We start from the raw sequence: 144,179 nt of genomic DNA on the forward strand, positions 1-144,179 counted from the left end.
TTTAGGCTGGTTGCTAGTAACACAGTGTCATCGGCGTAGCGGATATTATTGATGTATTCACCGTTCACTCGGATTCCCATGTCTAGGTTTGTGAGGGCTTCATTAAAAATCTCCTCAGAGTATATATTGAAAAGAGTCGGCGATAGCACACATCCTTGCCTTACTCCTAGCATGATCTTCACTTGGGTTTGCGTTTGCTTGCGTTTAATATTATGGATTTTAAATTTCCCTAAATCTCTCCTGATTGATTTCGAAACAGTTTTATTCTCTTAAATGAGTATTCTTAAACGTATCGACTGTTAATGTATCTACTGTATTCTCTAGGTTATTACTTTACGTATTTGTTACATCTTTGTACAAGTTTAATCTTATTTTTGTTTATTAGTTTTAATTTGCTTTAATAATATTTCTACTTTGCGAACAACTGGATTGTAGTCTGTGTCTATATCGTTTGTCTATCAATACGTATTCTATTTGATTAATAATTATATCCACCCAGGATGCATCCAAATGCAGGAATTAAAATCCAAAATAAATTTAGTAAAAGTTGTTTAGTAAATCGTAAGAAATTTACGAGCTTACAAAAGTAAAATGATAACCGTATCTGTAGCAGATCTGCATGTATATATGACGCCGTCCGTCAATTTCCCAACATCCATATCATAATACCCATACGATTGGTGAATTTGGTACAAGTGGTATCGTGTATATAGCGCATGTACACACAGTAAATCATTTTTCAGAATGATGAAAGGAATTATAAAATACCCTTTCCATAACAATCGAAGCAATAAATCATGGGGAAAATGGGACGGCACATTTTAAAAGGTCTTTATATTTTTTCATGTTTGCGAGCATTTCGTTGCGCCGTGAAATAAAAACGTACACTGCATACTTTTTTGTATCGATTTTATATTATTAAAAAAGGAATAAAACATTTAAAAAATCGCGCATCCGATACAGAACACATTCGTTGAAATAAATTTACGGCGCATTATTTCCTCTCTCGGGTTTTGCTCTTTTTAAAATTAGCTCAAACTGTGTGTATAGAAATGGAATTTAATAATAAATTAAACTCATATGTCATGTTCTATATGAAATTTTATCTGGGCGAAGAATAATTACTGGGAATTTGAGTAGATATGAAAAAGAAAAACAGTTGTAAATATAAGCAAAAATGTAAACGTCACCCAGAAATAATTTTTCATTTATAAAGTGATTCAGCAGAAACACGCAGAATTAAATTAGAATACAGTTAATTCGTTACATTTAGAAATGTTAATTAACCTAGACAGCATTAAATACAAACTTTAAAAAGCGTCCACTTAAAAAAATAAATAAAAAGATAGCGTTAAAATCAAATAAGTAGTAATCATTATCATGATCATCATCAGCTTTTTACTTTCACGTACCACATTGTTGTTAAAATTACAGGTTCTGATTTAGGTAGAGCTACAATTCAAGAATTTTAGGCGAAGATCATTGTAAGTGGTTTATACAATGATATTTCAACAAAGCATGTTACATTGATTAGGTGCATATAAATGGTATCTAATTAGCATATATCAAAATAAAGAGATTATAGATATTGGTATTGATATGATAAAGAGACGTACATTAAAGAACTAAGATATGAATCTACAAGACCATAATCCGACTGATAGTGAGCTATGGATGTGAAACTTGGGTCATCATCATCATCATTCAATCTTCGCTTATCCACTGCTGGACATAGATCTCCCTCATAATTTTCCATCTATTTCGATCTTGTGCCTCTTGCATCCAATTCCTATGACAACATTTTAGATCGTCAGTCCAACGTGTTGGTGGACGACCTCTACTTCGGTAGGCATCATCTCTTGGTCTCCATTCCAGTATCCGCTTTGTCCATCTATTGTCTTTCATTCGAGCCACGTGGCCTGCCCAGTTCCATTTTAGTGTTGCTACTCTCTCTACTGCATCAGCCACTCCTGTTCTTTGTCGTAGCTGGCGATTTGGGATCTTGTCTCGTAGTGAAAAGCCCAATATAGCACGCTCCATCACCCTTTGACACACACGGATCTTTTGAACTGTTCTTGTAAAACTTGTTGAAACTTGGGTATTGACTCAAAAATCTATAAACCACATAGAAATCTTTGAAAGAAATGTACTGAGTAGAATACTAGGCCCTACAATGAGAACAGCAGGTGGAGAATCAGATACAATTATGAAATATTTAATATATAAAAAGAACCACCTTTATCTCAGTATATCCGCCTGCATCATCTTCAATGGGAAGGCTATTTATTTAGGATGGAAGAAAACAGGCTTCCAAAAAACTTTTGAATGCAAGAATGCAGGGAATACTATTGTAAGACCGAGAAAGCGATGGGAGGTTGATGTGGATGAGGACGCCAGAAAATTCCTTGACAATATATCGTGGAGGAAAATGGCTACAGAGTGGAGCCATAAGATGGACGGATGGATGACAGTGTTCTCAGCATAACGTGTGTTGTTTATTTCTTGCTTGGTATCAAACCTCTCTCTGGAATATCTTCCCTACACCGATATTGAATAATAGAGGTGATAAAATACAGCCCTATTGCAAACCTGTTGTTATTTTCATTGTTTTTTTGGATTGAATGATAAAACTGATCATTTACAATAAGTATTGGAAAACTACACGACTTTATGTTTAAAAGGAATAGAATTTCAATGGGCGATATAAAACTGGAATTGAGTATACATCCAATTTAGAGCACAGTTAGATAGGGAGAAAATCGTTATGATGTAACCAATCCTCCAAAGGAACTAGAAAGAATAAGAACAACGGTATTTTCTAATAAAAAAAAGTTAGTCACTTAAATAATAACAACTTGAATATATTATTGCTGCAAAACGCAGAAAACATTTCACATTTATTACGGAGCAAAATTCTATCTCGATATTTTTCTTAAACTTATTTACGTTTTCAACGAATCAAAGTTTGTTGTTTAGGAACTTTTAAAGCAATTTTCTGCAAAACTGGTTCTTCAAACTCCCGAAAAAATGTATAGGTAACTGTAAGCATTTTGAATGTATGCAATAATCTAAAATTGGATCAGATGACTCCACCAATAATTCTCGAAGAAAAACGTCGTCACAGAACAATTTTTCAACGGATTTTGGTGACGCGGATAGCAGTGATTCAAAACGAAAATATAAATGTATTACACGTATGAAAATATATATGAACGAGATGGATCAATAGGAGCGGGTGTACGCAAAATATAAAAACAACCAGCAACCCTCAGGGGGCGACAAGCGAGGGTGTAAGGGGGCGAGCGGATCCTTCTCGTCGTTTCTCTGACATTGCCCCCTCGCGCCCATCCCCTCGCTACGTACAGTGACAAACAACTGCCGTTTTTACCCCTTGTACTCTACATGTTCTCGCGAACACTTTGATTGTTGTCGTCAACGCACACTCTGATGCCGCTGTCACCACCACCGGCGGACGATGAAAGCCTACAGGGGCGACTTAGCACAAACATTAAGTATGCCTTGAGGTTAAAATCGTAACAAAAAAGGAAATTGTGTTAATCATAATCAACATGCATTTTTAACTATTGGTATTGTGTTTCGCCACCACAGATTACGTTATGTTTATAACAGGACTGTAATGTAATCCTTGTACTCCTTTTAATACCACTCTGTCCCCATTCTCCTTTTTCTACCTCCCTGTTTTCTTTTTATCCCTTTTTCTATTTTTACCTTTCTCTCAATCCCTCTTTCCATTTAGAAGCAATATGGTGACACAATTCTCTTTATTGAAGTTATTGTATCTACCCAAGACATGAATGTCTAACAATTACCAAGAGTAGAGCACAATAGGGAAGATGTTGATGTTATAATAGCAAACTTAATAATGCAGTGTACCAAAGCAAAAAGATTTATCTCATATTGAAAGTTCATAAAACTTTGTTAAAATTTGCTATCATGTATATTTAATCTTCTACGGTTGTCACCTTATCTCTACTTCCATTTGCAATGTTGGTCAATCCTATGTTATTGTATGTACTATGATCTTCATTAACTGCTGCAAGTATTTGGTCATTATCAAAGAATGGCGTAAACATTGGTGTTCTACCATAATTTCCTCATTTAGGTCTCTTGGGATTAGCTTGGATTACTCTTAAATACGATTGGTGATATTGGTAACAAATTTTTGTTTGCTCAGCAAAGCGGTAACTTTTTTCCTATTTTAATTCCGGAGTTGATGATCACTTCTTTAAACGCTTCCCTATCTTTTGCAACGTGAAATATCTGTTCAACACTGAAGTTAGTCCAATATCTGATATTCCTTAGCTAAGATTTCTTTTTTCTTCCCAAGCTTTTTCTTTCCTCTACTCTTCTAATTTTGACCTTTATCTTCTCATCTTGATCTAACTTTGAGTTTATAATTGCTCCGAGATATTTATATTTGTCGCCCCTTTCTAAAGCTTACCCTTTAATGTCAGATCTATGTTGTGAACAGAGGTTTTCGAGATCACCATGTATTTGGTTTTATCTATCTTTTGGTTTTATCTATCTATCTTTTTGCTTTCTCTGTTAATGAATTCTATAAGAATTTGTAAATCGTCTATATTTTCTGCATGATTGCGGTATCGTCTGATAATTGGAGATATCCATTGGAGTTTATTAACCCTTTTCGTATTCTCTTATGTAGGTTATCTGTCTCGATATTTCAATTCTTCTCTTGCTTTGCAATTTTCATCCACCCAGCGTTTTTTAGCTTCCTTAATCTGTGTTTTTACTAGTTTCTTCATTTGCTTGTATTTTACTTTATTTGTATTTTTATATTTTCGTTTTCTTTTTCTATGAGCTTTATAATATCTGGTGTCATCCAGTCTTTTTTGGCACTTGTTCTCTCTTCTTTTCTACCCACAAACATTTCACCAGCGTTATACTACCGCCTTTATTCCGTTCCTTATCCAGGCACTGCTAATATCTTTTTGAAGCTTTTATGAATACTGGTGCAATTGCTTCATTTATTTGTTGTGAACATTTTTCACCCCCCAAGCTGTGACAAATCTAATCTTAATTTTGCTTTTTTTCTGTTGTTTTCTCAGATTAATGTTAACTTTGGCAAGAAGTAGATTGTGGTCGGAGTCTGGATCAGCACTAGGATATGTTTTTAGGCTTTTAATTCCATTTCTAAATCTTATATTAATATTAATGTAATCAATTTAGTTTCTTATCAGATTATTTTCGTTGTCTCCTGGTGCACTGTATGTATAAAGTCTCCTTGGTAGTAACTGATAACAGGTATTTATGATAACTAGTTCTTTCTGTTGACAATATTGTACTAATCGGTCTAATCGTTCGTTTCTTAATCCTAGACCATAATTCCCTACAATATCTTCTACTTTCCCTTTACCGACTTTGGCATTCAAGTCGCCCATTGTTATGTTGGCTACATGTTTTTTTATGTTTTTCGTTAGATGTAAATCTAAATGTCATTACCGGTGCTGCTTGATGTTGGGCCATAAATTTGATAGCTACCCAACACTTAATTCTACAATGTTTTCGTCCACAGTTGGTAAAACTTATACATTATTAGATGCTACTGCCGGATTTATGAAGGCTATATAAGTTTCTCAGAATATGTATGCTGCATTCTTTTTTATTGTATTGTGTGCTGTACTGACCACCATCAAATCTCGAAAGTTACAGTTCTTCGGACATATTATGCGAAATGAATCCAGATATGCTCTCCTTCAAGCCATCCTGCAAGGAAAAATATTTGTAAAACGAGGTCCAGGAAGAAGAAGAACATCTTGGTTAAAGAACCTCAGAATCTGGTTCAATACAACATATATGCAGCTTTTCCGCGCTGCTACAGATAAGATAAAGATTGCCATGATGATCGCCAACATTCGTAACGGATAGGCACATCAAGAAGAAGAATATCTAAATATAATGAAAAATATTTAGATATTCTTCTAAACAAGAAGAAGAACAATTATTTTTTATCTAGGGTGATTTTTAATATGGTAATATTACCTACTTGGTGGTTTGCTTTAGTACTAGTTTCTATTAAGTTTCTTAATAGTCTGGGTATAATCTGCTTCTTTGAGAAATACTGCTATTCCCCTAAAGATTTTGGGATTAGTTGCTCTACTATTTTTACGGATATAGACGTCCTATTGTCTTCATTCTTCTAAACATTTATAGTCATTTGAAGAATATATTTCTGAATATAACAACCAAAGTGAAATCATGGGTAAGTAATTGTTACTTTTGAGCTGTAAAGTAAGCGAAGTTGTATAATATATGGCAGAAAAATTATAAGACATAAGGAAGTCTTGTAAAACAACAAGTTATATTATTATTAGTTGATTTGTGTTCTCATAAATATTGGCTTGAATCTTATGTGCTTGTCTACAAAAATATTTGTCATAAGTGCCTTATAAGGGTGTTGTAAGGACCGACGCCGGCCTGTCGATTCTTTTAGAGAAAAATTGTGACAAGCCAAAAGAATTAATCGCAGATTGCATTGGGTCTCAAGTTGTTGAGCCACGTGTGTATGTGTGTGTGTGTGTGTGACGGTCTCTCAAAAATTTAGTTCACTTCGCTATTTTGTGCGACATTCAAAACCAGTAAAAAAGAACAATTTTGTAAAACAAATCCTTTTATTGGTAAAAGTAATAATTGTTGTGTGAAAAATTCAATTGTTATTATACGCTATATCAATCGATTACTCTATTCTTCTCTTAAGTACATCTCTACACTCTATTCTCTCTTATATCGAAGGAATATCTTTTAGACAGTTCCATGGTCCTAAAATCTTTGATACTGTACCCTCTGAGGAAAGGAATTTTTTTTTGGAAATAAGCTTTTCTCAAACAATTAGTGGAGCTTACGGCAAAGTTTCCATCAGGAGAGTATATAAAAATATTAGTAGTCTGAACAGGCTAAAAATGTTTCAATGAAACATGTCATGTTGACTGCATTATCTGTTTTATGTTATGTTATAGGAGTAGGAGAGTACGTTTTTCCAAATCGAATCTAATATTCATGAAAAAAAATATATATCAAGTAATAAAAATATCCCAATTAAATTTCTCCTTTGAAGTTTACTGGATAATATTTTATTGAAATTAAACAAATAGCAAGTTTATTATACTAAGTTGTTTTTCAATTTTAATTGGCACATTTTTGTATAAAAAATATATAAATTATTTTATAAGTGTATATTAATTATGGTTAAGTAATATAAATAAATCCATTAATTTGATTTATAGAAAAAGACTATTACTTTTTTATAGATATTAAACAAATCTTTTAAAACTTACCACCACTTACGGAACACCAATATCGTTAAAATGTAGAATTTGTACGTACCTGCAAAAAAAAAAGAATATTAGAAAAACATAAAAATGAATAATTTATTTTGTATAATGACTTGAGTCCCTCGAAGGCTTTTAACATTGTCAATTTAAAATCACTGTTAAATATTTAACCGTTAGTAAGGATGTACTGACAATAAATTGGAAATTATTTTTTTATGGAAGTATTCAACCTTTAGGTAATATTCAATATGCTTGACAGAGTTATTAACTTTAATAAAGAGGAAATCAGTAAAGCTTTGAATGCATCTATTGGGATGTAAAAAGTACAAACGTCTTTAATTTTTCAAATTTTATCACAGGATCTAATGAATCTACAAAAATGCAAACAATACAAAAACATTAATAAAGCCTTCACAAACATGTACATTACTATAATATTATATGCTTGAGCAATTTTTGAACAATAGTACACATCACCATCTTCGTCATTGGTTCTACAATCCTGTGTGGACCTTAGCCTATTAAAGAACCAGTTTTCATTCCATCCTTGGTCTTCTTTTCCAGTTTCGGATTCCTAATGCTATTTTCAACTCTCAATTCATAATGACTGCGCATTAATAATCATCATCAAATTGTACAATTATATCAAAAAGCGCAAAAACTGTTTAAATTGCAAGACCTTAGAATAAAAAAAAACATCTTTATTCTCTACTCTTATGTACTTTTGCACAATCTAATTAAAACTAGCATTTTCTCATTTAACATCATCCTGTTGATTTTAGTTCATATAAATGGATGTTTAACAGTAAGATTGACCAGTAAATTGTAAGATGACCTCGACCTAGGTTCAACACCTTTGAGATTTCAAGGTCAACATTTTAATATTTAGAAGATTTCTCCTCATAATAAAGTGCAATTTTAAATACCATCCTTATCATCATCACTGGTTCTACAGTTCTTACCAAGTCTTCTGCACTATTCACTCCTATTCATCAACAATCGTTGTCCGGTCAATTCTTCCAGCAGAAATATAGTAATTCCATCTAAATTATAGCCGATTTTTACGCCCCCTATGAGTCGTTCTGCTTTCATCGTACCAGATGTCTATCAACCTTCCCATTTGTATGAGATATTAGCTGAGTTCCATGTAAGATATGTTTATGTTATATATTTCATAGTTCTACCTCCTCCAGATACCAATTTCACGAATTCTACCAAATATTCTCATTATGTTTTTCGCTCAAAGAAGAATACAATATTTTCATCATTCTGTCGTCTATGTTTTGAAATTTCTAGTCTTCTACTTCTTCTTTTTATATGGACATGACTGTCTGTTTTTGAATGTGCTTCCGGTAAGTTGTCGCTTCATCGTTTTCGTTATCCACCTTGCATATATGTCGTATATCGGTACTTCTAGATCTGCCCCATAGTGTTTTACCATCAATTTTTCTGAGTGTTTTCATCTCTGCTGTTTCTAACATCCTCTGTGTCAGGTCATGTTTCTGCCGCGTATGTCATTATTGGTCTGATGACTGTTTTGTAAATTCTGCCTTTCATTTTGTTCTTGATAGTTTTATTTCTCCATATTGTTTCATTTTGTCTTTTTTGGGGAAATTAACATGTTCAATTTTCTGGCGGTTATATTGAATTGGTGCAACATACGTTGTAAATCAACTTCACTTTGAGAGAGCAGCATAACGTCGTCTGCGAAGCAGATTATTTTAAGTTGTTTTTCTCCCATTTAGTATATCATCCATAATCAGGTTCAACAATAGAGGGCTCAAAGAATCTCCCTGTTTTATTCCATTGCCAGGTTCAATAGGATCAGTTAGTTCTTCTACTTTTAGTTTTATGTATTCTAATGCTTACTCTTGCTTTTGCCTCATTATAAATAAAGCGTTGGTGCATGATATTCCCGACCTAAAATCTTGTTGTTTTTCTGTTAGTGTTATAATTTCATTCAATTTATTAGTTATTACTTTGGTTCTTATTTTTAGTGTTGTGATTAATAACTTAATTTCTCTGTAATTTTCCGAATCCGATTTGTCTCCCTTTTTTTTTGAGAGGTATTGGGATGCTTAATCTCCATTCTTGAGGAATTATTTTTTTGAATTAGTAGTTGTTGGTCAGATCTGGTCCTCCGTAGTTTAGGAGTTCGTTCGGTATCCTGTCCTCTCCTGGTGATTTTCTGTTTTTTATTTCCTTAACGCTTCCTTTACATCTTTTTCCTCAATATTCATTTCTTCGTTTGTCGTCACCTCTGGTGTTAATGGTTCATCATCGTCACCTTTAGCAAATAGGGATCGAAAGTAGTCTGCCCATGTTTCCTTCTGAATGTGTTTCGTTTTGATTATCCTCTGATCACTCTCCATATTTCTTTCTGTGTCCTATAGGAGTTGTGTTCGATATGTTTTGCTCTGCCAGTGTGCCCTTTTTATTTTTCTAAGAATTTCTAGTCAAATATTGTTATTTTTGTGTTCTAGCATATAGTTTTTTGCAACTGTCTACTCTGATCTAGTCCACTCAACACAACGTATCGATTACTTGCTACAAGTATCGTTTTCTTTGTGATGGAGTTCTCATTGGTCACAAAGGAGACTAAATACTATTACTATCTCAAATGTCCCTACAGTGGCCACAGTACCTTTGGTCTAAAACGAAACGAGTCCGTTAATGCTTTGGAGTTAACGTGTTAAAAAGGACATGTCAGTAAATTGTTGCTTCTTTGAAGAGGGCTTTGAAGGAAAAAAATGCTGCATTTTGGTTTTTTCAGAAATTTATTCCTTTAAAAATAACTAAGGTATAGTTACCCAAAACTAGACCGGATAAAACGAAAAAAGAATTATTATAAATAAAATAAAAACTTAAATAATTGGCCAATAATGATTTTCTCAAGACGAGAAAGAATTGGACTGTGGACTGTGACAATATGACCAATATCGTGTGTTGATGACCTCACTTTCATTTATTTCAAGCTTACTTACAACACAGTTAAAAAAAATACTAAACGTTGTTTTTTACAATATGCTATGAAGATTTTAAATACAATTCCCTTATTACCTATGTTGGAGTAACTTTTACTAAGTCCCTGTCGTTGTTCTATATGTGATTCAAATTTTTGTGAATGTATATAGACTTAATACATTGTAGCCGTAACCAATATCATTATTTTGTTGAGGATTTTAAATTCATCAATGACTTCTTATATATAATTTATTTTAATTTGTTTAAAAGAAAGGTTAAGATAAGTTGAAGACTTTATATGGTTCACAGAGGATGACTATATTGGATTCAAAAGTCTTTCCAGATAAAATTTCGACCTTTTGGGGCTCATCAATTTGACGATATCGTGAATCCAATGAACCTCCTCTCACATTAAGACGACGTTCTCTTCTACATTCATATGCTGATTATTTGAAGACTCCGAATCAACCACACCAAATTTACCCATCGTTTCTTGATGTTCTCAGGAACTCGTCCAACTTGTCACCATTGCAATGTTTATCTGACCGATAAACACATCTTTACCAAGTGCAAATCATAGACCAACCTGTATAAAGCATTAGACTTGAAACTTAGTCGTAAAAAAATGCTCAACAAATCTATAGAGATAACGAAAACTATCCTGCTTTTACGTGGTTCAACACAACAACCACAAATCTTTTCTGAGCAGCAGTTTGTAAAATACAGATTGCCATGATGGTTTATGCGATTAAATAAATAATTTTGACGATAGCGTGGCATAGCTGTATTTAGTCTTAAATCAAAATTATTTTTCATTATTATATTTATATTTTATATATTTCTTTACATTCAAGGCAGGAAGATATTGCCCGGATCAAGAAAAATCGGGCGCAAAATATCCTAGAGCTAACCCTGAACAAACACGTTTGCTTTCATATGCACCTCTTTTTGGCCTTGTTTGTTATACTAGCGTCACTCTAAAGTTCTATAGTTAATGTTACTTCAGCCGAGCCGAAAAAAGAAAGACCTAGAGAAAATGGTAACAAGTCCTTGGGGATTTCAGAAACCGATAAAACGGAGTAGTTTTGTTCTGATTTTTTAACAATTTAAAATCACAGAAATGGATAAGTGCAAATAAATCTGTTTTTATTAACTTTTTCAAAACTCAGGATTATTTTCAAAATACAAAAAAGTTTTGTTTGTGCAAATGTACAAACAACATATTTTTTGGATGATGGATAATTATATCAGAAGAAAAACAAGAAAATATTTAATTAACCTTAATAGCTAACCAATAGTCTACTTATGGTTGATTCAAATATGTGTCACATTTTAAAATGTTGTGTAATGATTTTGTTTTTGCATCATTTCTTCTAGGTTTAATTAATTTTTTCTTCCCAATAATTACATGGCCAAAACTGATCAATTCCAATTTTAAACTACGATCTATAAGATCTATTGTATTCCCCTTTTCTAAGAAAAAGAAAAATTACAAATTTTATTTAAAAAAAAACAAATTCTACAGATCGTTTTAACCCTATTTCCAATTCAGCTTCTAATCACATCCTGACATCTAACATTTATACTTAGAATAGGATTTTGAATGCTGTTTTGGTTTAGGCTTTTCCAAAGTTCAACCAGAAGTCATTCAAGTTGTTTTGCCAGTTCGGCCGAAACTTCCAAGCATATCTCAGACATATTCTATGACCAGCCCATTGTTTCATTACCAACTTCCAAGAGGTAGTCTCGAACTAATGAGGCTGAATAAGAGCATTATCGTGCATTAACAAAAAATAATAACTGAGATATTTAATGAAATATATAAGGCAGGAAAAATACCAGTAGAGTGGCTTAAATCGGAGTTCGTACCATTGCCCAAAAAAAAGGGGCAAAGTTTTTTAAAACTATAGGACCATAAGCCTAATGAGCCATCTGCTAAAGCTGTTTTTAAAAGTCATCCACAAAAGAATTTACCGTAAATAGGAGGAACAAATTGCGCCCAATCAGTTTGGATTTGTGAACGCCGTTGGAATGATAGAAGCTTAATTTAGCGTCCAGGTATTGTTTCAGAAATGTAGGGATGTCAGCTGTGATGTTTTTGCATGCCTGATTGACTACAAGAAGGCTTTCGATAGAGGCAGGCATGAACAAATGAAGGATGTGCTGAAGAGGACAGGGATTGCGTGAAGAGATCTAAAAATAATAGCTAACCTGTATTGGAGCCAATCAGCAGTGCTCCGAATAGATACAGAATATACAGATCAGGTCAAAATCTTATGGGGAGTGAGACAGGCGTGTATAATTTCACCACTGAAATCTGTACTCAGAGCACATTTTTGAAGATGCTCTAAAAGATATTAATGAAGGCATCTCAATAAATGGAGTCAAGCTCAATAACCTGCGGTATGTAGATAATACAATAGTGTTTTCCAATACAATAGAAGGGCTGCAAAACAAGTAGAACATATGGACTGAATATAAACACCAGCAAAAGCAAGCTAATGATTATCAGCAAGGAAAACATAACTGGAACAAATGTATGTGAACCAAATGAGAATCGAACGTGTCTCACAGTACAACTACTTGGGTACTATAATCAATGAGTCGCGGGACAATACCCAAAATATTAAATGTCTCATCGGAAAGGCAAAAAGTGCAGTCCTGATTGTGAGCTCCGTGTTCAAGAGTCATGACCTAACCCTAGAAACAAAAATAAGGCTCCTTAAATGTTACGTGTACTCAGTGCTTCTGTACGGGACATTAGAAGTATGTAGAAGAATGTAGAAACGTGGACATTAAAGGTGGAAACTCTATCAAAACTTCAGGCTTTTGAGCTATGGTTATACAGAAAGATTCTGAAGATACCGGACAGACAAAGTCGTCAATGAAGGAGTACTATGGAGGATGAACATAACCGCGGATTTGGTCAACATTGTGAAGGGCCGTAAGCTGCAGTACTTGGGATATATAATGAGAAATCATGGCAGATATGAGCTACTCCAAAGCATTTTGCAAGGCAAAATTGAAGGAAAATAGGGCCCCAGAACGAAGAGTATCCTAGCTTGCTAACCTCAGAACATGGTTAAGACATAAGCATAGAAAGACTTCAACACAGCTATTCCATATAGCAACCAACAAAGTCACCATAGCCAGAATGATCGCCAACATTGGAAACGGACAAGCACCCTAAGAAAAAGAACAAAGAAAATTTGGACAATATAAGGGACAAAAGGCACTAGGTATATATTACATGGCAATAGCTAAATAATAATTAAGAAATACATGGTAATATAAAACAACTTAAGAACTTAAAATCTATAGTGTGTGTAATTTCATATAATATATTAAAAAGATGCGGTTATCCAGACACATGAGTTGTAGAGCGATTGGATCCCCGGGGTATGCTCTTAGCTTACATTTCTCGACCAGATGACGAAGGGATTGGCTTGCACTTCCACAGTCGCAGTTTGGTGTCGGGAATTTTCCCCAGACCAAACTACGACTGGTTCTATAACAAGTGCCCACCAAAGGTCTTTTAAAGCTTCCCACAACTTTGTCCTCCAAACATTGTCATAGACCTTTTCCAAATCCACAAATGGACATTTCTGTATTTGTCCATTTGTTTTAATATATAGTCAGTTACGTTTGTGTATGTTTCAATTAAAGATTCTTCTTTTTATTGCGCCGTCTCCTTTCCAAGGTTGACAATCCAAATGGCAATTGTAGCTTTGGAAACTGCTGCACAAAAGATTTTTGTGGATCAACGGTAAAACTATCTCCTCAGGTCTTGCCACGAGTTCTGGCATCTTCCAACTGATCTTTCGCCCTGCACTTTATCTTCCAATATAATTTGGAGTAATTCATATCTTTCACCTCTCAGAACATTGTAACATTTTTTTTATTAATATATTAAATTAATTTTAATTCCTTTTACCCATGTGGATGATACGCTGATGGTCGTGTTTACGATCAGAAATTTTTATTGGAAAACTACCGGAATATGACTGAAGAATCTACCTAAGTATTTATTTAGAGACGCCGGTCTGGCGAATCCTTAGCTAATCCTCTTTTTCATAAAAGCGGTAATTGTCGTCGAACGCCCGTTATAATGGTTTTCGGGAAAAACCTAATCTAGGAGATTTGATATTCCATCACGTTTGTAGGTAGAAGTATACCGTTATGTTCAATGTTAGTAAGAACTTTTTACCTGCTCAGAAATAGATACAGGCTGGCCTATCATTTTTGGGGGGAAGATACCCTCACCTTTTCTTGGGTAGCTTGGTAAAATTTTAGAGGAACCAAGTCACTTATCGGTGGGCATTCGACGAGTTAAGACGCTTAGTTCACATTATCGTATCTGCTACCTTACCGTCTCTGTGCATTTTCTTTATAAGTGTGTATACCTTTATTAGAGTTTTTTTATCTCACAGTATATTAGTTTAAGTATAGTTGTAAAGCACCTTTAAGGGTAATTAAATTCAGTGTTTAATACCAGTATAGTATTAACTTCAGTGACTTAAAGCAGCAGTCGCCAGGAATTACTGTAAGTTGACATAATTTTAATATCTCCACCTATCTGGGCAAGTAACATGGTATAGCATCATATCATCTTCCATTATCTGGACGTATCTAACGATCATACATGTCTTCAAATGTAATTGAGAGTAGCTACTGAATTTTGTAGTCAATTAAAGAACATTCTATATTTTTTTTTGTTACGAATCAAATAATCGACTTAACCAAGTGCGGTTTGGTTAAATTTTTATGTTTTCACTTTAGTAACTTTTTTTGTATTTTTGTAAATTTAAATTTTATTAATTTTTGTTATCTTTGGTGTTTGTTATAATTTTTTATTCATTTTTTTTGCTGTAATATCTCGAGATACGCCCAAACTTTATTTGTGCATGATTGTGTTATACTTATATCTTTGTAAAGGTATTTTCTAATTATATTTCTGCTATTTTTTTATATGTATACCTACCACCATTTCATAGTTGTTTGTGTATTTTTATTACTTGTGTTGCATTCAGCAGCGTCGTAATTTTGTTGTTGTTTAATATATTGTTATTGTTTTATGTATGTATTTTATTTGTCGACTCCTAACAAAGTTCCCTGATATATTTGCTTTTTACCTTTAAATATAACTATACCTTTGACCAGTAGAAAGATCAGGCTTAAGTTTCGTAGGTAAGTAAGTGTAATACCTTGTATATTTATTTTTTGTTTAGGTAGAGTGTTGACCAAATTTATTCAATAATTAACAGTTGATATATTTTCTTGGGTTTGATCTCTGAACCTAAATATCTTTCCTTATCTCTTTTCTTTTCTAAGGTTTCTTAATTTTCTCCTTAAACCCCAAAAAATTAAGTGGCGCTCTGTTCCCTATCTTATCTTATCTTTGGTAATTTTACCCATCTATCTTTTTGTTCATTTCTGTATCTTTTCCAATATCTATTATCGTATCTTTACTTATTCCGTCCGTTGGACCCATTCCTGGTTCCAAAAGCTAGTTTCGAACCCACGACTCGCTCTCCACCAACCATCTGGCTGCCGTCCGCAGTGTCTCCATTGGTGACCTTTCTAGCACCATCCAAAAAAGGTTTCCGAGGTTACAACATGACCCAAGTAATGTATTTTTCTCTCTTTGATTATGCCGAGCAATTCTTTTTGTTTACTCATGCGCCGCAGTACCTTACCATTGGTAACTTTTTTAATCCATGGAATTCTCAGCAACCGTCTGTATGTATACATTTCAAAGGCATCTATTCTTTTTTATGTTTCAGAGTCCATTGTCCAACTTTCGCAGCCATACAGCAAAACAGAGAACACATAACATCTGAGCTCTAGACTAAGGTCTGATCTTGTAAAAAACGTTTTCATGTTCATGAGTGTTTACCTCGCTTGTTCGATTCTTGACGGGATTTCTTTTTTTGGGTTACACTGGCTGTTGATATTTGCTCTCAAATATTTTATGGAAGTTACCTGTTCTATTATTTGTCCCTTGGCGTACATGTACGTTTGTTGGTATCTTTGAAAATATTAGAATTGTAGTTTGAGAAACTACTGCATTTATTATATTTTGTAGTTCTTGTGCGTTGCTTGCTATTAGGATGGTCTCATCAGCGTACTTGATGTTTTCTATGCTGGTTCCGTTAATCTTAAGATCACCTTGAACCTCGTCTAATGCTTTTCTGAATATAGATTCCAAATACAGATTAAATAAAAGTAGTGATAAGGCGCAACCTTGTCGCACTCCTCGTCGGAGTCGTATATCTTCGGATGTTGTGTGCTCTATTTCAATTGTTGCCGTTTGGTGCCAATATAGTTCTCAGAATTTCGATCATCTTTTGATGGTTAACGCAGTCAAATGCTTTTCGATAATCAATAAAACATGCATATACATCTACATTCATGTCTCTGCATCATTGTGTTAACACATTTAAGGTACCGTATTCCCAGTGCATTTCGAAATCCGAATTGGGTGTCACTCATCTGAAACACTTTTTGTAAATTCGTGTATGAATGATTCTGAGAAAAGTTTTAAGGACCTGAGACATCATGCTTAATATTCGATAGTCATCACAGTGTGAGGCGATTACTTAAAGATTAAGCTGCAGTATTAACGTCACTTATAATGTAAAAAATACGACTGAAAAAGATTGGTTTACTAAATTTTACCGAAATAACTTTTTTAAAGTATAAGCGTTCTTATCTAACAAGTATTTAACCATTTCCATAAATCTGCGCAAATCATATCGAGCATTGAGATATTTAATCTGCATTCCAATACGAATATTCTACTCGTAAGACATCCATAATAAGGTATTAATGTGATCGAATAAGCTTTTGACGATTATAAGTTATGCCGGTTATTCCGACTTTGAGAGCATTTTACGCTTTCTGTTGTGGAAGTTAATTAAATCGATGGAATGAATATACGTCTAAATAAAAATTTTTAAATGACAGTAAAAATTGTGTACTCGTTATATTAAATTCGAGAATAAATGCAAAAGATTTTTTAGAATATTATGTGAAATAGAATGAAAATGTGGATTTGAGCGTCGCGTTAACTCACTTGTTTACGAATATGAAAACGTTCTTAGTAGGACTTCCCACTCCCTTGCCGAATTCAAACACGCGACGCAGAGTCCAGGCGGAATCTGTTTTGAATTGGACCTTTTCCATAGGACTCTATTTTTTGCTCGAGTCACTTCAGGATGTACGTGTATCAATTATCACGATATCTTGTCACTTGCGCATCACGCAAAAATTTTTATATAAAAAATACTTGACAAGATGGGTATTTGTTTAAAAACGAGCCCTCTATCACTTATGGTTAGGAGGCAAATGCATGCCAACTTTAAGGGCCCTCGCGCACTAGGCGGCCTGATTGCTGCAGCCGGGCTGCGGCAGCCACTCAAACCTTGGCGGTTTACGGGAGTCCACGTACTAGGCAGCCAAAGCGAGTGAAGATTCTGAAGGGAATTGAATATGACTGCCTTCAGTTACCGCGCACTTGTCGTGCAAGCGAGACCTATCCCCAATGATTTTAAAATGACTTTTGACACTGAAAAATTAATTCGGGAAGTTAAAAACCGTTATGTAATAAGGAAAGGCGATTTGAGGTATATCTTCTCAATATTAAACTGATCAAGAAGGAAAAAAACGAGAATAGAAAGAAATTACCAATATAATTTTTGTCAGGGTGATCTACCAGCCTTTTCCTTATTTTGCGTCTTTTACAAGACAAACGGTAAATACTTATGGCCTCCTCCACGTCCTTATCGCTTTATATTTACATTCGCTTCATATTAAAGAAAGGACAACTGGCCGTTCGTCGATTGGCTGCTACAACTGGTTCCTCATGTATGTCGGCTGCCGCAGCCAGTGCTCGGGGGCCCTAAGCTTCGATATCTTGGCAACCAATAAACCAAACGCATTTTTTTAAAGAATCCTATTTCAAAGTTCTGTAATTGTACAAATTTTTTTGGTATGTGTAAAACTTGCGAAATTGTGTTTTATTTATTTATAAGCCAAAAAATGGTTTATTAGTTGACCAAGTTAGGTGCATTTGAAAGCTTGAGCCTTTCTTTATAATATGGGTCATTTTGGGTCAAAAACCGCTCATTTTGGGTCCAGCATAATTTTGCAAATTTGCAATATTTCTTGTGGACCCTGGATTCCCAAATTATTATACAAACACTATTCAACAGATCCTAATAAAATTTACATTAATCGTATTATAACTTGTTTCCAGGCAAAATATTAGGCTTTAAGTTATGTTCAAAGGGTTGAAAAATTTTAAAAGAGGAACTTCATTTTTGCACTATTATCCCAACTATTGCTATTTTTTTAAACAATAAACATTAAATTCTCAATTCCTAGCTTTAGTCTGTTTTTCGTCTGTCTGTCCATTTTGGTCTTCTTTTCGGAAGATCTCTCCTGGACTATCACGGAGGTTTCACACTCAGTAAGTATCAGAACTTTTAACTGTGCTATCGACACGTTCTATCGTTGCCATGTAAAATAAAGATAATTTTATATTGTTACACGTTAAAAAATTTTCAATTGTAATATATATTGTTTCATTTATATTACATATATTACATTTGTACGATTGTTCGCATAGGATTACAAATTGTAATATTGTCTCTTAACGAATATAAAAAAACTACACGCTCCACCAAATAAGAATAGAGGGTTGATTGTTCCAATGGGAAATAAAAATAAACTAAGCTCATGTCAATAAAATTAATGATACCCATACCCTTTTAAATTTTACCCCTTCTGCGATCGATTATAATATTTGAGATGTGGCAACATCGGTTGGTCTCCCTTTAGATATGAATATAAATTACTCTTGCATGGTGGTGATCATATATTATGTTAACGACGTATGTGAAGCCCAAAATTATTATTTTTTTACAGTTGATGTGTTGAAATAATTAAAATTTATTTCCCTGTACTTTCTCCTGCAATAGGAACAGCTAAAATAAATACAACAAATATTCATAAAAATTTACATCATTCGGGAATAATTAATAAAACAAATTTATATAAAAAGTAAAGATCGGAATTTTTGTCGGAAATTTTTTAGTCAACTAACGACAGAAATTTTTACGGACGAAGCAAAAATTCATAACTAGATTTTCAAAAAAGTGAAAAATATGTGCATAAATATGCATTTTTTTAAGAAAATATGCATACTGTCAAAGGAAACATATATTAGATAATATAAATAAATTTAAAAACAAAGTAGTTTAATTGTAATTTACTAATTAATTGTAATGAAAGTAATAAAAAAGTAAAATACTATTCCTTGGAATTATGGAAACAACAAATGAGCAAATGTTTTTCAAAATTTTCCAATAAAAACTTATGGCTTCTATCGGTGTACATATATTTGTAAATTGAGAAACTTCTTTCTTTACTTGGTTCTAAATCTATTCGCAAAAATTACCAAGAACGTAAGCTACCTCAGAAGTTTCTGAAAACCATTGTTTTTTTGAATTATTGTTTCAATTTTTTGAAAAATATCTTTTCTAATGTCAACTTTAACAATTTGGCAAGCTGATCTAATTTTGTTTATTAAGGCTAAGCTTTCTACAAAGGAAACTTTGATGATTCTAATGGAGTAAATATGTATGATCTGTATATATGCTGTATGATCTGTATGATCTGCTTCTGTTCATTTTTCTGCCTATTTAGAATTGACGCTTGTAGAAAATTAAATGTGTGATTTATATTGATGGAGTGGTCGGTTAACGCACAAGCTTTTGATTTGTTTGTTTTTACACCACTTTTGTGAGCAACGATTCTTCTGTGTAATGTACGAGAAGTTTCTCCTATATAAACCTTATCACAGTCTGAGCAAGGTATTTGATACACTACTTTAGAACTTTCCTTGGTTGTTAGAGGATCTTTATTTTTTGTGTATAAATGTGCTATGGTTTTGATATTTCTAGTGACAATTTTTAATATATATATATATATATATATATATTTACCACATCTGTGCCGAAACGTAATATATTATGTTCTAAAAACATGTAAAATTTGATCTATTATCTGTGTGTCAGTAAACGTGACGAAAATTTAGAAAATTTTTAATTGTAACATATTTAAAGATTGAATTGTTCCATTGCATAAACCTATAAAACTCAATTACAGAAAATAATATACAATTCTTTTAGATTTATTAAAAATGTATTTCCTTGATCTCTTCCTGTCTTTGTAGTACGAAGCGGGTTTAATTGTTACAAGTTATTATTAAAGTAATAATTGCAATGTAATTATAAAAATTATAAGACATTTGCATAATATGATAATTTAAGTTATTAAAAAATACTTTCATATTTAATTACACTGAGTATTATGGAGCAATTATTTATTTTGTTATTTTATTATAATCATAAGGCTATGTTTCTTTATAGGTACGCCTAAAATATATATTATTAAACTTTGATATTATTTAAACCATAACAATTTTACTTGATAGGGTTACTTTTTTTCTGTTCCATGATGCATCATGGATAAACGTCTACAAGATATCCAGTAAAAAGATTTAAAATCCGTTAATTTAACGATCGATCCTCAATAATTATTTTCATCAACGCTATCCAAGCAAAAAATTACATATGTCTTGTTTTAATCTGAATTTGTATCATTGGTTTATAAATTAATTTTGATTATCATTGTAAAACATAAAAAAATCAGCCAAAACCTTTAACACAGAACTTTAATCAAAAATTAAAAAAATTAACAAAACTATAAGTAACAATAATAAATAAGATCAAAGAAGATGCTGTATATGTGCGCCACCAGCATCTCTACATAACGTAACTGTTCTTCTCATTGAGTCTATATTTTTTAGGACCCACGGGGTATTACTTAACTCCTTTAATATGATTTTCTATTCTTTGTCTAAGATCTTCCAAACCCGCTACATGAGTTTTAAAAAACAAATAATACTAATAATAAAATATTACGATAACAACAAATTTTTTAAAATGTGGTCACAGAAAGAAATCGCAGTAAGTCAAATCACAGGTTCGAGAGGGGAATATAATGGACGTATTTGAACTGCTGATCCTATTTTTGAGAAACTCTATAGCAACATTTAAATTTTGCAGCGTTCTATGAATTCGAGCACCATCTTGCTGAAAATATCCTTCTATTAATTCATCATCCATCAATTGGAGTTAATTGGAGAATTATAAACGGAGTTAAAATTTCTTGACTAATATACTACTATAATAAATAATACTTGCTTATAGCTTACAGCAGCCCAAACTCTGTGGATATAAAGGCTTTTCAATAAATTAATGCGGGTTATCCGCACTCATATTCTCATATTCTCATATCCTCATATTCTCAGAATTTGTGTACCCAGAAAGATGAAACCAACATTCGTCAGTAACAAAGGTTTTGACTAATACATCATCATTATTACTGAGATTGTTCAGAAACCAATTACAGAAGGCCTTTGGGGATAGTCGTTTAGGTTATTGTAAACGATACGGATGAATATGTAGATCTTGTTTAAGAATACGTAGCAAGTTCCATACGCAAGATCTACCTGTTGATGTAAATGCCGAATTGATATATCTGGCTGATCTACAGTAACCGTTCTGACCAGTTCGATGTATTCTTCAGTTCGCACTTTAGGTCTGCCTGCCGCTGATTTGTGAGTTACGCTTCCCGTTTTTTTAGAAACATCTACAACACTACAAATAGTTCTTTCTACAAAAGACGTCATTATGAACCGCAACATTGGGAAATTCTTTAACAAAACACATCCTCCGTTAATTCTTTGGCCATTCCTAAAATACATTTCGAGTATAGATCGCTTTTGTTCATCGGTGAAAACCATTTTTAATAATAATTTTGTTTACTAAAACTTGAAAAGTCAAAGTTGACGTAAACTGACAAGTATATCGGAATTAATGATAGACATGCGCTGTATAGCTATCTCTGTCCTTCAAAGCCCACTATAATGACAATAATTTTGGACCAGTGGATATATGGCTATTGAAATGCATCTTTTATTTAGAGCAACGGTATGTGTCTATTTGGTAATGTTTATTCTTAATTGGTTTAATGTTTAACCAGAAGACATTTCGAACTTTAGTGTCCTTATTTTTTCTGCGGTATTTCACTGTTATTTAATATCCTCATTTCCTATCTGGTCTTTTCTTGTATCTAGACTTTCTAACTATTAATGTCCTCATATCAGATATTTTTAATGTTGGACTGGTGCTATTTTACTACGTCTGTACTGGTTATTTTATAGCAACCAATATCACTATCACCATCATCATCATCATCATCATCAATATCACCATCATCAATATCATGTAGCGCTTCAATCCTGGGTGGGTTTTTGCTGACTTTATAATTTTCTCCAGAAGCTTGGTCGTCCATCAATCTGCTGTCCAGTAGAATATTCATGTTTTAGAGATATGAGTAAATTCCACAAGGAAACTTCCTGTAGTTCCTGTAGCTGGCTGTATACCATATACCACAAAAAATGTATTTGAAAATCCATTATAAAAGCTATATAATTAAAACAAACTATCGGGCTACATCACAGAACGTTTTCGGAATTAATATTCCATCATTAGTGTATCTAACTGTACATGTCTTGAGCCACTAGCCACTTTTTAATTTGAATCTAAGTTGCATTATTTGATCTTATATGCTATGATGTTTAAGTTACAATTGGAATTGATAACATGGCAACGTAAGAATCCACTGGAAGTTGCTGGTCCTAAGACAAATTGTCGACGAGGACTTGTTGCTATCAAGCTCTCATAGTATGAACAGTTGGTTGACTGTTGATCTGTTTGTCCTAAAGCGAGCCTGGTATGCTCCCAAAATATTTTCAGTAGAAGCGGATAATCTTCTAATAAGGATATTTCAGAGGATTTTGGAAGCGCTGTTCAGTCATTCATGTCTCCTTTTTTGTGGATGGGCATATCGATAATTCTTTTTCATCTAGTTAGAATTTTTTCTTCTTGCTATACATTCCACTGGTATCTTATCACTTCCGGAGTAACTGGTGCTTTGTCTTTTTTAAATTTGTTTTTGTTGTCTTGGTCCTTTCAACAGAGAGTTATAAAATGTTTATATTGTCTAACAATAGTCAATATACTTTGCAATGGTATTTTTAGTATTGGTTTTCCTTACTGTTTTAAGATAATCTGATTTAAAAAAAAACGTGCTTTACATTTTAGAACTGCTGTTCTCCACGGTTATTTATAGGGTATATATTTCCTAGCCATTTTTAGGATACTTAGGGTGTTTTCTAGATAAATTTTAAATATTGGCGATGTGCAGCATCCTTGGGGAAGTCCTGGTGATGTTTTAAAAGAGAATATTTTATCCACAATTATTCGCCATTTCATTTCGTCTATACAATTCCTTGTTGGATTTATTAATCTGGTGTGGATATGTACCTTTTTGGCATTAGTTTGACACTACGGAAATTTCTGCCTACTCGTCGCCTGTATTTGCACTAATTTCCTCCTTTAGTTTATTCTTTAGCACTTCTCCGCACAATATTATAGCTATTTCTTACAGTTCGAAACACCGTTAATTGTATTTTACTTCATTATGTGTATGTCTTCTAATTTCCAACTAACCTCATTCGGCTCTTTAGTTTATTCATTGTAGTTAATTTAACCAATAAACAGCCAAAATAACTTTTACGGTGAATAACAGTAGATCAATCATTTTGCATCAAGTGCAGTTGTTGCAATAAACACAAAATAATAAATAATGACGAAATAATTTAGCCGACATATAAACCGTTATGAAATTAGCAAAGAATATGCAGGAAACAGAACTAATTTAATCATCTGCTGTTACAAAATATGCTATGGAAGAAACGACGGGTAATTTATAAGTGATATTTAAAATTAGTGACAGCGCTTATTTTCTAGCAATGACCAACGCTACTGGAAAGCCGTTAGATTATGTTTGAAGAGGCCAGCTAGTCTGAGATTTTCCTGTAGCAGCGACACTAATTCATTCCTTTATTATCATGTTTAAATTTATTTTTTACTTTATTTTTGTATTACTTAATTATTAAATTAGTTTTAGTTAATTATTAGTCCAGTCGTCAGAGACGAAAATGCCACTGAACCGCCAAAAATCATTCGAACAAGCTCCTCAATTTTCCTGAGAATGTCAATTTTGACACCCCATAAAAGATACAATAAAGTTTGCCACTCCTACCCACGGCTTTCGCCCTATGCCCTCCAACGTAGTTGGTGCAGAGGGGGGGAATAAATGGAGACATCGATTTGCCAAGAATTTTTACGCCGTAGAAAAAGATTTTTCAACCAAGAAATGTAGCTGAGGTAATTTTGAACAACAGTTTTCTGTAGAATGAATCGTTCTCACAGAAACTCTGAAATATTTTTTTTCTAAAAAACTCATACAGAAAAAACATACAGATTCTTGTTAGATCGACGTTTTCTGTTTCCCATCGTTTTCGTTCTAAACAAAAATCAACTATTGTAATCCATCTGGATTTTTTGATTGATTTTTTTAACTAAATATTAACCAATTACAACAGAAGTTTTCATTTTAATGTAAAAGTTTTCAATCTTGAGAATTGCGAAGCTTTTAAGACTGGCTTGAGATTTTATAGTGAAGAAGCCGAAAAGAAAGATCATATAAAATATAGGATGATTAAAGAAGGAATAATTAGATACACAAAATGATCTAAACACTCTCGACAAACTTTCGGGTACCAGGTCAATATAGAATAGCTACACATTCATTATAGAATATTTAAAGGTCTGATTTTAACAAAAAAGTACTACGTATTTTAATACAGGCGCTGGAGAGCTATCTTCCTGGATGTGGCCCAAGCCTTCGATAAGGTATGGCATGAAGGCCTTATCATAAATTGAATAGAGCACTACCGAGGCAGCATTGACAATTATTAGAGTCGTACTTAACTGAAAGACACTTCAGAATAAAGCAGGAGGACACCTACACAGAGTTAAAGGAAATCAAGGCGGGAGTGCCGCAGGGAAGTGTGCTCGGCCCAGTTCTCTACTTGTTATACACTAGCGATATCTCTGATCTCGAAAATGGAACAATTGCAGCATTTGCTGGCGACAAAGCTGTTCTGACAGTGGGAAATAATCATGAAGAAGCTGTAAGAAATCTACAATCTTCAGTGAACAAGATTATTGGACCAAAAAATGGAAATACAAAAAATTGTACTGGTTGCATGGAAGAAACTCTCCATAGATAATAAATTTTTGATCTATTAAACAAATACGAACATACCGGTATGGTCATACGGTGCTCAGCTCTTGGGTTGTGCTAGCAAGAACAATATTTTACAGATACAACGCTTTCAGAAAAAAGTATTAAGCAGCAGCGTCGATGCCCCTTGCTACATAAAAACAGCTTCACAGAGATTTGAAGATAGAGACTCTTGAATAGATAGTAAGGAATTCTGCCAACAATCATGAGCAAAGATTGAATCAAGATATGAATATCGAACCTCTTAAACTCCTGGATAATAGAGAATTAGTAAGAAGTCTGAAGAGGATAATGCGCTTCGAGAGCTAGTGTAGTAATTAGTAAAAGACCCTGTAGAAACATTACTGAATGTAATTAAAGTTTTAAGTATTAATTAGTATTAATTTCGAACGGACCAGAACTGCTCATTATTATTTCTGATCAGATTGCAGTGTAAAAGACACCTTTTAAGGGGTGTTTTATTAAAAACAATAAAAATATTTTAATACAAATACGCCATTTTAACAAATGGTGAATCTGTGAGGTAAAGCTTGAGAATGAGGATACAACAGATATTATAAGTGCAGTGTGATGTCTAGAGGGCTTCTCCCCTAAGAGTTATAGCAGAAACCTATTTTATTTCTACGTCATTTAGGTATATGTTTTTAGGCGTAAAGTTAATATTGCAGCTTGTAAACTTGTAACATATGCTTGTAAAATTGTAACATATGTTACAGGTAGAGAAATAACTCACAACAAAAATGAGCTTTTAATACATTAAGTCACAGTACTATAATAGTAAGTAAGTAATGAGGTATAATTCAGAAATGATCTCGGGAGAGTATAGGTAATGTTTTCGAATGCAAATGGCATTGCAAATTAAATAATGATTTATAATTCAATAAGCACGAAAAATCGCATCGCAACGTATAACCAACCAACGAATGAACGAACGAATGCAAGCACGGGATCGGATGCAAACGACTTTGCAGAATTGGCCTTCTCTATCGAAGCGAACTGCAGTACAATATGTTATTTATTGATTATACATTAAAAGGCAACAAAAAGTATAAAAATAAGCACATTGTAGAGTCGTTTTGCCAATCAGAGGGCCCGAAATTTCATACAAAAATAACTAAAAACGTTCGCCGTCCATTGGGGTACGTACATACAAAGAGAGAAAAAAACACAACACTACACATTTTCCTATACTCATATTTCAAATGGCCATTTTTATTTGTCTGTCAAACTTTTTCCGCATGCCTGAAAAATGTTTAATTATTTTTGCGTTTCATATCGAGAAATGTGGGCAAAGCACATCTATATCGCCGATATTTCATTTAAAAAATGTGTCCAAACGAGAACCGGCCATCATATATTTATATTCTCGGCGGACCGCCATTGTTTCAGTTGCAGACAAAAATTCGATGTGATTTTTAAATTTAATGAAACAAAACGAACCCATCAAATATGCAAAATATCATATCGTATTTTTTTCTCTTGTAATTTTAAAAAACGCGCTCCTCTTTTATTTCGCCAGAACAGGCTTTTTTTAAATTAACATTTAGAGTTACGTAGTAATTGCGAACATAAATTCTGTATAAACTCCATATACATCACGGCTCTTGCGCTCTACCAAATTTTTACGAATTTTTTATGCCTGTTCTTTTGATGACCTCGTTCAATAATATTCACGTTCTGATATTACCCACACAAACATCAAAAATACCCTAAACCATTATATCAAAATCAGTTTACATATTCAGAATTCTCCATCGATATTTTTGCCACGCATCTTTACCGATCAATCTCAAATTTTGATACAAAAACAACACTAATGAAGGGGTCAGTGCAAAAAGTAGCTAAGTCCATATTTTTCTATAATTGAGTTAAGTGGCAACAGTGATATAAATCATGTGTACTACAAGTTGGCGACGTCAGATTTGTAACAATAAACGTCCTACCGGGTAAAATCCTGTAAGTTAAGATTTTAGTCATTCATCATTTATCAGTGCAAGAAGTCGCTAAGTAACAAAAAACGTCCATAAACTTGACAAACTGTTGCTACTGACACAAAAGAGTCTAATTTTGGTCTAATAAGATATTATTTATATTATATTAAAAATAAATAAGTAGTTTAAATTATTTAAAAAATACAATATTAAACAATAAGCATATCTAAGTATAACCAGGTATTAACAATCTAAAACAAAACTGGTAGATCACTACCAAATGCAACTGCTGAAAGATTACATGATCAAATCGACAGCTCTCAATTAATGGAAATAATCCTTGATAGCGCCAAAGAAATCGGAGGCCCGCAACAACAAAATGAACATAGTAAACTGTCTAATAGCACCAAATAATGCTAAAACAAAGATCAGAAATAAAAGTAAGTAGCAAAATACAGAGAATACAATACACAAAATTTTGAAAGACAATAAATAAGGAAAAGTATTAAGGAACACATAAGAAAATACAATTAAAGACTGGTAGAAAATGCAATCGAAAACAGAAAAAAATATAAGTACACAAGAAGAGAATTATTCATTGGGAAGAAGCAAATCGTTGTTCTAACAAACAAAAGCACCAGAATTATAGACAGAAATGAAATAATACAACTCGTGACTAAATTCGTCACTCGCGAACTATACAAGGCCGCTGAAACACTTGAAGAAGCAAAGAGTAACCAAGAAGATGTACCAGAAGTCATTTCGGAAGAAGTAGATTCGACAATTAAAAAAATAAAAAGCGGTAACGCAACTGGAATAATTGGCATAACAGTGGAACTGCTTAAATACGCTGGCAAAACAACCTGGAAAATCTTAGCAGGCATATTTACGAATTGCCTAAGATCAAGATGCATACCAGACCACGGGAATACAGCAAACATAATTCTCATTCATGAGAAAGATAATAAAAAAGATATCAAAAACTACAGATCTATAAGTCTACTATCAATCGTATACAAGATACTCACAAGGATCATCTACAACAGATTAAAAAATGCATTAGACGCTGCACAGCCAAGAGAACAAGCAGAATGTCACTGCACCTAAAGAAAAAAGCATTCTTCATAATATTCTGAAGCTATTATGTTGTGGCATTTTAAAGTAATTACTATTTTAATTGGGAATAAGCCACAATTTGAGTTTAAAATAGGATTATTCTATAAATTTCCCATCAATCTTTTTCGAACGTCATTAATGAAATAGTCTCGACTTTAGTAACTTGATGTGTCCGCAATCAGTCAACAGCCAATTCAGATGCTGTAATTGTAGGTGTCCTAGTCGTGTGACACGTCCCCGTCTTGGATGTTGCTCAGGTGGACTTCCAGTATCTCTTAAACAGCACCATAATCGACTTACAACATTTTGGGTGATTTGTGCTCAGCTATTTTTTGCATGCGAGCTTGTAGAAGGTCTACAGGCTCATTCATGTTTATTCACAGTATTGTTAACGCATCTACTAAACAAGAACTACATTGAATAAATAAAATCGAAGATACCCAATATTTATTACAGTATAAAAAGTCTCTTTCTTTTGCTCTTCTGTTAATAAATTGATAAAACATTCATTATGAGTGCTGCGTTTTTGTATAAAAGTATACATAATGAGAATTTGTAACAATAAAGTATAATTTAGACATCCGCGAAAATTCACGATTTTATTAAAATATCCCTAAGATTTCCTGAATTTATGAACAATTTTGTGAAAAATATTTACCAATTTTTATGACTCTTAATGTATATATATTACAATTATTTATGCATAAACATAATTCCCGTCATATAAGATTTTGCCCCTTCTCTGATCAAACTATTATAATTCTAATAACGTTGGCCAAATCAACAGCATTCAAATTTAATATCTGCACCCAAAGTGTTACCCTTGGAGTGCTCTTAAATTCTTATTCCGTGAATCGCAACCACCAAGCGATTCTCAGTTTGACATTATCGATTCATAAAATGCAATAATAGTCGCCCTATTGGAGTTGCCCACCAGATTTTTGAACAGATGCACTTCTAGAGTGCTTGTAAAAACACTTTGGCGAATGACCACAAATGTTATTTTTATATAGGAAATAATAAAGTGTTGCTCCATAAAGAGTTCGTAAGTTTTAAACGGAAGGGTGGGAAATAGTGAGTTGTTCTTTTGCAAGGGGTTGAGGGAGTAAATTTAAGTAAATAAGGGAGTGTTATTTATTAACTGTATTTTTTAATAAAAACACATAGAACGTTCTGTTTACATTAGTTTTTAAGAATAGGAATAAGTTTAGGATCCGTCTCTGCTCTACTCATCTGTATGTCGGTCGGTGTATGTCAGTGTTTCTGTATGTTCGTCGGTCAATATTAAACAAAAATCAAAGCAACTACTGTCTAGAGCAGTAAAAACCAATTAAAAATGATACTTATGGCTTCGTGCAGTTGGATCACTTGTTGAACATAGTTGAGTAGCTTCCGATGATGGCTTGGATGAAGCTGAATCTATAAAGTACAGTACTAAATATTTTAGGACCATGGAACTATTAAAAGATATTCCTGAGATATAACTTAGCAGACTTCAAAGCATTGATTCAATATATGTTTTTAATTTTATCAAGTGTTACTTCATCATCATCAGCCTGTATATGTCCACAGCTGGACATAGGTCTCTCTCAGCTCTTTCCGTCTGTCTCTGTCGTGTACGGCTTGCATCCAGTTATTGCTAACACGCTTCAGTTCGTCACTCATTTGGTACATTTGATCTCTTAGAGAGACACCCAACACCTGACGCTACTTTGCCATTTGAGTAACGCGAATCTTGTACACTAAACTTCATTCACTATACATATTCCCAATTGTCAACAGAAGCACCTGAAAGCCAAACAGGGTCGTACTGATGTGTATCATATGATTTTTCAAAATATATACTTTTGAAACTATTAGTGTAAGAATTTCTTGAAATTTAATCATTAAATCACAATTAAACTAAACTCTAAAAAATAACACGACGAGTAAATAAGTTAACAATAAATATAACATAAATATAACACAATATATTAACTTAAAAATCAACACGATACAATTTGAATTTAACCATGCTGGTAAATTTGGATCTGTAACATGAGAATCTGTCTGGCTTAAGGCAATAAATTATATTTAATAGCCTCTTGACGAATGAGACAGCGAATATCAACATGTGCTCATGTTTACAGATGGGAATTTGCTAAACGAATGAACTTTACCTTTTTTGTGAATGTTAATGTTTCCGCTCCATAAGTGAGTACAGGTAACACACATTGGTCAAAGATTCTCTTTTTGAGGCATATGTGTAGATCCGATTTAAATACATAGTTTAATTTACCATACGCTGCCCAAGCTAATGCGACGTGGGAGCTCACATATCTGGTTATCTCTGCAAAACCAAATGTTATGTCCTAAGTACTTATACGATGCAATTGCACAATATCCCTTCCATCAACATCAATATTTCGATTTAGCACCAGTCATTTTTTGCGTCTTGTTCATAATAATCTTTATCCGACCTTTAGGAAACGTGATATAATTTTTCAAACATTGCATCATCCATACGATCGGCTATAAGGACGATGTCATCTGCAAATCTCAAATGACTGAGTTTCTCTCCATTTATGTTGATACCATGCTCGTTCAGATGTGCCTTCTTACAAGTATGTTATAAAAGCGTCGTGAATAGAATTCTCCTGTATACAGAATTTATACAGCGTTACTTAAGAGAAAAGTAAATAGTAATCATTTAAATACCGGGGTTTGAATATCGTGCGACATAGCGAAACTGATACAGTGTTCACTGCATTTTTGGAGAGAGAGCGACACACACACTTGGGGTAGCGACTTGAGACCAACTCTCATCTGCGCTTTTCGATATTGGTCTTACACAATTCAGGCACGATTTTACATAAAGGTCCGACATAGCGGCGTCAATGTGTTTTTATAAAGGAACCTACTCTTTTAGTATTTTAAGACGAATATCTTTGTAGACAAGAAGTACAATATTTTACATAAGATTCAAACCAATATTTATGAAAACGAAAAATCAACTAATATTTATACAGGGTGAGTCATAACTATTGGGACATAGACTAAGGACAGGTTATTTGGACCAAAATATGGCTATTGGGCCAAATATGCCTTAATAAAATGTTGCTGAGAAAAAAGATACAGGGTGTTAAAGTTAATTTTTGTTTTTCGTTTTTTGCTAATAGTTTCCCTGTATATTTATAAATTGCTATCAAAATTGGCATAATCTTAGACAAGAAATAGTATTTTATTTACAATTCCACTATCAAATACCAAACTAATAAACAAAGTTGCAACTAACGTAAGGTTTCCGTTTTGACGATAAATCAAAACTAAACACACTTTAACTTAGAAGAACTCACAAAAACTCAAACTAAATGTTCTACATGGTCTCCTCCGATTTCTATGCCTTTTCTAATTCTTTTTATAAAGGATTTTCGGACCTTAAAAAAAATATTATTCTGTCCCCTTATAAGATTAGCTGCATTTTGAATGTATCTCCAAAGTTTGTCTCGTGTATTATTTTCATTGGCATAAACTAAGGACTTCATATGTCCCCAAAAATAAAAATCTAGCGGGTTGTAGTCAGGACTTCTTGGTGGCCATTGAAAATCACTGCCTCTGCAGCAATCTATCGTTGAGGAAATACATCATTAAGATGATTTCTAACAGGTAATGAAAAATGAGGTGGCGCTCCATCCTGCATAAACCACATTTTTCTTCTTACATCCAGTGGCAGATCATCTAAAATATCACTAAGAGTATTTTCCAAAAAGAATAAATAAGAATCTCCATGTAAATTCGGAGGAAGAACATAAGGCCCTAGTAGTTGGTCGCCTATAATGCCACACCAAATATTCAATTTAAACTCATGCTGAAAATGTCTAGCTTTAATAGTATGCGGGTTTTCTTCTTCCCAATAATGACTATTTCGCCAATTAAAAACCCCTCGTCTGGTAAAAGTTGCTTCGTCGGTGAACATAATATTCTTAATAAAGTGTCTGTCATTGCGATGTTTATTCAGAATACGTTGGCAAAACTGTAACCGTCGTGAAAGATCTGTTGGAAGTAAATTTTGAACAGGAGTGAAGTGATAAGGATGGAGGTTCTCTTTTTTTAGAATTCTAACAATAGACGACTGACTTACTCCTGTTGCTGCTGATAGATGTCGTGAACTTATTTCAGGAAATGACCCAGTTTCACCTAAACTACGATATAATCTTGCAAAAGTTTTGTGATTTGGTTGCCTTCTGTTTGCGTATAACATGCCATACCTTCTGGCTGCCGAGCGACCGCAAAAATTTTCTTGTGCGTATACGCAAATCATATATCGCATTTCTTCATTAGTAAAATGATTGTGACGAGGCATTTCAATCAAAAAAAGTAATGATTACTTTTAAAAAATGCAACATTACACTACACTGTCACATCAAAAATAATTTACTCTGAACAAATGACATTTACCAACAACAATTATCTGACAGTCCAAAGCATACTTTTCATAAATGAAATAATATTTGAAATCCTTTTTTAAGACTCTAAGCAGTTCGACTGCGTTATTATCGAAAACGGTTGAAATTATCATGTTTAAACAAGAGTACCAATTTTACGTAAAAATGATGTTTACGTCATATTTTCTAATAAAAATTACTAAAAAGTTTCATCAGAAAAAGTTTAGACTTAATTTGATCATTAGGAATAATCCACGTGGCGCCCTCTATGACAAAACGTAAAATTGTAAATAAAATACAATTTCTTGTCTAAGATTATGCCTCTGTGCCAATTTTGATAGCTATTTATGCAATATACAGGGAAACTATTAGCAAAAAACGAAAAACAAAAATTAACTTTAACACCCTGTATCTTTTTTCTCAGCAACATTTTATTAAGGCATATTTGGCCCAATAGCCATATTTTGGTCCAAATAACCTGTCCTTAGTCTATGTCCCAATAGTTATGACTCACGCTGTATAAATATTAGTTGATTTTTCGTTTTTCGCTTGTTGAATGCATGTATGTATTATCAAGAAGACGTTGAGTTTTAAATAGCAGCTGCTATGCTACTGCAGTTTTTACTCCATGGTCGACCATGTTCTTCGAGAAGTTCCTGTGTGGTACAAAGAGGCTCACGAAGTTCCACCCATGTGGTTAGGGTATGTCCAACCAAAGGTGGACAAGAAAAAATTAATAAGGCCAAAAAACGAGAAATCTTTTGTTAGCGACTAACTGATCTGTGAGCATTTTAAGTAATATTAAATAAACAAGATATTAAATTAAAAAGTAAAACTTCTGTAATAAATACGTTAAAAATTATAAGGTACATATTATACGGGCCACCGTTGGATTTTTTAAAATTGACCGCAGGGATACAAAATTTTGCTCGAAGAAACTATTAAGGACCATTTTTCAATTTCTCGAAAATAAATTTTTTTTAAATTGTTGTAACAGCTTTCCATGTTAATATTTTTTGACGGTTCGGGACTTATTTCATAGTTCTTAAATTACATTTTCAAATAAAATTATCTTTTAATTTTATCAGCTTTCAGACCCAATGCTTCCGTCATTAAACGTTAAATTTGACCAAGAATAAAAAAAAATATTCATTATACAAAATCATATCTTTAAGTGAAGATGAGCTAGGAAATCAAGATCAAAGATACACCTTCGAACATTTTGATTTGAATTCTTTAGAATTAGAAACTGAAGTAAGAGTTAATAACAAGAACAAGTAAAATTTAATTTAATAAAAGTGGCTTGATTGGATGTGTCAGCATAATAGAAAATTGATTTTCCCAGTTTAACCAACTAATGGTAAAATTTGCCACAATTCCTGTAACAAGTTGTTCTTGTGACAAAACTTTCTCTAAGTAGAGCATAATAAAATCGATCAACAATGCTGCAAGACTTTTTGTTGAACAAGAACTTGCTATAAATATAGATAAAGGTAGTGTACTGTACTTGAAGAATTTAAAAAAAATCAAGCCATTCCAGCTATTGTAATGTGTTGTTATAATAAATTTTTAATCTGAATCTGAATTTTTAATCTATTTTTTATATATGTGACTGTGACCACCCATATTTTTTTATGATCACGCAATAATTTAATATAAAAACAAACGTAATTCGTTTTAAAAATTACTGTTCTAACAATATAATTTGAATTTAAAAAATTATTTCAAAAAATTGTAGTATATATATATATATATATATATATATATATATATATATATATATATATATATATATATATATATATATATATATATATATAACAGCAAATGGCAAATTAGACGAATTAGTTAAATTACAGGTTATGTCAAAGAGATATAAGAAAATATCAAAAAGACCGTGTATATTGGTTAACGATTAAATAGAAAGAAACTATCAAATTACCCCAATGGAGATGTAAATAATATAAATGACTTTATGAGCAAAAACGTCTGGCACAACAAATATTGTCACCTCCATTACTTAGAAGGTTTAGAAGTAAAGCTGGCATGACACACGGTTTATAGACTTACTACGGTTGCCTCTTCCGCCTAACCAATGAACATTAAGCCCGAAACTGTACTCTCGTGACGTAATCCTTCTCCTTCAACCAATCAACACTGCAATCGACCTGCCCTCTACATTCAGTTTCAATCGCGAATAAATGGGTTTTGTATTCTTGTGTACACTGGTGACGTAACTCAAGCATCCCCACCCCAGTCGGAAGAGGCAACCGTAGTAAGTCTACGAACCGTGGGCATGACAGAAGTCAAGAGTTGCCAACTGACAGATATTTCGTATCGATTTTGGAATAGAGCATGAACATTGTATATATTTCTATGTCTTAGAATGAAGTATAGAATCAAAACAAGTGTAAATTAAAATTGAAGAATTTATACATAATATTTATGTAACTGTAATATGTATGTTACTGTAATTATTTATTTAGTTTAATTTTTCTCAGCTCAGCCCAGCTCTCTTTGACTTTTTTTCTTTATTATTCTCTTTTCTCTCTATTTTGGGTCCATTTATTTATACACTGTACGTTACATTTTCTTCTAATGTCTTCACTTCTCTTTCGATCTCCCAGCGTATTTCCTGTAATTCTTTTCAATACTCTCATCTCTGCCGTTTCCAGTAACCTTTGCATTGTGGCTGTGTCGGGTCTTGTTTCTGAGGCATATGTCATTATTTGTCTTACACTGGCTTTATAAATTCTTGCCTGCATCTTAGTGTTGTTTATGTTTCGCCATATAGTGTTATTAAGGCATCCTGCCAGTCTCTTTGCTTTTTGTACTTGATCTCTCACTTCTTTGTCCATAGCTAGACAGTGTAATTTCCATGTATTTTATTTCCATTACTTGTTCAATACTGATGCCATCAATTTCTATTTTACATCTGGTTGGTTCTTTGCTGACTACTATTGTTTTAGTTTTCTGAGATGAGATTGTCATATTAAATTCTTTTGCTCTTATGTTAAATATGTGGACCAGTCTTTGTAGACTATCTTCATATTGGGCTATCAATATTGCGTCATATGCGTAAAAGAGTATTTTTATTTCTTTGTTTCCCATTTTGTATCCTCTTCGTTTGTTAACGCTTTCGATAATTTCATATATATAATAACGGATTTATTACGGCTGTCGCCGCTTCTCCGCCCCCAATTTCCATCTTTTTCTGTCATATGCAGTTGCCTCTTCTAAGTCTCTTGCCGCCATTGCTTCATCAATATCGTTGCGCCAACTTCTCCGTGGTCGTCCTCTCTTTCTTCTTTCAGGAGGGATCCATTCCAGTACTCTCCTAGGCCATCTGTACTCTGGCATTCTTTTAACATGTCCGAACCAGATTAATTGTTTTCTTTCTATGTCATCATTGATATTTCTCTCCATTTTCATTTCGTTTCTTATTTGTTCGTTTCTAACTCTCTCCAGTTTCGATCTACCGCAGCTTCGTCTCAGATAATCCATTTCTGTCGTCATAAGTTTGTTTTTATTAGCTTTGGTGACGTCCCATACTTCCGAACCGTAAAGTGTAATACTTTGAACTATACTACCGTAAATGTGTTTTTTGGTTTCTCGTCGAATTGTTTTTTGCCAGAGAAGAGAGTTTAAGGCACGGGTCGCTGCTCTGCCCTTGTTTATTCTTTCCCTGATTTCATCTGCGCTATTTCCCTTCTTGTTGAAAATGACCCCCAAATATTTGCAGGATTGCACGCCTTTGATTTTGTCGTCTTCCAAGACTAGGTCACATATTTCATCTGTTCCCACTGAGAGATATTCACATTTTGTCATATTCATGTTTAGACCTGCCACCTCATATTCTTCTTGCAGTTTTCTTACCATATAGCTAAGATCGTAGCTGTCTTCGGCAATTACTACCTGGTCATCCGCAAAGAAAAGTGTATATAGCTTGTTTTCTTCCACCGTTATTCCCATGTTTCTGCATTTTTTTACCCATTTCACTAAGGATCTGTCCAAATAGATTTTAAATAAGGTGGGTGACAGACAGCAGCCTTGTCGTAGTCCTTTTGTTGTTTGAAAAGGAGAGGTGATTTCTTGTCCCATTTTAATTCTCGCAAAGTTTTGTTCGTAATATTTTTGAGTGGCGTTAATAAGAATTGGGTTTATTTTCAAGTTACCCATTTCTATCCATAGTTGGGAGATCGGTACACTGTCATATGCTTTTTCCAAATCTATTAAAGCTATATGAGTTTCTCTATTTCTCTGCACTCGTTTTTCCATTGCAATTTTTAATGTGAAGATATTATCCATAGTGGAGCGTCCGGCCCTAAATCCCGCTTGTTCTTCGGGTTGTTTGTCTTTGATATCATTTTCTATCAGGTTTCGTAGTACTTTTGAGTATAGTCGGCCTATAGTAGCAATCACTGCGATCCCTCTATAGTTTTTAGGATCCATCTTTGTGCCTTTCTTGTGTATTGGAGAGATATACGATTGTCTCCATTCTTCTGGAACTTCTTCTCCGTTTAAGCATCTTTCGAATAATTTTCGGATCATCTCAAACAGTTTTGATGATCCATATCTAATCAACTCTGGATGTATTCCGCCTGGTCCTGGAGATTTTTTTAATTTCATTCCCTTAACTGCTTCATTCACTTGTTCTATCGATATTTCGATTCTTCCTTCTACTTCCACTTGTTCATTTGTCTGTTTAAACCTTTCTCTTCTCTCTGTTAATAAGTTCTCAAAATGCTCTACTCATGTGTTCTCTGGTATTCTATTTATTATGACTTGGTTTTTTGTCGTTGTTCTCATCGTTTTTATAGTTCTCCAGGCTTCAGAGCTCTTTGTCCCTCCTGTCGATAATTTCATCCATGATCAAATTGAAGAGCATGGGGCTCAATGAATCTCCTTGTCTTATTCCGCTGCCTATTTCTATAAGTTCTGTAAGTTATCCATCTATTCTGACTTCCATTTTGTTGTTGTGGTAGATGTATTCGATAGTTTTTATAATATTTAGGGGAACTTCTCTATTATACAAGAGATGGATTACATCTTTAAGTCTTACTCTGTCAAACGCTTTCTGTAGGTCAATCAGACACAGAAATGCTGGTCTATTATACTCTAGTGATTTCTCAGTAATTTGCTTTATAACGAATATTGCATCTGTAAACGATTTTCCACTACGAAAACTTCTCCATTCTTCCGGTATTTTATTGTGTTTTATAATTTTATTAATTAAAGTTGTTAATTGTTCCGTCATTGCTGTTCCACAATATTTCAGTAATTCGTTTGGTATCCCGTCTTTACCTGCTGCTTTTCTGTTCTTCAGGTTTTCAAGTAAACCAAAGGTTTCCAAACTTCCTGTACATTTATATTAAGCTGTTCATTTGTGGTAATTTCTGGTGTTTCCGGTTCTAGCGTCGTTTGTTCTTCCTTTGCATAGAGCTCTTAGGTAGTCAATCTACGTATCCTTTTCTATGTGCTTCGGTTCTATTAGTTTCTTTACCTCCGTTCGTTGACCTCTTATGAAGCGTCATATTTCCTTTTGTAGACCGTAAAAATCATGTTCCATTTCTTTCGAAAAGCGTTCTTAGTGATCATTTTTTATTTTTCTTATAAGTGCATGTGTTTCGTTTCTGATTGTCTTGGAATTATGGTATGCCTCTTTTGCTTTGGTTGACATGTATTTCAGGTAAGCTTTTTTCTTTTCTTTACATTTTTCCTTCACTTCTCTACAAAACCATGGAGTTCTTTGTCTTGGGAACGATTTATTTTTATTTATATTTCTTTCACCAAGAACTTCCTTGACCGAGGCTAAAATATTAGACTTAATTTTTGCCCAGCTTTTTTCGACTCCATCACTTTCTGTGATATATGTGTATCTGCTTTTTTTTTCTTAAAAAAATTATTAGTTTTATTAACTAAAAGTGTCGTTTCAAGAACAAAATATGATTGAAATGTCAGATGTTGTTGGTAGTTCAGATTTCTTTCCTAATACCTAGTTACCCTACCGGACAGTGCGACTTGTCTTCCTAGCTTTTTTATATAGATAGATAAGCCAAACAAGGGGAGATACGTATAATTAAATAAAATTAATTATACTTTTTTATAAAGGCGTATTTACAATCTATAATAAAATATGTTCTAACATAGCGTCAGTTGCTAAATTATTGATAGTAAATATCTAGGTATTGATTGGAGTTTACATTGAAATTATACATTATTTCTACATGGAAATAGTTCCCCTTAATGAATTATCTCTGTACAGATGTAATTAAAATAGGTTATAATTTAAATATTAAATTTGATACAATTCTATAATTAATGCTATAGTTATAATACACGTATATTATTAACATTTTCATTGCATTTAATTTCCACCATTACATTTTGATTTAATTATTAAAATTCATACTCGCAAATCATTTTCTATTGTAAGGGTTGTGTATATACTATTAGTAAATAGGTGCCGAACTAGTAATCAGTGTTTAGAAAAAGGCGAGTTCTTGGCATCTAAACTGTTTTATAGAGGCATCTTATGTGTTTGATTAGAACTGAGTCTTCATTGTGTTAAACTTTTTTTACGACTGTGGTTAAAACTTTGTTTAGAACGAGCTTTTCTGTTGATATTTACGTTAAAAAAACAATATTTTTAGTAATAGTCTATACTAAAACATCTGTAATCGAGTCAATCAAAATGGCATGTCAATGGCCTCAAACAGGGATGTGGTCTATCACCTACACTATTTAAAATATATATAGATCACAATCATACGCCGAGATGGTACTTTTATGAAAGATACAGAACTGAAAATAGCACGGGAAAAGCAAGCCACGAAAACATTCCACGGAGTGATATGGAACAACACTTAAAGGATCTTTAGAGCATAGTGCTGAATATTACCTTACATGAAGCGAAAGTATGATTAATGGCAAAAACAACACGAAATGGAATAAGAACTCGTTAAGATTTTAAGAAGTGTCACCAGCTTTATTAAAATAGGCCAAAGATTTATCCAACTTACACAATCGAATGCCTTCTGATAGTTAACGAAGCATATTATCATAAGTCTTTGAAACTCTCTTGATTTTTGTCTTAGGCTCCACACATGATCATCTGTACTAACGTAGTAAATTATAATCATAGTAAATGTGTGGAAATGTGGGAAGGTGTTACGTGTGAAAAGTATATTCATAGGATATTTCGATAAACTAGTTTGAGGCATTTAAAAATAAATAAGTGTTTTAGGAAATAAGACATAAAGACACTGAAACTACCTAAAAAAGAGAGATCTAATCACAAAATGTTTACAATTTAAAGATATGTCACGTTGAAACACTGACTATTACCCAATTAACAGCAAAAGGACTAAGAACGTTTAAAGAAAATTAAAAATTCTGATATCTTTGATGTCCGAGAGCAAAACTATGTCGTCTGCGAATTTCAAATTTGTTAATCATCTACCGTCAATAATCTGGCCTTTCTCTTCCCAGTTAAGTTTTTTACAAGCATATTCTAGTACTGCGGTAAACAGTCTAGGTGATAAGGTATCACCCTGTCGCACTCCTCTGCCGATTGGTATATGATTCGTGTTTTTATGTAGTTTTACCGACATAGTTGCGTTTTTGTATATATTGTAAATTAACCTTGTATATCGGTAGTCAATGCGGCATGTTTGTATTGCTTCCAGGATTTTGTCAAATTCTACCGTGTCAAAGGCTTTATGGAAATCTACAAAAGACAGAACGAGTGGTCGATTGTATTTGATAGTCTTTTCTATTACCGTTTTAATGCCCTGTAGGTGATCATTTGGTCCAAATCCGGTACGAAATCTCGCTTGCTATATTGACTGGTAGAAATCAAGTTTTTTCTTAAGACGATTCGTTACTATTCGTGTAAGAAGTTTGTATAGGTGACTAAGAAGACTTATAGGTCTAAGAAGACTTATGGCGATTTGTTATTCTTAGCTTTTCTTAAGGCTAGTTTTATTTCGTCTATTGTAATTTCCGGTGATCTGATCCTTGGTTAACAACGTCTTTTTTCCTTATTAATATTTCTGGTGGTTGATTTTCTCTGCTATTTGCTTTGTGTTGGCTTGTGTACAGCAATTTGTAGAAGTCTTCAACTATTTTAAGAGTTTCTTCTCTGTTGGTTGTAAGATGACCATTTCCTCAATACTCTCATACTTCTATCGTTTTCAATGGTATGTTCGATTTGTTCTGGGTTCTATTTTCGAGTGTCTTGTCTAACAGCTTTGGATATTTCTTTATTTAATTTTTGTAGTTCGTCGGCTTTGGTTTCCGTCTCGCTTCTCATTTCTCTTCTTTTCTGCATTAGTTGCGTGGTATTTTGAGTTTTAGGATAGAATTTGTTTTGACTTTCCAGTAAGGCATTTGTTAATTTATTATTTAAGTAGCTTATATTATTTTCTGTTTCAGGACTACTAAGTATGTCGGAAATACATTGCTAAAAACTATCTACATCTGATGGTTTCATCTAATTTTTATTTGTTCTTCTTGTTAATCATCTTATACCTCTTCTTCTTTCCATCCATCCAATGGCGCTACAGCCCAAATCGGGCCTTGGCCTCCTTCAACAGGCTTCTCCAACCATCTCTATTTACCGCTGTTCTTTTCCATGAACGCGTTCCCAGGCAGTTCCTGGCATCCTCATCGACTTCATCTTCCCATCTCTTTTTAGGTCTTCCAACAGGTCTTTTTCCCTGCATTCTTGCATTTAATAATTTTCTGGGGATTCTATTCTCATGCATGCGGACCACGTGCCCTGCCCATCGTAATCTCTGCAGTTTAGTATGTTGTGCTAGAGGTGGTTCGCTATATTGCTCGTATATTTCTCTATTGTACCTAATTCGCCAGTTGTTGTTTTTACTTATTGGGCCCAGGATCCTACGTAATATTTTTCTTTCAAACACATCTAATGCATTGGCAGATTTCTGTGTCACCACCCATGTTTCGCAACCATAACTTACTATGGGCCTGATTATTGTTTTATAGACCCGGAGTTTTGTTTTCCGGTGTACGTCTCGCGATTTGAATATGTGGCCCATCGCGAAATAGGCTTTATTTGCCAGCACAAGCCTTCTATTTATTTCCGGTTCTTCTTCATTGCTTGCGACCAGATCCATTCCTAGGTATGTGAATCTATTTACATGTTCTATATCGTCAATAAAGTGTTGTTGCACCGGTCTATTTGATCTGGTTTGTATGAGTAGTTTTGTTTTATTTGTATTTATTGCTAGCCCTACTGCTTCTGCACTCTGTTTCAACTCAACGTAGGTTTCTTCCGCTGCATTCATTGTTCTGCTCATTATGTTTATGTCATCTGCGTATGCTGCTAATTGGGTAGACTTGTTTGTAAGTATGTTATTTCCGCTCACCGTCAACCGTCTAATTACATATTCCAGAACAAGATTAAAGAGCGTTGGAGCTAGTCCGTCGCCTTGTTTCAGTCCTTGCGTTATCGTAAACGCATCAGTGATCTGTCCCTGAATACATACCTGTGCTTCTGTTTCTGTCATTGTCATTTGCACTAGTCGTATTAATTGTGATGGTATGTAATATCTATTGAATCATAGGCTTGTTTAAAATCTACAAAGAGATTGTAAACGTCCATGTCATATTCCCATGCTTTGGCTAGTATTTGTTTAACTGTAAATAGTTGGTCAATGGTAGATCTATTTTGCCTAAACCCTGCTTGATATTCCCCGATGATTTTTTCCGTGAGAGGTTGTAGTCTTCGATTAATGATGTTTGTGAGTATTTTGTATCCCGAACAAAGTAAAGAGATGCCTCTATAATTCTGACACAACAGTTTGTCTCCTTTTTTATGAATAGGGCAGATTATACTTTTCTTCCATTGTTGGGGAATTTCTTCTTCTATCCATATCTCTCGTATTAGCTGGTACATCTGTTGTGTCAAATTCCTTCCTCCTTGCTTGAGTAGTTCTGCCGGTATTTTATCTATTCCCGGTGCTTTATGGCTTTTTTGTATGTGGATTGCCGTTTGGACCTCCTCTAGCGTTGGGGGTCTAGTTAATTCATTTTCTTCTCCATCTTTCCCCAGTTCTTGTTGTTGTACCTCCTGTCGTGCCTGCTGCTGCCACTGTTGTTGTAATGGTAGTTGTGTCCCTTTGTTTAGTAATTCCTTAAAATATGTCATCCAGGTTCTCTTAATTTCGTCCATATCGCTAATGATTTCACCTTTCTTATTTTTGCAGAGGCTAGTCCTCGGTTTGTATCCTTGTCTTAGATGTTTGATAAATTGGTATGCGCTACGTGTTTCGTTTTCCTTAAACTCTCTCTCTATGTTTAGTATCCGTTGGTTTTCATACTTTCTCTTTTTCTGCCTGCACAGTTTATCTGCTCTTCGTCTTTTGTTCTCATGTTCTGTTTTTCTCTCTCTAGTACGTCTGAGTATGTAATTCTTATGCGCTTCATTTCTTTCCTGTATAGCTTGTTTGCATTCTTCATCGAACCATGTTTCTTCTCTCCGTTGTGTCTTTGTTCCTAAGACTTCTTTCGCTGTGTTGAGTATGATACTGCTTATTGTGTTCCATTGGTTTTCTATTGTGGAGTCTGCTCTGTTTTCTTCTAGTAATTTTTCATCCACTGTTCTCTCAAATCTTTCTTGTACCTCAGAGACTTTTAGGTTGTCTAAGTTTAGTTTTTCTTGTTTTGTATATTTTTCCTTTACCTGTCGACTGATTTTGCATCTAAACCGTGCCTGTACTAGCAGATGGTCTGAGTCACAGTTTGCACCACGTCTGCTTTTTACATCTAATATACTCGTCGCCATTCTTTTTTCAGCCAGTATATACCTCTTCTTCTTTAGCTTATTTCTATTTTACCTCGTACCATTCTATGATCGCTACTTGTAACAAATCTGTTTAGAACCGTGATGTGTTTAACGGTGTGTTTTTTGTCCGTGATACTAAAATCTATTTCGTTTTGAGTTTTTCCATTAGGACTTTGCCATGTCCATCTTCTCTGTGGTTTTTTTTTTGAAAAAATTGTTCATTTGGAATAGTTCATTATTGAACATTATTTCTATATCTCGTTCTAAAACTAGTCCATAGGTGACGTATAAATTTCTTAAGCCACACTTCAGTTATGTAAACGTCTTTTTCAAATGTCGATTATACAGACGAATTGATGTCAGCGACTTGGACAGTGATAATTATTATTTTATTATATCGCTCTGTAATACGTTATGTGCGAAAGTTAATAGTACTTATTTTGTATGTTAATAGCGTAAAGTCTTGTCTGCATATGCTATCGGCATTACTGTGAAGGTCAATCTGGATGCTCTCATTGTTGGAAACGAATCCGTAATTACTTTATTATGAAGTCAAATTAAATTATCTCTGTACATAATATAACTGTCATTTGTGATTATTATTCCTATTTTAATATCATTTACAGTAAAGTGTGACGGCCGTGGGTTCTCGTGACCACTTGTTCGTTTACCTAATACAATAATAACAAATAATGTGTTGTTGGCTTTAATTAATAAATTATCATATAAATAATACACAATTGTTGCGGAAGGAGAAAAACCACATCCGGCTAATTAATACAAAATAATCCTCCGATAATAACAACATTGTGCAAATATAATAAAACATTATAATAAAATGATTATCGAGCTCATTATCATTGTCATTACAAATAACATAACTATCTCATTTTGTACAATTATTAATAACACTCAGCCGTAACCGACAGGCCTAAATTTCTATATGATACCTGTTATTATTTTAACTATTCTTTTTTGTCAACGAATCATGTCATTACCTACAATATTTATTTTATTCAAATAAATGGTTGACTCTTTGGATCAGTGAATCGGATTGCTGAAAAGAGTTGACTAATTCAACTCTTAAAATTGATTTAGCTGATCTAGAATTCTCAGAATCGTCAAAGAAAAAAACTTAAGGGCAATTCAGGGGGCCGCTTTCTTGCATCATTAACTCATATTTGAGTTATTTTGTGTGTTGAGATCGGATGAGCTGGGTAAATTACAGGAATATTTGTAGTTTCGCAGATTTGTCAAAATTATTCACACAAAAGACTCTACTTTCAAAACTCTATTATTCTACTATGGCTGTGTAGTAAGCCTCGCCCTAAGAACGCAGCACCAATCGAAACGAAACATACCAATCAATATGATACAAACCATCGAAAACATCTACTTCCATAATCGAATACAGGCAAAGATAAATGGAAAACTAACACAGTCTATACCAGTACAAAGCGGCGTCAGACAGTGACTTGTTAAGCCCACTTCTCTTTCATATAATAATGGACGAAATAATACAAGCAGTACGTAAAGGTCAGAAAACGAGCACCTAAGATTAACACACACCTTCAATACAACAGCCAAGAAATTCAATATGAGAATATCAGCAGAAAAAACCAAATGTATGACAACATCTAAATACCCACTACGATGTAAAATCGAAATTGATGGAAAAATAATATAGCAGGAAGCAAGGTTTAGATATCTGGGAATATATGTTGAAGAAGAAGTACGACAACAAAGTTTAAAAGCAAGTAAAGCGGCGGGATCTCTTAGACACAATCTGGAAGAACAAACACCTATGACAAGATACAAAAAACAAGAATCTATAAATCAGCAATTAGACCTATATTAACATACAAGTCACCAAATGGACGAAGACGTATTGGGAGACCAAGAAAAAGATGGTGCGATAATTTAAACAATTTAGGAGGCTAATATTGAAGAAGAAACAGGCGTTAAAGCCTACATAAACGAAGGAAGAAGAAGAAGTTAATATACATGTTGAGAAGGCTATAGTTGTGCTAACATATATTGTAGAACACTTTATATGTGGCGACGATTGATAAATTTTCCGGATACAGACCGGATACCTGTACGAAGCGTTTTAGTTGGGAAGCAGTTCCTTACTAGAGTGTAGAATGTTGTTTGCTGTAGCTTTTTTATTTTGAATAGTGATATGGCGTCCGTGGGACAATGTGGTTGAATATATTGCGTACGATATCAACACGAATTTTGTAAAAAGTGCCAGTGCAGTGTGAATATACTTCTTGAAAAAAAAGTACCCGTAAAAAAGATTTAAATGTATTTAAAGGCTGAAACACAGTAATTATGTCTCAATGTGTATAATTCTTCATGAGAAATTCGGTTTCGATGAAAAACTGTTGGCACAAGCAACTTCTGATTTAACAGAAATTCCACTTTCAACTATATACATTATAAAATAATAAGACACTAAAAACTTTGTTTTCAAAACTTCCACAAAATTTATTATAATTATCTTATCACTACAGCTGTTTCGGCAGCGTGCCTTTCTCAAATGAATTTCCATCAAGTAACGGTCGAATCCATCACTTGTATACATTATGGTTAAAAACGGATCCTATCATCGCAAGAAGCGATGTGACTATAAATTTTCAAGACCTATAGATGCTTTACTTATAAAACTATTGAAAACCACAAACTACAATTGCTACAGAGGCAATGAAATACCTACAACAGAAATAATGAAAAAGCAGTTGGAAACAATCGGTCAGAACATGAAGTGCTGTAAGAAAACTGTTCAAAATTGGATAAAGAAAATGGGCTTTAAATTTCTTTCTTTCTTCCCTCCCTTTTACTTTATCAGGGTGTCAAATTTGGGTTAGCTCTTTTAATTTCCATTCTTCGATCTCTTCCATTCTTTTCTATTTCCTGCGAGTGATTTTGGTTTAACTTTTTCCGCCTCTTCTACTGGTTGTATCCATTTTTTTTGTGGTCTTTCCATGATTTTGCTTTTGCTTGTTGGATTAATCTGCGTATCTTCTTTTAATCCTGTTTCGATGTAATTTTTTCATGCCATTCTCTTTTTTTATTTCTACCTTCACTTCTTTATTCCACCATAGTGTCCTTTTCAAATGCTTATTACATTTTTTGGTTCCACATTCAGTTCCTGTTTTCTTGAACACTGAACTGTAGGGGGTTTTAAATTTAAAAACAATAGATAGACGTCGAGCAGTTATGAAAAGACAAAGAATTATTAACAGACCTAATATATACCTAAAACACATTAGACGAAACTTAGACGGTATGATACCAATATACAGTTAAGAAAGAATGGACAGACGGTTCAAAGATGATCATATTAAAAATGCCTGCAAATAAAAAATCGCGGGATGTGAGAAAAAAATAAGGGATTATTAATTGCGTAACATTAGAGACAATTGACAGGTTGAACGGTCAAGAAATTGTTTCATCTAGCTGCCGATCGAGAAACACTTCATCATCTTGTTAATACGAAGATGGATAACGCTTGAAAACAAGCAGGGTACACAAAGAAGAAAAAGAATAAGATTTGATAATACATTTCCTTAATTTGATAAGGAGGTAATTGAGGCAATTAAAAAGGGAAGATGCTTGCTTTTTTGCTGAGTTTTGAAAATGTTATGTATTCACGTAAATGTATATTTACGTTAATTTTAGAAACCAAAAATACATATGCCCAAAAGGGGCATAGTTAAATTTCCTTTAAATATACTGGTAAGTAACTTGTATTTCTAAGGAAAATATTTTTACTAAATAATTTACCTGTTAATGCAACCTTACGTTCCGTTAAGTTACCATCATTCAAATAAAAACCAGATGCACATATCATAAATAAATGTATACTATTGTAACTAAAATAATAGTTCTTAAGCAGTGCATTCGATTATAAACATTTTAGAATGTACACTATGCATATATCTCGTAAATTCTAGAGTTTGTTGCAGTAAAATTACATATTTCGACAATATCTGCTTCTTTCCTTTTACTACAAAGTATGAATCATACAATAAATTTACACAGAAATGCACGATTTCTAGTTCTGATTCCCATGCTAACATCAACGCCAACTTAATGCTCTTTTAGTATATAATTCTCCAGAATGTCTACGATAAAAGGCATCCACGAACAAGATAAGAACTTTCTTCTTATCTCATTTTATTATCTCCACCTATAAGTACCTATAACATATTTTTACAGCAATTTTCATTAGTTCACAACGCGTGATTTTAGATAAATACTTACATATTTATTCTATTGTAAACATGCTGAAATATTATTCAAATGAGTTACCAATTTTCTGCATGCAACTTTCGGTTTTTGAATAAAATTACTAGCGAAAGAGTGTGAATGCCTAGTGTTGAATGGTTCTATAGCCACGAGGGAGGATATTTATACGAAAACAGGAGTTCCGTTTTTATACACACATATAGCTAGAATCTAGTCCACGTTTCTCCAGAAAAATAAAAGTATTAAAAAGTCTCTAATAATAATGAGTTTGAAATAAATAAATGTATTTTGAAAAGCATTGCTTATATTAAACGTCAACTGTTATTTAAATAATTGTTTCCATCAATAATTTATTTCTAATATATATAATTGAATTTAACTTTGTTTTTAATATCATTGTTCTTTTTTGTTGTTATATAAATTTTGAGTTGCATCATTTGTAATAAACAGATCAACTAATAAATAAAACAATACCCAACACACGGTAAACAAATATTTTTAAAGTCCAGGATATTCAGGATTCAATTAGTAGATTTTCTGCTCAGAAGTCTTCCTATATGCATGGATTTGCTTGATATTTTGACAGTGGGTAGAAAATAGCTCAAAGATCAAAATCTACCCTACGCCAATATGTGCTTTTCATATTTATTATGTCCTTGCATAATAAGTTGTAATAATGCGTATTTTTGCCCTCTCATCACATGTCCTAAGAACTCAAGTTTTCGTCTTTTGATAGTTAATATTATTTCCGCCTCATTGCCTATCCTTCTAGTTACTTCTACGTTTGACATTCTTTAAATCCATGATATTCGTAGGATTCTTCTGTAACACCAAAATTCAATGGCAGCCAACTTATTCAGATGGACTTGTTTTAGTGTCCACGCTTCCAACCCATAAAGAAGAGTAGAGAACACGTAACATCGAAGCATTCTCAGGCGTAGTTCTAACCTTATATCCCGACAACAAAGAAACTTTTTAAGTTTAATGAATGATGCACGTGCTATTTCAATGCGTGTCCTAATTTCTTTGGTTTGATCTACATCTGATGTTATCCATGTTTCTAAGTATTTATAGTTATTAACACTCTCAATTGCAGTATCTTCAATAGTCAATTGGATATTTGCATGTGCAGATTTAGTCATGATCATGCATTTAGTTTTCTTTAAATTTATCTTCAGTCCGTACTCATGACAGCGTTCATTAAGGCATTGCATTACGTTCTGTAAATCATTGTTGTTATCCGTCATTATTACTGTATCGTCTGCAAAATGTAAGTTATTCAAAACTTCTCCATTGATAGATATACCTTCTATTGAGTCTGAGAACGCTTTTTGAAATACCGCTTCACTGTAGACATTGAAAAATTGTGGGGACAGCACGCAACCCTGGCGGACTCCTCTCTGTATTTTGATATTTTGGGTGTACTGGTTGTCAACTCTTACCTTGGTAGTTTGATTCCAATATAAATTAGATATTAAATGCCTTTTCAAAGTCTACAAAACATAAGTACATGTCCTGATTCATGTCCATGCATCTCTGAGCCAGCACATTCAAGCCGAACAAAGCATCTCTTGTACTCATACCATTTCTAAAGCCAAATTGTGTGCCACTAATTTCATATTCAAGAGTTTTAACAATTCTGCTGTGAATTATTTTCAAAAATGTTTTAAGTGTGTGACTCATTAAAGCTATTGTTCTGTGATCTGAGCAAGTTGTTGCACTTGGCTTTTTGCCGATTGCAGCCATTGTCTGGGGACTGTGGCAGTCTGATATATTAGATTAAAGAGTTGAACCATTACATCAATAACATCTTCATCGATGAGTTTTAATAATTCGATTGGCACATCATCTGGTCCAGTAGCTTTACCCTCTTTTGTGTTTTTGATGGCATAGATGACTTCTTCTCTTAATATTGGTGGTCCGGTATCCTCGGTGATTTCTAATGACAGTTCTTCTCTTTCATTATTAAGTAGTTGTTGGATGTAATTGGTCCAGTGACATAATATCTCCTTCATATCAGTAATAATATCCCCTTTATCATTTTTAAGGATATTCGTTATAATTCGTTATTATTACCGTAAACTTAATATTAACAAAGTTTTGAGTTTTCGAAAACAGCATACTTATTCATCGAATACAAAAATCCAAAACATATGTTGAATAACAGAAAAACGGAAAATTTTATGGAAAACTTATCAAAACTTATATAGCGGACAAAAATAAAGTCCGCTTATATTTTTTTATTTGAAACTATTTGTTGCTCGTTTACAATTTACTTTATTTATAAACAAACATTACATTCTAAAAGTTTAACTGGTTTAGAATGTTTAATTAAAAAAAAATTTAAAGTGAAGACACTATTTTCGGATTTTTTGAAAAAATTCCTTTTTTTTCCAAAAAAGCTCAACAACTAAAAAAGATCCAAAAAAAGTACTGGAATACAAAAAACGGCTTTTCTTACTAAAGATTTTGAATTTCTTATTTCAATAGACTTAAAAATAATTAAGATATGATTGTTTAAAGGTGTGTGTTCAGCACCATCTTCAAACCCTTTCAGCGCAATTTTTTTTAAACGAAAGGCTCGAAAAGAATTTAATATAGGTACACCACCTTGTAGCTTTCAAAATAAACTATAAAATGATTTTTTGACGGACTCAAAAACCAAAAAAAAGTTATAAATATAAAAACCAATAAAATCAATAATCTCGAAAATTGTAAGACTCCTTCTCGATTATTCTTATACCTCTCACAGTCAGTCTGCAGGTTCATAAAAACACTCAACTCTGTCATTTACTTGCTCAAGTTTCTGAAAAGAGTGATATGGAGTTAAAGCAAGGAAGATGGTTTATTTTGCAAAGTTTTCATCGTTGGTGAGTTATGGGATTTTGTTTTGGGGTGGTGCTTTAGTAGCAAACAGGGTCTGTCTCACACAAAAGTAAGAAGACAAAAATTTAAATATTTAAAAAAAAATGTCACAATATTCCGACAAATTACAAATGTAATAGTGAAAAAGCTCTCGTTTTAAAAACGTTTTTATATGTTCAGGTTTTGTATTGTTGAAATACATAAAAAAGAGCGGGGACATGCATGCATTTGTAGCCTTACGTTATTTTAGATTTAACTCTACAATAACAAGAGTAATTCCAAAAGTTATTTTACATAAGTTATCAATGCAAGCAAGCGGTAAAAGGGTGGGTCCCTGTAAGGTTGTAAACGTTTCAAAAGATTCAAATTTTTTTTTTAACTTTCAAAAATTCATTATTATAATTTCTAGTAAATATTTAAAATAATGTTTTCACTCCGTCTATTCACCGAGTGCGGAAGCATCTAAATTACCTCAATTATCCAACTGCAGTTCATAATAGTTCCGACTTTGGCTCCAAAAGCGAGGGTTATCGAGCGCTGGTAACATTCCCGCAATTCGTCTTTCCTTTCTTTCTTTGAACGCCCAGCATACAGGACAAAATTTTGTTTGGGTGGTCTCTTGACGAGGTAAGCCGAAAAATTCCTTTTTTCTTGTATATTTCAAATATCTATGTTTATTGGCCCGAAGTTACCTTAGCTATGGATTTATGGTATGTGTTCTGAAACCAGAATGAAAAACCCTCAGCAATTCGAAGAATTACCGTTATTCGGTAATTTTTGTGAAATATCCCGTTTGCTTAGCCGCCCAATCCTACAGATTTTTATGGTGAATATATGTTTCTGCTGCCAATAGATTCAACGTTCCGAAATCCCAGCCTGAATACCAAGTTGGTTAAAATGATATCCTTTCTACAAGCCACACAAGCATTTGGATAATTTAGGTTGTACCAATTTTATTTTTTTATTGAACAGTGAAGATTATCTATAAACTAAATAACAGTGATGTGAGTTATTATTGTTCTTTTAATTACATAAATATCTATATACATAATATACAGGGATGAGTGCCTTAAGAACCGGCAAGATAACGCAGAAGATAGAAAACATAATACGTTGTGAAATAAAAAGAGATGCAAGTAGTAGAGGTGAGAAATTATCGATATAAACCTATAATTTACTTTACATTACATTAGATCTATCGAAAGTTTCCCACCTTTAGACGTTAGCTTATAAGCTAGTTGACTTCAGTCATAGTAAGACGTATCACGTAATGTAAGTAAAAACAGTTTAAGTACGAGTATGTTTTTATCCAAAATTAAAGTATTTATCAATAATAAACTGTGATTTGTGACGTCGCATACACATTCTCAATACAGAATTATCATAGCTTGTTATTCTGTATTCGTCAACACAGAATTAATTATCAAATTACTACTAATTAAACTGTTTATTACTTACATTTGCTTTATTGCCTTCAATCAGTTTTTACTTTATGCGAAATTTAAAAAATGTTAATGTTCGACATCATACTTGTAATATTATGACTAAAGTCAACTAGCTCATTAGCTAACGTCTAAAGGTGGGAAACTATGTACTAGAGAAAGTATTAGAGGAAACCCACCTCTAATACTTTCATCTCTTTTTATTTAACAACGTATTATGTTTTCTATCTTTTGCGTTATTTTGCCGGTTCTTAAGGCACTCATCACTGTATAAATATCTTCTATATAATAGAATTTTTTTTATGTGAACGAATTTCTAAATTTGGGATGAAGTTTACCTATCTGAGGTGATCAGTTTTTAGGTCTCCTAGGAATACCGGAGACCAGTTTGCTGTATTTTAAAAGCTCTAATAATTGATGAATTCGTACACGTCCCAGTTGGTGTTGTACATGTTGGCATTTGCTCTGTTATTCAGATAAGCTAGCTAGATAGTGCTATTTCACTAAAAAGTACCATAAGCTTAATAACCCATTGGTATAACGGGAAGATCATTTTCTAGCATTTCTTCCTAAAAATCTTTCTTTATCATTCTTTAGATATACTTGAACATTAAAGAGACAATATTCCTTATGTCAACCTATCCTATATCCTGTGCAATGTCTCATTAATTTTATTATCTTGACTACAAAAAAGTGTGCCATTAATTTAATCGTATTATGTTGATTGTGTTTAGAAATTAGTGTAAACTTGTGTCAACGTGTGCATATGAATTAAAAAATACAAAACAATGTTTGTCAATATTTGTATGGAATATTAATTTCATTAAGATAATGCATTCGACTGTTATAAGGACACCGTGTACGTTTGTCATAACTTTCTCTAGCGCCGCTCTGCTAGTAGCTCTACCTGATTAAAATTATGATATTGCAAAATGTTTCGATATGTACGTATACGTTTCCCAAAAGATATACCGTTTGCTTTTCAATACAATTAATCTTCCAGCTGCCATAACCATGTCATGGGCATAATTAACGGTTTCATTGATTATTACACCCACCGGGTGAACACACCTTGCTTTGGCGAGTTCTGTTCTACGTTTACCGAATTACTATCACGTGCATTATCTATGAATCACATTAGGTTGACTACTTGGCTTATTTGTATCTTGCTACAACTTTTACTCCCATATCATTGACATCATTTAGACAGTTCAGATAAGACACTTAAACAATAATCGAACCCATTTTGAAGCTGTTTTTTATTTTTAGAACAACGTTATACCTATATATTAATTTTATTGAATTTTCTGCAATTATTTTTATAAAATGAAATTAGCTTCGTATTATTTTATCATATTAAATTTATATATACTATTAATTTATTATACTGTATTTACATAGTGGCAATAGTAAATTCTGTTAAATATTATGTTTAAATGGGGTTAAGCCACAATTGATGTTTTATTATGATGATTTTATTATGATGATCACCCACGAGGACCTCTGCTTTCTGTAATTTTTCCTTCTATCAACAATCTCAACAGCTCCTAATGTGTTCCCCCGTACACATGTCATAGATAACGGATTTTGCGCTTCTTCATAATGTTAAAAACTTCTCTGCCATGGCCCATTTTAAGTAATACTGCCTTGTTAGTGGCATGACAACGTTTTTACAAAGTATATTTAAAACTACCAGTGACAAAGGTATATATTTTAACGCAGAGTAACGCAGAGTATATAATTAGAACACTTACTGTTTAATTTATTTTAGTAATGTTACAATTTCAAAACTGTTAAATATTTATTTTTTTCCTACAATTTGTTATATAATTACTTTTTAATAGCGCCACCCATAAATCAAGCTGGTCGTGCATAAATCATAAGAACTACAACAGAATTATATTTTACATATCTTTACGAGGGAAATCTTAGATTTACCCCGCCTGATCGATAAATAGCAGTATTAAATAACAGTATAACAATAATAGAATATGAACATGAAATTTGATACAGCGTGATGATGTGTTGTTTAGTATATTATAATCAGCAGCTTTAAATGAAAGGTGACAATAATTTAGTAAACATGAAAAGCTTGGTCATCATTATACGGTACAGGACTTTCAGTTGAATACTCGTACATCAACCAGATGATCTAGATTATTACTGGAAACTGTTTCCTTTGGGTGCCAGAGTTTAAACATAGGATCTGTCAAGACGAATATCACAGTGATCTAAGAAACCGTAACTAAGAATAGGCATTTATTCATACTACCCAAAAGATATTGCTGTTTCAATTACACAGCTCAATCTATCCAGCCTACCCGAAAGACATTGCTGTTACAATTACATAGCCCAACAACCATTTTGGTACCGGAGAAGTACGAACTGAACTCCAATATTGAAGCGAAGCTTCTATAATGACGTTGTATGTTACGTTCTTCTCTATAGTGAGAGGCAGTATATGCAGAGTATAAACTAGCGCCACAAGATGGCGTCATCACGAGTAGCGTCATGGAATATCGGGTCTTCACATCGATTCACTACTCTCCATCAATTTGTTTCTAGTCATCAGCGACATCTTAGAGAATAATGTCTTAATATTGAGAATATTCTCCCAAAATTAACAAATTTCCAATTGTCCCTCAACCATCCTATTCTCCATTATAACAAAAAAAAAAGTTCCGTGGTAAAATATTAAACAACTAGGTAGAAAAGGAGCCTCTCAATCTTAAAGCAATGTTATTAACAATTCTATCTACTAGTACAGATAATATTTTTAGTTTTTTCAAAATATTTTTAAAGGATCGAGTACTTCTTGGACAATCCTCGTATCTTTAATAACAACAGTATGCCGTAGTTAATTTAGAGCATTTTTCGAACTCTCTAGTTCAGTCGAAAATATATGTCAGTTTAATTTATGTTAATTATATAACACAGAAATAATTATTCAAGATGACATCGTGATCATGAGTCACTGTTTCAATTATAACTATATTATGGTTGATATTTAAAATGATCGTTTGAATATTTTTTCAATTAACAAAATTAAGTAATCAACCTAGTCGGGTGACAACATTTAAATGTGGTATATTTCCTGTTAGGGGCAAATAAAGATTCGTAGCATTGTAATATTTTCGTGAAAACACTTTACCGGCATTTTTTAACTGTTGCAATCTGATCTACTGATCAATGAGCAATTAGTGTTTAACATAATTTACAATTATCGAAAACTAAGAGCCCATCCCACGGGGATCTTATTTATAAGGCCCCAGAGACACGTGACATAATATGCGATATTAAATCTCACTATGTTATGTCTATGCTTTCATAGCAAACTTTAAAACTTAACTTAAATGGTTTTGTTTCTGAGAATTCGTTTTATTTAATTTTTGTCAACGATCTTATCTTTATTGTGGAATATGGCTGGTGAGTTCTTTTCTTGTTACCAGTCATCATGTCGCGATCCCGATGGAGATCACTGTTACATATATATCAAGGCGTCTTAACTGCATTCTTTAAAACATTATTCCGAAATATTTAGTGATATACCAAAATACTATTAAGTGATCATTGACAGAAAGCGAAAATGATAGAAAGAGCAAGGGAGGCATTTGAACAACTCTGCACCGTTTACTGACTGACAATTTGGACATGCCAACGCTATATACGATATATATATATATATATATATATATATATATATATATATATATATATATATATATATATTTGACTTAAAGATACCCTTAGTACTTACTTCTAGATTAAAAATTTATTTGAAGTTTCTGTCAATCCTCTAGTACATCCTTTGTATCGAATACAAAGTTCTTTTATTTTTAACGTGGACTTTCCAGTGCAATATTGCGTCGAAAGTGCCGCCAAAATACCTTGCTGAGGTTGCGCATAAAGACTTGAGTATCTTTTCAACTCATATTTTTCGAGAATATTTTCAACTCATTTATTTGTGAAGGTAAATGGGTAGATTTGGTTTCAATTAAGGAATGATTTGTTCGTCGATTGACAACTCGAAAGATCTTCGAGAAGTAATACATTTACTTCGTACAACATCAAGAATAGGCTGAACTTTCCAGCCTTTTTGGTCTTCTCTGAAACTGCACAGTGGTCTACATTCCCATCAAAAATGAATACCTGTTAGTTTCTTAAATTCCTCCGGAGTTGACCTTAGGTTTTTCTTTTCGTTTGCTTGCATAGCTCGTATGCTACTTGTTGAAGACAAGTTTTCTGAGTCTGAGACTGAGCCAAAAATGCTCAGGAAAATACTCCAATAGCTGTCCATGGATCAGCAACGCCGAAATATTGAGTTTCAAACAAAAATATTTTCATTGCACCTATTTTTAACAACATCTAATTGAACCATTTGCTGGAGTTTCTCCCAACGCTGCAGTAAAGGAGTATCATTGTCAGAATCCCACTCCGAATTTAAATTATTTTCTAAATTATTTTGAGCATTACTTTCGTTTTGATGAAAAACATTTGAAGGTTATCAGAAAGAATTTCGTTTTCGCTACATTGAGAACGATTTCCGAAGTGGAAATTGAAACGTCAGTAAACGTACTTTAACCTTTAATTGTGGCTTATTCCCATTTAAATAGTAATTAATATTATTCCACGTTAAACAGATTTATAATATTTATGGCGGAATCGGCTAGTGATTATTTTATTGTTTATTCGTAATATGACATTTCAGTAATATTTTGTAATTATCATTATCAGTAATGTAGATTATTAATAGGCAATAGTAAATATCAATAATTTGTTTTGCTTTATTAGCTTTACTGCTTTATTTCGTTGGTATACAAAGCGAAGTATAATCATCTGTGTTTTTGTTATCTATATCTGTACAATGTTTTCGAGCAGTAAAGTGCGCGGTTACGCAGAATTAAGTCATAAAACGACACAACTATATCTAAATATAACAAATGTAAATGTTCACGTTGAAACCGGCATAGGTTCTGCGTTAAAATGTGTATTTACGATTGGATGTCATGCGAACTGCGCCCGTAAAACCGATGATTTCGCAGCTCGCTGATCAGTTTACTGATAGTTGATGGTTGTTTTATCACTAACACTGATTGTGCTGATATTTCCCGGTCATAAAGCTCCAAACCACGAAAATATTCAAAACGTTTCGCTAATAAGCGTTATCGCGAGCTTTTGATTGCCGTTCGGATCGCTTTTCGAATATCGAATATTTGGACTAGTATGGTATTTGCATTGGCGCGGACGGAGGGTGGCTTCGATTTCTTTCTTAACTGTTAAATCACAAGCCACCCCGTTAATTAAAGTACATTATCTACGTTCGTCTCCATTTTCTACTAGCAAATTATAACGAATGTATTAATACCAATTAATACAATTCATATTTTTGCGTGTGTATCACAAAAATGTTTTGCCAAAGTGTCAAAATATTTTTGAAGTTTTAAATAGTATGGAAGCTTCTGGTGTCATTAAAATTGTGTAAAATGTGTAAGCAATACAACCTTAAAACCTCACCAAATAAAGTACGATAATGATATAGACAACATATAATAACAATGATAGAACGTCCAGAAAACCTTCCAGAAGTACAAAATGTCTTACACACAACCAAACTTATATGGAATCATCTTATATTTCTTATTATTTTAAGCGAATTAAAAAAAACAACCTACGAAGTCAAACAATATTTATTTAAAAGCAATTTAATCACCAATAGATAAAAATTAAAGACGCCTATAAATTCTTAAATATTAAAATTGAAATTATTTGTTTGGAAGTAAATAGCATACAAAATTTTAAAGTGCAAGATATGATGTTTAAATTGTTTTTATTTATTTATGATTTTTTAGTAGTCACTGTTACTCATCCTAGGCCTCATGCAAGCTCCAATTCGCGTGGACATGCTCCTGAACAAACTGTCAATATTTTATTGTGGTAGGTTGTTTTCTTTCTTCAAGAGCAGCTTGTACTAGCTAGTACGGTCTTTGTGCATAATCCCGGCGAGGTCTAATTTTTTTTAAGCATATCCCACAAATGCTTTATAGGGTCAAGGTTGGGTGAGCAAGCAGGCCACTACAGAATAGTGATATCTTTTGCTTCAAGGAAGTATGTAGTGATCTGCTGGTATGTGGAGGTGCATTATCAAGCATGAAAATTAAATTTTTTCCTATTGCACTTTTTCAGAGTCTAACTACAGGTTCTAGAACCAAATCAACATACCTGCGAGCTATTAAAGTTAATTAAAGGGAAATTAAATGAGTTTTTTCACCGGCCATATTACTTCCCCAGAATATAACATTTCCTCCTTTACGTCTGTGAACAGATCTGGCTGTTTCCGTTCTTGTTTGTCTTCCTCGCCCTCTAAGTACACGAATTCATCGGTCATATGATTTTACACAAATCCTTGTTTCGGCTGAAAATAGCAGATTTTGACATTTCCAATGTTCTAGTTTTGTTATTAAAGACACCAATTTAGGCGATCAAGCTTGTGTTGCCTGGTTAACCTGGGAACCCGTAACTGTCTACTGCAGTATAGCACTTGGGCACGAAATCTTCTTCTTATCGTTCCAACTGAAACACTTACACCTGTACCTTTCAAAAGCTGGTTTTGAAGTTGCGGGTGAGAAAATGTTGGGTCTCTTCTAGCTAGTTGGACAATAAAACGATCGTGGCAAGCCATTGTAACTTTTTGGCGACTTTATCTTGGTCTATTCTCTTAAGCGTTCCTAATTCCTAGCATAGGCTTTTAACACAACGCCTACCACTGCAGTTATGTCACTCTGAGACATTCTTTGCTCCACAAGACCAATAATCTTTCCCCTTTGCACATCCGTTAACCCCACATAAGGCATATTTTCGTTTTTGAAAGCGAAAGCTAGTTTATTTAAAAGAGGTAAAAAAGAAATAAATTAGACTTACTCACAATCAGTTTAATTTTACTACCTAAGACGACCGGTTTCGCTTTCTAAAATTTGGTATCCCTTAACCTCAAACTATCCCTTATGAACTATGAATCACCAATCACTATATAATAACTCTTGTGCCGGAATGTAAGTAGTATTTGTTTTATTTCTAATTTATTACAATTCAACAGATTTTTTCTCTTACCAATTTGTGGGTTGTTACTCTGTCTGCTAATGCAATGTATGCATATTAATTAACACAGACATGTAATATTGGCATAATTACTAAAACCTTTTTTTGATCTATAACTTTTTTGATCTTTATCCTTATAAGACAGCACCCTAATATGGGCTTTTTATAATTTCAGCATTTAATTTACTTTGTGCCACTGACCTGATGATGCTTTGCAAATTTTAGAAAGCGAAACCGGTCGTCTTAGGTAGTAAAATTAAACTGATTGTGAGTAAGTCTAATTTATTTCTTTTTTACCTCTTTTAAAATGGACTCACACAAGCAACACATTCATGGTTAGTTTATTTATTTTCGTTCAATTTACAACTAAAACAAATAATCTAAACCGTGCCGGGCAATGTTATCTGATTGTTTCATTGGTTTGTTTATTTTAAATAGAAACCCTTATTCTTCGCAACAATAACAAGTTTTTTTCAAAAGAAATAAATATTAGTTTGAAATACATGGTGATTCCATATAAGTTTGGTTGTGTGCATTTTATCCTTCTGGTAGGACGTCTTTAAAAAAGTATGTATATAATATGTACAAGTTGCTCGTATAAGGACAAAATTGGTACCAATGGATACGTCAAGAAATTTGGTCTATTTAATGCGCATATTTCGACTTTCTAACATCGGTATTAATGAAGTTATGGCAACTCATGGAGTATTGTTCTTTTTGGACTGAAATTCAATTCTGTAGTATGCCATGGCAAGTCCATTTTAGATGACACTTTAATTGTTTTATCGGATATAGATAACAGTGAAATGAGAATAAAAATAAATTTAAAAGAAGAATAAAGGTAAGTAATCTAATTCTAAAATTTCCTTGGATTAGCTTAATTATTAACTTTTTTCGTACATTCTTCTAGATCAGAAAGAAAACAGAAAACGAATAGATGTCCCTAAACATAGTACAACAAAATCAACAACCAACGATGTGCCAAATACTTCTGGGAATGATGAGTGTAGCATAATTGATCAAGGGGTTTTTAGTCTTCATCTTCATTAAGCGATGGTAAAGATAAAAGTGCAAGTGACGTTGATACGGCACAACATGTGACACAAGGTTTTTGCTAGTAACAAATTAATTGCACACGATACAACTTTCAATATAATATCAGTATAATGACGCTAAATATAAACCAAAATTAAAAACTGAAACTGACAACATAACAGAATTAGAGTTTTTTTTGTTATTTTTTCCCTTTCAGGGTTATTTCACTAGACTATTTTTAACTGATAAAACGTCATAGCAACGCCAAATTTCCTACTGACAAAACTCATTTCTTTCCGTGATTTCTCAGCGACAAAATTATGACAGATCAGTCACGAAGGTGTCTGGTAATTCTACTGTTGTCAGTTTGACAAACGTCATTGAGGCGTAATTAATTTTGGACAGATCTAATGAATCCAAACGAAAAATCAAGATTTGGATGCCAGTCAGGTGAAGAAATCAAAAAATTGGTTTCGGAAAATGTCTCATTGAACACGCAGAGGTCCAGAAGTTTTATTGGGGCGCAATTTTCGGAGTTCCTTCCGGAGAAATTTTACGCTTGAAAGATGTACTATCATAACGGAACTAGTAAAAATTCTCGAGATTTATGCCTTGCAACATGAAAAAAGGCAATGGCGAAGACTCTTAAGAGTCGTCTGCAACGTCAGTGAGACTACAGCAAAAATGGTACGAGAAAAGTATTTTACGGGTTAAAAAATTTTTTCACAGATATATCTTTCAAATGTGCAAGATCGTCCAGAGATACTAAGCGGAGGCAGCTTCAAAGTGTTCAAGAAAAAAGAAAACTCAGTTCAAAAGCATTATCCACCGAAGAACTATTAAAAATCATCCAAAGCTACGACGAGGAAACCCCCGATATCAAATCTTTTGTGAACATGCTTCTTATAAAACGGAATATATTTAAACCCGGGTATAAATTATGTGTAGACGAATCAATGTTTTCCTGGTATGGAAAGGGTAATTATGATCCTGATGGAATGCCAGCTGTTATTAAGATACGAAGAAAGCCTAAAGGTGTATAGGTTGTGAATGTAAAACTCTTGAGAGTACCATATTATGGAAAGGTAAACACATGGCTAAAGAGAGATTGCAAAAAGAATTAGGCGCTGGAACTGCCACCACTCTACGTTTAACGGAACCATGGTATGGGTCTGGCTGTAGAGTTGAAGATTCTTGGTTTGTTTCAGTGAAAACCACAGTCGAACTGCATAAACGAAGTCTGTATTCTTTAAGTATTGTAAAAACAGCTACCAAGTAATATCCGTTAAAGACAATGAAGGAACAATGCCGTGAAAATGTCGGGGGCACTGTTTGTGCCACCGCAACAGTTGATAATGTGAACTTCGTTAGTGTAGGGTGGACAAATAAAAAATCCTTACTTTTATTGGGAGCTGTGGTACCACAATTGAAGGCGAGCCTAACAAGAAAAAACGTATTAATAATGAAAATGGAATTCCTTATGTAAAATAAGTACCCAGGATTAAATTGGTCGAATAGTATTTTAATGGCGCTCCAACTATTAATATCCACAACTATATAAGACAGTCAGGTTTATCGTTGGCACAAGTTTATAACACATAGAATTGGAAACACCGAATGTACGCCTCACAGCTTGGTATTATAGAAACTAATTCTTTCTTAGCCTATAAATACTTTAGTAAAAAAGACTTTTTAACAAGAAATTAGGATTACAGCTAATAAAAACTACATGGCCAAGCGATCAAGAAACGCAAATGGTTATATACAAAAGACCTACTACAATATCTAATAACAATGAAACTCAACCATGTATTATAAGCATTGAGCAGCGAAAGTGATAAACAAAGAGTACAAAGAAAATGTGTAATTTGTTCTCGAATTAATCATAAACAAAGATCGAGTTTTTTTATGTGAAAACTGTGGAATTCAATCGGTGTTATGTGCTCCAACGACAGTTCGCAATTGTTTCGCATACCAGTTTATTTTTTAAATAGATTTTACATAATTTAGTAAATGTTTATGTTCTTAAAACCTCAAAGATTACTTTAAAAACTAATAAATGTTTTTGTAATTGCAAATGAAATTACAATAATAACGAAATACCTAAACGGAGCTCTAAAATTGTCCAACAATCCACTCTACTAATTTAGATATAGTTGTAGCATTTTATGACTTAATTTCGTTGAGAACGACACCGCCGACATGGCATCGAGATCATTCCGTTGTGCCAGAAGAGATTTAGACAAGCTAGACGAATGAGAATAATGAAAGCATGTGTTTTATTAACATTGTAGACACATAATGACACAAATCTGGATCTTAAACGAGAGGAATGTGGATTATACATTGCGATTAACAGTTTTGAGGAACGTGGTGTTTTGTTTTTGGTATTCTGTCAGGTAAATATCTATGTTTATATGTTAGATAAGTGACGATAAATCTGCAAGTTTGTATACAGAATTTAGTGAACGGTGTGGCATGTTACTGTGTAATTGCAACTATTTTAAATTGTATTTGAAGTATGTAACAGCAGTTTTGATGTTATTAATACGCTATTACTACTATTTTCGTGAATTAATGATATTTTTGTGATTAATCTATTTGTTAATAAATTATTAACAAATAATTATAGAGGCGCAAACATAGACTCAGATCAATGCCTAGTGATTCAACATTGAGAATTGAGAGCTAGAATTTTAAACACCAGTAAAGAAAATAAAATGGATAAAAAAATGGAATGTGCCAAAGCTGAGAGATGCGACAATTACAGAAAGGTACTTGGAAAACCTCACTAACAGGCTAAGGAACCAAAATGTAAATGAAGAAGGCCAGACAGATATAGACTCCTACTGGAACAGAATAAAGGAAGGCATTAAAGCAACAGCGAAAGATGAAATAGGAACAGAAATTTGTGCCATAAAAAATCATTGGTTTGACGATGAATGCAAGAATGCAACAAAGGAAAAAAATGAAGACTACAGAAAGCTGCTTACCCGACGAACTAAAACAACTGTAGATAATTACCAGACAAAGAGAAGAGAAGAAAAGAGGATACACAGAAGAGAATACGAAACCACTTAAATAAAGAACTTAAATATATATTATAGAAAACTTTAAAAGTGAGAAAAAATTCAGAGCATTCTATAAGAAAGTTAACATCGACAGACAATAATTCAAGGCAACCACAAGACAATGCAGAAGTCAGAATGGCGACCTAATAACAACAAAGAAAGATGTATTGAATATATGGGTGGAATAGTTTAATCAGGCACTTAATATAGAGGAAGAAGAAGAAAACCTGGAAGACTAAATAGATGAGGTAAGGGGAATAGGCGGGAGGGAAGAGAAACCACCAACGATTCTTAAAGTTAAAGATGCAGTTAAAAAACTTGCCAGAAACAAATCACCCGAAATAGATAATCTCAGAGCTGAACTACATAAAGAAGGTGGCCATGATACCATAATGGCTTTGCAGCAGCTTATAAAAGAAATATGGACACAGAAATCCCTCCCCAATGATTGGAATATTGGAATACTTTGCACTATACACAAAAAAGGAGATATGTTTGAATGCTCTAACCACAGACGAATTACGCTTCTAAATGCAGCGTATAAAATATTTTCCACAGTACTATGTCACAGTATGGTACCATATACAGATCGGATAGTAGGAAAATATCAGGCTGGTTTCAGAGGTGGTAAATCGACAATTCATCAGATTGCAGCTCTGAAACAAGTTTTGGAAAAAACACTGGAATATGGCATTGATACTCATCACATTTATATACTACAAAGCAGCTTACGACTCTATGAATAAAAGAGAAATGTTTAAAGCAATGAAAGAGCTAGAAATATAAAATCAGTTGGTAAATTTAACAAAACTAACTCTTGAAAAAGTTGAATGTAGAGTACGAATTCAGGGGGAACTGTCTGAACCTTTTAAAATAAATAACGGGCTGCGCCAGGGAGACCCTCTCTCCTGTATACTGTTCAATCCTGGCTCTGGAAAAAGTACTACGTATGTCACAAATCACAATCACTGTTTCAATACATAATCTGCAAATCCTGGCCTACGCTGATGATATCAATATAGTTGGGAGAACGAAAAACGCTGTACGAGAGGCGTATCTAGCATTAAAAAGAATCAGCTACAAAAATGGGTTTAGTAATAAACACCAACAAAACGAAGTGTATGAAAATAAGCACGCAACCACAAATCCTACGACCACTTGTTATAGAAAATGACGTCATCGAAGCAGTGAACCTTGTATACCTGGGAGCGCTCCTTAACACTGAAAATAATACTACCCCAGAGATAAACCGCAGAATTTGCACCGCCAACAGATGCTATTTTGGGCCCAATCTCCTCTTTAAATCCACTATTATATCGAGAAATACAAAAATAAAACTCTACAAAACAATAATACGCCCAGTCCTAACATATGGTTCAGAGACCTGGACTCTAACAAAAAATAATGAAAACATGTTCAACAGGATATTTCGAAAGAAAAGTACTAAGGCGGTGATAACTATATGGAGCAGTGAATGACAATGGAGTGTAGAGAAGACGATAAAACTTCGAACTTTATAGAATATACCAGGAACCTAATATCGTAAAACATATTAAGATAGGACGTCTGAGGTGGATAGGGCATATAATGGGGTAGAACAAAATGAACCAGCTAAAAATACGCTTCTTGATAGACCTATTGGTCAGAGAAGAAGAGGAACACACAGAACAAGGTTCCTTGATAACATCGATGAAGACATGAGAAATATGGGAATACGTGCTTGGCGGAGAAAGGCGATAGATAGGGATGCCTGGAGAGAAATTTTTAAGGACGCTAGGACCCACGCAGGGTTGTAAAGCCAGAATGATAATGAATAGATTAGAATTCAGCAGAATCCTTGAGCCACAAAAAATACAGGATGGGGAGTTTAGACGATTGTTTAACGATGACATAAATAACCAGGTAAATAATACATTAATAAAGGACATACTAAAGTAGAAACCTACAAATACAAGACCTAGAGGGAAACCTAAGTGCAGATGGGAAGTTCAGGTCAGAGAAGATATCAACAGAACGAAAATAGAAAGGAATAGAGCTTAATCACCAATCGGGCGACTTCACACAACCTTAGAACAAGAAAACAAAGAAAAAGCGGAGTGTAATGCCGCCAAAAACGGATCAGAATAGCTCATATTAATGGGCGGCTTATAGTCCTGCCCAACATATATCTTAAGATCTTAAGGTTATGACATTAAAACTATATGAAGTGCGTACACTCTACAATAGTCATCCATGAGAAAAATAGTTTACTCTGTATGTATAAAGTAAAAAGAAACAATCCTTTTCTATATTCTAAATTAAGATCTTAGTTAATTATTACAAAATAATACTGGTGTTTCTTAAACGATGTCTTCATCGCAAACAAAACAAAGTTATGATTGACATAAGGAAAAAATAATGCTGTGGGAGTAACAAAACGGGAAATTATGAATATTAACAATTTCTTAAGTTAGCCTATTGTCACATACATTCAATTGTTCTCGGTGATATCATACTCATTGAAATAAACAATGCTAGTATATTTCTTTTAATATTAGCGTGAGTTTTGTTTTGATTAGCTGTATGATGAATATATAAATGTACTAATTTATTTAAGAATATATAATATATCCACAATGAATTGTATATACAGAGTGAAGCAAGTTTCTGGCTTCGAGAAATATGTTAATATGGTAAAAGTCAGAGTTAGTTTTGACAACATTTTTACTACATATATGCAAAAATCCCTAATGAGCCATCTGTTGGAGTTGTTTTTAAAAGTCATCCACAAAAGAATTTACCGGAAATGCAAGAAACCAATTGCGCCCAATCAGTTTGGATTTGTGAACGCCGTTGGTACGAGCGAAGCTTTATTTAGCGTGCAGATATTGTTTCAGAAATGTAGAGATGTTAGTTGTGATGTTTTGCATGATTGACTACAAGAAGGCTTTCGATAGAGTCAGGCATGAACAAATGATGGAAGTGCTGAATAGGACAGGGATTGACGGAAGACCTAAAAAAAATAGCTAACCTGTATTGGAATCAAACAGCGGTGCTCCGAATAGATGGAGAATATACAGATCAGATCAAAATCTTAAGGGGGGTAAGACAGGGGTGCATAATTTCACCACTGATATTCAATCTGTACTCGGAGCACATTTTTGAAGAGGTTCTAAAAGATATTGATGAATGCATCTCAATAAATGGAGTCAAGCTCAATAACCTGCGATATGCAGATCGATACAGTAGTGTTTTCCAATACCATGGAAGGGCTTCAAAACTGAATGAACAAAATAACGGAAACAAGTAGAACATATGGACTGGATATAAACACCAGCAAAATTAAGTTAATGATCATCAACAAGGCAAACATAACTGGAGCAAATCTGTATATGAACCAAATGAGAATTGAACGTGTCTCACAGTACTACTTGAGAACTATAATCAATGAGTCGTGAGACAATACCCAAGAGGTTAAATGTCGCATCGGAAAGGCAAAAAGTACATTCTTGACTATGCTGTGTTCAAGAGTCATGACCTTACCCTAGAAACAAAAATAAGGCTTCTTAAATGTTACGGGTACTCAGTGTTTCTGTACGGAGTAAAAACGTGGACATTGAAGGCGGAAACACTATTAAAACTTCAGACTTTTGAGCTATGGTTATACAGAAGGATCTTGAAGATACCATGGACAAAGTCACCAATGAAGAAGTACTACGAAGGATGAACACTGCAGTAGCATGTAAGTTGCAGTACTTGGAACATATAATGAGAAATCAAGGCAGATATGAGCTACTCCAATGCATTTTGCAAGATAAAATTGAAGGAGAAAGGGCCCCAGGACAAAGAAGAATATCCTGGCTTGCTAACCTGAAACCATGGTATAGAAACACCTCAACACAGCTATTCCGTGTAGCAACCAACATAGCCAGAATGATCGCCAACGTTCAGAAGGGACAGGCACCCTAAAAAGAAGATGCAAAAATATTTTTTTATTATACACAATTTTCTACAAATATATAATGCTAATACGAACTGACTTAAGCCATATTACTAATACAAGACTCGTGTTAAAAAATACTTTTTTTTGCTCCTTTTTCATTTATTGCACTTTCGAACTTAAACTTTCTGTGTCTCTGTGCTTCTATGCTTTCCTACGAAGCAGATAGTAGCTACGCTTTCATCTGTTTGCCGACCTTTTAATGCTCCATGGTTGCTTCACCTCGCATCAAACCAAACAATTGTCGTACTGGTACTAATCACTTCTGTTATGTACTCTTAATCCTTATTTTTAAATGGTTTACCTGAAACGACGTTGTCGTTTAATATTATGCCTAGGTAGTACTCCTCATTTATTCTAGATTTCTGCTTATCTGACAGAGTGTCATAAGAGTTTTGCTTTCCCTCCGAGAGCAGTGGGTCCTTATCATCGTGTACTATCAAGTGGAAACTAAGAATAGCTAAGAAATAGAACAGAAATAAGAATAGCTAAGCTAAGAAATGTGATAACTATCCATTTCCTTACATCTCGTGAAGGGATCATAAACAAACAATCAAATAAAACGTTGAAGCAAGAATCGAAAAAAATGGGCAAGGCCTTGGCCTAAAAGAAACTCGACAGCAGGTTTATCCGTTTATTACTTAATTTAAATCACAAATATAGACATAGGGTATTGACAAAAAATATTTTAGGTGTAAAAAGGTCTATGAGACCAAACTTCCAAGGTTTAATTGCAATCTACACTTCAGTTTGTTTATCATTGCATACCTTTAAGTTAATATAATACTTTGTGAAACCATTGCATTTTGTTCTCAAAAAAGTTGCAAAACTAAGGTCCTAAGGACCACAACACATGGCAGTATCTATACCAACACAGTTTGTTACAACTTCTTTCCTTTATTACCGAACCAATAGGTTCGAAATCTCTATTCCATCGACCGTGTCCCGTGAAGGGAGAAAAAAGAAAGTTTCAAAGTATTAAAGTTGCAATCATTGTTCTTTCAGATTGGAGATCTTATATTTAGTTCTACATTGACCTTGCTAACGTTTGGGTTACCCTAGTATTTTACATAGTACTCAGTGACGATGCTTTGTTTAGATATACAATTTGCTCTGTAGTCATATCTGCAGAGAGATAATTTTAGTCCTCAGAGAGAATGTTTCGTTTCCTTTGTATCAATTTTTTTAGGTTTGCATTTCTTAATTATATGGGTCGTCATTAGTATGGCTCATAAGCAAGTTAGCACTCTTCTTTACGGTAATTTCTCCAATCCATTCAGGGGCCTCTTCTAATGAAGGTTGGCGATGACTTTTGCAAACGCTTACTTGTCTTAAGCCTTTCTTATTGATGACTGGACGCCAGTCCATTTTATTCGTAGCTCTCTTCGCAGATATTCTTGGCACCTCTTGACCTGTCCCAAGAGGCATTTAATCCATTGGTTTCCTATTTCTTTCTGGATGCTAATGTCCTTGACCATGTTCTTAGTTCATCCGCCTTGAGGGGCAATTTCTTAATCCTTGGACAAAAGAGTGCGGCCATACAGACATGCTCGTCCATCCGAAATGGTTGGCCAATAAGTGGAATATTGTTTATACCGGCAATCATTCGGTAAAATTTTCACCATATCTGGTTAGCGTCACTTAGTCTAGCTCACAGGTCGATGAAGTTAGCTGGGAATGTGGCACTTTAAGCTATAAAAGACTTGTTTTTGGACTGCCAAGATCATATACCCCACCCAAGTTAGCATAAGGAAAAATATTCCAGAATTGTTCGTTAACGCCATAAACATATATGGAACAAGTGTTTTACATGACGAAATGACACCCTGGATATGTACAATCTACAAATGTTTGAAGCTGACTTGCTTGTTTAAAATATATTATGTTTTCCCTTCGGTCTTGTAGTCAAAATATCAGTAAATAAAACAAGTTAAAAAGAAAGATTGGACAGCCGTTTATTTAACAAAGAATGTAACAATTAATATTAACAAATTAAGTTTATTATAACCGGCAAATTATTTATATTTAAACATTTTATGTACCTACATTCCCTAAAAGACAATCGAAAATAATCCAGCTGTTATGAATACAATTCTGAATTCAAATCATGAATGTGTTGCTTGTGTGAGTCCATTTCAAAGGTGAAAGAAATAATAAGTTAGACTTACTCACAATCAATTTAATTTAACTAATCGGACGACCGGTTTCGCTTTCTACAATATGCAAAGCATCTTCAGGTCACGATACAAAGTTAAAATGCTGAAAACAATAATCCCATATTAGGGTGTTGTCTAATAAAGATAAAAACATAGGTAGGTGATACAAATTATATAAATTACAGTAATTATGCCAATATTACATGTCTGTGGTTTGTAAATGAATAAAATAATAATAATAAAATGTTTAAGCAGACAAGGTAAGACCCACAAATTGGTAACATCGTCTATTAAACTGTAATGAATCAATAAATAAATGAACAACTAAATAAACATTACTTACATGCCGGTACTCTATTAATTGATGGATCCATCAATTAATAGAGTACCGGCATGTAAGTAATGTTTATTTAGTTGTTCATTTATTTATTGATTCATTACAGTTTAATAGACGATGTTACCAATTTGTGGGTCTTACCTTGTCTGCTTAAACATTTTATTATTATTATTTTATTCATTTACAAACCACAGACATGTAATATTGGCATAATTACTGTAATTTATATAATTTGTATCACCTACCTATGTTTTTATCTTTATTAGACAACACCCTAATATGGGATTATTGTTTTCAGCATTTTAACTTTGTATCGTGACCTGAAGATGCTTTGCATATTGTAGAAAGCGAAACCGGTCGTCCGATTAGTTAAATTAAATTGATTGTGAGTAAGTCTAACTTATTATTTCTTTCACCTTTTTAATTCTGAATTCCTTTTACGAGAATTCTACATAAGCTAGAAGTCTCCCAATCTGTTTTTAATGCTATTCACATTAAATTTGCAAGTATCTCTACTAAAATTATAAACACTAAACCAACCAAACCATAGCAAACCGAGGACGTCGAATCGAAACAATAACATACCCAACTATGTAGATCACGTAAATGTGTATCCTAATAACAATTCCGTAGTGAGAAGAGCGACATTATTATTAGCCATTGACTTAGCGAGGATTTCTCCTCATTGTTTCTGTTATTATATTGTGTTCTGTCATTGCATCGCCCGAGAGCTTTTGTACAATTGCAACACAAGAAATATGCCGATGGAATGCCTCTCTATGTGTATCAGAATGTTGTTTGGCAATACTTGTTTGGCTATCCCATTTGGCTTGTGTAGATATGCGCGTTCTCTACTGAACTGTATATATGCGGTTGCCATGTGATATTCTATACCGCAACCTATGTGTTAGGTTGTTATTAATTGTGGCTACCTACCTGTATCGCTGAAACCTCGACAAATACAATACGGGTTTTAATAAATAATGTAATATCGAAATATTGACCGATTGGTTTGGAGTGGGAGAGCTTTACTAAAAGGACATAAAACAACTTATTTTCTAAAATAATCTATAATTCTTTAAATTTACGTATTGTTTAAACTACTCTACATAGATAAGAAATTTTCGTGGAAAACTCATATCAAATTCGACAGACAAGATCCAAATTTAACGTGGTAAACAAAAAATTTCAACTATTGCTTAGAGATAAAAAAATGTCATATACCTTGATATGTATCCTAACTATTCTTACTATATGTAAGTAAAATTCATATACAGTAAGGTCTCGTTTTATGCGCTGAATAGAAACGTTCCACAGAAAAGCACATATAAAAAAATTGCATAATAAAAGACATTACTTGCCTTGAAAAAGTAGGGATACGTCCCGTAGCCTTCTAAAATCACATAAAACCAAGACAAAAACAAAAAAGTTTGCAGAAATTAAAACAAATACGCTACATGATAAATGACTTCGAATATCTGAAAGAAATTCATACAAAAGTTTAAAAAAAGTGGACCATATTGTTTAAAATTGTTTCAAAATATTTTTATTCTATGTACCTATATGTAAATTGTGGAAAGAGAACTCTTTGAATTAATTAAAAAACGCAAGATTGGTTATCTTGGGCACATATTGAGAGGAGCAAAATATGAAATACCACAGTTAATCCTACAAGGGAAGATCGAAGGTAGGAGAGGAGCCGGCCGCAAACAATTATCCTGGTTAAGGAATATTAAAGAATGGACAGGAATACACAATACAGGCAAGCTGTGTCACGCCGCCAAGAACAGAATTCTAGTAATGAGATAGTCGCCTACGCACTTTGGTGTATGGCATGTTAAGAAGAAGAAGATATGTAAATTCTTAGCCATAAGTTTTAATTTGGCTAGACGGCAACCCTGTCAGCCCTAGGCAAAGTCGTTATAATTTTATAAGGTGTATGTTTCCATATGTTGCCATAAAAGCACACAATAAAGAACGTGTGAAAAGATTTCGTTTTACAAGTTATTTCTTCACCCTATCGATCCGTTATTTACCACCACGATTAACCAGCAACCAGTCAATTTAAATCAACAATTTAAACATACAATTTTCTGTATTACCTAATTAACTAACTCTTTCAAAAACACTGATCATCCATAGGTATTATAGGTCCAACATCCAACAATAAAAAAAAATTATAGAAATTCACCATCTAAAAAGAAAAACAAAAATTCACTTCCTTTTCTGGATGTGTTAAAAGAAGACACAGAATATGCAACCAAAGTTTACAGAAAATCAACACACGCCAACAGATATTTAAATTACCACTCAAACCACAACGTAAATATCAAAAAAGGAATCATCAAATAATTATATGATAAAACACCTGCTCCAATGAAAATGCATTTGAGGAAGAAAAAACCTGCTAACAAAGGTTTTAACAAAAAATGACTACTCCTTGTCATTTATAAACAAGGAATTTCACAAGATTGAAGAAAGGAAAGAACAAAACACCATAATAATGTAGAAACACTCACAAGAAGATATTCCAAGATGACAATAATACCATATATAAAGGGCTTATCAGAAAAATTGAAAATGATGGGAAATAAGTACGTCACAAAATTCAAAACAACCAATACACTGAGATCTATCCTGTCCAAAACCAAACCAAACAACATACAAGAAAGATAAAAAAACTGCATCTATAAAATACCCTGCTAATGCAACAATTTCTATGTGGGAGAAACCGCAAGACAACTAAGTGTCAGGATAAACGAGCATGAAAAATAAATCAAGAACAGAGACTTCAACAAACCTCAGATATACAAACATGCCTGGGATAACGAGCACAGAGTACAATGGAAAGATGCATCAATAATCATGAAAGAAACAGACATGAAAAAGAAAAAAATCAAAGAAGCAGCTCTCATTCTACTTAATGAAGAAAAATGTGTAGCAAACATATCAGCAGAATGTAGCAGGCTTTGGTTGCCAATACTAAAATAAGAAATAAACGTTAAGAACATACCAACAATAGCGAATTAAAAGAAGTCGTAGACATCATCTGCAATTATACACAATACATATATACAACAATACACAAATATATAATATAACCAACTTGTTGGTTATGCATTTTCCCGTACTTTTTTTAGTAATACTTTTCTGAAAACGATTTCCGGAGTGGAAATCGAAATATGAAACTTTATTTAAAAATGTAATTTTCATTTACAATCAATTGTGCACATAAAAATAATATTTATGTTTAAAGATATTATTTCTCATGTCTGATTATTCGCATAAACACATATTTCTATTCGTTTTTGTGACTATTTATGTTTATTCATATCGTGTCGATAAACAGGAAAACAGGGGAACCTGTTTACTTTACTAGTATTGTTGTTGAAAGTAAATTAATAATTATTGATGAACTTCGTCTGCAGGTGGATGTTTTCCTAAGTGGTCTCGTTCTAGAACGTGTTTAAAATACCCTAATTCTTCAATACTCTTCCAGTTTAAATCATAATATTTGTCTATAAATTTTCTAACCTCAACTGCTTTTTCTTGTTTTATTTGTAAAGTAAATCGTTTCCTTTTAATTTTACTTGATTTTGACTTGCTTTAGAGGGTTTTCAGACGAGGATACTGTATGCGAGATACTGTATGCGAGATACAGAATTTTCGATGGCTACTGTATCGGATTCACGGGCATGCTCGTCAGTATGAAAATAGTAGCAGTGCAGTGCGGTTATATTTTTGGATTATGGATGTAGAAGAGTATGTTATGCTGTGGTACATATTAAATAAAAAGAAAAAGAAACTGAAAAGACGACGTAATTTGTGGGTTCATCGTATTGTAGAATTAAGAGAAACCAAGGGAACGTATAATTTGCTGTATCAAGATTTATTGCAAGATCCATCGAAGTTTTTTAATTATTTTCGAATGTCTGTGAAGTCGTTTGAAGAACTTCATCAAATTTTAGAAACTCAATTGAGTAAAAAAGACACAACTATGCGTAAGTATAGTAAGTAAGTAAGTATTTCGTCAAAATAACGGCTTTCTATGACTTTAAGTTAAAGTTAAAGTCTATGACTTAAATTTAAAATAAATCTGTGTACTTATCTCCAATTTGTAAATTGTTTACCTCGCCCTAAAAAAAATGACCGTATTCCTTTCACAATAATGTAGTTTTATATTCATTAAATAATCAAAATTTCAATTAGCAAACTTTTAAAACTAAACTGTATACGTAAATACCTATGTATTTATAATAAAAACATATTTATTTCTTACCATATTCATTTTACTGTACTGCAGTCATGGCCTTAAAATTGTCGCACATTTGCTTAGAAATTTCGACCCAGCACTGCTGCTTTTTATTTCTATTGCAGTAATCTGGCGATGCTGTATCCCATAGACAGGGATTTGATTGTACCAAACAAATAAATTTGTCACTATCAAATACAGTACGCTCCAATATTTAACTATATTCAGAAAACAGTCTTTCTTTCGTTGCTCATTCACAATTATTCGACAGAAAATCGCGCGTCTATGGAATGTGGTGCAAAAGTATTCGTGTCTGAAAGCATTTTTTTCCAATACAGTCCCGTTTCATCAGCGTTAAATACTTGATCGGCATAATACTCCCCATCTTCAATAATTTTCGATAGCTCCTGTGGAAATATTTTTGCTGCTGCTCTATCTGCTGTAGCACTCTCTCCTGTGATCTTGATATTATGAAATTTATTTCTTTTTATAAACCTGATCAGACATCCTTTGCTAGCTGAAAATTTTTTACCAGCTTTTGAAGTGGAAGTTGGTGGTGACTGTGTCATTAACTCATAAAACTGAATAGCTTTTTCCTGGATTAAATAAGCACTTACAGGAATTCTCCCTTGAATTAGTTCCTCAATCCAAATTGCGATGTCTCTTTCTGTTCTTTCGAACAATAGATCCCTTGAGTAAGATGAACATTTGGCGATTCATTTTGTACCAGAAATTAAAGATTTTCTTATAGCAACCTCAGTCTTCTTAATTGCTCTTACAGTTGATTCGAATAAATTAATTTTTTTTTTCCAATTGCCGTAGTTCTCCTTTTCCTGAGCGATCTAAAATCTGACATCTCGATGTGAATAGTTAATATTTAATTACAATAGTTAATAATAGAAAAAGAAAAATAAGTGAAAACGGACTATGTTAGTGGATCAATTTTAAATATTTTATATTATTTTACTATCTTGTTTATTACCTGATTTAAAAATTGGGCAGATATAAGAATGCTTCCATAAACTTAGAAAAACTGATGTCTTGGTTTTTGATGTCTTTTCATGACCTATCCATGCGTATCAACGGGATCTTACAATACTTGTTAGTAAAGGCTGTCCACGGAGTATTTCCTGGTCATTGTAAATTATCTGGCTGAAGATGGCTATAACACATTGTTGATCTCTTAGAGGCATGTACCACGTTTCAGATCCATATAGCACCACTGGTCTTATAATGGTGTTACATATGTAATGTAAAAATAGACTATTACACAGATTAAAATAACTCCAGAAGAGCGCGGTGGATAATTCATAGACAACCAAAGTAGAAAAAGTAAGGATATTCACAGAAAACATTGAACTGTAATAAAATAGATTGTTAAGAAGCTAATAATAAAATTTTAATAAAAGAGGAACCATGTGTATTAAGTTTCATAAAGTAGGTTAGAATAGAATATATATGAAATATATTTAATATAACTAGAATTACCCTTTGTAAACTAACAGTGTTATACCCTCTTCATATACAACTAACTCCGCCGTTGTAAAGAATTAGACACAAATGTTGCAATATTCAAACTAATTACTTTAACTTTAAATCTAAATCATAAGAACATTCAGGTCAACGGAAAAATGTTAAAATATCTATTTATACTGCATATTAATTTTGCGCGAGTCATAGATTATATTAATGCAAAATTTATATGTGAATCCATATAATTACTGCGTGTTTGTGACAACCCCAAAGGAGCATATGAATCACCTTTTATTAGTGGACGCGTTGAAAAGACTTCTAAGAGATCATTGAGTTGGCCGTGGTTCAAATGCACTGTCATTAGTGTAGCGGAAAAAGGCTTTCCGAGAATTTTAGAAACAACTTTAATAAGCTTTTAATGTTTATAAGTGCCATAAGATAATATAAATATAAAATTTTATCAAGCGACGACACCTCATTAAACATGTTGTTGAGGTAAAATTCTTGGAATGTCGGAGGACCAGATCAAATAAAATAATAAAATATATATTTACACATTGGGAATTTTTAACATGAAATCTGCATTGCTTCGTATACCAGTATTTTAATATTATCTTGTTGAATCTCTTTGAATCATTTGTAAAAAACCGAATATTTTTGGAACCAGATTCTTTTTAGTTGACTCTTTTCTCTTTATCATTACCATCGTTTTTATGTGTCTAGTTTCTATTATTTGCTAATGTTTAACTGTTGGTTTCCTTGTGCTGTTTAATTCTTTAGTCTTATCTCTTCATAGTTTAACATAGGCAAGCTGTCATGATTAGTAAGTTGTTGATTGTCATTGGTTTTTCCTTGCCTTCCTCATCGATGTGCAGACCACTTTTTGTGGATATCAATTACTTAACTGTCTTAGACAGTGCATAACTCTTTCTCTATCTCCAATGGCGCTACAGCCCTAATCGAGCCTTGGTCACCTCCAAACTACGCCTCCAACCGCGCAGATCATCTCCAGGTTCTTACATCCAGTAAATTTTTCCTCCCACCTTTTCCCTGGCGTTCTTTTTGGTCTTGCGCCCTGCATTTTACTATCTAGGGCTCATTTCACCTTTCAACCTTTCGGTCTCCATTCTCACTACATGACCAGTCCATCGAACTTTGGTAGAGTTCATTGTTGTACCTGGATCCCCATACTCCGTTTTTGTTGATAGGTCCAAATATCTTCCTTAGGACTTTTCTTTCAAATACTTCCAGCATTCTTTTAATAGTTTTTTGATAATAGTTTTGTATAGCCTGATTTTCGATCCGCAGTGTGTGTTTTTGTAGCGGAATAAATGGGCGAGTGAAAAATAAGCTTTATTTGCATTTAAGTACTATTCTTTATGAATTTCTGACTTTTCTCTCCATTCGTGCTTAATGCAACTCCCAAATATATGAAATTGTTTAGTTTCAATATCGTGAGTGTGTTTCCCTTAACTATTGCTGTGTTAGGTTTTTTGTCTCTAGAATATTTACTTCTAATCCGGTCTTTTTTGACCCTGTTTTTATTTGTGAATAAAAACTGATGTCATCGCTGATGTCATTGGCATAGGCGGCAATATGTACTAATTTATTTGTTAGGAGATTAGCTCTTCCTATATTCAACTGTCTTATCACACATTCTAGAGTCTGGTTGAAGAGTGTCGTTGCCAGTCCTCCTTGCTTTAATCCTTTGACTATTGAATAGTTCTCAGTGAGCTCATTCTGAGACATAACTACTGAAGTTTATTGCTTATGTTCGGTTTTAAGATCTTCAGTTGATACGGCTCAGTTTTCTCGCAATAACTGGCTATTGTTCTTTGTCTTCTATAAGTTGTACAGAGTATTTTTAATATGAAATGAAAAAGACAGAAAAGATTTTATTTCACGTTCAAAGCGTCTATGTATCTATTGATACGTATTTCGACTTAAAAAGTCTCATCAGAATAGTTATTCATAGCCGTTCTTAACGTGAAAAATAAAATTCTCTGTCTTATTAGAAGTAACAATAACATGACTTCGTTATGGACGCAATAGCGACATCTGATAGAAAAATCGGTAAGATAGTTTCGAAACAAATTCAGATTTCTGCTTTAATCTGGAGCGTTCTAAAAATTGCAAGACATGACCAGACGATGATAAAGATGTTAAAGAAGACATGGGGAATCTAAAATTTGCATTCCACGACATGTCTATTCATCTAGGCAGAAATCCTAACGAATTTGTTTCTCGTACTCATACAGAGTAGATCCGAATAAAATGAAAAAGACAGAAAAGATTTTATTTCACGTTCAAAGCGTCTATGTATCTATTGATACGTATTTCGACTTAAAAAGTCTCATCAGAATAGTTATTCATAGCCGTTCTTAACGTGAAAAATAAAATTCTCTGTCTTATTAGAAGTAACAATAACATGACTTCGTTATGGACGCAATAGCGACATCTGATAGAAAAATCGGTAAGATAGTTTCGAAACAAATTCAGATTTCTGCTTTAATCTGGAGCTTTCTAAAAATTGCAAGACATGACCAGACGATGATAAAGATGTTAAAGAAGACATGGGGAATCTAAAATTTGCATTCCACGACATGTCTATTCATCTAGGCAGAAATCCTAACGAATTTGTTTCTCGTACTCATACAGAGTAGATCCGAATAAAATGAAAAAGACAGAAAAGATTTTATTTCACGTTCAAAGCGTCTATGTATCTATTGATACGTATTTCGACTTAAAAAGTCTCATCAGAATAGTTATTCATAGCCGTTCTTAACGTGAAAAATAAAATTCTCTGTCTTATTAGAAGTAACATAAGCTTTAAGATTGCTGGAAGAAAGTGGAAGGACGCAAAGTTTAATACCGGAGGAAAGGAGCAAAACTAAAAAACAACACGACTGGCCCACATAACCCTTATACAGTCTACTATAGCTGGACACACTTCAGGAGTTGTTCGCTTGTTTCGAAATTTTAAATAGGTACTGTAAACTGGAGTATGAATAACCAGTAGCCACAAATCTGAGCGTCAGAGCTAGGCATTCTTCAATAGATATAAATTTTAATAAAAATATGTCCCTTCTCCCCATTTTAGCTCCAATACTATTAAGGAGAAAGTTAAAATCCACTAGTAAAATCCGAGTAAAGTTTTTGTGACGTTTTCTTCTGTTTCGTGCCCAGAAAATAGTTGCTAACATTTGGACATTCCCTTCTCTGTCTAGTTTCTTCTGTCACCATTGCTTTTTCTGTTCTTTCTTTTTTATGGTTGTTTGCATATAAATGTAAGAAAAACTGTCAACTAGAAGCTTTCTATTTCGGTTCACCATGACTTGATAGGGTAGACTTGATTCCGTGTTCGGGGTTCGGACCTCTACTTCTGGCTCAGTGCTTTATAACAAAGGGGACGTAACCTTTAACTAATAGTGTCTGTGAAACAACGCAAGCTCTCGAAATTGTTTTGCTGGCCTATTATGCTGAATACAAATATCTCTATAATGCAAAATACAAACCATCTTTATTATTATCATTCTACTGAATGATTAGCTATTGTTCAGAATACAAGGTAGCCCTGACCTGGAAAAATAAAGCAAACTACAAACGTTTTTAAAAAAGAAATCTTAAGGGTTCCACGCAAAGAAGTGCTCTGCAGAAGTTCCGCACTAATCCTGGAACAAATTAGGACATTTATTGGCAAAGCTGCTGTGTATTGTACATTTATATGATATGACTGGATTCAAGCGTCGTCAAAGAGGCTGAAGACCTAAACTGAAGAAGTAGCTGAAGAATAGATTAACCGTTCTATAAGGAACAAGATAACTACATCAAATGCTGTACATTCTAAACAGATAAATAGAAATGAAGCATGCACTTCCTTTTCAGCAATCGACATTCATCAATAAAACATTTCTAATGATATTTTTTATTCATTCTCAGACAATATAATATAACTAAAATTGTATAGACTTCCTTCTATTTTAAAATAAAATTGCAAAATATATTACAAAGATTAAATTACTAAAAATTTACAACTAATTCAATCACTAAGACCTCTTGCTTAAACATTTTTGGGGTAATCCAAAAAAAAAAACATTGTCGCCGCCTCTTCATTCAAAAATATCTGAACAAGTTAAAAGTGATCCCAAGCCACTTATCATACTCACTTTTATATCAAAAATCCAGAAATGATTGTAGCCCATTAAGGAAACCTTTGGAATGTTAATAAATAATTTATATCAAAACATAAAAGAGGTCGTACATCATTTATAAGTATTTTTCTCAATATTAACTAAAGTAAACACACTCAGGCAAGACCTGTGGGAAATACACATGGGAAGAAACGTTCCTTTTAAGATGCAAATATAAATCAAATACACTTTCATCGGATATAAAACCATACAGAATGTAAAGGGTGATGATGGCTTTGTATTAAGTGGTACGTACCAATGTCTACAAAATTTATTTGAAATGTTACATTTAGTTTGTCTAGTTAACAGTCAATCGAAAAATAGTTACGTAGTTAGATCATATTTGACACGTATCTGCAAAAATATGAAAAATATAATATGTATATTTAAAAATAATCAATAAAACATTCAAAACTTCGTTTTCAAAACTTCCACAAAATTTATTATTATATCTTATCACTACAGCAGTTTCGGCAGTACCTTTCTCAAGTGATTTGGTATGTGTTTACACTTTATAGTCTTTCATATGCGATTTGGATGCGAAGAATTTGAAATTCGTCGTTAAAAGAATGATTATGATCTAGAAGGTGAAGTGCGTATGAAGAATCTGTTTTTCTATTATTGAAAGCCCTTTTGTGTTCTGCTATACGTTTGTTAAAAGTTCTACCAGTTTGACCGATGTAAGTTTTTGGACAGTCGACACATTTAAGTTTGTCAGGCCAATTCAATTTATGTGTATATATTTTATTCTTCGCTTGGTTTTGGTCTGTATATTGTTCCTTTCGATTTTCTTGTTTTAATTTAATTTTCTTTGCCTCCTTCCCCAAACTTCAATTTATCCTAGATTTTCTCTCTCTCTCTCTCTCTCTCTCTCTCTCTCTCTCTCTGACTCCCTCCAATGGCGCTACAGCCCAAATCGAGCCTTGACCTCTTCCAAACTATGCCTCCAACCCTGCTGGTCCCGCGCGAATCTTCTCCGGGTTCTCACGTCTACCAAATTTTGCGCGTCAGTCCCACTTCATCCTCCCACCTCTTCCGTGGCCTTCTTTTTGGTCTTACGCCCTGCATTTTACTACCTAGGGCTAATTTCGGCAATCTTTCGGTCTCCATTCTCACTATATGACCAGCTCGTCGAAGTCTCTGCAGTTTAACGAATTATTAGATCGGTGTGTTCACTTCTTCTTCTTCAGTGCCTTATCCGGTCCGGATGTTGGCGATCATCAAGGCTATCATGGTTTTGTTGACTGCTCTGCGAAACAGCTCCGCTGAGGTCATCCCAAACCATTGTCGGAGATTTTTCAACCACGAGATACGACGGCGTCCCGACGCCGACCGATACACACCCGACGGTGTGTTCACGCCTCTATCTAATTGAAGTTTATTTTATGCATTTTTACAATCCGGCAACATAGTAGCGTAGGAAGATATATTATGCCATATGTGAAGATAAGGCGAGTCCCTAAAAGCACCCCAAGACGACAACACTCAAATACGGGCCGAGATCGGTGATACAGCATTCAGAGCGAGCGGACATAATACTTAATAAGCGTTTATATATTCATGTATTGTGTAATTCAAAATAAAGTCAGTTTTCACACGGAGTTTGATTATTTACCAGCGGCACACGTGAAGTGCATATCAAGCAAATCCACGGTGTCTCTTTGAACAGTTGGTGGTGGAACATGGTTTGTACGTGGATCTCCATACTCCGTTTTCGTTAATAAGTCTAAATATCTTTCTTAGGACTATTCTTTCGAAAACTTCCAGCTTACTTTTTGTGTCTTCTGTCACCACGCATGTCTCGCATCCATAACTATATCTTATATAATCTAATGTTACTTCGTTGCATAACCTTTCTGTTGAGCGCTTCCCAGTTTGTGATTCATAATATTAGCTATTCTAGCTAAAGCCCAAGTTAAGATATGAAATATTCTAGAGAATTACAGCTAGCCTAAATAGTCAATGAATTTAATTGAAATCGAAGTGGTCAGTGGATTTCCAGCAGTTTATCTCTTCATGGCCATTTAGATATTGAAACCATACGTAATAAAATTTGAATGTTGTCGATTCACTGTGTATATAATTCAAAATCCTATCGGACATCCTCTCCCGAACGGTTGACAATTAATAATAAACATCCATTATTACTAAATACGCTTGCATTATCTATAAAATCTATAATGACCGTTAGAATATAAACGATGGCCGCTACTGTACTATACCGATATACAATTATTTATAATGTATCACCGAAAGATATTTAATTAATTAAATAATCAATACCGACTTTAATTATTTGAAGGAAGGCTCAAATGAGTTCAAATTAAATTCATGATACAGAATAAACACAGCACATTGAATTCAATTCATTAGAATATAGCTCCCTTTAAGAGAAAAGGAAATTATTGATATAAATCAAATTAGAATGTTCATTAGTAGTGAAATATCCATTCCGATATTCATATTTAAATGAGCTGCTCTTTCCCTTTTAATTTCTTCTGGAAGGAATGAAATGACGCCAGTTATGATTTTTAGAATTTAAATCTGAGTGGAAAAATATAGTTACATTTTATCAATCTCGCATTAAACTTGGTATGCCAATTAATTTCAGTTTATTCGAAACATTATTGAATCTGTCTGTAGTTAGCATTAGTTGAATAAATAATTGAAAAATGTGGAAAAGGATATGTTTTTAAATATTAAGATATTAATACAGGCAAAAATAAAATAAATACTACTATTGTATATAATTAAAACAGGTACAGGCGGTCAAGAAGAACCACAGAAGATGGCACCCAAAATGCCACAATCGATAAACAGTGTATTTGCCGAATTTTCGACTGTTTTGGTTTATCGCTAGACATTCGATATCCAATGGTCCACTATACTGTACAGCATAAAAAGTACGAAAGTAAATTGCTTTAGTAATGAAAATATTCTGTCGTGTCAGCTTTATATATTAGCTGCTCAATTTATATCTAAACAATCATCATCATCAGCCGTTTTGAGTCCACTGCTGGACATAGGCCTTCCGTAAATAATTCCAATGCATTATATCTTGAGCACCCTGAATCCAGTTGGGCTGAATGCGCTTGATGTCATCTGACCACCTTGTTGGAGGACGTCCTCGATTACGATAAGCATCGTAAGTTACATATCTAAACAATGGATACCCTCAAATTCAAGAGACAGTCTGTAAAGAATGCAATTATTCGTCACTGTAATTGGACTGCAGATAATGTTTCATTAGTTGATTTTGGATCTAAATGATGGAGGATCTAAATATTGTAGACGATTTGTTTTACAAGACAATATGACTTATAATATTAAGCCTGTCAAGTAACGAGAGAATCGTTCCATCGGCCAAACAAGACAGTCGTGTCTGAGGTTTGCTTCGCCATCATCAATACTTTTGTGGTTCATGTATGTCTAAGAAGAAATCGTTTTCGATAGCAGGTGGAGGCACGTTCGAGAAAGTCGTTTCATAGGTCGAACAAGACAGTCGTATCTTAGTTAGGAGTCAAGGTTGCTCTGCTAGTAAAGGAGAGAGTCGTTCTAACAGCCAAGCAAGACAGTCATGTTTTAGTTAGTTAGTTTAGGGTCCAAGTTACCGGGGTAGAGACATAGCAGGTCTCTGTCCAAAAATGGACGATATAAGGCTAACAAGAAGAAGAAGCATGAAAATATGAAACAAGTAGTTTCTAAACTGAATTAAAAAAATCCTTTTATGTATAATTTTTTTTACAGTATTAATAAAAAGTTATTTACAGTACATCCTCTTGATATTATTCGGAGAAACTTATTTTAGCGATACTCCCAAACAAGTTGCACATTAATAGTACCCTAATAAGACTCGACATAGTAGTACTTGTTTTTGGAAAGAGTTTGTGTATTGAAGACGAAAAGAACGAGAAGTGGGTTAGATATGAATCAACTAAAATTTAATTTGCCCGCTTATTTTACTGCTGAAAAAGTCAATAAGGGCCGTTTTAAGGCGATTTTGAAAAACAGAAAAAGTGTAAATAGTGAAGAAGAGGTTGCACAATATAAGCCTAGACCAAACCCTAAGACTAAAGATCTTCCTGAGGTATCTTTAAAATAGAATCTTTATTGAAGTTAATTTGTTTATTTGGACAGTTTTTATAATTGTCAATGTTTATTGTGTGCTATTTCTTTAAACATATCGTAAGTCTCGCGTAAAAAATTCAAAAGACTAGGGCTATTTAGTCTGTCATATTGATCAAAGTTTGTCACTAAAACAGACAACGACTAACTTCAATTGCTAGTCCCGGTGAATTGGTTTATCGGACAAATACTTCCAATAGTCCTTGTAGCAACAAAAGTAATTCAAAAATGACTGACCAACCATTACCACCTCCAGTAATGTGGACCCAAAGGTACTCTATTGTAATTTTTACTATAAATTTAGAAGGGAAATTAAGTTCAATAAAGATTCTATATATTGTTACGATAAATTCTGACCCAAAACCGTAAATATATTTATTACTAATATTTTCATTCATTCACGTATTTTTTAGGTAATGCCTACCTGACACACGATGGGTCCCCCTTTGTAATAAAAACAACAATTCGAACCTTCTGGAGACAAGCCGATTTAACCATACCGGTTCTGAGAACAATTCGCCGCTCTGTCTAGAAGGCCGTAGACGTTTCTAGTCTAACAGTAGTGAATATATAACAGGACTTTTTGGAGAATAGAAAACAGTTAATTCTGAAGACGCGCTCGCGATAAAATGTTACGTTCGCTTTTTAATAAATTATGTATATTTAGTGATAAATAAATTAATATCAATTATTGTGCTTTTTAATGAATTAAGATAAGAACAAGACATTATAAATTAAATAGACATTGAAATAAAATCATCACAATATTTTAAAGGTACAGGAGGTGTAGAAAACAAGGAGTATGAAGTAACAATTCCTCTGTTTAAAGAAATTGATCCTGAACAGAGTAAAATCTTCCTGAGGGTTGTAAGTTTGAAATTCGAGACATTACATTATATAAAATGCGTAAAAAGCAAGAAAATGTTTTAAAAAAATTAAAAGACAGAAATTTATTCGAAATTTGCATGGTAAATCTCTGGAGAGTGTTCAAACAGATTGGGTTTAGGTTCAAAATAGAAGGCAATAGAAAAGCCTTGTGTGAAAGAGCTAGTGTAGTTTAATAAACTACAATTTTAAAAATTTATTGAAGGAGGCTTCAATATTGTGATTTTGTCAAAATCAAAATTGGCTAATTATCCCGATAATACAAATACGGAGATGTTTGTGAAATATTTGAAAGAAAAACTACTTCCAAGTTTACATGAACCATTTGTTCCAGTTGTAGATAATGCCTTATACCATTCGGAGATTTTAAATAAGCAACCAACAAATTCCTGGACACTACATAGAATAAAATAATGTGTTTGTGTAGGACGTATCGAAATTCGCTGGTTAATTAATGAAAGTAATAAATAATTGAATAGACTAAATATGTAGTTGAAAATAAGGAACAGAATAATAAAGGAAGAAATGGTTAATCCATATTAAACTAGAGATGCGCATCTTCCGATGTCTCGTCTTGATCTGTTCTTACCGTCTTGATCTGTTCTTACCACCACATGGGCAAAATCCTCGGACAAATCTTCTTAGATGGCTTGGGGGTTGGTGGGCCAAGTGCACCGTCATAAATCAAAGCTATTGTATTGTGTGTACATCGCCCTTTTGAAAAGCGATGATTTGAATAAACGGGTCAAGAAATTTGATATTTTAAAGCGTTTTCTGTGCTTTCTATGCAATTAACAACAAGTGTATTTCGTTGAACTTGAAAACAGATAACCATACGTGTTAGACAGTTTGAAAATGAGAGTTTAAAATAAACCTTTAAAGTAAATAAGTAATTAGAATATATAATTAAATAAGACCATACAGTAACAAAATATTAAAAGCAAACTACGTAAATGAATACTAAATACTGTCCAAAACAGAATGATTAACAGGATTCTTTTAAGCTGAAAGTATTCTTCTTCTTCAGGTGCCATCTCCGCTACGGAGGTTGGCAATCATCATAGCTATTTTAATTTTTAAGGCAGTAGCTCTAAAAAGTTGTTTTGAGCTGCAACCAAACCATTCTCCAAGGTTCTTGAGCCATGAAATTCGTCTTCTTCCGATGCTTCTTCTGCCATCTATCTTTCCTTGCATTATGAGTCGCAGGATGCCATACTTCTCGCCCCGCATCACATGTCCGAGATAATGTAGCTTTCTTTCTTTAATTGTAAGTTCAACTTTCTTCTCTTTACCTATTCTTCTCAGTACTTCATTGTTCGTAACTCTATCTACCCAGGAAACCCTCATAATTCTTCTATAGGTTCACATTTCAATTGGAATTATTACAGTTAGCCAAAAGCATCTCATTGTACACATTTGGAGAATATGGAAAACTTACTACATTGGACATAAAGGTCACAGTGACGCAGTCAGGACGTTACTCCTGCAATTTAGGAAAAAAGTTCGCAGAAATGTGAAGTTAATAAAGTAATGTTGGATGCGTGAAAATCGCATCAAAGCAATTAATCCAGTCAGCATTTACAATCCAAATAAGGACAGTGAGTATGAGTATGCATCTAATTCTTGATAACATTCTACGGTAATATGTTTTTATTTTTCCCATTAAGAAAATTTTTGAGTGTCATTGTTATTATTTTATCAGTAACTTACCACTACAATTTAGAAACAATAAAATTTGTAATTTTCTTCTATTTTTGGACTAATAATTTAATATTATTATAAGTTAAAACCGTATTTTTGCTTGTCTTTCACACTCCTTCAAAAATATTGGAAGAATTTGTTGTTAACTTTCTCAGTACAGCAGCAGCGAACCGTTTCAGTCAAAGCTTCCATCCCTAATTTAAAATATATATATCTTAGTCGCAATTTCGTGAAATATATTTTAATATACTATACATATTAGTTTGAATAAAGGTGTATTATAAAAATCTTGTTGTTCGTTGGTTATGTTTAGAGATATTCGTTAGGTATGATGCATTTTGTGTTAAAATATTTAATATTAAAATTGATGTGGTTTCCAGTCGGTTTTGAACGTATAAAAAGCAGCAGGTGCGCCACTGTTCGACCAGCAGACGCTGCCACAGTAATTATTTTTATTATTTTAATATCCCGACAAGAAAACGGGTTCACGGTCGTTATCATTAAATATGATAACTTTTATGCCGAGACCATTTGTTCATGATTGCTGTGTAATAATATACATTTAATACATGTAAGTATCTAAATTACACATTGTTTTTATTTACTTGTCGGTTTTTAATGTTTTAAAATTAAAGGCGCTCAAAGACAGAAGCGAGTCGTTGTTACTTTGTAAAGTTGTAAAACCAGAAATATAAACATTAATCAGCGTCTCCCGATTTAAAGCATTAACTAAATTTCTTTCTTAATGCATACAGACTTTTATTCATTAAGTCACGAGTTCAGTTTCCAACATCATACATGAGCGTACTTGAAAATTTTATAGCTCAAGACACAATTTCCAATACCAAGTTTTTGGCTATGCAAGATATAGTACCAGACACATGTAAGGATATGAGAACACGTTAGATAAGATTTTAACAAGAAAGGAAAAATAATATCTTTTTTTAATCATCTTGGTTTTTCTAAAACCGGTGCAATTTTAATCCATCTTCGTTCAGTTTGTGTATGAGCTGTACTTCAAATGAGGGATCCTTCTCTTGTTCTAGTTGCCTATATAGCACAGAGGTGAGAATATCCTCCTTAGGTGCCGAATAAGGTAGGTAGGTTCGAGTGCTATCACAAGATAAAAAAAAAGTATTGCCAACGTTGCCGTTGTGAAAGACTGACAAATCATGAAATAGTAATCTGTCTGGTATAGCTTCGTTGCCCTTATACCCAGTTGCACCATCAAACTATCTAAAAACTAATTTCAGACCGCCAATTCATCGATTTAAATCAGTGATCAATGGTGATTTGTCAAAGAAGATTGTCAATTGTCAATACGAAGTTGAATTGTCAATTGAATTAAATTAACATTGTTTTCTTGCAATTTTGTTTGTGCAATGGAAAAGATATAATTTTAGATCTAGTAAGTATAAATATATAATTGAAAATAAGCAAACAAATGGTGTGACAAACAAACAAAAAGCCATTGCACTGAAAAATATAAGCAAAGAATTTAATGCCATAAACCTGAACACTCACCGAACCTCCAAGCAAATTAAAACGTTTTACGAAAATATCAAAAGAAAAATTTAAAAAAAACAAGCCATATAAAAGGTAACAGGTATAACAATAATTTTAAATAGTTTTTATTAGATGCAATAAAATTTGTGTAGGTCTTCTCTTCTTGATGTGCCTATCCGTTACGAATGTTGGCGATCATCATGGCAATCTTTATCTTATCTGCAGCAGCGCGGAAAAGCTGCACAGATGTTGTATTGAACCAGATTCTGAGGTTATTTAACCAAGATGTTCTTCTTCTTCCTGGACCTCGTTTTCCAAATATTTTTCCTCGCAGGATGGCTTGAAGGAGAGCATATCTGGATTCATTTCGCATAATATGTCCGAAGAACTGTAACTTTCGAGATTTGATGGTGGTCAGTACCTCTCGGTTCTTATTCATTCTTCTGAGGACCTCCTCATTTGTGACTCGGTCAGTCCACGGGATCTTAAGCATTCTCCGATATAGCCACATCTCAAATGCTTCCAGTTTTCTGCACAGTGTCCTGTGTAGGTAGAAAGATACAAAACAGGAGGTGGTCCCGAGCAAACAACTGTACTACCTGGTGAGGAAAAATTATTAGGAGCACTGAAGGAACAATTTCATTGTATGATTTAAGTGCTTCATTTTATGACGGTAGGTTGTAAAACTTTATTTACATTAAAATATACTCAAAATAATTTTTTTTAGAATCCAAAAATGACATTGATCCTGATGTATAAAAGAGTTGGAAATAGTAGAACATTTAGGTAATTAAGTACTATTTGTAGTTATAAATTTCTAAGAATATATTTCTGCATATTCAGATTGAAGCAAAAATTAATACACATGATGAAAACTGATGATGCACAAATTACTCTAGTTCTGGTACTAGATACCCCAGATCTCAGTAAAATAATTCAAAAAGAAAAAAAGTCCAGTAATTTCATTTGACACGAGGATTATTTGTATTTAGAATACATTCAATTTATTGTTTTAGCAAGCAAACGAAAACTTTGTGATTTATATGACGAGATTTCGTCCATTACAGCAACAAAAAAAAGAAAATATTAAAAAAAGAGGACTATATAGGAGAGCAAAATAAAAATAAAGAAGACATATTTCGAGCTGAAGTAGAAATAAAAGAACTGAAATATAAATCTGATCAAAAAAATTGTAGCTTTATTGAATAAGTTTTTTTGTTAACTAATTTTTAATTTCTGTTGTTATAAAGGTGTCTCTAATTTCGTCGTGAAAACATGAGCAGTTCTAAAAAGTTATTTATAACCAAGGTCGACAAATTATATAGTGTTTATCAGTTTATGAAAAAAGAAAAGGGATAAGAATTCCTAACTATCCCCATGAGTAATTTACAGGAAAGAGTGGTCAAAGCTTGTGACGTTTCTGTCAAAACGGTGCAACGTATTGTTCAAGAATCATATAAAAATCTTCGGGGGACCGCTTTAAATCACCTCGAAAAATTATTAACAAATCTTCAACTTCCAAAGAGTCCGTTAACGAGTTTGAAACGAAAATAAATAATTCGCAGCCTTTGCGCCTTTCAGTGTTCTTACTTTCCGCTGAAGACCCTCTATATCCGTTTTTGACCACTTTATAATACCAAATGAGTAGCTCAGCGCGGAACACGCGTACGTATTGAATGCCTTATACAAATTTTTACTATTAAGATATGACCGATTTAGTTGTTTGTCTTACTCTTCGCACGAACTCCGAAGTTAGTTCAGTTTTCATTTGTTTATAGTCAATTTTCCGCGCTTGTTTTACTTCGAGATATAAGTATATATCATTTTCACCGATTGCCTCGATGTTTTGGCCATCTTGCATATCGAAACCTCCGTGCTGAACCTTTTCTCTGACTATATTTAGTATACGGCACTTGTCTAGTCCAAAATGCATACTAATATCATTTGAGAAATTTTTAACAGTTTTTAGCATCTGATCTAAGTGGTTTCGAGTGGAAGCCAACTTTGAGTATTATTAATAATTTGATCATTTACCTCAAATTGTAGTACGACATTTTTGTTGATCTTCGTAAAGCATAAAATTACTTAGCAATATGCAACATAGCTGTGTCAAAGGGTTTTGTTCCAGGAACAAGAAAGCTACGACGAAATAAATAGCATCAAGTTTTATAAAATCGATAAAAAAAAATTAATTGCTAATGTTCTGAAAAAAAGCATATTGGTAATAGACAATGCCTCTGATCATAATGAAGTGGCTTGCTGAAGAGATAAAAACATATTAATCAATAAAAAGAAGTTTAAACCGATTATGGTTTAAACAATGAAATTTTTTATACTAACAAATTATATTTTTTTGGTTTCAGATCTTTAATGCTGCGTCGGAATTTATTCAAATATAATTTAAATACACGAGTAGAACAAACTTAATTTTCCATAAAATCTAGTTATTTACGAGAAAATAATTTATTTTCTTAATTTAAAATTAAATCAAGTTACAACGAAAATAATGTATTTTAGATTTCAAATTTTAGATTCCACCATAACATCAAGATTAAAAGAAAAGCGAAATTAATTTTATTGTTGTTCTGGAATTTTGTTGGAAAAATAAACGAATATTTTTAAAATTAGAAATAGAGAAAATCAATTATACAGAACTAAATATATGATTTATGGTTATTAGAAATATTTCTATTAAAAAATAAATAGTTTTGAATTGACAAACTAGGTTTAAAATAAGGATTTTTTTTGTTACTTTGGTTTTATAAACAATCTACAGTCATTGAATAGATGGTAAATGTAAAAATAAAAAAGGAAAAATGGGCAGACTATTTTCTATTCCTATTTGCTAAAGGTGACGATAATGAACCACCAACAGCAGAGGTAAAAGCAAACGGAGAAATAAATATTTCTTCGGGTATCAGGAGGAATAAATATTGAGGAGGAAGAGGTAAAGGAAGCATTAAGGAAATTAAACAACAGAAAATCACCAGAAGAGGACAGAATACCGAACGAACTCAAAGTACGGAGGACCAGATCTGACCAAACAAATACTAAAACGAATCCAAAAAATAATAGAACAAAACAGAATTCCTGAAAAATGGAGATTACTCATCCTAATACTTCTCTTCAAAAAATGAGACAAATCGTACCCGGAAAATTACAAAGGAATTAATTTGTTAAACAACACACTAAAATTAACAGCCAAAGTGATAACAAATAAACTGTATGAAATTATAACACTAGCAGAAGAACAACAAGGTTTTAGGTCGTGTAGATCATGCACCGATGCTATATTTATAATGAGAAAAGTGCAGGAGAAATCATTAGAATACAACAAAACAGCATATCTGTTTAGTGGATACAACAATGTAGAGAAATAAAAATAGCAGGAAGGAAATGAAAGGCAGAATTTACAAAACAGTCATCAGACCAATAATGACATACGCTGCAGAAACACGACCTGACACAGAGATGACAAAAAGAATGTTAGAAACAGCAGAGATGAAAACATTTAGAAAAAGTGATGGTAAAACACCATGGGACAGAGCTAGAAGTATCGATATACCATGTAGATGCAAGGTGAAGAACATCAAGGACTGGGTAAGAAACAGAAGAGTAGAATGGAACGATCATATAAGCGAAATGTCAAGAGACGGTTCCCCAATAGAAATATGATCAGTAGGAATACCACGAAAACGATGGAACGCCAACTCACTGGAGGCACATTAAAAAACAGACAGAGTCGTGTCTACATAAAAAGAAGAAGCAGATGTAAAAATTAATCACATTTTTAAAGCCTGGGAGGAGAAATCAGCCGGGAAAATGATGGCTAAAGTCATATATTACAAAATCTGCACGACATATCGCATTTGTAACAACATATCGCATTTCCTGCATTCCAGGAAATATCGCCGAATTTAAGAATGAACTAGATAAAATAATAGAAGCAAGTAACGAGTTTTACTTATAACTGGATACTTGGGAGAACACCAACACGGATAAATATAAGGAAAGATATCAGCAATATTAACAAATATGTAGACAATGAACAAATAATACACACACGAGAAATCATATCATCAATAGTGCTACAGCCCTTGAATTTTCCAGATCTATTTCGCCAGTCAGCTCTATCCATTATCTTCCTTGGCTGCACCTATTTTTCTATTATCTTAGCCTATATTTATCTTTCCATATATAATCTTCGCCTATTTACTCTTTCCTACTTCTTAATCTAATTCCCCTTTGCTGCGGCATAGGAGTCGTGACAAGATTCGTCTACAGGGTTGTTGTGCTGAGATATTGCTAGATATTCTGCTCATTTCGGTCTTCTATTTTTATGCGAGATATTTTCAGGACAAGTAACTCAATTTTTCGTAAAAGAAGATGTTGTAACAAGACCAGATCAATTATTAGCCAAACTTTCCGTAGGAGAGAAAAGAAGAGATAAAAAAGCGAAAATCCTGGTAAAAAGACGCTTTATCAGTTCGTAAAATTATGGAGGAAAACGCAATTAGTGCAAAAAATGTCGAAGGAACTGGAACGGCAGATTGACTAATTAAAGAAAATTTAGTGGGGCATTATGGTCGAAACTGAACAATCTGCGATACGGGCAGCCAAAAAGTGTAGTAAGTCGTGGGCGAAGAGAAGAATGAGTAAAAATGAGCACGATAAGGCAAGCAATTGCTGCTCGTTTGAAAGCAGCGCAAAACACTGCTGCGATACTCCACATTTACCTAATGAAATCGACATGAAAACTAAATGTTTCCAAAACTAAAAGTCTAGTATTTTTAAAGATATCCATAATGGTACATTTGTATGGCAAAGGACAATTTGTAGGTAACAGGTAACTTCCATAAAATTATGAAAGTAAATATCAACAGAAAATATAAGCTAAAAAAAGAAATTCCATAAAAAAAATAGAACAAGTGAAGAAAACACTCATGAATATGAAAACATTTTTTACAAGATCAGATCTTAGGTTTTAGGTTTTCTCTGTCTTGGTATGGCTGTGACAGTTGGCTAAAAGAGAAAAAAGAATTTATACATACGGATCCTGAGAATTACATGTTTACAAAAAGTTACCAAAGATGAGATACTTAAGGTTTTCTTCTTCGTATGTTATGCCTTAAGGTCTGTTGTTTCCGGTCTGATTTTGCAGTATTTGCGATATTGACTGCCAGCTATCTCTCCAGCTTTTAGGGGATCTGCCTTGTGGTCTTTTACGTTCTGGTTTTCCATCCCTTACTATTCGGGCAAGTCTCTCTTCTCCCATTCTTTTAACGTGTTAGTTCCATTTTTGTCTTCTTTGGCGTCCCCATCTGACGATAGCATGTACTCTAATTGAATGTTGATTTCCCCCGTTAGTTTCGTTGCTATTTTTATTCTTGTTTTGTAATCAGTTCCATCCTTTATTATCTTTATTATCTGTGTTATAGTGACTGTTATAGTATCTCTGTGTAAAAGTTCAATCACATCTTGTAGTCTAATGCAATCGAAGGCTTTAGTGAGGTCGATCAAACACATGAATGCAGGTGTATTAAATTCTACTGCTTTTTCTCCTATTTGTCTTATTATGAATATGGCATCGAAAGTTTATTCGTTGCACCGAAACATTTCATGCTCTTCGCATAATTGATACTTTTCAATTATTTTCTCAGCAAGTACCTTAGTCAATAATTTCAAACTCGTGTCAAGCAACGTAATAGTTCGATAGTTAGATGGGTAATTTTTGTTACCTTTTTTGTGTAAAGGAATCGTTATACTTGATTTCCTATCCTTTGGCAAGCATGTCATTTCAAGAATCTTTTGGAATAGTTTCGTAATATTTTCTTTTAAAACCCTTCCTTCATATTTTGCTAGTTCATTCGTAATCGTATTCGGACCTGGATCTTTGCAGTTCTTTATATATCTACATCATTCTTCCTATATTCTTTATCACCTCTTCTTCCGTTATTGTTACCACTTCATCTTCTGCCTCTACATCTTCTTCATCGATCTCTCCATCTTCGTTCTTCTAAAGCTGTCCTATTACCATCGTTCTCCTCATATAATGTTTATGTTGTTATACTCATTAATAGCTTTTTCCTTCCCTAGACCATCTTCCACACTTTTCGTTGTGCACCGTACAAATCTTGTTCCATTTCTATTATTAATTTAAACCAGTATTCCCTTTTTAGATTTCTCATTTGCGAGTTGACATTCCATGTGGTCAGATAGTGCTATTTGTGGGTGTCTTATTACTTTGATAGTGAGTTTTCGTTTTTCATAGGCTGGCTATAGTTTTAGTTTCATTGGTGAACCATGGTTCGATCCTTCTTTGACCATTTACATTAATCTTTCGTGTTCCCATACTTTCTTTAGCAGCGGTTATTAAGTTCTTTTTTATTGTTTCTCATCTTTAATCTACTTCATTTTCGTCTAATATGCCGTCTTTAAAATATATCCATCGAGTTCTTTCGTCTTAAGGTAAGTAAACAAAAGGAACTGCCAAGCACGATCAAAGCGCGATCAGTTTCAAAGCTACAATTGTCATTTTGTATCGGCAACCTTCGAAAGAATACGGCGCAATAAGAAGAAGAAGAATCTCAAATGCTGTTAGAGAAAGACAAAATGAGAGCAGAAGGGATGCAGTTAATGTTAAAATTGATCTGTTTGAAATTATTTGGTAACTTTCTAAACGACTGCATTGCATGTTTCAATGACTTAAAATTGCAATTAATAATTACGAATGCAACTGCAATTGATCCAGTTTTTTTGCATACACAATCTATGAAAGATTGTTTAAACTGAATTCAAATGTGAATAAATTTCCACATGTATTGTTGCTTTCTGCATACTTTTGCGTTTTTGTTATTTTTAAGGAAGTATTGATTTTGTCCACCAAAATTAAACAAACGCATACTGTATAACTGATGGAAAGAAAAAAACTGTAAAAAAATACGTGTGCAATTTTTTGTGATGAATTCATTATTGAAGAATGCCTGGTTATTGGAAAAGTGTGTAGCATTTAATAACATGTCTATTTACAAAAAACTCAAACCCAATTGCTTTTTCCGGCACAAAATTCAAATGGATACTGAACAAATTCAATAAAACATATTTCTGAACGCGAAATACATTCGTCGTTTTTTTTTGTCCAATCTAAAACACAATTCTTGTTCGTTTTATAAAAACAAAACTTGGACGAATGATAATTTATTTTACTTTTTTATGTTTATTTTATTTGGAAAGCCTTTGTTTGATGAGAGCTCTCGTAAAAATTGGGTTTTATTATCACAAACAACATTTTGTTCAGGGCTCAATTAAATATGTATACTATATATTTATTTTCAACCATGTGTGTATTTTTTCTCACATTCTATTTATTTAGCCGATATTTATATAGAATATTCTGTAATGATCATAATGGGAACTTATATTATTCAAATATCTTCTGCGTATTTATAAATAGTCCAGTCGTCAGAGAGGAAACTGCTACTCAATCTCTTAAAAATCATACAAGAAAGCTGAATTTTGCTGAGAATGTCAATTTTGTGACCCCAAAAATGACACAAAACTGTTTGACACTCCTACCGCCGGACTTTCCCCTAAATCCTCTTCGTAGGGGGAGACATGGATTTACCAAAAATCTGTACGCTGTAGAAAAAAATATATCAAACAAGAAATGGAGCAGAGACAATATTGAACAAAAATCTTTTATTAGCACTTTTTCTGTAGAATGAACCGTTCTCTAAGAAACAATGCTTGAAGTGACCGGAAATTTTGAATGTCAGTTACGCGCACGAAATCATTTTTTTAAATAAAATTTGTATCAACTCGACGGTAAAAATTCTATATCTTTTGATCAAAGGGTCCTATCAACAAAAATCAAAATGCGTTTTAAAGGTGAAGAGCGCAGCTTTCGTATGCAATTTTTTATTGTGCCGTAAATGAATTCAGTTTCAATAAACCTGTAATTTTTCTATTTTTTACGATTTTCATGGGGGAAACTGTGGAACTTACATTATTAGAGCCAAATCTTAAAAACTTATACTATAAAATTTCGATTTTGAGTTTTGGCAACAAATATGAGACATTTGAAATATGCCTACAAAACGTTGAATTTAAACTTTTACATTACAAACGATCTCCTGTCACGGGAAATGCTTCCAAGAATATGGCATTGGGTGGAATTTGTAGCTGAAGTTGTGTAGTTTTGAAACGCGTACTTGTGCAATCGAAAAAAAAAACAGTTTTAAATGTTTTATTTGATGTATAAGGGTGCTGGGGGAATTGTAATGCGCATCCTGTGCATCCTTTGTCCGAGTTGCCTTCTAACAAAATTAGTATAGCCAATTTGATACCCAACCAACAATAATCGAGCAGGGCGCAGGAAAAAGAAGAACACAATACTCGAGCGGAGCGTCATGTTATCTGTTTTTGAAGGTCTCCCTTGAAATTACAAGAATTGCCTACATAAAGTCACTATATGCAATCAATTACAATTACACCCAATGCCGGCATATGGAAGTGGAAAAAAAAGAGGACACATAATGCAGACGAACCCTAGTGATGAACAGGAAAATGAGTTTGAAAATAGATAGCGAAACAAAAAAATAACAATACGTACTTAAATATTGAGACTTGGAATGTACGTATGAGTAAACAAAATATTGGATGACCGTAAAAATTCTTGAACTCATGGAAGAAGGAAAAAAACATAAAGCAAAAGACCTGAATAAATACAAAAAAATTCAGAGAGGCAAAAGAGAGTTGGCTCTCCTACAGATGCAAGGAAATAGAGGATCTGGATAAAAAGTATGATAGTTTTAATTTACACGGAAAAATCAAAAAATGATAGGTTCTAGAAAAAGCATAAGAACGAATATCCTTAAAAATGATAAAGGAGATATTATTACTGACAGAAATATTGTGTCACTGGACCAATTACATTCAAAATCTATTTAATGATGAAAGAGAAAAGAACTATCATTAGAAACCACAGAGGATACCGGACCACCAATACTAAGGGAACTAATAAATTGATAAAGATATTATTGATGTAATGGTTGAACTCTTTAATCTTATATATCAGACTGCCACAATCCCCATACAATGCAATCGACCTTTGTGGCAATACCCAAAAAGTCAAGTGCAACATCCTGCTCAGATCACAGAACAATACCTTTAATAAGTCACACACTTAAGACATTTTTGAAAATAATACACAGCAGAATGTTTAAAAGTCTTGAATATGAAATTAGTGATATACAATTTGACTTAAGAAAGAGACACAAGTGATGTTTTGTTCGGCTTGAATGTGCTGGCTCAGGGATGCATCGACATAAATCAGGACATGTACTTATGTTTTGTAGATTTTGAAAAAACATTTGAAAAGGTTCAACATAAAAAGCTTGTAGATATATTAAAAAGCAACAATATTGGCAGTAGTGATGTGAAAATTATATACTAGAACACCCGATATATCAAAATACAGAGAGAAGTCCGCCAGGGTTGCGTGCTGTCACCACTAGTCTTTAATGTCTACAGTGAAGCGGTATTTACAGAAGCGCTCTCAGATTCAATAGAAGGTGTATCTACCAATGGAGAAGTATTAAATAGCTTGCGTTTTGCAGACGATATAGCAATAATAATGTATAACAACAATGATTCACACAATCTGTACTTAATGAATGCTGTCATGAATACGGGCTAAAGATGAATTTGAAGAAATCTAAATGCATGATCATGACTAAATCAGCAGATGCAAACATCCAATTGATTGGTTGAAGACATTGTAATTAAGAGAGTGGATATCTACAAATACTTAGGAACATTGATAATATCAAATGTAGACCAAACCAAAGAAATTAAGACATGTATTGAAATGTTATTGCACTTGCATCATTCGTTAAACTAAAAAAGTTTCTTTGTTGTCGGGATATAAGGTTAGGATTACGCGTAAGGATGCTTCGGTGTTAAGTATTCACTACTCTTCTTTATGGCTTGGAAGCATGGGCATTAAAACAAATGCATCTAAATAAGTTGGCCCCCTTTGAATTTTGGTGTTACAGAAGAATCATGGACTCAAATAATGTCAAACGAAGAAGTTACTAGAAGAATAGGAAATAAAGAAAACTTGAGTACTTAGGCCATGTGATGAGAGGGCAACGATACTCATTATTGCAACTTATTATGGAAGGAAAAATTCGAGGAAAGCGAAATGTGGGATGACGAAGAATATCATGGCTTAAGAACTTGAGGGAATGGTTTGAATGGAGTAGTGCACAACTATTTAGAGCGACAGTCAACATCATACTCATGATGATTTCCAACCTTCGACAGAAGATGGAACTTAAAGAAGAAGAAGGCATGTACGAGGATTTTACGAGGATGGAGCATTAATTAACCTGATAGAAGAAAAAATATAAAATACAGATCATAGCAATACAAGAAACGCATTTGGCTGGAAACAATATCGGAAAGATTAGTCCATATACGTTTTATACAAGTGGAGGCGATAATAGGAATTTTGGAGCAGGATTTCTGGTACATGAAGACATATAATAGGTAAAACGATTTGTGATCAAATCTGACAGAATGTGTGAGATATAAGATATGCGGAGAAAGATACTTCGCAGAATGTTTCGTGGAAAAGTAGGAGAGGAAGAATGGAGAAGATGAACTAATGAAGAAGTGTACCAATTGTATGCTAACCCTCCAATAACAAAAGTAGTGAAAAAACGTAGACTAAAATCGATTGGTCATCTAGAAAGAACGAAAGATAATAGATAAGTCAAGAATATTGGTTGGTAGTACCTGAATATTGAGGGCAAACAATGAGAGGAAGACCTAGAAAGAAATGAAAAGATATAGTGATGGAAGATTTCAGAGAGATGGGAATCACGAAATTGGGAGCTGACAGTTAAGAACAGAAAACGATGGAAACTATCCATTCAGCAATGGGCCTCTTGTTAACGCTATATATAAATACATACACCCAATGCCGCCTTCGTGGAAGCATTTCCCGTGAAATGAGATTATAATATAATGTGAAAGGTAAATTCAACGTTTTTCGGCATCTTTCAAATACCTCATATTAATATTATATGCGTATACATATTTGTATTCTCGAAACAAGCGCATTCATTACTTTTTTGGAGCAGTTTTTTTTTAACTAAGTTTCATTATAGTTTTGATTCAAATTGAACAACATCGTAAAAACTAAGTTGGCTAGTTATGACCAAAACAAAATTATATGCCTTCGGGTTATAACTATAGGGTTCGTGCAAGTTCCAAATAAAAAAATGTCCCTCTATTTCACTAATGAAAGGTAAAAGAGCACCGGTAATAACAATGATCGTCCGATATCGATATATAGAACCTTACGATTGGGGTTTTTTTTCGAAGGTCTGCTGGTTGTATTACAATTATGTGTCTATTATCATCTATAATTCTATGTCTGGGTTCTTGATATACAAATTTTATAACTATAAAATACGAATTTTATTATAATCATCTAGGGCAGTCAATATAGTTAATACTTTAATAGTACGTCTACGAAGTCGGAGTTGCAACTTCGATTAGAGAATTTTATCTTTTAAGTTCCAAATTATGAATGAACGACTTTTATGCGAAAATTATAAAAAATTATTTACGTTTCATAAAATATATGTCTACACAGAGAAAAATCAATACACTTTTATCAAAGTGAGACAATTTGATCTAAATGTAAATATATATGGAAAAATAATATGAACATGCTATAGAAAACAGTATTCTCCAGTTTTAACTGTTCTTGGAATATGAATGCAATATGTACATAATACGAAAACAGGAAAATAAACACAAAATTAGTTAACAATATTACACATGTATTACAAATGTATATTATAGGTATACCTAAAGGTGCGATCTGATAGAACGTGGAGTGGCATTCGAAGAGAGATAGAAAATACAGAATAAAAAAAAGAACAAATATAAAACCTTGAACCAACCCTTCATGGAATACTGTTTTTACCCTGAATATTTGTGGGTTACGATCTCTCGGATAGGGCAAAACTGTCTATTTATCGGAGCGATCTCACAGAACGTGGAGTGGCATTCTTCATCGGCGATAGCGGCAAGATAAATAGAAAATACGTAATAGAAAAAGACAAAATATAAAGACGGGAATCAACACAAAGTGGAATACCGTATTTCCTTTCAATATTTGTGGTACGATCCCTGTGATAGGGCGAAATTGTCTATTTATGACCAGCTCGTGCTATCCCCTTGTTTGTCGGTAAACCGACCCGGTTCAAAAGAAAATCGGAAGCTGATGCACGGTATATACCCTTCGGACGCAGCTAGGGAGGTATGGTCAGTGTCGTGGTAATGTTACTATGGAGTAGTCTAACAAACGTTGTGTTGGAATTTTTATCATTGTGTTACCCAACTTAATAAAACTTTTACCGCCAACACTGATGGCGTACAACAGACTTAATCCTCGATACTCACCATTGGAATGGTCCGAATATATTTTGAGGTAGGTCGAGTGTATTTACCAAAAAGAAAATATTTGTGCCAACCATTGTGTCTTTTGTGATCATTAACATTGTTTTTCTGTTTCTCTTTACCAACGTAAACCAGCGAAGAGTGCCATTCCACGAGCTGTCTGATTCCGGCTAAAGGCTAGCGCGGCCCGTTCCGCTGTTTATCGGTATTTAAGGAATGTGGGAAGAATAATGTAAGTAGGTACATAGAAGGTCGCATCAGACACCCCCTCCACTTCCACTCTGACGTCACAGCTTAGTGACCATTCAAATAAGTCTTGAACAACTTTGAAACTTTGAACAGTTCAAGGCAAAACAGAAAGAAACAGAACTGGAAGCTTTAAAGACCATAAAAACCAAGAAACTTCAATATTTATGGCCTTTTAACGAAAAAAGGCTACTAATTTTTCTAGAAAAGATCAAGGGTAAACGAAGGCCTGGTAGACGAAGAATCTCATGGTTTTAAAGTTTTAAGCAGTCGATTCGAATAAAAACCAGAATAACTTGATGGCCAATATCTGCAGTAACAGATGTACGTGTACAAAATAACTAAACTAGAAGGAACTATTTATCAGCACCAGTCTTGGATATTGCTGAAGCCTACGAATCAGTTTGCTATATTCAGAAAAGCATTAGAGGAGATTCAAGGTGGAATCAAGATTAACGGAACCAGCATAGACAACATCAGGTACGCTGATGATACCATAATAATAGCAAGCAACGCACAAGAACTACAAAATATAATAAATGTGGCAATGAAATGTTCGGTTTACATCTAAATGTTTCCAAAACTAAAATTCTAGTATTTTCAAAGATATCAACAAACGTACATTTGTATGCTAAGGGACCAATAATAGAAGAGGTAACTTAAATTCAATATTTGGGAGCAAATAATATCAACAGCCTGCGTAACCAAAAAAAAATTCTATCAAGAATCAAGCTAGGAAAACACTTATGAACATAAAAACATTTTATATAAGATCAGTCTTAGTCTAGAGCTCTGAATTCAAAGATCATATGTTAGGTTTTCTCTGTATTGCTGTATGGCTGTCCTAACAAACTTGCCATCAATACGCCATACCTTGCTCATTCCTCTAGATGAAATCTATCCCCATACATTGGCGCTAAAGTAACCAGCTGCTCGATATCTATCAACATATAGAGGATTAAATCTATTATCTGGTCTATACACCCCAATTTTGCCGTTTTTAGAAGACGGAAAAATTTTCTCATCTGTAAATATTACCATGTCCCAAAAATCTTGATTTTGTAGCTGATGGTTTAAAGTAAATATAAGTCTTGATTGCTTCTTTTGTGGTGTAAGAGCTTGTTTTTTTGCTACAGTTCGGTACCTAAGAGGCGATGCTTTAATTCTGCGCCAAGTTGTCGTCTTTCTTTCCGGAATCTGTGTGACATAATTCTTGCAGTTTTATCATTTTCAAAAGGATTCTCTTCTAATCTCACCAAAAGCGTACGATCTTCATGAGCGGTAGATATTTTTGGTCTTCCAGAATCTTCTTTCTTTCTAGAGTTTCTTGTTCTCTCCATCTTTTGTTATTATTAAAAACTGTTGTTTTGCTTACGTTAAAACGTTAAAATGATTCGCTACGGCAGATAGTGACCAACCATCTTCTAATTTCGTTAAAATTCTTGCTTTTAGTTCTTTGCTAGCAAGTGAAGCCCTTTTTCCGGTTGAACAGAATAAGTTATCTGACAAATTTTAAGATTTGGCAGTAACAGTGACTGTGTGTAAATAATAAGTATTTATCCTTCAAAATACACTGCTCAATTTTCTACAAAATACGCTTTCAGAGTCGTATCAGTTTTTTTAGGAACCAGCTCTACATAATGATTGTTTTGTATATGTTTGTGATATTCTTTGAATTGTTTTAGTAGATGCTTGTATGATTTTCATTATTTCTGTGCTGTTCTTTTTTGTATACTTTGTATAATATTAATGTATAAACACCGAGAAAATTAAGAAAGATATAGATAAATATAAATGACTATAAGACTAAAATAACTAATAAATAATTCTGAAAAACTCAACTCATTAATCTGTAACAAGAATAACTTAAATAAAAAATCCCAGACACCAAGTAAAATGTGGTAAAATTAAACATCGACGGCCAAATAGATAATAGCAATATAAACCAAATGAATGTCACATCACATCCCGGGCTGAATTATTAATTGAAGTGAATAAATTAATTAGAAATACAAATTAATAATTGATGTTGGGATATAATGACAGAAATATCCAAATGTTTAAGTTAATATTATTACAGATAGATACAATGTACATAAATCAATATTTGTCGTAATTATAATTGTTTTACAATAATTAATTATAGACATAAAAGTGTATAGCGCGTTGTTGTGACGAAGAGGTCGAGGTCTGCTGTGCTGATAAAATTACGATTAAAATAAAACATTAAAAATAAAAACAATCACCTTAAATGATATTTGATGTTTTTAACTATTTCGACAACACAAAAGTAGATAGAAATTTTAAATTGTTAGCAATTAAATCAAATTCAGGCAAAGTGAAACAAAAGCATCTAAATAGTAACCGTTTACTAGGCGCATACACTTATCCGGTATGGAGGAGTATCACCGAGCCACAAGCCCTCATCTCTTGCTGTACAACTCATTAATAGGTTGATCAAATACACCAACGTATTCCACCACAGAAAATCTTCAGAGACTGGTTATTTTAGAACCCCTAGAGTTGCTACCTAAAGGTAATCTTCTCTTGTTAAACATATTGCAGATGCCACTAAGGATCCCGATTTGGTCGAAGTATATAAACAACAAAAATTTGAATATAATCGGCAATTACAAATTGCTAAAAAATTCAGCTTACTGTAATTTGATTAATAATTCCAACAATAAACCTAGAGACTGTTGGAAAATATTAAATTTCAAAAGAAACAACACAAGATCCAGTTCGGTACAACCTGATCTACCTCCAGACAAACTGAATCAATTTTTTACTACAATTGCAGAGAATATAATTACATCTCGTCCCACTAGTAATGTCGATGTCTTCTTCAATTATAGAAATTATCCTTCTCCGAGCAAGTCCTTTTTATTTCATCCCGTTGTGGAAAAAGAGGTCTGTCAAATAATAAAGCCTCTTAGTAATTCTAATTGTAGGGACATTCACGAAATTAATAGCAAAATTTTAAAAGAAACTTACCAAATAGTTTTATCACCTTTCACTCATCTTATTAATTTAATTCTATCAACTGGAGTATTTCCAGAGGTATTAAAATACTCAAAAGTATTATCTATCTACAAAAAAGGTGATTCCTCAAAAACTGACAATTACAGACCCATAACCATAAGCTACTTTTGGGAAAGTGATTAAAGAGGTTATCAAACAACAGTTTTATTTCTATTTTGAGTCAAATCATTACTTTAGCAACTCACAATATGGATTCAGAAGTGCTCATTCTACTACGAACGCGATATTTAGTGTTGTGAGCTAGGTGATTGAGTGGCTTGAACGCGGCAATCGCAGAGCAATTTCTCATTGCGATGTGTCGAAGGCTTTTGACTACGTTTCACACAACATTTTGCTTCACAAATTAAATTATTATGGAATCAGAGGTATCCCTCTTAAGCTTATAACTTCTTATCTATGTGGCAGACACCAGACGGTAGTGTCTAAAGGTCATCTCTCCGATTTTCTATCCGTAAAACGTGGAGTCCCACAAGGTTCGGTCTTAGGACCTCTTTTGTTTATTATTTATGTCAACGATTTGCCTAAATTCATATTTCCGTACAAATCCATACAATTCGCAGGTAATACGACATACGTTATATCAGGAAAAAATAATGATTTAAAAATGTCTCAAGAGGAAGTTTCTACTAAATCTAGCACATAGTTTGCTGCAAACAAACTAAAAAATAACTGATAAAACGCAAAATTTGGTTATATCTGCAAGTAATTTACACGATGATCCAGATAACAAAGATACTGTTAAACTATTGGGAATAACCATAGATAATCGTCTGAACTGGTCGGCTCGTATCTCACAACTTAAAAAAAGCAATTATGTCCATTATTTCGCCAACTCGCCAACTAGCACGAGTTGTCAACGTTGAAACATTAAAAATGACACATTTTTCTTTACTCCACTCTCACCTAAACTATGGTGTAATCATATTGGGCAATTCAACAATTCAGTTTTAGCAGGGATTAGTTATCTAGAACACTGCCGACTTTCCTTATCAAATTCAAAATTATGCCGCTACCTATTCTGTTGATATTTCAAGTTTTAACTGAAATTCACAGAAAATGTGCCCATTTAATAAAGCAGTCTGATGTCCACGTTCATAATACGCGAAATTGTCACTACCTATGAACAAATCACTGTAGATTACATGTTTCAGATAAAAATTGCCTAAATTATATCTATCACAATATTTTACCAAAAAGTATTAAACAGCTAAGCTGTAATAGTTTCGAAAAAGTTATACACAAATATTTTCTGAAACATTGTTTTTACTGCTCAGAAGAATATAATTACTCATTGCGGAACATCCACTGAACTGCTTACCGTAACTTTGCCATAAATCTTCTTCTATTCAATATGTGTTCCTGTTTGTGATATGTTTAAGTTGCGTTTTATATTCCTTTTTTATACACTATGTATTTTTTTTTTGACTTGCTACAAACAATATTTGTATTTGTTATGTAGTTAAATAAATAAACTCTAAACTCTAGAGACTACATCGGCAGCAACCCAACTTTGAGAGTTTTTCCGAGCTCTCTTCTGGGTCATCTTTTAATTTAATGTCTTAGTGTCCATTTTATCTCCACGAGTTGGAACGAATTGCTGTTAAGCACGGCAGTGAACTTATACCGTTCCAAGACCATTATAACCATAGTTCACGAGATCTCTGTGCATGTTTAGGCAAAACCCTTCTCTCTGTACCATGCATCATATGGGCACGATAGTGTACACCTCGGGATTGAGTAGCGCAGGAGTCGCAGAATAAATATCGCCAACAAATGAGTTAGTTGTGTTGCGGCTATCTGGTGATTTGCAGATTGCACGGTGTAGATTTTCTCCTCTGTGCCATGCATCATGTGGACACGATGATGTTTGCAATTGCATGGTATGGATGTGAATGTACTTGTGTGTCATGTTAAATGGCACAAATCTACAGTTAATGGCACAGTTGTTGCCGCTATGCCATAATCTCAGTTGATTCTTGGGTGCCATTAGATTATACCTTAATTACTTATTCACACCTGTCCTGTTGCCCTATATAAGCACAGGAAGTTCCCTATTAGCCATGGAGACTGCCGCGTCGAGGATAAAACTTCCTCATCTAGTCTGTCTTAGATGAGGAAGTGGAGTCCTATATTAAGTCTACAAAGATCCAGCGAGTCTTCTGAACTTCTGAATTTATGTTTAGTATTTATTGTTTGCAACTGACGTCCACACTTGACCTAATTGTCCACAAAACATTATTGCTTACTCTTCAAAAATTAGTCAACAATGATTAATTTATTTTTAATACTAACTGAATATATACGTCTTCTTATAAGATCTAATTATATATACCTAATTTGATTCATATTTTGATCTGATGGATTTTTAAGAAAATATTATAAAGAAATATTAAACAAAAGTGTTAATAAAATACATCGTTTACTTTACCTTGCAGAATGAAATCTAGATATGTCTAAACCATTTAATCGTACATACCTGAAACAAAAAATGTATATTAAAACAGTGAATAGCAACATTGTCACGTGATTATCACACAATATCACATAATATCACATCAATACATAAAATTCATTATGAGCTTTTCAAGAGACTTCTCCAGCAGCAAAAGATAAGAGTTTGTTGTGCTAAAATCATGATATTTAAATCCCATCATATTCTTCCAAGAGCCAACAGAGAAAAAAACATGTATTACATTTAATGAGAGGATTTTGCTATAAATTTCTTTGGAAAAACTAAATATTGGAGAATTTAACCTTAACGGAAATTTGCATTGTGAATTAAAGGAAAGACTTTGATTATTCACGTTTAAGGATAATTGAAGGTTCATTATTAGAAACTTGTGGAAGTATTACAAACCGATCGTAGACATATCAAAGTTTTAACCACATATCCAAACATACATATTAAAATTTTCATTGGAAACAGAAGAGGTTAGTGTTAATAGATTTTCAACAATACAGATTCTGTGAGTCATTCTTTAGGGCTGTATACCTTACCCAGTCTTTTTAAATCTAGATAGTCTTTCTACCATGTCTTTCTCGAGCGTCGTCCTCTTCTTGTTTTTTCTGCACTGGTATCCACTCCATTTTCTTTGGCCACATATCTCCATTCATACGGCTTACATATCCAATATCCATACCATCTCAAACTCTTGGTGTCAATCGTGTCAATTATTGCTGTATAAAATATCCATTCCTGCCAGTATCTCTTATTTTATCGTAAAGTGTTAAAAAAGACTGGACGCTAAATTAGACTTCTATCAGCCTAGAGAACAAGCTGGATTTTGATCGGGATACAGCACTAACGACCACTTACTAGTGATAAAGAACCTGATAGAGAAGTCAACATACCATTGGCACTGATATTTGTCGACTACGAGAAAGCATTCGATACCATAAGCCATCAGAAAATGTTAAAAGCATTGACAGAATGCCGAATAGACCATCGCTACAATAATACATAACAGAATAGGACAGACAAGAAATTCTTTTAACGAACTGAAAAAAGGACTCTGCAGCAGGGTCATTTCCATTTCTTTAAAGATAAGACTTCTGAGATGCTACGTGTTCTGCGTATTATTTTATGGGTATGGGAGGCTTGGACATTAAAGAAAGATGTTTCGGACAGAGTAGAAGCTTTCGAGTTATGGGCCTACAGTAGGATATTAAGAATAAGTTGGGTGGATAGAATCACGAATGTCGAGGTGTTGAGAAGAATGGGAGAAGATAAAGAGGTTTTAAATACAATTAAAGTCAGAAAACTGCAATATCTGGGACATGTCACGAGGGGCGAGCGTTATAACTTGTTGCAATTAAAAATGCAAGGAAGAATACAGGGTAGTAATTCAGTAATAGTAGTTCACGACGCTTTTAGAACATACTTGTAAGACGGCACATCTGAATGAGCATGGTATCAACATAAATGGAGAGAAGCTCAGTCATTTGAGATTTGGAGATGACATCGTCCTTATAGCTGATCGTATGGATGATACAATAATAATTACATCAAGCTTTCTTGGAGATCGGACTAAAGATTAATATGAACAAGACACAAATAATGACTAATTTAGTGCTAAAGGACAGTGCTTTAGGACATGAAATTTGGTTGGGCCGAGATAACCAGACATGTGAGCTCCCACGTCTTATAGGATTAGCCTGGACAGCGTTTGGTAAATTAAACTATGTATTTAAATCGGATTTACCCATATGCCTCAAAAGAAAAATCTTTGACAAATGTGTGTTACCTGTACTCACTTATGAAACGGAAACATTAACACTCACAAAAAAGGTAGTTAATAAGATTCACGTGTCTCAGATGGATATGAGAGAAAGAATACGTAAGAAATACGTCGTTAAACAAAAAGAACAGATGCCTTAGAAAAAATCGCATCGTTAAAATAGAATTGGGCAGGACATGTCGCCAGAATATCAGACAACCGATGGACAAAACGTATGTTACAGTGGAGACCAAGGTTGATGATGATGATGATGTTATCCTACAGCAATGTCTCCAAAGCCGCATTTCCATTGACAGTAGCTTTTTTTAAACATTCTGTCACTTGATCGACCTCAGCTCCATAAGTTGCGATGATTGCGACTATGGTCTCATAGATTCAGATGTTTATATCTAGAGCTAGAGCCTTCTTTAGTAATTGTAACTCCACAGTACTTGTATGACTCAACATTTCTGATTTAGCAAATGGTCTATAATACGTTCATTCCCAAGATAAGCTTGAGGTCGCACTGATCGGTGGGTGTGTCGTGTCCTCGTAGTTTATCATTGGTTAAAAATTAATTAATTTATTAATTGGGAATGAACGTAGTACAGTACGAGATCTTTTCTGTTGTAAAAAGCTATTTCTTGGATTTATGAACATCAATAAAGGCGTTGGTAATTTGAAAAAGTGTTAGAATAATGTGTTAAGCGAGCTGTAGATATATAAAAACAAAATATTATTTGTTAAAGATCTTGGATTTTCTTTATTATGAAGGTTATATGAAGAGGTATTATAAAGGTATAAAAGATTTTATTTAGAGTGTATTTAACTAAAACCACTGTTTTTGGATATCGTGATCAGTGACCTTCTCATAATAAATACATAAATACATTATATTTAAAAAGCGTGATCCACCAGAGGTCTAGAACGACTAGTAATCTAAAAATAACCACAATTTTCAGATTTCTTGCAACAAAGTAGTCTCCTATAATTTACACGACAAAATTGTGGCCCGTCGTCGTCGGTGCTTTCTTAGTAATTACTGAAGAGTTTTCAAATAATGTTTTATATAAAACACGTACACCGTTTTCTATATTTAAAGATTATGAGAGGGTAATTTACTCCTTACATATAATTAGTCAATTACGCGAAAAAGGATGTAGTCTTGTATAATTTAAGACAATATTCCATTCTTGACAACCTTCCTGGGTATAATAAACGTAAACGAAAATTACATCACTAACGAATTTTAGGTTATTATATTATAACCTAATTGAGTTGGTAATATATTATATTTATTGGGTGTTTTTATAAGACTAGAGGTACAAAATATCTTTAAATCCTGTATAAAGATTTTCCAACCAAAGTCTTAAAAATACGAGTTAGCTTATTCAACGAAACCAAACAAAATAGTAAGAAAGCCAAAATGATTCAAACAGGCGAAACAAACAATTTCAAAAAATCTTGCTTCATTCACAATGAATGATTTATGATCTTCTAAAGTCAAAAAAGACAAAATATGGATATAGTTGTAAAAGATAAGATCTAGCTGGACCTAGGGACTGTCCTGGATACAGTAAAAGAATATGTAGTAGTAGAAAAATGGAGTACCCAATAGAAAATAGCCATAAATCCTCAAAACACTCAGGCGGATATCTTCAAAAATAGGACAGAAAAACAGCTAACAGTGCAATAATGGCAGAACGATGCTACCATATACACAGGAGTCATATTTAACCAAGGTTTAACGTTCACACCACACGTAAACGCAACAGTCCAAAAAACAGCGACGGCCAGAGATGGCTACCATAAAAAGACTAAGAGGAAGAAGCACATTAGCAATGAAACCCGAATTAAGACTGACAAATAAAATACATATAATCTTGCATGGGAACACACATGTAACACTAACAAAAAGAAGGTACAAGCAGAACACAACAGAAGCAAGCTAATTGCTCACAAAACGCATAAAGGTGATAAGGATGTTTTAGCCCGAACAACAAGAAATTACTGTAGGTAAGTTCTTCGATAACAACAAGTTGTTTTATCAATGCTTATGACTTCAATCTTGGTTGTAGGTGTAAACGTTACCGATGGTTCTATGTAGTAACACAAGAAGAACGTTCTGACTTACTCAATATGTTTAATAATATGAAGACCAAAGATGAGCAGGATTCATATTTATCAAGCCTCATTAGCGTTACTCCTGTCCAGAGACGACGCAGTCGTATTCCACAAGCTGGTTTATCCAACCACAGTACTGCTAGTGACAGTGGAAATCAAGATACAAATCTCCTCGACATCAACAAGGTCCATCACATGTAGCTTCTTTTATGTATACAATTCGACTGCCGGAAAATACGTAATGACACACCCTTCATTTCACAAGCTCACATTTCTTCATTCAAATGCCGCAAAGTCATTATACACGGAGACTGGACAAAAAGAAAATTTATCTACTATCAGAGATAAATGTAAAAAATATGTACGAACCTTTAAAGAACATCACCTACAGTCCAAAGTTTTTTCTTCGTTTATTATAACATACATAACTCGATTTAACATATCCTTTTCATACCCCAGATGCGAACAAAAAAGGAACTACTGCAAGTGAGAAACCTTCATCACGCTACAGCAAAGACATTTTAGATATAAAACGAAAAATTAAACATAAATGTCAGCATAGCAATAATGTATGTGTAATAGCTGTAGAAAATTAATTATATTTTCTACAATAGTTTGTCCTTCTAGAATAATTTTAATAATGATTGTTATTTTCACTAATATATCTCACTAATTTTAAGACATTCAATCAGCATGACACGCCTTCTTTCTGCTGCATTGTATCTTCTGCGCCTGTCAGTTCTTAAGATTCAAAATATTCAAACCCAACTACCCTTAAAATCACTTCGTCTTTGCCTTCTCAAATAGAAGCACGTAAGTCAAACTTATTTTTCAGCTTCTCAAATAGAAGCAAGTTACAATTCTAACGCTTCTCAAATAGAAGCAGCTTTCAAATAACTTATTTTATTAAATAGTTAATTAAATTCAGTGTCTGTGCATCGAATATGTAAGTATAGTCGCCTCGTATTTCGGTGAGACTGTGTAAAAATATATTTATCTGTAATAAAAGCAGACAATAAAAAATAAAATAAAAGTACTCTACCAGGAGTAGTTATTAACTGCAAAATTATCAATGACTAAGATGTATAATAATACAAAGTTTTAATATTCTCATCGATATTTACATTTAGATGAGCCTGGTAAAATATGTACAGTCGCTCAGATAAAGTTATCATCGATGCATTCTTTGCGTAAGATAACAATTTTTGCCTGAGCAACCGAAACCATAAACTAGTTTATCCCAATAAATTTCGTTTCGACCGTCCAGTGGTTTACAATTGGGTAGGCAGGTATAATATTTTATATTATTTTAAACTTTATTTTTAAACGAAATATTGTTTATTTGGATGAAACCTGGTATGGTATTCATGACACCGTGAAAAAAGTTGGACGAATAATAACAAAAAGTGTTCTAATTCATTACCGCCCAATAAAGGACAGAATTATAATTTTACACTGCGGTGTAGAAAATAGATGCATCGACGATTTATTATTAATATCTGTAAAAAAAATAAAGACGTGAATCTAGATTATCATGAGGATAGGAGGGTTCAATTTGTGAATCATGGTTTGAAAAATCTATATATATATATATATATATATATATATATATATATATATATATATATATATATATACATATATATCGCACAAGAAGTTCGAGCGTCAATTATAATGCTTTCAGCTACAATATGATGGAAATGAAGTATAAAAAAAGTTCAACTCAGGAACCATAGATGTAAACGTTTAATGTTTTTTTTTTAAGAAAAAAACAGAAGTTAGTTTTTATAAAACTAACTTCTGCAGCTGAAGAGCCAGCGGAACCCTCTAATCAATTGGAATATCTTTACAAAGCCGTGTAGTAAAATGTAAGCGACATTTTCAATACCTCTCTGATGATACCATCCAAACATATGCTGAAACATGTTTATGAAGAATTGTGTTCTAAATTGTCTAAATCAGAAGCAATTGTAGAAACATGTTTATCAGAGTGTCCAAAGCAATCTGCTACAAGACTATAGGAGAAACATCTTACCTACATGACAGGACAGAGAATTATAATTTTACACTGCGGTGGAGAAAATAGATGGATCGATGATGTATTATTAATACCTACAAAAAAATATTAAAGGAACCTCTTCTTCCGAGATTACCTAAATATAGTGTGATTATCATGGACAACGTATCATACTATTCAAGATTAATGAGAAAATTCCAAATATTACTTGAAACAAATTACAAATTCAAGAATTTGTTTGAGAAAGATTTGTACTTTGAAGCATCATATAGTAAAAAGGAATTGTTGGAGATTGTTGACAGTAGACAGTACCAGAAGGAATATGTTGTTGATAACTGTACTCGCAGTAATTGGCATACCGTGCTTGGTATGCCCAGTATTACAATTACTTCCTCCTTACTATTGTAAATTGAACCCAATAGAGTTAATATGGACACAACTTAAAGGTAATAGAAGAAGAAGAAACGTGGCTCCTAAATTTTTGTCTACTGCTCTCCAGTTAATTAGAAGAGAAGTCACAAAGATCACAGCAACCAACTGGAAAAGTGTAATCAAACATGTAATCGCAGTGGAAAATGACTATGTTAAATATTTACCAGCATTAACCAAATGAACTATAAATATAGAAGATACAACTGATACTAGTGATAACAGTGATTATGAGTAGATTATTAAGTTCTTATTTCCAACTAGGTGTTAGTTGAAACCTTTATTTTTATTGTAATTGTACAAATTCTTGTTTTGCTTATATATCTTTGAAAATAGAGTACAAATACACTTCATGATAGAACAAAAACATACAACATAATTTAATTTAAAATAATCAAAGTACAGGTTAGGTTATTATAAAATACCTGCTAGATATATAAAAAAGATGTTCATAAAAGTTTTAGACCTATTACCCATTTTTAAATTATTGAGATACTAAGTCTTCTCTCACACGGTGTCAAACCAAAGTTGTTAATAGAATACGCTGTATATAATTTAAAAAATTAATTCTTTATTTTTTTTATTACAATAACTAAGTTATCAGGGATAAAATGTGATCATAAGTTTTAAAACTTATGAGCAGTTGTGTTATTAAAACGTTTGTATACTAAAATACTTGTACATAAAAAATTTATTTAATTGTATGTGATAATTACTTTTATTAACAATTTTTTATAGGTATTGTTATTTTACAATAAGTTCTATTTAGCCGAGTCGATTAGTGTTATCACTTCCTAGATATATCACAGAAGTTAACAACACCAATATTTTTTATTTAAACTTTATAGAAAATGAAACTTTTTCTTAAATAAAAATAAAAACTTTTATTTAATTAAAAATTAGATATCTACGCTACTGTTCAATAAAGTAGTGGTAACTCTAACAGTGTTGCCATTTTAGTAGTATTTTACTCCTCTGGTTCCTATAAATTTTCTCACGAAATTACGTGTCGACTATACCTGAAATTATTCTTTTATCAGAAGAAAATCGACAGTTTGTGTGCCAACATTTCATGAATGCCGGTCCGAAAAATTACAGGGTTGCCGGATATTCAACAAACTATAAACTTTCTTGTTCTATAAATCGCATGTATTTAGCTTTAAGAATTATTAATATAAACAGTTGTGCGGTTTAAGAACATTTCATATGAACATTTATGTTTTTATTATTATTAAAAGGGTGATTTGTTGGCAATCCCGATTCTACTATTTATGCATGTAAATAATACAATAAAAATACTTCTAGCTTAATTCTTATTTTAATTATTCTACTTTTAACTTTACTATCCACTATATTATTACTAATCCGCAATTTTGCGACCTAATGGTCGCTGGTCCTTCGAGGTTTTATTTATTTTTTATCTACCAAATGTAGGAAGATGGGACTATAATTTTTCAAATATTTACTTTTAAATCATCGAACCAGCTACCTCATCCTTTCCCCTACATTTGTTTTGGTCATTATCGAGCCGGATTTCTTGTCAGAATGACATTCCTCTAATAATAATTCTATTACTTTTCAATAGCTAGCACGTTATTTGTCAAAATGACATTTTTATCATAATTATTCTATTACTTTTTGCTCACAATTGTTTTATCAATTTCTAAACTTATGCCGCTAATCACCTTCGAGTGCACCTGAACAATCTTTTATGAAAAACTCAAAACAGTGACAGTGATTTTATAACGGACAAAATAATTTTAAAACTTTGTCGGGAGTGTTCGGTTTCCAGAAATTTTTGCGAACCGGCAACCCTGTTGAAACTGCATCAACCCTAAGTACGCGATAGTAACAGAACTAACAGTCCAGTTCCTTTATCTCTACACCATCTGTTGTGATTGTGTTAAAAACATTAGCTTTATCGGCATTTAGTGACTGATTTTATAAGTCTTGCCGAAAGATCTTTATACCTGCCTACTTACAAACCTTTTGGGGTGTTTGGTAAATAAACACTACCTGATGTTGCAAGTTTATTTTAAAACGTTTTCGTGAACATTTGTAATTTTAAGAATTCATTTTTACGATCATACCTGAATTTGAGTATTTATCTACATAATATATTGAGTATTTATATTTTGTTTTATATATTTTGAACTGTTTGTTATTGTTTTATTTTTATAATCGATATCTGCATTGTGATTTTCGTGATATTATTATTGATATTATCATTTTAACTGGTAATATTTTATTTTCTGTCTATTATTTTCTAGGTTTTTAATGATTATTAATAATTAATTTGAATTTTACCAGTTTGCTTATATTCATATATTTGTTGCGTAGCGCATTTCTTAATTTCTGATTAGTGGCTTTTAATTCTTTCGTATTTTAAAATGGATCTAACCGCTATAAAAAATAAACGTAAAGGTTGTAAAATTCAATTGTCTAGGATCGAATCCTATATCAAAAATCTTGATGGATCGGAGGAAATCTGCATATTAAATGTAAAACTACAAAATATTTTAAGTACCTACGAAAGTTACAAAAATCTTCAAAGTGATATAATTGCACTTGAAGATTTTAGCGATGTAGAAGTAAATGCAGAAAATTTAGTTTCAGATCGTTTCGAGATTGCTATTGCACAACTTGGATCCAATATTGAAAATCTCAAGAAAAAATTATCCAATAGTGATATTATTGAATCCTCTAATGTTGTTTTGCCAAAAATAAACATTAAACCTTTTACAGGGTTGGCTCAAGAATGGCCCTCATTTTTCGATCTTTTTTCAGCGGTAGTGCTGAATAACTCTAAATTAAAAACTGACGGGGAAAAATTTTATTATCTAAAAAGCTTACTGCGCGGTCCTCCTTTAGATTTAATTTCCAGTCTGAGCCTAACTAATCAGAATTTAAACGTTGCTCTAGATATTTTAAAAAAGACATATGACGATAATTTTAAGTTATTAATTTCTTTGTACCAAACTTTGGTAGAACAAAAAAGTTTATCAAAAAGCACAGCAAACGATTTGAAGGAATTCTATATTACCTCTCGTAAAACTTTCGATTTAATAAATAATACAGGTCATACTCCTCAAATAAAATTTGAAGGTTTAATTATATTTTTGCTAGAACAAAAACTTGACTTCAATTGTAGGAAAGCGTTTGAGAGCGAGCGAGATACAGGAATCATTCCTACTGCGGAAGAATTTTTTGAATTTTTGAATAAAAGACAATCCGTTTTAGAAAATTTAAATCTTTTTGAACCCAATTCTTCCAAATTTTATTCCAGACACACTGACAGCCGAAAAAATAAGGTTGCATTAGTTTCTAATGTAAATAACCTTCAACGTCAATCTTACAACTTCCGTGCTAATTGTTTTTATTGTAAAGAGTCTAATCATCTTATTTATGGATGTTCGAAATTTTTAACTTTGAAACCCCTAGAAAGATATCAATTTGTCAAATCTAAGAAATATTGCATAAATTGCCTTAGTAACACTCATGCAATACCGCAATGTAAATCCTTAAAAAGATGCTCCACTTGTGGGAAACCTCACCACACTTATTTACATTTTGATAATCAATCAAACTCATCCCCTAGTACTCAGATGCATAATCACGTTCCAAATATAAATACGACCTCTCGTTTTAGAGGAAATAATCATGGAACAGAACCATCTAATGTACCTATTGTAAATAAATCTTTGTCTCCAAATATGAACCCTGTAAGTAATGAATTTATTGAATATGCTCATCCCTCATCTCAACAAGCTTCACTCCATACTGTATCTATTTCTGATAACATAGTTCTTTTACCTACAGCTCTTGTAAATATCAGATGCTCTAATGGTCAACAAAAGGTGGCAAGAGCGCTATTAGATTCTGCTAGTCAAATGAGTCTCATTGAAAGCTCCTTTGCAAAAAATTTGCAGCTGTCCTCTCGAACACAATTTGTAAATATTTCTGGGTTAGGTAGTACCAATTGTGCTAAAAGTAGGGAAGTGCTAGATATACAATTTAGTTCTCTTGTTAACCCATCAATTAGTTTTAACGTTTCTTGTTCTGTTATAAACAAAATAACAAATAATCTCCCCCAATTTTCTATATCTCCTGAAGTTCTAAAATTACATGAACATATAATACCAGAACTTGCCGACCCATTTTTCTTTAAAACTGGGCCTATAAATTTACTTCTTGGTGCTGATATTTATTTTAATTTACTTAAATCTAATATTATTAATATGGGACCTAGATCCCCCTCTTTAGTTGAAACTTATCTGGGTTACATTATCGCCGGTCCTATACCTAGGAGCCGCTTAAATTTTTCCTCAAACCAAAATAATGTTTCTTATTCTTTTATTACAACTAATGATGTTCAATTCGAAAGAGAAGATGAGTTGACCCGTCGTATGGAAAGTTTCTGGGAATTAGAATCTATTCCACTATCAAAAAATCATTGTTCTAGCGAAGAACTTGCAGAACAAATATTCAAAAACACCACTATTATTTTACCGTCAGGTCGTTACCAGGTCGATATGCCCTTCCTTGAAAATATGCCCACAAAATTGGGGCAGTCTTTTTGCATGGCACGCGAAAGATTTATCTCTCTTGAGAAAAAATTCAATTGTGATTCAGTTTTATTTCAAAACTATAAGAATGTTATATATGAATATCTTACTTTAAATCACGCTCAAGTAATCCCTTTATCTTTTTACAATCATCCTACTAATGAATTTAAATATTTTATCCCCCACAGAGCTGTAATACGGAAACACAGTTCAACGCCTGTGAGAGTAGTTTTTGACTTTAGTGCCCGTACTGATACCGGAGTGTCCTTAAATGACCTAACTTCAAAAGGTTACCAAGTACAGGACAATCTCTTTGACATATTATGTAGGTTCCGTTGTTTCAAATTTGTCCTTTGTGCTGATATTCAAATGATGTATAGATTTATAGATATAAATCCATCACAACGTCATTTCCAAAATTTCTTATGGAGAGAAAATTCTTCTGATCTCTTCACCTGTATTCAAATTTCAAGTCTTAGTTTTGGGCAAAATTGTGCACCGTATTTGGCTACGCGTGTCTTAAAGGATATCGCTGAGAGATATCCTAACTTCCCTAATGCTCGGTATGCTCTACTTAGACAAACCTATATGGACGATATTTTGTCAGGTACTAACGATTTTTCATCTCTAGAAACAATATATTCTGAGCTTAATACTATTTTGGGTAAACACGGATTTAAGCTTCATAAATGGCAATCCAACTCTTCTGAATTTTTATCTACGATATCACAAACTTCGTCTTACGAAATTGATTTTAATATTAATGGCTCCCCTAGTAACATACTAGGATTAAAATGGAACCCTCTGTCTGACCTCTTACTTATTCGTACTACTAATATACAAGAACCTGCTGTTTTAACTAAACGCAGTATTTTATCTTTCATTTCTTCTGTGTTTGACCCCCTGGGTGTGATCAATCCGCTAATCGTGCAGGGAAAACTTATTATGCAAAAACTATGGCAATCCCAAATATCCTGGGACACGCCCATTTTTGACGATTCTATTTTGCAAAGTTGGAAAAAGTTTCTTTCTTTGTTATCTGACATTTCCAATATGTCTATACCTAGATATTTAATTGACAACAAAACCATATGTTCCATTTCCTTACATGGCTTTTGTGATGCTAGTCAACTAGCCTATGGAGCCTGTGTGTACCTTGTGGTTAGCTATAATGATAATACTTTCTCTTCAAGATTAATTGCCGCAAAGTCCCGAGTCAATCCATTAAAGAACAAACTTACAATTCCTAAATTAGAGCTGTGCTCTATGGAGTTACTTGCCATCCTATCTTCTCGGATTATACAAATTTTACATGATACTATCAAAATTGAGTCCATTAATTTATGGTCCGATTCATTAGTTGCCTTAACATGGGTTAAAAGGTCTGAATTAGAGATATCTCCTTTTGTTAAAAAACGAGTCCTTACTGTTCGTGATAATAGTAGGAATACCACATGGCGACATATCAGATCTCCGTTAAATCCCGCTGATCATTTGTCGCGTGGAAATTTTTCATCTGATGTTCGTCAATTCTGGTTTCATGGTCCTCCCTTTTTATCTCAAACCAATGATTTTGATTCCATTGATTCTTTTGAACTTCTAAATGAAGTACCTGAATGTATGCAAGTATCATTTCCCATTACTGAATCGCCAGAACAATTCTGGAAATCTATATTTTTAAAATTTTCGAAATTTTCTAGCATGCAAAAAGGAATCGCTTTTAGTTTTAAAGTGATTCTCAAATTTAAAAAGATAAACATTTCTGGCAGTCCTTTAACAGTAGAAGAGCTTCAGAATGCCCATGATTTTATTATAAAACAGGTTCAAGCTTATTCTTTTTCCAATGAAATCAAACTATTACAGGAGGGAAAATCTATTTCAACTCCCAAATTACTTCCTCTTAATATCTTCCTTGATGAAAATAGCATACTCCGTGTAGGAGGTCGACTTGAATATACCGAATTAAGTTTTTCTCAGAAATTTCCCATTTTACTCCCTGAAAATGACCATGTTGTCGATCTACTAATTAATCGGGAACATATGCGTTTAGGACACAGTGGAGCTCAAAATGTCCTTGGAAATTTTCGTCTTCGATATTGGCCGTTAAATGGTATACGAAGAATTAAAACTATCATTAAAAAGTGTGTTATTTGCCATAGATTTAATGCTCAATTTGCATCACAGTTAATGTCCCCTTTGCCTTTGGATCAAGTTCAACAGGCTCGTCCATTTTCTAAGACCGGAATAGATTTTGCAGGTCCTATTATGATTCGCTCCTCTAGATTAAGGAAGGCCCCTACCACTAAGGCTTATATAGCCATTTTTATATGTATGGTAACTAAGGCTATCCATATAGAACTTGTTTCCAATTTATCCACGGAAGCTTTTATTGCTTCATTAAAACGATTTATTAGTCGTCGAGGAAATCCTCAAATAATTTACTCTGATAACGGCACCAATTTTATTGGAGCTCGTAATCAATTACGAGACTTATCTTTATTTCTGAAATCCAAAGAAAATAATCACGAAATTCAGAATTTTCTTTCTTCCACCGAAATTACCTGGAAATTAATCCCTCCCAGGTCTCCACATTGGGGCGGACTCTGGGAAGCAGCTATAAAGAGTGCTAAATTTCATTTGACCAAATTGCTCGGCAATACTTGCCTAACTTTTGAAGAACTTTCAACTTTATTAGTGCAAATTGAAGCCATATTAAATAGTCGTCCCTTGTATCCCCTTTCTAACGATCCTAATGATCTCTTGCCTCTTACTCCTGGTCATTTTCTGATTGGAACTCCCCTTACTTCTTACCCAGAAAGGGATGTTTCTAGGACCCCTATTAATCGACTTTCTTATTGGAAAGTGTGTTCCAAACTCCAACAAGAGTTTTGGAGAAAATGGTCTGTGGATTATTTGCACCGTCTACAGCATAGACCCAAATGGCAACTACCCCAACAAAACTTGGCAATCAATCAGCTAGTTCTCATACAATCTGAAGATCGCCCTCCTTTAAATTGGCCACTAGGTAGAATATTGGAATTATTGACTGGAAGGGATGGTAAAGTTCGCGCTGCACGTGTAAAAACAGCAGAAGGTGAATATGTTCGCCCCATAATAAAATTAGCACCTCTTCCAATTTCTGATTAAACCTTTTCTTAACGGTCTTTTCGATCAGTGTATATTTTAAATTTTCCCCGCCCCCCAGTATGTAGAAAATTAATTATATTTTCTACAATAGTTTGTCCTTCTAGAATAATTTTAATAATGATTGTTATTTTCACTAACATATCTCACTAATTTTAAGACATTCAATCAGCATGACACGCCTTCTTTCTGCTGCATTGTATCTTCTGCGCCTGTCAGTTCTTAAGATTCAAAATATTCAAACCCAACTACCCTTAAAATCACTTCGTCTTTGCCTTCTCAAATAGAAGCACGTAAGTCAAACTTATTTTTCAGCTTCTCAAATAGAAGCAAGTTACAATTCTAACGCTTCTCAAATAGAAGCAGCTTTCAAATAACTTATTTTATTAAATAGTTAATTAAATTCAGTGTCTGTGCATCGAATATGTAAGTACCTGAAATTATTCTTTTATCAGAAGAAAATCGACAGTTTGTGTGCCAACATTTCATGAATGCCGGTCCGAAAAATTACAGGGTTGCCGGATATTCAACAAACTATAAACTTTCTTGTTCTATAAATCGCATGTATTTAGCTTTAAGAATTATTAATATAAACAGTTGTGCGGTTTAAGAACATTTCATATGAACATTTATGTTTTTATTATTATTAAAAGGGTGATTTGTTGGCAATCCCGATTCTACTATTTATGCATGTAAATAATACAATAAAAATACTTCTAGCTTAATTCTTATTTTAATTATTCTACTTTTAACTTTACTATCCACTATATTATTACTAATCCGCAATTTTGCGACCTAATGGTCGCTGGTCCTTCGAGGTTTTATTTATTTTTTATCTACCAAATGTAGGAAGATGGGACTATAATTTTTCAAATATTTACTTTTAAATCATCGAACCAGCTACCTCATCCTTTCCCCTACAATAGCCTTTGACTTTATACAGAATTCTTCCGCTACCCAATTTTACTACAAATAAAGTTTTCTACATCAGACAACTTTGGTGCTATGTATTTGGTGTACACGACATCGGGGGCAATGATGTCCATATGTATACCTATCACGAAGGAATGGCTTAATGTGGTCAGAATGAAGTATGATACATGATATTTCATTATCTAAAAGATTATATACTCGGTAAAATGGATGAAATATGGTTTTTCTCGGTTGCCCGGGTCAGAACAAAAACTACATCTTCATCCGTTTTTCATATATCCTGGTGCATGTGACTGCAGTCTCATTTCTCGTGCAAAAAAGGTAGTTGTTGATGTTTCAGAAGAATGGGATCATCTTATTCGGCAGTCAAGGTCTAAACCTTCTCCATTTAAAGTGGTTAATGCTGGGAAAGAAACTGACTGGTTTCTCATGAATGAAAATTTAAGGATTTATTTTTAAATAATCCAAAACCAAAAATTTCATTAAAACCAGCAAGAATGTACCGAATATCTGAGAAGTATCCTGGACAAGTTTTAACACGTCAAGGTCATCACGGTCCATGGATGTTTCACACCATTACTGGAAACGCAAGACCAAAACAAATAACTATGATAACAAATAAAGTGATAAATAAAATAAGTCAACCAAAGTTTCGCGATCTAATGGAGTTAACTAAATATCCCAAGAATCCTCTTAATAAAGAATTTTATCTTAATCTAGACCCATAATTAGGGAAAACCATGGACCATACTTCAGTTGTAGAACTATTTAGCGATTATAATAGCAGTAGTGGCGAATAGACAAGAAGTGTATTTTTTCAAATAAACGCTTCATTGAAGAAGAACAAAGACAGAGAAAAAGGAGAGTTGCATATTCCATTTCCAGGGCTACCAACCTAGAACCATTTGATTTCTCTGCCTGTTTAACTGAAATAAAATAAAATAAAACCGACAAAAGTGTAATTTATTTAATTTTAAATATGAAATTGTAAAACTTGGTAGATGATACAGCATTTATTTTCGGACTCAAAGGAATTTTATCAAAAAAGTTTTTTCGTCGCTGGCCTGTGTAACTAATTTCCTGTGTAATTGCCAAATAATCCTTTTTTGTTGTTTCATGTTCCATCCAGAAGCCTTTATAAGCAGAAATGTGAAGAAGACATTTAAAGTTTAGACATTTTATAAAGTTTACTTTAAAAATAGTGATTTCCTCTGAAAAATGTACTTAAAATAAGTAAACAGCTTTAGAACAATAATTAACAGTTATATTTATTGGTTAAAGTTCGGTATACTTTGAGATTCCTTATACACTCATGGACAAAAATGTCGAATATTTTGGAATTTTCCAATTTTTTTTTGTAGTCACTATTATTTCAAAATAATTTTAGATTACTGAAAATACTCATATAGTAGGCTGATGTACTCAACTGGTTTGAAATATTTTGACGTTTATTCAGTGGTTAGTGTCATTCGTACATTTTATCATAAAAATCCTTCTTCGCGTAAAGGAAAAATCATACTAATTCGGTTATTTTTAGTTTAATTTATTAAGTTTAATTAAATATTGTTTTGATTTAACAAAGTTTAAAACAAGTATCCCACCAATTCGCCACTGCGATGAAGTCCAAGTAGCACATATTGTAATTTTGTACGAGGTAGGATATGCACAAAAAGCTATCGCACGACGTCTGAGCAGAACTGAATCTATAGTTTCAAATACTCTAAAAAGGTACCGTAAAACAGGAAATTTTGTACGAAGGCCTGGTCAAGGGCGCCCAAGGTGCACAACCGCAATTGATGACCGTTTTTTGGTTCTTAATTCTACACGAAATCGTTCATTGACATCGATGCACCTCAGAAATGAGCTATTAAATGTTAGACAAGTTAATGTGAGTTCACAAACAGTTAGACGAAGACCAAAAGAAGCAAATTTAAAGCCCAGACGCGCCCCGCCAAAGTTCCACGTCTTCTCCAAAACCATAAAGCTCATATTTAGTGGAATATCGACAACTGGAAAAACGTTCTTTTCACTGATGAGACCAGAATCCTATTATGGAAGACAGATGGTCAAAACTACGTCTACAGAAGAGTTGGAGAACGATTCGCCAGCTGCAGTCTCGCCCAGACCGTTAGTTTTGGAGTTGGTGGCATAATTCTTTGGGAAGGTATTAGTTGGGGGGTACGTACCGCACTTGTGGAAGTGATTGGACGGATGACTGGTGATTCTTACGTTTAAAACATCCTGCAAGATCATGTTTTGTCATATGTTGGTTACATTGTATATGAAATATTCACGTTAATGCACGATAATGCTCGACCACATGCCGCTGCCATAGTGAGTAATTATCTTGATGAGATCCAAATTCGAAGATTGGATTGGCCACCGTCTAGCCCGGATTTAAATCCAATAGAGCACATGTGGGATCACCTAAAATGCAGCATACGACAAAGAAATCTGTTCCCAAAACGATAGAGCAGCTTCGGCTTGCTGCACAGGATGAATAGAATGCAATTTCCCAAGGATATGTCCAAAATTTACTTGCAAGCACGCTGAGAAAGATGCAAGCAGTAATAAGAGCTAGAGGGGGAATGCTCGTTACTGATCATGCACTTCTTTCAGTTTAAACCAGTTGTTTAAGCAATTTAAATTATCATTTAAGTTTAGAGTAAAATAATTTACCTAATATTAAACATTTATTTTTTTCACAATTTTCTCCGCATAAAAACTTAAAATTGTTCATTAAACATTGTTAAAATAAACTCTATTTTACAATAAATGACTTGCTTGACCACAATTTATTTTGAATAAAAAAAAAACAAAAATTTGAAAATTCCAAAATATTCGATATTTTTGTCCATGAGTGTAGAATTAGTGGTAGTGAGTAGTGAGACAAATTCCATTATTGAACTGGAAAATCAACCAGCTCAAATATCCAACCACCAAATAAATCTTATAATCCCTATAAATTCTCTTATTTATTAAAAAGAAGTCCACGGGAATTAAATGTCGTTTTTTATATTCACCATCAGGTAACGCACTCTACACCGAGCACAAAAACGAAGCATACTAATGCTAAATATAAAGTACGGCGGTAAAGTCGGAATGACGTCGCACTTTAATTCCGTAAAATTAACTACAGGATTATTTTAATACACATTAAATATTAAATTATGTGTCATAAATTCAAATGGCAACAATGGTTGTGTATAACTAGAGGCGCGGAGGCGAGAGAAACAGAGAGAGCGAGATATATACTCCCGAGATGCAGAGCTGGGAAATAACTTCTGGTTAAAGTTACTTTTAGCAACTTAGTATAAGCGAACTTTAACTATCTACTAGTGGTTAACTTCTCCTGCACCAATTTGTCTACGAAAGGACATGTTTATTATTACACTAAAACATTTAAACTGTGTGTTTGGTACATATTTTAAGCATATATCTCAAATTAAGAACTTTGGTTAAACATATCTCATCATAAGAACTTTGGCTAACATTTTGCATCACGATTACGACCCTAGTCTTTATTTTTTATGACTAGAATAAACAACAAATGAAAATATGAGTTTGCCTTTAATATCGAAACTAAAATTATCAAAGTAGTTTGTTTTTAATAAATGTTCTAGTAATAAATATAAACAATACTGTTCTTTACAAGTAATGTTCGAGGATGAATATTAAATTTCGCAGTGGATTATTAGTAAGTAGACACAGGCAAACAAAAATATAAAAAATCAAAACATGAATGCATACATGCTTGGATTAATGAATGGAGTGACAGAAAATAATAAAATTAAAAATAAATATACAAATGATGTTCAGGTATGGTAGAAGTGAGAATCACTCAATAAAATATTAATTTTATCTATGCCACATTATTCTCTAAATTACTAAAGTGGACCCATAAAACCGTTAACAACACATTAGCAACAATACAAACTATTGGCATTCAGCTAGCTTTTAACCAACGAGATTGGGATGAATTCGACTGGTCATCATCATCATAAGTGGCTCGACAATCCGTTGTGGATCTTGGCCAGCTCACAAAGAAGTCGCCACTCCTGTCGATTCCTGGCAACTTCCCTCTATCTTATGACCCTTAGAATCTGTAAGTCTTCTTCCACATCATCAATCCATCTCCTTAGTGTCCGTCCTCTGCTTCTTGTGCCCTGTGGTTTTGAAAATGTTAATCTCTTCGTGTATTCGTGATCTGACATCGGCAATGTGTCCAGCCCATGTAAGTCTCTCTGTACTTTAACGAATTTCACAATATTTGGATCGGTGTATAACTGATATAGTTCAAACATTTACGGCCCCAAAAATCTTTCTAAGAATTTTTCTCTCAAAAATACCAAGAAGTCTTTTATCATTTTGAGATAAGATCCACGTTTCAGCCCCATATATCAAAACCGGTCTTATTAAGGTCCTGTATATATTAAGCTTTACTGCACGTTTTATATTTTTATTTTTTAAATGTTTCTGGAGGCCGTCAACAGTTCTTTTTGCTATTGCTATGCGTCTTTTTATTTCGTCGCTTTTCGTGTTTGTTGCGTTTACTAGCGATCCAAGATATGTGAATTCTTTAGCTTGCTCAAAGGTATGGTTGTTAATTTGAATTATCCTGTTGGATATTTCGGGGGTTTTTAGAAACCAACATATATTTGGTTTCTTCCTCGTTTACCACAAGACCACAAGTCCTCATTAACGCTGCGTCCGCAAGCCTTGTAAAACACAGCACCATGTCTCTCATACTTTTGCCCACTATAACTATATCGTCAGCGAATGCGACAATTTGCGTCGATCTATTAAAAATAGTTGTGTTCATTCCAGTATTTAATTGTCTGATTGCCTTTTTAAAGGCAATATTAAAGAGAAGACACGCCAGCGCATCCACCTGTCTTAGACCATTATTAATGTCAAAGAAAGTAGAGTTTACTCCTTCAATTCTAACGCATGAACTTACGTCTTGCATTGTTAGTTGGGTCAACCTTTAGGTGGGATCCCAAAGTCTATTATTGCATTATATAATGCAGTTTTTTTAACTATCGTAGGCTGCTTTGAAGTCGACAAAGAGTGTATCTATGTTATGTTCTAGTGACTTTTCTAGAATCTGCTTATGTGCTTGAATTTGATGTGTAACTTGTTTTTGACTTTCAAGCAGTAAATTCGCATTGATATTGAACAACCATATCCATGTTAAGTCTTTCAAACAATTCACTGCTGAAGATTTTATACGCAGATGCTAACAGAGTAAAAAGTATAGTTATATATAAATACCTCTATAGTTCTTACAGTCCAGTTGATCACCCTTTTTATGCAACGGACATATTATTGCCTTTAGCCACTCTTTATGTACCAATTATTTAAGGCTATTATTAAGGGAATTGTAGTATTTCCTCGTTTCATTTTTATCGAATAAGGATTCGAATGGTATTCGATTAGTAAGTCGAAAATAGAAAATTAGAAAAAAATTACCGGGCGCCAGTTAGATTAAGCCCTGTGCCAATCACTAGAACAAACACCAGTCAAACAAGCCTATCTGGTCACTTATGGTTCTGTTTTATTTGATTATGAAAATGCATTTTAGTTTAAATAAGGCCCTTTAAATAAGAAAATGCAGTTTAAATAAAGCCCCCTTATTTAAAGTGCTGTTCAAATAAGGGGGCTCTTTTTATATTATATAGAAATATACCTTATACCTTATTGAAATAGTAAACTTTACTACTCTGTTAACACATGACTGTCACTGGTAGTAAAACAAAGAAAATAACATACAAACATTTATTAAAAATCGTTAACTAAATATATACAAACGGGCAAACAAAAGTAAAAATAGAATAAAGTAGTCAATGAATAAAATAGCATGTAATAGTCAAAAGATCAGGGAGGGAATAGATCTATAACATAGGTAATCCCATGAGATAATCATTTACCTATGATCTTAAAAAAATTCTTGATATTGAAAAAAAAAGGTAATCAGATTTAGCTATTAATTATTAAATGTTTAATCAATTATTCTGTAGTCAAATTTACGTGCACGTAATTTTACAGGGAGTATATCTTCAACGGTATAAACTCAAGCCATAATTTAATTAGAGCTAGTAATTAGCGTGATAGAAGACTAGCTTCATTTAGCTTGAACCAAAGGCCTCTTGGGGTTATCTCTCGATGTTGTATTTATGCACGTGTGTCTTTCTCTTTATCTCTTACTCATAATTTTTAAAAAACTCCCATGAACCAAAAAACTTAGAAACCAGATCCCAGATCTCAACCAGTAAATCCACCAAATTCCAGTTCACAAAATACTCCACAGAACGGCAGATCCAAGTATAATTCTACACGTAAAAAAAACGTCCACTTAACTGAAGGGGTTTTCTCGCAAAGCCCGATTTCACTATAAACCATACAAAGCCACCAAAATCAATCCTCTTGTGATGATTCTCGGCTAAGTCGTCCAGTGGCTTTTTAATTAACAAATCCAATTTAAGTGTGGCTTCTTTTAGTCACCCAATAAATCCGATAAATACTAAAATGCCACGAATTTAGCTGCTTACTTAAAACCGGCAAGTACACCGTTGATTTTGAATCTTCTCTCTCTCTTGTAGTTTCCCCATTACTGACGATCGTGATTTTTTCCAATATTCCTAACAATTTTTCTCCATTGGTCTCTACATTCAGCTGCTCTGAGAGCTTCGCAGAATGAGTTTCCAGCTGAATTCTTAATTTGGTCGGACCATCTAGTTGGTGATCGTCCTCTTGATCTTCTCCCCGGAACGTTTCCAGAAATAATTAATCTCTCCAAACTATCATCACCTCTGTGAACCACGTGACCTAAAAATTGCAGAATACGTTGCAGACATATTGTGGACAGCCTTTTTTAATCTCGAGTTGGTTTAGAATGCAAACGTTTGTCCTATAGGCTGTCCAAGGTATGCGCTGCATTCTTCTCCAGCACCAGATGTCAAAGACATCAATTTTTCGGCGCTCGCGTCCGCCCAAGTGACTTGGGAAGTCCTCCCAAGACTCTGCCGCCCCGTATACAAATATTGAGAATACAAGGGCATTCACTAGTCTTTCCAAACTTTAGTTAGGCGCCTCATTGCATTTTTTGCCATACCAATACGTTTCCGAACTTCTGCTTCACAGTTACCATCGTTAGTTATACTAGACCTGCGATAGACAAAACTGTCCACTATCTGGTATTCCTGTAACATGTTAGTCGGTTGAATAATGTGGAATATGTCGACCAGTATTATTTTTGTCTTAGCTTTATTGATTTTCAGACCAAGTTTATTGCTTACTCAACTCTTCGCAGGAGATTTTGGATCTTATAAAAGCCCAAATCGAGGCCTTTTCCAAAACATGCCTTCAACCTTGCCGGTCCCACGCCGATCCTCTCTAGGTTCTCGCTTCTAGCAAATTTTGTGAGTCCGCTGAAACTTTATCCTCCCACCTTTTCCGTGGCCTATCTAGGGCTCTTTTTGGCAATCGAAGTCTCTGAAGTTTAACGAATTCTGAGATCGGTGTCTGTTTGAACAGTTGGTAGAGTTCATCAGGATCTCCATACTCAGTTTTCGTTCATAGGTCCAAATATCTTCCTTAGGATTTTTCTTTCGAAGTTTTGCAGCTTTCGTTTTGTGTCTTATGTCATCACCCACGTCTCGCAACCATCACAAACTATTAGTCTGATTATACTTTTGTAGACCCTAATTTTCTATCTCCAGTGTATGTTTTTGGAGCGGGAACACATGGGCGAGTGAAAACTAAGCTTTGTTTCCCTTTACTATTCTTCTTTGAATTTCTAGTTCTTCTGTTCCATCCGTGTTTAATGTAACTCCTAAATATGTGAAACTTTCTACAGTTTTAATATCGTCCTCTAATTCAACTATGCGTCTGTTTCTTCTAGCTCTTGCATGTGTTAGCTTTTTATTCTTTTGAATATTTATTCCAGTCCGGTCTCTTTTGCCTCTGTTTATACTTGTAAATATATTTCTGTTGCCTCTTCTGTGCTGTGAGACCTCTTCCTATATTCAGTTGTCTTATTACATATTCGAGATCCAGGTTAAATGGTGTTGGTGCCAGTTCACCTCCTTGCTTTAATCCGTTGACTATTGAAAAGTTCTCAGTCAGCTCATTTTGTACTCTGATAGTTGCTGTGGAAGAGTCCATTATTGCTTTTACTAGTAGAATTACAATATTTGAATATCTTTTGTGTATGAATTGAGTCGTAGGCCTGTTTGAAACAAGCCGCGAGAATTATCGCATTCTAGTTTATCCTCTTTTTAATAGATGCCACCGCCACCTAATTTATATAGCTCAGATCGGACGGTGTCAATACCTGGAGTCTTGTTATTATTTTATGCTCGTATTGCTTTTTTCACTGCTTCCATCGCCGGACGTTCTATATTTTCGCTGTCTCTCTCAATATGATGCCTATCTATATACTCGTCATTTTCTTGCTTCCCTAGGAGAGTATGGAAATAGGTATTCCAGACTGATTTCTTTTAGATGGTTATTTAACTAGAAGTTCTGCATAAGTCGCTCTCAGGAGCCTAATAAGGTCGAAAGACGTATAAACATATGGTAGGAGCACTACATTGAAATTAAATCTCAAACGTATTTCTGCTGCTATATTTAGGTGTGTTAAAAAATTGGAAAAAGAAATGTGAAATGGGAATTCCCGTAGGAGATGATACCTTTATAGGTTTAGAAAAATTACACTCAAAATGGGGGCAGAACTATTAGAACAAACGGAAAAAGTAACCAAGATATCACACATAAAATTACGCAAGGTACAAGGGCGATAGGTTAACTAAACTGGTTGCTGTCGAGAGACAAAATTTTGACAAAAACAAAATAAGGTTATAGAAAGCAGTTGTTGAAAGCATCACCACTTATTGCGAGGAAAAATGAGAGGTAAACAAAAAGGAAAAAAATAAAATTATTGTCTCTGGAAAAGGATTTTTGGATGAGAAGTTGTGGCATCTCGAGATTAGAACACGAATTATACTAAGCTAAAAATGTATGTTAATTTCTATAAAACTGTTTGTAAAGTATGGTCTCATTTAATTTTAATTTAAAATCCATTTTTCAATTACTTTAAAAGCTAAAAAACTTGTTAATTTTAAATTCATTAGCGTAATAGTATTATATAATAAATACGTTGGATACTAATGACAAGTTTATTAATTATCTAAGAAAAATCAATATATTTAAAGTTTATTTATAAAGCTGATCAATTTCCTAGAGCACTTTTATACTCGTAATATTCATGAAGTATATTTGTAGAACAATATCTTTAACTTTTTAAAAAAGAACAGCAAAAGAAATCGTTTATTTTAAAACCAACTATCCCAACTCTGCTCCCGAGCGGGGTAGTGAATATTTTTGTAAAGAACAGGTTTTATCTCAGACTCTGTGGAGGTTATTTATTTTTGAATAATATAAACATATACATATATTTATATAGAAATGTTTCTTTGTAGCGAGGAGAATATTACAAGAGTGCAGAACCATAATTCATCAGAGAAAAAGTACAAATAAACAGAGTTGGACTGAACAGATATGTTTAAGAGACAATTCTTAAACTGCATTCATATATAAAACTATTCAAGATATACAGGGTGAGTCATGAGGAACTTTACATACTTCTACCATATGTAGAGTCCCTCAGGGAGCATATCATGTGGCCACTAAAAAATGTCAACTCCTCTTCTTTATTAATTAACAGGGTGATTTGTGTAATTGACCATTTATTTCATTTTACTGTAGTGTTTATACGGCTCATTTGATTTTTTTAATTTTTGCATGATACAGTACACTACTATCAAGCATTCGACTGGTATTAGCTAAACTAAAAAATTCCAGGACTGGCTTTGGAAAAATTAATTTAGGGATTCGTATTAAATATTACACCCTGTATTCATTTTTTTTAAAATGCAATAAGTGATTTTCAAACTACATAAATAGCCAATGAAAACGACATATGCTACAAGCACTTTTATTAAATTTTTAGTGAACGATCAAATCTTACCAAAAATAGAACAACCATAATGAAGTATCAAATTATAAGGTAATTAATTTAAACAAATGTTATAAATTTCAAACATTTTAATTGAAATGATAAACTGTCACTGCACAACAAAAAACAGTAACCACTAACAATAACGAAGAACAATTTAAAAAAAAAAACTAAAAATATGTACATAGTTATGATAAACCCATAAATTAGAACTGGAAAAGATACAATAATGGTAACAAAATAAAAATAATTCAAAATAGATTTTCGAAATGGAACCCTGCAGCCTGTACGCATTTTTGTTGCCGAATTGTTAATTGACGTATTGAATTACGGATACTAACGAATTAATTGTTGTCGGTTATTAATATTCACTGCGTAAACTAGTTGCTTCATTCGTCCCCAAATATGGTAATCAACGGGATTGAAATCAGGGGATCTTGAAGGCCACGAAATAGGACCTGCACGTCCTATCCACCTGTTGCCATAAACATTATTGAGATGTTGTCTCACTGCCAGTAAAAAGTGTGGGGGTGCCCCATCATGCTGAAAATACATCCCTCGGATAGCAACGTTCGCGTTGGCAAGCAAATTCGGCAAAATATTTTGTAGAAAGTTCAAATAGACCTGCCCTGTTAAAGGAACATCAAAAAAGTGAGGACCTACTAATTGGTTATTTATGACACCAATCCACACGTTAACCGAAAACCTTAACTGAAAACGACGTTCTCGAATAGCATGACGATTTTCTTCTGTCCACACATGTGAATTTCGTGAATTATTTATCCCGTCTCTGGTAAATTGGGCTTCATCTGTAAATACTGTCCTGTATAGCGTTGGTCGATTATTGTTAATCCATCTACAAAATTCCAACCTATCGATCTCATCTCCAGCATGTAGTCGCTGAACCATTTGAATGTGATATGGGTATAGATTATTTTTTTGTAAGACTCTACTTACTTTTGATTGAGTAACATTGAGTTCTCGACTTACTTGTCTAGTGCTTATTGTAGGGTTCATAGTAACGGCGTCCATAATGTCATCTTCCTGCGCTTCATCTACATGTCGCTCTGTTGTTCCACTAGGAAAAGTGCCATTTTCTCGCAAATAATTAAAAACTGACCCAAATGTTGGATGGCTGTACCAAAACTAACACAATGTACTTAACGTAGATATGACAGAAGAAATATGTATTCTTGTACACATAAATAACAATTGATAATGACAATGGGTATAAAATATCAAGAAACGTCAAACGGTCAACGCCAACCTTCATTTTAAACTTTTTTAGATTTATTTTTATTTAGTACAGTTGATGCAATGTATTATTATTTGACATAAAATTTTAATCATTTACAATCAACAAAAACTAACACATACATGAGGTTTGACTTTTTAATCAATTTAATTTATTATTTATCGAAAATAATGCCCCAATACGATCTATGAGTAAAAATTTAAAATTGAAAAACAATTGATTCTATCGTAGAGATAATACAAAGTGACAGTAAAGATGTTAATTTTCTACGTATTAGATTATGTTGTAGGAACTCATTTTACTTAAAATGTTTGAAATTTATAACATTTGTTTAAATTAATACCTTATAATTTGATACTTCATTATGGTTGTTCTATTTTTGGTAAGATTTGATCGTTCACTAAAAATTTAATAAAAGTGCGACAACATTGTCGCATATGTCGTTTTCATTGGCTATTTATGTAGTTTGAAAATCACTTATTGCATTTTAAAAAAAATTTATACAGGGTGTAATATTTAATACGAATCCCTAAATTAATTTTTCCAAAGCCAGTCCTGGAATTTTTTAGTTTAGCTAATACCAGTCGAATGCTTGATAGTAGTGTACTGTATCATGCAAAAATTAAAAAAATCAAATGAGCCGTATAAACACTACAGTAAAATGAAATAAATGGTCAATTACACAAATCACCCTGTTAATTAATAAAGAAGAGAAGTTGACATTTTTTAGTGGCCACATGATATGCTCCCTGAGGGACTCTACATATGGTAGAAGTATGTAAAGTTCCTCATGACTCACCCTGTATAATGTTTGCATAAGGTTCTATACTAAATGCTAAGTAGAGTAAATTTGACTACAAATAAAGTTTTCTACAGCAGACAACTTTAGTACTATGTATTTGGTGTACACAACATCGGAAGCAATGATGTCCATATGTACACCTATCACGAAGGAATGGCTAAACGTGGTCAAAATGAAGTAACTTCCTTGATTTTGCATTATCTAAAAGATCATATGCTCGATAAAATGGATGAAACATGGTTTTTCTCTGATGGTTGCCCGGGTCAGAACATAAACTACATATTTATCCACTTTGCATATATCCTGGTGCATGTACTAAAATTAGCATCAGAGATAACACACCTATACCCAATACGAGGACATTCATACATACCATGCGATAGTGACTCTAGTCTCATTTCTCGTGCAAAAAAAGTAGTTGTTGATGTTCCATAAGAATGGGATGACCTTATTCGGCAGTCAAGGTCTAAACCTTCTTCATTTGAAGTGGTTAATGCTGGGAAAGAAACTGACTTGTTTCTTATGGACGAAAGTTTTAAGGATTTATTTTTAAAGAATTCAAAACCAAAAATTTCATTGAAACCAGCAAGAATCTTCCGAATATCTGAGATGTATCCTGGACAAGTTTTAACACGTCAAAGTTATCACGGTCCATGGATGTTTCACACCACTATTGGAAAACAAATAACTCTGATACTCAAAATAAAATAAGTCAACCAAAGTTTCGCAATCTAAATATCTTAAGAATCCTGTTAATAAGAATTGTTCAGCAGAACTTCACATATTTTAAACATATTCAACTTTCCTACAAAACTTATAACATTAAACAAATATTCCTTAAACAGCACCTTGTGTTTCATTATCATTAATTATTATTACAAATAAAAGTATTTACATTTTTTTATACATAAAACAATTTCTTGGAAATATTAGTAGCAATCGTGGATAAAAATAACAATACACCTGGCCTTCGATCTGAAATAACTCTGGACAAACTCACATTATTCGGTATAGTGTACATTAGAACGATTCTGTCAAATAAATAAATCAACGCCTCACATATCGCTTGTAACATCTCTCATTATTATTTGATGCTAGCAAGTTTTCGTTATTACTTTTGAATGAATAAAATACAGCTGACTGTCTTTAATTTATGGAAGTTGCTCAAAAAAGATAACATTGTCGAAATGGAATAGTAAATAGAGTACAGTGGCGTTCTCGCATTTTAAATATTTTGCAGAATAACTTCGCGAACACTTTTCATAAACGCTTCTGTAATTTATGAATCGGTGACTTACGAGTATCTACGCTAGGGTGCCTTTACCTTTGGACTTGGTATACTGCCAACTTTAATAGATGTTAATGGTTGTCCACTTTAGATGCTTGTACAATATTTTGAATAATTGATCAATTAGCATCTTGCATCAATCTGGCAACATGTCCAGCCTAAGCCCATTTAGCCATGGCTATTCTGTCAATGCAACCGTGACTCCTGTTCCTCTTTCAACAGCCTGTTCGCAAGGTTGGTAATTATCCAGTTTATTCACAAGCCGTTTTGTTATTATCTTCATGAATAGTTTGTATGTCCGGGAGAGTAAACTAATAAGTTTGTAGTTCTTTAGGTCTACCAATCACCTTTTTTGTGCATTATGGTGATTATTGCATTATTCCATTTAGAGGGAATTAACCTATTGTCAAACAAGCATTGAACATATTTTTCAACACATTTATTAACGTTTCTTCTCCTTCTTTGATTTGTTCTATGACTATCCCATCTTCTCCAGGTGATTTATTGTCTTTCATCTCCGAGAGAGCTCTTTTTATTTTCTCTGTTGTGATATTTGGCGTATCTTCTGAGCCAACATTTGAACAATTCCGCTTTATGATCTCCTTCCACTTTTGACATCTCAGTAGCAGTATAGATGACATCTCAGTAGCAGTATCCAATGAGAAGACCTGTGAAAATTGTGAGTTCCGCTTTCTGAAAGTCCAAGAGTATTTGTGTAACGGGAAGAATGTTGTACTAACCTTTTTGATTTCTTTTGGCCTGTAATATTTTCCCAGCCATTTTCCAAGATGCGGTTTATAGAGGAACCACAAAGTAATATTAAACCGATAGAAGGTGCCCTAGTTCCTTCTCAAGCATGACTATTAGCAATCTAGTTTCAAGTTATTCCTTTAATTATGGCACCTATTTATAACAACGGTACTTTCTTTTGCTTGACCAGTTGGTTTAGTTACTGTTTGTAGCTGCAAACTGCTACTGACTCATAAGATGTTTACTTCAGGGTATTTCGTGAAGTTTAGTTGTTATAGGCAATAAATCTATTGACAGAATTAAGGCGTTTTTTTAGGCACTTTCAAGTACAAATACCTATTGCTAGAAGTTCATGGTAATTCCGTTACAAAAATTCTAGGGCTATTTCGCTAATGTATTTCCAACAAAGTCCCTAAATTAATATAGACTATTCGCCTCTCAGAGGTAACACTGGCCATAACTGAAACAAAAGCACAAAGGCACCCGGTGAAGGCGCAATGATGGCTGAATACTTTAAAAGCTTAAGTCTTGCTGCAATGAAATATCTGACACGCTTCTTTAATGGTATATATAAAAAACACTATCTCAAATCTGATAACTCTCTCTATCTCTCCCTCCTCAGTCCTGACCTCCCAGAGGATTGTAGTCATGATGATGTCGTAAATTGTCTGTCTCCAAATATCTCGGTCTCTGGTCATTTCTTTTAACTCATGCATATGTCTTTAGCATATTCCTGTAATTTGGTCGATCCATCTTGTTGGGTTAGGTTAGGTTAGGTTAGGTTAGATGAGCTACTCCAATGCATTTTCCAAGGTAAAATTGAAGGAAAAAGGGCCCAGGACGAAGAAGAATATCCTGGCTTCTAACCTGAGAGGATGGTATAGAAAGACCTCAACACAGCTATTCCGTATAGCAACCAACAAAGTGTTTCAGAAAGGGTACAATTCTAGGACTAACGTTAATCGCTGAGAGATATTCCGAAGTGAAAAGAAACCTCTACAGCTACTTTGTTGATTACAAAAAAGCTTTTGATCGAAACAAACATCAAAAATTAATAGAAATTCTCCAACAGGTGGGGTAAAACAGGCATAATATTTTATCATTTGTAACACGTATTAGAATTAAAGAGACTGCATTTGAACAAAAAATGGTAATACTAAATTGGTAAATATTGAACGAGGAGTACGTCAAGAGTGTGGACTGTTTCCAATTGTTTGTAATGTATATGCTGAACATATAACCCGATCATCGCTAGAAAAACGTCCGGAGGGAATAGGGAGTAAGAATCAATGACATTGTGATAAACAATATAAGTATGCAGATGATATGGTGATCATAGCAGAAAATAAAGATCAGCTCCAGATACTACTAAAAACACAAAAGGAAGTACCAAAATGAGTTTGGAAATTAATATCATAAATACAAAATCATTCACGTTTGGTGTTGACAGTGCATAGTGTTAATAGCTCCATTATGGCCAATACATTCAGTATTGTTTTTGGTGTTTGCTGGTAATGTCAAAATTGTCTAGCACTAGTTATTGCACAAAATGTTGTGAGTTCTTTATAAAAGTATTCATGTTATGTGCCGATGGTTGTATTATATCTAGAAGGAACTGCTGCAACAGTTTCAGAAAATCTTTAATGAATGTAAAACCCCAAAAAAACACATCTAAAATTCCTTTTTAAAATATTAAAAGTGGACTTGAATATTGTACAATAAAACATAAGATGTGTTAACTAAACTCTATGGCAGTGGATAGGTTACCTATTACTTTTATAGGTTAGCTGAGTTTTCCCCTATTAGCATTAATTAAGATTGTAAATAAAGTTTTAGTTATTTCGTGGTTTTTATTAAAGTCTACTCTGTATATTATTTTTAATAATTAAATTATAAATTACCATCAAATAAACTGTTTCATATGTCATTCAACCTCGAGATCGCAATAAAAAACGTTAACATAAATAAGTATACCGAGTGCCTTGAAGTTAAAATCTGCGGAGCACAAATGGATCGCAACATTTTAAAGTAATTATTGGATATTATTGTTTTAAGGTCACGATCTACCATTAAAGTACAAGACATTAAAGTATCGCTGCGAGGTACGTCGGCAAATATGAAGAATCTTAGTTGTTTCATACTAAAAGTTGGCTGCGGAGCCATAATTAAAATGTCGAAAAATCTGAAAAACTTGACAACTGTATAATTTTCTGTAACTGACAAGTGTTTGTATATTCAATTTAAATATAATGTGCAAGTATACCAAGGTATTGTTTAAAAATTTAGTATATTCTGAATTTTACTTGACATTCAGAACACTTTTCTTAATACCTACTCCTTACTTAATTTGTTTCTTATACTGATACTATTTTTTTTTACTAACCCTATATAGTATAGCGTTGCTTTTAAGCAACATTAAAATTAAATTCAGTTAGAAAACTAACTTTTAGCCTTCTAGTGATTTTAAAGTGCAAATTGTCTCGTAAAAGACCGATTCTATCAAAGTGATCGCGCAAATCCCATGTCAGTACATCAAACCAAGGTTTCGCGCTAAAAGTTTTCAGATGTTGTCGTCAGTCATTTGTTACACGTGTGTGGTAAGTTTTTATAAGTTTCAGTCATTTTATAGTATTTCTAAACACAGCTCTTTTAATAAATTTGTGAGATCAATTAATTCATATACAATTGGTAGATACAAAATTAAAATTAGAATAACAAATCAAGTTTTAAATGGACGTTGCCTTCAGGCAACTTTGTACCATCACGTCATAGGACTACCTCAGGTTAGTGTAATATATTTTACAAAAATGGGTGGTAGTAGCAACGATAATAAAGATCAGTGCCAGATGATTCTGATCTGATGACAGTGAGTTAGATGAAGATGATGCTATTGATGATCCCTCTTATATACAGTCTGATAATAAGATGTATCTATAAGTATATTTTTTTGACATTTCTAATATCAATATTTGTTTTTACGACGAAAGCGCTCAATACATTCTTTCTTGTGAGACATCTGAAGATGAAGTAGAAGTTCATCTAATTCTAGAGGTAACCATGCAACAGCACCCATTCCTTGCGAAGAAGTTAGGAAAGAACAAATGTGTCATTCGCGCATTTATTTTAAAAGAAATATGTAAGTATCCTAATTGTAAAGGAACTCCCAAAGTGCAATGCCAAAACTGTAGAATATTTGTTATTGATTGTTTTTCTATAACTTCTAACTGTTTTAAGAATTTTCATATAGCATAAAGTTTCATGCCTATGCAATATAGTGTTCATTCGTGCAATATAGTGTTAAACTGACTGTTTTTATTCAACACACAGATGATCTACCACCAAACGATAAAGACATTAGATTACCCAAAAAATTTAAAGGGATTGCAGCCTCAAAACCATCATACAAAAGTAATGCATTAGAAAGATGTTATCCTACATAGCAACTGTCTAGGTTAGATCCATTATAAATTGTAAAAGTATGAACATTTAGATGGCTCTTGCAATATATCTGAGAATGATCAGTGAACAGCACGGGTAGAATAGCTTGAAGATCGAACTTTACTGCTCTAAATGTTTTCTCAGCCCGACTGATGCCGTTTTTTTGTCCTCTTCTTTTATATCCATCGACTGTTTTCGGCTCATTTATCCTTTTCACACTCTTGTCTTAAGTGATCTTTTCCTTGGCCTCCTTGAACACGTTACACACCTTTTTGAACACTTTTTTAACACTGATTCTTTTTTGGAAATGATGGAAATGTTTAAATCCGCATTTCGATCTTTTTTTAGTTGAATCGCGCCTGCGGCAATGTGACCCAATTCTTGAAAATTAGTTGACATGATCCTTAACTTACTGCCGGTGTATTCCAGCAATTATATGGTGGGGTTTGCTATTTTTCATTTTATCTTAGACGACATAAATTCCCTTCTTCATAATGTCTTCAAAACACTTCTCGAGGATTTTACGAGATATAGCAAACGTGGCTGTACAAAACTTGAGGTAGATTGGATGTCTCTACCCATTATTGTCTGTTAAATAATATAATCTTGACACTTTTCGATTTTTTGTTATATGACTTTATTTGGTTCTAGATACAGGCAATAATAAAGAAATCAACAGTGTAGTCGGCTAAGCTGTAATTATCTGCACACGGTTCTACCCTTTGCTCTTTCCAAAAAAAGTTATTGACATTTAAAATTACATTTCAAACAATCTATTGGAAAAGGACGATTTTTCTGGAATTTCCTTTTCGGGGTGATTAATATATTTATTACGAAGAATCCTTTACTCTGTCGCAGCTGATCGTGTCCAGTCCTTTTTGTTGGACTTTCTGCAGCCAAATTTTTTTTGTATTTTATTCAGTTCCTCATCTTTTGATTTGTTTTTATAAACATCTTCAGTTTCACTACTTTATTCTGACGGGCGATAAGAACTTAGCGGGGCTTAGATGAAGCATAAGAGATTCAACGCGATTATTACCATCATATAAGTCAAGTTCTGGAATGTAGTGATTAATGTTTCTATTACACAAATTTTAGTTTGCTCATCAGTTTCTTGTACCTACTCAATTTAGAAGAATTGTTTCTGTTATATCAATATCTACATTCTCTGGTACTCCTTCAGCGATTTTTCCACTGCCGGAGTTATTGTGGAAACTAAAATGAATAATTATTTTTTATTAAAACAAGATGCCTTCAGAGAGACTCCTTACTATTTTTTATATTTACTTACTAGATTTTTCAAGATGGCTCCTCAGAGAAGCGGTCGTGTTTACAATTCGGTAGTTAAGTGCTGTAAAAAGTGCCTAAAAGTTGCACAAAGTGGTCTGTTATGTGCAAAATGTGGAACCTTATCACATAGTGGCTGCCTGAAGCAATTAAAATGTATTAAATATATCGACGATGAAACAGTTATATGCTGTAAAGAAAGTGTTAGGTTAAGTGATACATCAAACGAAATCTTGGATAAAGGGGCTGACGATGAGGATCCGAGGATAACTGAAATCAGGTGCCTAAAGAAAATTAAATCAATTTAAAATGGATTGTTTATTTGTTGATAATGCTGATTATAAGGAGTCTGACTTGAAATTTCTTTGTATGACTGAGACGTGGTCAGCAGATGGCGAGGTGATTCATTATAGTTTTCCAAATTTTAATATTGTAAATTCTTGTAGTAGATCCCAATATAAATGTGGTGGCGTTGCAATTTGGGCAAGGAATGATATGAAGGTTAGTTCCATTTTACTTGATCAGTACTGTGTTGAAAAAGACATTGAGGTATGTGGGCTAAAGTGGAATTATAATTCAAATCAAACACTCAATTTTAGTTTACTACAGATTTAAAGGTAAATTTGATCTATTTTATGAAAAACTTAATTTTATTTTAAATTCAAATTTTAAACCAAATCAATTCATATTTTTAACAGGCGATTTTAATGTAAATTCCATGACACTAAATAATTCACACAGATTTTCTGGTCTTCTAGCATCTTATGGTTTGTCACCCAGGAACTTTACACCTACAAGGTCGACTTCCACATGCGGAAATATTTTGGATCAGGTATATACAAATTGTGATGATTGTATAGGTACTGTAAATGTAAATACTGAATCGGATCACGATATATTCCTTTTGAGGTTGAATTTTATTAATCTAACTATGACATCAGTTCGAAATACTTTCAGAGTAACACAAGCAGGCGCTATAGATGCATTCAACAATCTCTTGAGTAAAGAAACATGGCAAGATGTTTATTATGCAACTGATGTTGAGAGTAAATATAATGCCTTTCACGTATTGTCTTGTAAAAACCTATTTAGAGATTTAAATATATTAACAGTATATGAAATTTACATTTTGGAATTATTGATAGTAATTCATAAAAATAAAAGAACTTTTTTATGTAACAGTGATATTCACTCACACAACACAAGAAATAAGAGACAGTTTGTAATACCCTATCGACATTTAAAAATAAGTAGGAAGTCATCTACTGTCTCTGGTAAACTATTGTATAATCAACTTCCTCAAAAATTTAAAAACATTCATTCAACTACAGCTTTTAAAAACCAAGTCAAAGAGTACCTAGTGACCATGTGTCCTTATATATTAGGTGAATATTACGAGAGTGTATCTGTGAATGCCCAAGCTGCAACATAACCAAATTTAATATTATTTTAATTATATTATGATGTCCATATTGTACGTTTTAAATGTATTTTAATGTTTTAAATATTTTTAGTGTATTGTTTTCATTTTTTTTGTAATGATTTATATTTATAATTTTAGTTTTGACTTGCTGTAAACCTTGTTGTAACTTACAGTCAAATAAACTATCTATCTATCTATCTTACTATAACTTTACGCTGTTGTCCTACAGCATCTAAAGTCACCTGCATTATGTTCTGTGATCTGAAAGCCATAATTATACTTATAATTAGTTTATATTACTTTTTACAAAAAAATACACAAACTTAGCAAATGTCATTGTTCCATAACTTCAAAACAAAAAAGTGGCAAGTGCCCACTTCACTCACTTGTAATTATTGCTCAAGGTATTAAGCACGCCTGCAATCTTTGTATTAGATTTCTACTGTTTAGTTATACTTATGGCTCTCGTTAGATGGCGTTAGCTAGTTTAAAATTGTAGTTATGTCTTAGCCCGTGTGTGCATACGAATAACACCTGCCAGTGTGTGCTATACACCAGCGATACAATGACCAGACACAAGTCACATCATAAACTTAATATAGAGCCAAAAAGAAAAACAATTTGGAAAGATGTAATAGCTGGCCATGCCACCGTCAAGAAAAGCAAACTGATGATAATACCAAACAAAATTATTCAATTTTACAAAAGAACTGTACTACAATGAGACAATAATAAAATGACAAGTTACAACTACAATGAACGAAATAAGAATAGAGTATTAGGTGATTCTTTTAAATTAATGCAATGTTTGGTATCGCTGTATTCTCTCCGTATTTCAAACGAAATAATCCTTATGTTATATAATAAAAACATTTATACAATTTGTTTTATTTCTATATTCATTATCAAGGATATAAATATAAGGTTATTAAGTTTTAATTTGAACCAAATTAATATTAGTTATAAAAAAGAAGCAAACAGTATTTCGAACTTCGAGTCATAAATTGAATAAAATGTTTCTATTTTTATTTATTAGAGCTATTACTTTCAATTTTTGCCCATTTTATAACCGTTTACAAATAATTGGGTAATTATATTTTCCTTAGAAATAAATTATTAAACGTGATTGGTAATAAAATTTAATTAAAATAATAAATAAGAGTTAAATAAATAAATAGTTTCTAGACTTCGAAGTAATTGCCTCAGACTTACTGGAATATTCTATTATACAATACATATCAATATTATATATTTTATTAGTTATTGCGAGATTGGTAATTTCATATATATTTCAAAGTTGCAAAGAAACGAAATACGATTGTAACGTTGTAAACGTCACATGTTAGTTAATTTTCTTTAACTATTTATTTATTCTAAAAATAGTTGGCGTTCAACTCTTTGATTAACTTTCTATTTACTTAATATTCTAGTTTATATTTAGTCCCCATTATGTTCTATGCGATATCATCATCATTCTGGCTTTACAACCCTGCGTGGGTTCTAGCCTCGTCAAGAATTTCTCTCCAGTCGTCCTTATCCATCGCCTTTCTCCGCCAAGTACGTATTCCTATATTTCTCTTGTCTTCATCGATGTTATCAAGGAAACTTACTCTGTGTCTTCCTCATCTTCTCTGACCAATGGGTCTATCAAAGAGCGTTCTTCTAGCTGGGTCATTTTGTTCCATCCACATTACATGCCCTATCCACCTCAGATGGCATATCTTAATATGTTTTACGATATCAGGTTCCTGGTATATTCTATAAACTTCGAAGTTGTATCGTTTTCTCCACACTCCATTTTCATTCACTGCTCCATAGATTCGCCTTAGTACTTTTCTTTCGAAACATCCTAACCTGTTTTCATTATTTTTTGTTTGAGTCCAGGTCTCTGAACCACATGTTAGGACTGGGCGTATTATTGTTTTGTGTAGTTTTATGTTTTCGCTTCTCTCCTTATCCAACAGACTTTTCCCTGATATTCGTCGGAGTATTTTCATATCTGTTGTTTTTAGTAGTCGTCCCGTTTTAAATGTATCAGGTCTTGTCTCCTCCGTGTATGTTAATATAGGGCTAATTGGTGCTCTATAGATTATTGTTTTTGTGTCTCGTCTTAGGTGTTTGTTCTTCCCGATTGTGTCATTAAGAGATCCCGCCGCTTTACTTGCTTTCAAGCTTTGTTGTCGTACTTCTTCTTCAACATCTTCGTAACTAGTTATATATATTCCCAGATATCTGCTATCATTTTTCCATCAATTTCGATTTTACATCGTAGTGGGTATTTAGATGTTGTTATACATTTGGTTTTTTCTGCTGATATTATCATATTGTATTTCTTGGCTGTTGTATTGAAGATGTGTGTTAATCTTTGGAGCTCGTCTTCTGTCTCGGCGATTAATGCGGCGTTGTCTGCATAACATAATATTTGGATTTCTTTGTTCTCCATTCTATAATCATGACCATTACGTACTGCTTGTATTATTTTGTCCATTATTATATTAAAGAGAAGTGGGCTTAA

General features: G+C 33.3%; 1 protein-coding gene across 1 annotated transcript; it reads left to right on the forward strand.

Moving 5' to 3' along the window:
• Positions 1-33,658: 33,658 nt before the first annotated feature.
• Positions 33,659-120,473, forward strand: LOC140446596 (uncharacterized). The gene is made up of 4 exons (XM_072539165.1): positions 33,659-33,732; positions 34,206-34,307; positions 110,270-110,512; positions 115,913-120,473. Exons 1-4 carry the CDS (start codon positions 33,659-33,661, stop codon positions 120,471-120,473), a joined length of 4,980 nt encoding a protein of 1,659 aa, XP_072395266.1.
• The last annotated feature ends 23,706 nt before the right edge of the window (positions 120,474-144,179 follow it).

The sequence above is a fragment of the Diabrotica undecimpunctata genome, chromosome 7 (genome assembly GCF_040954645.1).
Source record: "Diabrotica undecimpunctata isolate CICGRU chromosome 7, icDiaUnde3, whole genome shotgun sequence".
Lineage (NCBI taxonomy): Eukaryota > Metazoa > Arthropoda > Insecta > Coleoptera > Chrysomelidae > Diabrotica > Diabrotica undecimpunctata.

Bases quoted from the DNA above. Each gene is read 5' to 3' on its own strand.
- LOC140446596 (XM_072539165.1), top strand. From the start codon at position 33,659: ATGGTCGACCATGTTCTTCGAGAAGTTCCTGTGTGGTACAAAGAGGCT. The intron at 34,308-110,269 runs GTAAAATTTAAT...TCTTGGTTGTAG, and splicing joins AGAGTTAATAACAAGAACAA to GTGTAAACGTTACCGATGGT. The intron at 110,513-115,912 runs GTAGCTTCTTTT...CTTCAATTGTAG, and splicing joins ATCAACAAGGTCCATCACAT to GAAAGCGTTTGAGAGCGAGC.